The sequence below is a fragment of the Leptodactylus fuscus genome, chromosome 6, assembly GCF_031893055.1.
Source record: "Leptodactylus fuscus isolate aLepFus1 chromosome 6, aLepFus1.hap2, whole genome shotgun sequence".
NCBI lineage: Eukaryota > Metazoa > Chordata > Amphibia > Anura > Leptodactylidae > Leptodactylus > Leptodactylus fuscus.
The window spans coordinates 154,187,091-154,309,507 of NC_134270.1; the positions used below are offsets into that span (position 1 = coordinate 154,187,091).

The following is a 122,417-nucleotide window of genomic DNA, read 5'->3' on the forward strand; positions in this document are numbered from 1 at the left end:
TTGTGCGTCTCTGGATTTTGACAGGTGGTCACGTTAATGTGCATGATGGAGAGTGCACCTTGACCTAAATTAGGTGCAAATACCAGGAATTACAAGTCTTGATCAATCAGCCCCATAAAACCTAGTCCTGATGCTGGCGAGTCGATTGAGTTTTTTTGCTATGATCCAAATATGGCGGATTACAGACCCGTTCTTTTATGGCCTGTTGGTAAAAGCCTTCTAAATACATAATCAATACTTCCCACCGAGACGGATGATTCCCTCCATTCACTTTTACTCGTCCGAATAGAGTCATTTCTTTGCTTTTTTCAAAGACTTTGCTCCTAGAGGAAAAAAAAAAATCGCCAGAAAATACCAAATAATCGTCTTTCCATAAGCTCGTTTAATATCAGAATATTACTGAACTTCCCAGTCTCCCACCCCGCGTTTTAATGCGTTCATCTCCAAGAGACATTGCATTCCAAAATCATACAACTTTATCGCTATAATTCATAAAATAACTATGCCACAAACATACATTTGGATAATTATATAGTTTAGACACCCATCCACAATAATTAAAAACACAGAGTATGAATGTTAATATGGCCTTACGCAAAAAATAATACTCCCACATCTTGTCTTAAGCCAATGTTAAGAGTACACATCTCATGTACAATAGGAATATATCTGGAAGTTTTTTTTCTTTTAAATACATATACATACAGAAAAAAAAAAAGGATGCAGAAAACTCCCTTTAATGGGGAAACACGGCCGAACTGAGCCGTGAATAACCTGTCCTAAAAGTGCAAAGGCGCGTCCCTAGACTGCTTCCTGATCTCCTAATCCAGCGATATCGGCATGGGAGAGGGAGGAAAAAGAAAAAAAACCCAAAAGATGAAACGGACTACGACAACGTGGTAAGGGTCACCTTCCGCTACGACTGGATTCATTGGCTAAGTCATGTAAGAGCGAGCGGCGGGCTGGTGCAGATCTCAGTGCCTAGAAAATAATACATCGAAACTTTGTTCATTTCAGCTGGTGCTAATCTATGGGAAATACAAAAAAATGAAGTAGTGATTGCAGGCTCGCATATATATATATACTGTCTGAACATGCTGCATTTGCATGCGAGCACCAGATAGGAGCGATTGTCTACGTGGAATACAAGAGTCCGCCCGGTCGAGGATGTGGAGAACAGACGATCTCGGCGGGGACCTCTTGCGTAGAGCAGCAACAATCTGTCAGCGATTGGCAACGTAGAATACTGATGATCGGCACGGAGCGCACTTCACTGCCGGCTAAATGCGCTCTCTTCCCACTCTCCGCACTTTGGTCATGCAGGAAGAGTTCTTCTTTTTTTTATGGCAGTCTCGGTAAGGTGGCAGTGTAGCTGGGAAACTTGGCAGGAGCGGATACAAAGCTGCTGAGACTGTGACGCTCTGGTCCTTGGGTGGGAAGACGTATGGGGGACAGGGAGAACGGAGAAGAGGGACAACCTCCGATATAAAGATCTTAGCACTGTCAGTGCAAATACGGAGGCAGGCACGCAGGCAACCTTATTACTGGCCCTAAATATTATTTGCTTTACTGGTGCCTGCCTCCAGGGTGCTAGCTCAGTAGTGTTTTGGCAACCTGCACTAATGTTTCTGGAATTTAAGCATCTAAACACCATCTGGTGTCTGCCCATCACTTATTTATGGCAATTATTCTTTTCCATTTGTCTTCGAGACCATTTTTGGAGCAAATTTTTCGGTAACGCTTTCTTATGTTCCACATCCTATGTACCCATCAGGCCGAGCAAAACTGGGGGGAGGGAAGACCGGCTACATCTCGCTATGAAATCACACCGAAATCATCGTCCCGGGATTCTACGATCACTTTTTCTTGACCCGCTCTCTTTCGATAGCCAAATCATTTGACGCCTAGCCTACGAGTGAGGTGTATCGTGTGTGCTGGATGATCATGAGACAGGGAAGGCTTGGACTGTAAGAGGTCTGCAGGGTTGGCCCAAGGTCTAGAAGAGATTGTGGGATTGTTAGTGGGCTGCAGGCAGATCCCTCCAGTGAGCTGGAATCTCCTGGACCAGAGCTCAGACAAAGCTTCGTTCTCAACCCTTGTCAGTAGGGAGCATTGTGATATCTGCGGATGAAGGAATAAGCAGACAATTATTTACAGGCGTGCATCATTACCCCCAGTATGAAGGCAAATCTAATACATATGCTACGCAAGGAAATACAAAACAGCAGCTGCTTGATGAATCTATGGAGCCACTTCCCATCTTGGCTCCTGTCATATGGTTGGATATTAAACATTGGGATGTAAGGAAGATTAACCTTGTCACTTCTTTCTATTCTCCAGGACATCTTGAAGATTCATGGGAGGCATCATATAAATAAAGACTCGTAGCCAGCGGCAATATTCTTCTTCGGCCAGAATATAAATGATCATCATCCTTGCTCCATACTCGTAGAAGATTGTGAACAATTTCTATCTAGACGACTAGAGATTTTACGTACAAGTCTATTCCAGCCTGGAGATCACGTAATAATATCAACTCCCGACAGGAACATCATCTCCTTTGATTAATTTTGTCAAATCCCTTTTACTTTATTTTATGAGGGCTTTTTTTTTTTTTGCACATGTTGTATTTTTTCAATGGCACCCTTTTGTGTAACATATAGTTTATGGATTTACCGTAATTGTATTAACCTGTTGCGGGCAGGATGCAAAATAAATAATAATAATCATATATATATATATATATATATATATATATATATATATATATATATATACACATATACACATATACACACACACACACACATTTATTTTTTTTCTGTTGTACTACTTTTTGCACAAATCAACTTAAAGGGATCCTATCTTTCAAACCCTTTTTTTAAAAAAAAAAAAAAGACGTCGGAATAGCCTTAAAGGCTATTCTTCTCCTACCTTTTGTTTGTCTTCTCCGTGCCGCCATACGCTTGAAATTCCAGGTTTTTCTCAGTATGTAAATGAGTTCTCTCACAGCACTGGGGGCGGTCCTCAGCGCTCAAACAGCACTGGGGGAGTGTCCCCAATGATGCAAGAGAACTCTCCAGTGCCGCCTCCATCTTGGTATGGAACGAGGTCTTCACCGCATCTTCTTCCGGCGGTGTCTTCTAACTTCTAGGGCTTGGGCCTAGGGCAAAATCAACTGCGCATTCTCACGGCCACAAGAAAAATGGCCGCTTACACAGTATTGTAAGCGGTCATTTTCTCGTGGCCTGCCGGCATGCGCAGTCGGCTTTGCCCTAGGCCTAAGGCCTAGAAGTTAGAAGACACCGCCGGAAGACGACGCGGCAAAGACCTCGTTCCTGAAGAAGATGGAGGCGGCGCTGGAGAGTGCTCTTGCAGCATTGGGGACACTCCCCCAGTGCTGTTTGAGCGCTGAGGACCGCCCCCAGTGCTGTGAGAGAACTCATTTGCCTACCAACAAAAAACAGAATTTTTTTTTTACCGAACGGCGGGCCGGAGACTACTTATAAAGGTAGGAGACGAATATTCTTTAAGTCTATTCCAACGTGTTAGTTAGAAAAAAAAAAAAAGGGTTTGAAAGATAGGATCCCTTTAATATAAAAATGTTTTTTCAAAAATCATCCGTTTAAGTGTTGCCATATTCCGGAAGCCAAAAATGTTTTACTTTTCTCCTGACAAAGCTGTCGTTTCTATTCCGAGATTTATGATTTTTTGATTACTTTTTGTTCCTTGGTTTGAGAAGGTGATGTGAGCAGAAAAAAAAAATAAAAAATTGGACCTCTGCCACTGTTTTTCCCTATACATAAACCTGCCAACTTGCTATTGTTTTTGATTATTATTTTTTTTAGTTTTATTTTTGTTTTTTGGAACTCAGGAAAGAGATATTCCTGTTTTTTTTTTTGTTTTTTTTTTACATACTCAATATTTCAATTATTTTATTTATTTACTTTTTATTGGACATTTTATTTAGTTCAGAATTGGACATGAGTCTGACTGCTAGCACAATAGACTGCACAGTATTAGACTATTCAGCTTAAGGCAAAGAACCTAATAGACTCTGCCGCTGGCAGAGACCGGGGCTTGGCATAGACACTAACAAATCTCTGAGATGTCACAGTCTTGGTTGACCGAAGCATCCAAGGGGTTAAACAGAAGTGATCGGAGTTCGCAACGCTCAAGAGCACATCTCGCTGCAGATGGCGCCGGCTCAGCTCATCAATGTGTAATTGTACGGTGAGTACCACCTGCAACTGATGTAGTACGTAGAAGACTTGTCCCCACCCGATTCCGAAATTCTCATGTATCTACAGGATAGACCATAAGTATTTGCTCGCTGTAGGTCCGACCACTGGGATCAATCATGATCAGATCTCATGTCTGAAATGGAGCCATGGTTCCTCATGTACGCTGCTGACCCATGGCTGGGATTTGTGTCCGTATTACAATCTATGAAACGGGTCGTTAGTAACAATTTCACTACATTAGGAAATAACTATATTATCTTTCCTAACTCATTACTACTGAACGGAGCCTTTCATCTGGCTGAAACCCAATATATTGAAAACAAATCTAAATCTTCTGGAAACGCGGAGCCCCGTAGGGTAACTGCTGATCACATGGACTGGTTTTAGTGCAGAATTGTAGATCTGGACAATCCTATAAAATAGCCTTTAAGTGATTCCCAATATCCGTTCCGTAACCAGTTACTAGCACTGTGGGATTAACTCCTTAAGGTCAGGGTATTCTAATCAAAGACAGAAACATTGACAAGACGCTTTAAGCCGAGTTCACACGGGTTGTTTTTTTTTGTTTTTTTTTTTATCGGATTTTGACGCAGAATCCGGCTCTAAAAAACCCCTCCCATTGACTTCAATGGGAGCTGTTCACTTTTCTTTTTTCCGCTAGCGCAAAAAACACTAGCAGAAAAAAAAGGAGTGCTGCCCTACCTTGCCATGGATTACGGCGTGGAGTCCACGATGCGACACTCCCTCCAGACTAGGCCCATTCATTTGGGCCTAATCCGGAGCAGAATGCCGCAGCTAGCCGCGGGTGTGAGCTCGGCCTTGTACAACGTACTAATGCCTGGGCACTCCTACTATAGACTAACAAATGGGGTACACAGTATTATTCTAGGAGGCGTTCACACTGTACAGCAGTGTATTGGGGGGGGGGGGTTATCAGTAATTTATTTGAGGAAGTGGTGCATGGCTTAGAAACTAACTACCCTTAAAAAATTTTTTGCAATTTTTGTGATCTATGACATGTGCAAACAATTTGACCCTCAAAAGGGTCAAATTGAAGATCAGTGAACTGAAGATCAGTGTGTGTGTGTGTGTGTGTGTGTGTGTGTGTGTGTGTGTGTGTGTGTGTGTGTGTGTGTGTGTGTGTGTGTGTGTGTGTGTGTGTGTGTGTGTGTGTGAGACACCCAGCACCCCCACTGATCAGCTATTCCACTTCGAACACCATGTGATATTGTATTCATCAGTCACATAGACTGTTCACTTCTCAGTCCCGTTCAAGTGAATGGGAATGAGCGGCGATACCAAGCTCTTCTATTGTAATGATCTAGTCTCCCAGTCCCCATAGTACATGCAACTACTTGCATACACGAGAGAGGCGTCAGATTGACTCTGGGGCTGGGTGCTGGTTCTGAACATGCCTGGAAACCCAAGGTCCGGCAAATACAGAACGATGTAGGTTTTGTATAATGCATAAAAACCAAAAGCGCCTATCAAGTGAATGCTGCCCTATGATTCGGTTTGTCATACATACCAGGAGATTGTCCCAGTATATATTATATACCTAAAAGTGACTTAACCCCTAGCACTCCAGTAGATTTATATCCCAATTATGGCAGCGGCGAGTGATATTTGTCAGTGTATAAATCTCCAGCATCACGTCATGTAGCCGGAGCCTGAGCACAGCCTTAGATAAGAGATTTGTGCAGCTGAAGGTAACCATCCGATAAATTCAGATTTTTCCATATGAGTCACCCTCTGCATTAGAACAACTAAATATATGTTCTACGAGGAAAGTCGCCCACGGGACAGATGTGGTCAAGGCAGATCTTCTAATGGCCTAATAGATACATTATTATGTACAACATGAGCAAATTATTCGGTGGTCTATGATGCTTATAGATTTTGGGATGGGGGAGGGGGGGCAGTGCTACGGGAGAGTCACATGACCAGCACAAGGGTGAAGAACCATCTGTCGGATATGTTTTACTGCCTACTTAGACTGATGAATATCAACTACATTTAGTTAGTATGCACCCGAGGATGCAGTAACAAGAGTCTGCGGAGTGTGCACAGAGCCGAAACCCATCGCCCCCACTACATTCACTGAACAGTTGTTTCCATTAGATGGGGAAATCAAGCAAAGAGTCAATTTACGACAAGCACTTTGTGGCAGCCTGTACCAGCTCTGTGCACTGCAGATACACGATGGTATGAGGCTAGGTCTGCAAGCCGGTTAGCAAGGAATATGTTATTTGTGCATTACTTTAAAGGGATTCTACCATTAAAACCCTTTTTTTGTGGATAAGACATCGGAATAGCCTTTAGAAAGGCTATTCGTCTCTTACCTTTAGACATGGTCTCTCGTCCCCACCGCTGCCAGAGAAGTGTCTCCAAGCGCAGCCTCCTTCTTCATCGCCGCGTCATCTTCAATGTATTCTGTCGCAGGCTCGTAACTTCTAGCAGAGCAGAGCAGAGCAGACTGTGCAGGCGCACAGGTCACAGGAAAATGGCCGCTTGCACAGTATTGTTAGCGGCCATTTTCCCTTGGCCTGTGCAGTTTGCTCTGCTAGGTTACAAACCTGCACCGGAAGAAGACATTGAACATGACACGGCGGATGAAGAAGGAGGCGGCGCTTGGAGACACTTCTCTGGCAGCGGTGGGGACGCCCTCATCGCTGTTTGAGCGCTGGGGCCGCCCATATCACTGCGGGAGAACTCATATGCATACTGGTAAAAAACGGTATTTCTGAGGAACGGCGCGGCGGAGATCACGTCTAAAGGTAAGAGATGAATAGCCTTTCTAAAGGCTATTCCGACATCTTATCCACAACAACAAAAAAAAAAAAGTTTTAATGGTAGAATCCCTTTAATCCAACATATCTGGTTCGCAACAAGGGTTCACCCCCAGCTCCAGCTTTGCCTCTTGTTTGTCTAAGTTAATTTGTGGGCCTGAATTGTGTGGATTGACATCTGGCATGTAAATTAATTTTGCCAGTCTGGTCAGTTGTAGGTCTGAAATAGTTTAGTCGTCTGGTCTGGAGTGTAAATTAAAAAGATTTCCCATCTCAGGATTTCACCTGCTCTCCTGTCCCCTCTCCTCTCGGCTTTCCCGTTCTGTGCCCCTGGTGAAGAGCTATCAGTGCCGGTACCGTAACTCTTCACTGTCAGAAGGGCGTTTCTGACAGTCAGTCAGGAACGCCCTTCCTCACAGCAGCGTCTATAGAGCTGTATTGTGTGAGTGGTGAGGAACGCTCATAGTACAGCGCTAAAGACACTTCTGTGAGGAATGGCGTTCCTGACTGTCAGAAACACCCTTCTGACAGTGAAGAGTTACGGTACCGGGACCGATAGCTCTTCACCGGGGGCACAGAACATGAAAGCCGATAGTGCGCTGAATTCAGCACACTGTTAGCTTTCTAGCGGTATATAAAACCACATGTGCCCCAAATGATGAAAGGTCGTCTTTAAGGGAAAGTGGCGCAATTATTTATTAAAATCAGATAGTGAAATGTATTATTATATTCTGATCTATTTTTATTGATTACTATAATTTTTGTAAAAAAAAAAAATTGGTCAGGGTTCCACCTAAATATACATATATTTTTCACCCAGGGGTTTCCCTATACTATAAGGATGGGACGCCCAGTGATAGAGGACAGTGGTGTAGCAGGAGCGACATGTGCTACTAAGGACTCTATAGCTCACATACTACCCATAGACTAGTAGATGAATTTGAGCTTTGCAACATTGTCTTGTCTTACCTGGTTCTTCTTCCAAGAGGCCTGATGCAGCCAGCTTATTCCGGAGTGCACTATAACAATTTTCAAGTCCCTGCGAAGTAGGAACCAAAGGAAATATGTAAAAATAGTGCCGAATAGTCGCTAAATGTGTCCAGTATCTACATATAGTAAGACCTGCTCATGCTTGGCCAGGCACGAGGTGACGGCATATACTAGCAATGGCGGTATTTTCTTACCTTGAGCTGTTGCAAGTCAGTTTCTATCTTTTCGATATAATGCAACATCTGTTTGAACATGTCAGAGGGTGGCGTGGGCTCAAGGTGCCCGGGGACAAGGGGGTTCAGCCTGTCAGCTGTATACGAGGAACTTGCTTGTTGCTCTGAATATGTGCATTGAGTAGAGGATTCAGAGTAAACAAAGTCTTCATCTGTGGAACTTTCCTGCATGTTCTCATAGCCCTCCAGGATCAGATACCTCCCTGCAAGAACAAAATTGTATTAAAAAAACAAAGCTACCTATACTACGTAGCAAAAAACCCAAAAAGCATATAGCCGAGCCCGACCTGATATCCGATACTGAACGTCTTCTGATTCTTTAGTGTAATTCTTCGACTGGTCATCACTTTGAGGTTCATGGGCGTCAAAAAATTGTTCTCCACCATCTTCGGGAGCCTCCTCCACCACGTCCGAGCCGATGTTACCCTGATCTGGGTATTGCTTTTCAGTCTTTAGTTGTATAGGAGATTGTTTATTTGCAGAAGTCTTTCCGGTTCTTTTCCTCTGGTGGTGGTGTCCCAAAGCTCTCAGCTGTCTGTCACTGTCTGTCATCTGCTGGGCACTCCGACTGCAGAAACGATGGAAGTTCTCGGCTTCCTCTTTCTGAAGGAGCTTGACCTGCTGCATTAATAATTCACGAAGTAGTTCCACTGCAGGAAACAAAGGTTATAGGTCAGTGAGGAGGAACGCTTATGGTACGTAGGACGGTCAATGGCGCCTTTGTATCCACTACACAGGATTTTCCACTGAGATGGTCAGACAAATTTATTCAACTTTTCCAAAGTAGTCAGGGCAGAGGGCTAGCGGGGCGGTGTTATACTAGCCCAATGGAGACGACAAGATATTCCAAGGGCCTTTGGTTCGTATATGTCAGCTATGGAATAGCATAATGGAAGCCTAGGGGTGACAGATGTAACCATATACCCTTACTACATGTATCTGATTACCATTTAAGTCAGACCTGGGCAATGTACGGCCCGCGGGCCACATCCGGCCCTCTGACTGGTTCTGTCTGGCCTGCATAGCTTGTGGGATAAAAGTAGATGCTGAATTGGAAATTTGTTCAAGGACCTGTGATGACATCATCACAGGTCCTTAAGCTCACCAGGATAGGCTAAGACTCGTTAGTGGGCGGAGCCACACAGGACAGTGTGTTTGCTGTTCACAGAAACATCAAGCTGCCGGCAATGGAGGCTGCTGGAAGATAAAGAGGAGAGAAGAGACAGCATGTGTGAGCAAGAGGGGGGGAACTAGGGGCAGATGCAGGGGGGCAGTTACACTGAAGGCAGATGGAGGGGGGGACATTAAACTAGGGGGAAGATGGAGGGTGACATTAAACTGGGGTCAACTGGGGGAGGATATTAAACCATGGGGGTTAGCTGGAGGGGACATATCAGCTTCTAGTTGCCCCCAGTTTAATGTCCCCCTCCAACTACCCCCACTGTTTAATATCCCCCTCAAGTTGCCCCAGTTTAATGTCCCTCTAGTTTCTGCTAGTTTAAACTGGGGCAAGAGGAGAGGGACTTAATACTGTGGGAAATTTGGAGGGGAACATTATAATGTGGGAACATATAATGTACAGGTGACTGTAGGAGGATTATACTTTGTGGGGGCAAATGGAGAAATGTTTGAGAATGGGCGGAGTCAATGTAGAAGTGGGTGGAGCTAAATTTGCAACGGCACTTATAGCTCTCCAGAACAGTTTCAATCTCTCACGTGGCCCCATGGGAAAATTAATTGCCCACCCCTTATTTAAGTCATGGGGTAAATGCTATAGGGGGTTTCCAGGACCAAAATATCGATGTCCGCAGCCTCAGGACTGGTTAGAAATAATACCTAGATATGTAGGACAGACACACAGTATCTGACTGAAGTGGGGCATCGCTCCTGTGAGCACCTTTACGGGCCAAGGGACCTCACATTCATGCGTCACATGGAGCGGCAGCTTAATCCCATCCAAGTATAAGGGTCTGAGCTAAAACACCAAACAGAGCCACTATGCAATGTACAGACCAGAAGAAACTTCCTCAATTGTCACCACTACTTACGGTTTCTGAGCGCATCCTGTGCCCACGTGTGCTCCGCAGCCGTGTAATAGGACATATGGCTAGGACTGGCAGACGGCGGTGGCAGCAGATTGCTCTGCGCTGGTTGTCCAATACTCTCGCCACCACTGTGAGACAGAACTGAACCTTCAGTGCCTGAATCCTTGTCTGCAAGCAAAATACATATGATCATTGTTTTGTGTCTATTTTATTACTGAAAGCACAAAAGAAAATATAATCCACGATCCAACTAAATATCACTGCAAGAGAAAAGCTATGCTGCCTCGTGACGTGGTGCAGGGAGATGGTATGACATAGACAGGAATACACTGACCAAGGAGGGTTCATTTTGGGGCATCGTGGACCTTAACATCCCAACATAGGACACACGGAGGATTAGACCACCTTAACAAAAGGCTCACTTCTTCTCAAATTGGTGACGGCCTTAGAAATATTACGGTTACATGTGTCCCGTCCACCCCCTTATCCTGGCTCAGGACTCTCGTGAAATTAATTCAATATTCTGAAATTCTATATAAACTATAACAGGCTGAAATTCACAGAACGACCACTAGGTGGCCTCACAATGCTAGAGATAGAGATTTGCAAAATCGTGTTGTCTTGAAAAGCTGATCACACATACATTACAGACACACATACAGTATGTTCAGCCAAGAGGAAAGGGAAGGGAGGACGCGTCTATAATGAATTAGTGCTGGAATATCTAGTGTGGTATGACGGTTGTATTTCTAGCTCAGGTTCATTCACTTCCTTGCCTTATTGTAGAGGGAGTTAATGCTCCATTTTCTTGAATTATTTTCATGCTCTTGATTGAACTAGGATTACTCATAAGGGAGCGTGGCGATGCGGCTGCCATGGTCCATGACCAATGAGTTTAACTGCCCTCATTTACCGACGCAACAAAAGGGCCACTTTTTAACACCTGATGTAGTCGTAAATGGGTGAAGAGGAAGAAGTGCCAAAATAAGAGTTTCTAGCTAGAGCAAGTGTACTAATCTCTATAGTAGATAGTCATAGGGATCACTTTCCTGACGTTCACAACTCTCCCAAAGGCTGGTAAAAAGGTGGACGTGAATAGGAAAGTAATAATAGAAAATCTAGACATAGGTCATCCCTTTGTCAGATGGGAATATCCTATCCTTGTAGGAATTTGCATATGCAATGGGAAATATTTAGCATTCTGTACGCGATTATGTGGGCAGCCATCTTGCCTGAGCTTCTCTTCTCTGGTAACAGCATTTAGTAATAATTTTACAGCACAATCATGGCAATAGGCAGCAATAGTCTGGAGCTGACTCAGTGAGGTCTATGGGAGAGTTTTCTAGACATGCTCTGTGTAGAGGTGAGGAGGAGATAAGATGGGACATCATCTATTGTCTATAGTGCATGTAATGAGGAGTTAACAATGGGTGTTCTCTTCTATTGTGATCCTGTGTGTCTGTTTTGCTTGTGAAATATAAATGGGGCCACTGTTCGAATGAAAACCTCTACAGAATTAGCAAATGTAAGGGGCATATCACCGAATAAGGCCCCACGTTGCAAAAACGCAGCTTTTTTTGTTGCAGATTTTGCTGTGTTTTTTTGAGCCAAAGCCAGGAGTGGAATGTAGTGGTTGCTAACAGAAAACCGGGATTTCTGCCAAATGGCGGCACGGAGAAGACATCTAAAGGTAGGAGACGAATAGCCTTTCTTAAGGCTATTCCTACGTGGTAGGCAGAAAAAATTAGTTTTAATGATAGGATCCCTTGTTAATGGAACTCCCTTCCCCACAAAATTGGAATCACCACATCCACAACAACCCTTCAAATAAAACTAGCACATGAGAAATGCCATAAACCTGAAAATTCAGATGTCAGAATTGATGTTTTCTGTTCTCACTCTCAAAAACAAAAAGTAATAAAAACTAATCAAAAAGTCGTATATCCATAAGACACAAGGTATCGTAACGCTGCATTGAAATAAAATGTAAAAAGTTATGAAAGTGGGAATAAATGTACATAAGGTCCTGGAGATATGTGCAAGAATATTTATAATTGAAAATCTGCAATAAAAAAACAAAACAAAACAAAAAAAACAACATTTTTGGGAGTGTTTTTGTAATTTTAATGTGACTGTTAAGGTGTTAAAAGAAATTCTCATTCAAAGTATATATATATACACACATAATATATATATATATATATATATATATATATATATATATATATACCGTATTTTTCGGACTATAAGACGCACTTTTTTTCCCCCAAATTTGGGGGGAAAAGAAGGGAGCGTCTTATAGTCCGAATGTGGCGCCTGGCACCCGCTGTACTAGAGAGACGGATGCCGGCAAGGGATAGATGCCGGGGCCTAAAGACATCGCTGTGCTCCTCTATCCTGCATGAAGCCAGCAGCGGCGATGCTATTCCGCTCCTCCGTCCCCCCCGCCGCTGGCTTCATGCAGGACAGTGGAGCGCAGCGATGTCTCAGGCCCCGGCGTCTATCCCTCCCCGGCATCCGCCTCTCTAGTACAGAGGATGCCGGGTCAGTATCGGTGGCCCCTTCTCCCCCGGGGCCGGTCCCCACCGGCCCCGTACCTGTGAAGTTGCAGGCCGGCTCCTGCGCGGCGATATCGCAGGAGCCGACCTGTTCGGGTGACAGCCGGGAGCCTAATGAGGCTCCCAGGCCTGTCACTGCTGTATTAGTATTGCGGCTGGTCTCTATGACCAGCTGTAATACTAATAGACAGAATGTCCCATAGACGGCAATACAGTTGTATTGTCGTCTATGGGACTTGCAATCAAGTGACTGCAGGTTCAAGCCCCCGGGGGGGGAATAAAATAGTAGAAAAAAAAAAAAAAAAAGCTTTAAAAATATAAATAAAAGTTCTAAATCACCTCCTGTCCCTAGAAAAAAAAAAATTATATATATATATATATATATATATATATATATATATATATATATATATATATATATATATATATATCATAAACCACCGGGTTTTTTTCAATACAAGGTGATCTAAGAAATAGACATTCCCCAAAATGGTATAACTAAAAAGTACAGCTGGCCCCGCAAAAAAAACACTCTATACATCCCCGTACAGCTGCAGGGTCACCTGTCAATGTGGCCTTGCAGCTGTTGCAAAACTACAACTCCCATATATTAAATATTTTACCATTTTTTGCTTCAAATTTTTTTTCCCCTATTTTCCTCCTCTAAAACCTAGGTGCGTCTTATAGTCCATATATATATATATATATATATATATATATATATATATATATATATATATATATATATACACACACACAGACACACACATACTATAGAAGCGTGGGCCACTTGTCTTAGAGTCTTTTCTACAAGTCAGACATCACGGCTTTGGAGGACTGGTCTTGACCTTGTAATACGGCATATAATACCACCCCACAAATAAAATGAGATGCTGGACTGCAGAAAGTGATTGACTATCCCTTTAAGAATAACTTTTCCAGCGCTCCAATATAACATAGCTATCCTATTCTATCCAAGGACTAGTACAGCGAAACACCCTATACTCAGGTGCAAATGGAGACACGCTTTCTGGTTGAGTGAATGGACACATTCCACGTCTTATTAGATACGTCAGAATTCCGATCACATCCAATGCACACAACCATCTTTCTGCGATACAAATGACAAGCATTACCGCCAGTGATAGCTCCACAATGCATATAGGCCATGGTATGTGCGCAGTGAATCAGAACATCGCTTCTGCTCCATCTCATTTTATATGAAGAGCATTGACAAATCTAATGACTTGGAATTAGCAGATCGATTCACTTGCCATATGTTAACTCCTATCTGGAGCCAAGTACAGAAAAAGCCCTATAAAATGTGCAGAGCTGCATTCATCGCTCACTGCCATAATGTACAAAGGCACATCTGTCACCGGACGGAGCGAGGGGCAGATCTGGTGCTCTATATAGTATACAGATACTGAGTCATATCTGCTAATACGCGGCCGTAACGTAAAAACAAACACATGGCAAGAAGTCTAATCTGCAGCGTGGAAGACAACGCCAAAGCTAATGAAGAAGTGTATGAATGAACATCGGGCTGCGTGCTCCATGACAGCAAACAGACATGAATCCTGGCACGGATACTGCGTATTCTAGTATACTTACGCAGGCAGCCTGACAAACGCAGTACACATGTATGACCACTAGGCTATGGGAGGAATATGCAAAACTGTCTCCCAAGATGTAAATAGGGAGACAGTGCCTCTGTTATACTGCCCTCTATAGGAAGCAGCCTGAACATCATGCCTGACTTTCCCAGAAGCCTTTACTGCATAATGTGGGATTTTTACCAGGCCGTTTCGGTCTGGTTGGATCTCGTCAGCGCAGCGTAGAGAGAACTGACTTGGTAGAAGTGAGAGGCTGAGAGACCAGATTATGGGGATAATGTCATAGAGGGCAGCATAACAGAGGCACTGTCTCCCTATTTACATCTTGGGAGACAGATTTGCATATTCCTCCCATGATCCCTTACAGTGGAGCAACTATGGCTGTATAAGTCTCCACAGACCTAATAGGTGGTCTCTCCTTAAGGAGTAACATTATCCCCATAATCTGGTATCTCAGCCTCTCACTTCTACCAAGTCAGTTCTCTCTACGCACCGCTTACGAGGTCCAACCAGACCGAAATGGCCGTCCGTAGCTGAGAAACTGACTTGGTAAAAATCCCACATTATGCAGTAAAGGCTTCTGTCAAATTCAGGCGTGATGATGTTCAGGGTGCTTCCTATAGAGGGCATTATTACAGAGGCACTGTCTCCCTATTTACATCTTGGGAGACAGATTTGCATATTCCTCCCATGATCCTTTACAGTGGAGCATCTATGGCTGTATAAGTCTCCACACACCTAATAGGTGGTCTGTACACTAGGCCATGGTTAGACCCAAATTCCGGTCATTCATCAGAAATGGTTTGACCAAAAATATGCTTTGCCTCTGACGTACTATAGTGAGACTACTCGATGGGAGGGGGGATATTTGGCTTCGAGTCAGTGAAAAAATATAATTTTAGGCAACCAACACATTACATTGTGTATCACAGTGCAGATATAATTGCAAACCATAGTTAATGTGCAGCCGCAGCCTAAGGGCTCGTTCACAGGCGGCAAGAGGGGGCAGATTTTGGCGCTCAATTTACGTCAGAATCCGCCCCCTCACAATAGAGATCTATGTAGACCGCTAGCTTACTTTTTTCCGAGAGCTGCCTTTCTTCAGGCGGATTCCACAGCTGATTCAGCCCCGGCATCCGCCTCGCGGCAGCACCCTCCGGACTAGGCTCATTCATTTGGGCCTACTCCGGAGCGGTAAGCTGCGACTGTTAGAAGTCGTGACAGTCACGGCAGGCGCATTATAGCCCTATTCTGACTTGGCTTCCTGCGTCAAAATCAGGACCAAAATACACCATTTCACGCCCCGTGTGAACTAGCCCTAAGGGTATGTTCACACTGAGATTTTTGCAGGCAGATTTCGAAGCGGACCCATCTCCCAACTCTTCCATTTATTTCACTGGAAATCAGGAGCTGATATTTCAACTAGAGGAAAAAGGAAGCGCTTTGCAAACCCAATTGAAATGAATGGGAGGCAGAAAAAAAACCCAAAACATGCTTTTGTTTTTTAGTGCCGTCTATTCATTTGAATGGGCTTTGCAAGGCGGAATCTGCCTGGAGATAGGTCAGGATGCTTCTTTTCCTTTAGGTGAACAAAACTGCTGGAGAGAAGAAAAAAAAAAAATCAGCCTGACTCCCATTGGAAGAGATGTAAGAACTTACTGTAAGAGTAAAGTCATGTGAAGATTTGAAGGGTTTGTGTCTTGACACAAGTCTCTGTTAGATCTACATATAGATATTGGGTTAAGAACAGACCATGATTGCAGGCCTCTCACTTATACACCTGCCTATATGACCACAATGACACTACATATTACACGTCACTCACCTGAGCTGGGCCCAGTAAGAGTTTCTCCTCCTTTATCTTCATGCTCAACTTTCCTTTTCTCACCATCTTCATGTTCCTCTCTGTGTATGACAAATACATGTTATATGATCGGTGTCCACAATTAAAAGGGTTTCCCATGAACATAATTTGGAGACAATTAGAAGGTAAACACTTTCGCAAATATAAACGGGGCAGGCTGTGGTGCCCCCATACACTTTGGAGAGGGGTTTCGTCAATCAAATCAGTATTGCTGAAATTTGCCAGAACGGTTGAAGAAAAATAGGAACAATACTGGCAAATGTGGGACGGTTGTCAACCACGGCTGTTTGTCAGTCTTAAGATTTTCTGTATGTTTTTTCAGACAAGACCTGTGGGATTTATTAAGCAACATGCATCAAAACTCCGGTGTCAAAAATCTAACATGGCCTACGCTACATTTATCAAGTGTTTTAAACACTTTAAATACTAGTATGCAAAGGGGGTGTGGCTTAGAAGGAAAGGGGTGAGGCTTGTCTGAAGACCGGAAAGACCTAAGTAAAGGCAATGTGCTCCAAATTTGAGACAAAATTTCGGCACATTTTCTGTAGCAATACAAGGCAACTAATAAGTGGTGTGAAGTTAGACTACACAATCTAAACATTCGCCAAATGAATCAAACAGAATAAGATTTTGTGATAAACCTGGTGTAGAGTGAGACTGTTTAGTCTAAGTTTACAATCTCTAAAATTTAGACAGTATCAGTAAATGTGGGCCACTGCCTTTATTTACATCTGCCTGCATGTCCATATGTTACAAGCTGCTCACTGATACTGCATTGACAGCTGCCCAGCATGTGAAACATGATACCTCCAGAGACAGGAAGCAGTGGAGGTGTGATGTATATGTATGGCCATAGGGAGGAGGAAATTAAAGCGTTTTGTGTACTGGATATCACATCAGTAGGAGACATATATTCACAACAATGCTCCTGACTAAATTACATAGGATTTTCACCAACAGACACTATATGAAGTAACCACACTGCATGTAAACCATGTACAAAAAGTTATTTTACTGATGATAAAAGCCCTTTATAGGACTGCGATGTATACAGTTACCTGCATACCTATATATTTGCTGGATCTTGCTTCCCCTGCATCTTACTTACTCATTAGTAATCCCTGGTGTGACTAGTGGAATTGCTGGTCTGGGATCCTCCACTTTCGATGCAGCAGCCATTCTTGTAATTAGGTCATGCCAACTAAACAAGAAAGACACAACACTGTAACAGGACGACTGGTGCAAACTTTACTCTCTAGATCGAAATAGTTTTTGGTAAATGTTTTTCACTCTGCAGTCCAGATTTTGATATTTAGAAACTTATTTTTTTTGCAGAAAAAGACTGCAAGATAAGGTGGAATTTTACAAAGCCAGAATTTTGAAATTCCCGATAAATTCTACTATTATCGCTTTGTATTATTTTTAATTAGAATGTTTCACAGCAGCATTTTTAGGTTTCTTAGAATTCAATAACCCTGAATATTAACCCCACAGTGCCCATTAGGTTTAAAGAGTACCTTTCACCATCTCCGACAACTGCAGTTCTTTGTGTCAATAGGCGCTGCTCCATTGATTCCAGCACTGTTGGAATTTTTTCTCTAGCCCCCAACATTCCCAAGTAATCAGTGCTGTTAGTTTTGGTGCTGTATATGCCATTTCGGCTCTGTACTGTCAGAAGGGCGGAGTCAGGCAGGAGCAGGCAAGAGGTGTGATTCTGAGCTCTGACACTGGCTGTCTCTGATTGGAGCTCTGAATCACACCCCCTGCCTGACACCGGCCTTCTCACATTACACTATATGCCTATATTCCACACAAGGCATCAAAACTAACTGCACCTGAAGCTCAGGAATGGTGGGGGCTACAGAGAAAATCCCAATTGTGCTGGAATAAGTGAAGCAGCGACTATTAGATGCTAAGAACTAGAATTGGTGGAGGCGGTGAAAGGTCCTCTTTAAAGCTAAAGGTCCCAATGTATTGGGCTGCGGGAAAAAAAGCAGCGGCAACGCATTGCGGTTTTTCCCAAAGCGTTTTTCAGTGAATGTCTGCAGTGGTTTCCTCTGCTGACTTTCTGCTTCCATTATACCTATAGGGAAACCATCAGCATTTCCGTAAGTATAATTTAAAATTTGCAATTTCCAAAATCGCAGCATTTTTGAAAATTGCAGCAAGTGTGCTGTGCATATTTTTCCACACTGTGTAGGGACTGTAAAACGTTGCGGTGCTAAGTGAGGCCCCGCCTAAATGGCAGAAAATTTCTTTTCATATACATGACTCCTCACTGATGCCCCACCACTCCCGTTCTGACACTGTCTGGGTGACCCACTAGTCTCTACTTCCTGATCCTTCTTGACACACAGGAAGTTACTGTTCAGCCAATCACCAATGATTGGTCAGGAAGGGACCAAAAAGTAGAAACCAGCAGGGGATCGGTGAATATCGTTTTTTTTTTTTTTTTTTTTTAATAAACCATTCTAAGCTTAAAAAAAAAGCCAAAATAAGCTTAAGATTTAGCTTTAAAGATTTAGCTTTAAAAAAAAAATAAAAAAATCAAGGCCATACTAATTCTTTTCCCACATAAGTTTGTACTTTAAAGGGATTCTACCACTAAATAGCTATTTTTTCTGCTTTAGACGTCGGAATAGGCTTTAGAAAGGCTATTCGTCTCTTTCCTTTAGACGTGGTCTCTACCGCGCCATTCCTTAGAAATCCCGGTTTTTACCGGTATGCAAATGAGTTCTCTCGCAGCAATGGGGTGGGATACAGCACTCAAACTGCAATGGGGGCGACACCACTGCTGCCCGAGAACTCTCTCCAGTGAAGCCTCCTTCTTCAGCTGCATCCTCCCCTTCTCTCATCGTCTTCCTTCTGCGTCATCTCCTACACCTGCGCAGTCGGTTCTGCCAGTGAGACATTAGTAGAGCCGACTGCACATGCCGGCCGGTGGCGCAATTGCGCGCACACACAGTACGCTCATCAAAGTCTTCGCCGAACAGAGTGTACTGCGCATGCTCAGTAAGGTCCGAAGCCTAGATGGCTTTACTCGCACGTCAGAGGGCTGTACAGACCTTATTGAGCATGCGCAGTACGCTCTGTTCGGCGAAGACTTTGAGGAGTGTACTGCACATGCACGCAATTGCGGCCTCGAAAATATGGCCGCCTGCCAGCATGCGCAATCGGCTCTACTAGTGTCTCGCTGGCAGAGCCGACTGCACAGGTGACGCAGAAGGAAGACGACGAGAGAAGGGGAGGATGCAGCTGAAGAAGGTGGCTTCGCTGGAGAGAGTTCTCGGGCAGCAGTGGTGACGCCCCCATTGCATTTTCAGCACTGGGGGCCCGCCCCCATTGCTGCAAGAGAACTCATTAGCATACCGGTAAAAAAAGGGATTTCTAAGGAACAGCGCCGTGGAGACCACATCTAAAGGTAAGAGACGAATAGCCTTTCTTTTTGCAAAATTCTCGTCAGAAAAATCGGAAGAGTAACATGCCTATAGAAACTGTGGCATCTTCGGCCATATTTTGTCAGGTTTACTGATCGCCTCTTCAATGGGGTTAATCAGCACGTAGCCTCACAAAAATAGCTACAAAACAACGGGAGAAAGGCTGACACAGATTTAGGTAGAAAATATCTCAAATCATCTCCAAAAACACTGTGTGAACCTGGCCTTAAAGGGAGTGGATCTGCTTTTGAAGTTTAAAGTAGCGCTGTAACTGTAAAATATGAGAACAGGGTCATGCTGCAATACCAGGCATCACCACTGCATATGACTGGCGCTGTTTCTGGGTTAAAAAAATTATATAAAATATAATAATATAATTTGTACTATGTGAACTCATCCCAATTTTCAATCCATATTACATAAAATATGAGGATGTGAGCCCTTCTGTACCGCTTACTTGTCATCACTAAAAATAACTAAAGATTGCCAAATGTTGAAAACGTATATTGTGGCAGGTTCAAGGACTTTCTCTCCGAGGTAGCCTGTAATCGAATTATTGATCCAGAGAAACCGCAAGGTCACATTTTCAGGATGAATGGCAGCCGCACAAAATAACAGCTTGAGAAGCGACTCAGCTTTTAAACACATTTACAACGACAGAAAACCTCGCAGAACTTTCTTTTCATTCTTTGTATGGCTGTCACCTTGCATTACGTCTCCAGCACTGATAGCGTCTGAAGGGAAAGTAATCTGATGCCACTATAAATCTGACATGAATTAGAAAGAAATAGCTGCGCTCTTCAGCAACAGCGCCACCCCTGTCCTCAGAAAGAGTCTGGTACTGCAGCTGAACTATATTGCACTGTAATACTACACATTACCACATTTCATTGCATTTGTCAAACGCGTATTGAAACCAAGCGTGCATAAAAGGGATAACGAAGAATAAGCATTGCTCATTGTTATACAGCAGTAAAACATACACGTTCTTCTCCGACACCGTGTTCGCGATCAGCTCGTAAATTTGAGCTCCGTTGTCTGACATGGATATGACAAAGAGGGCCTTGTTGTCTGCAGAGGAAGAATAAAAAGAAGAAGTGATGAACTGGGAATGGTATAGAAGTTTTATTTACACACCGAAAAAAGAAAAATGTACGCTAAGGCCGTGGCATAAACGCAGTGGGGGGAAAAAAAGCGGCGTTTTACAGTCTCGTGAATCCCATCCACATATTGCGGGAAAATCCGCACAGCGGATACACAGTGATTTCCAAAACCGTTGCGATTTTGGTAATTGCAGCATGTCAGTTATACCTACGGAAACGCCGGCGGCTTCCCTATAGGTAGAATGGAAGCAGAAAGCCCTGGAGGAAAAACTGCAACGTCTTGCTGCTGTGGTTTTTCCCGCAGTGCCTTTTCGCTGTGGCCCACTACGTGGTGCCCTAGCCTAAGTGCTTTGCAAAACTTTAATATTCATGCCTGATCCCTTAAAGGTGTTGAACAGGATAAGAAAAACATGGCTGCTTTGTTCCAAAAACAGTGCCACACCTGTCCACAGGGTTGTGTCTGGGATTATAGCTCAGATCTATTGATATTACACATCAGATGCAATACCAAACTCAACCTCTAGACACATGTGGAGCGGTTTTTGAAAAAAGGTGGTCATGTTTTCCTGACCCTAGAAAATAGGTCATAAATATTTGGCACCCCCACTGATCAGCTGATTGTCTCAGACAGCTCAAACAGCTCTTTACTTAGTGTAGTGGCCAAAAAAGGTATTGCAGTTCCTATTCAAATAAATAAGCAGGAGCTATAGTGCCATTCATAGCCACTGTACAATGTATATACAGCAGTGCCTATTTTGGATTGGAAAAACCCCTTTAAATGAACTGGTGCCGGACCTCCACTGTACAGAAATTGAAACTCTTTTAAAGGGGTTGTATATCAAGGACAAATCAATGAAAAAAGGCCACATTTATCTGATGCCAAATAAAGCCATAGGATGCAGAGGGGCCCATATATGATGAAGACAGCACAGGTACAATCCATGGGGGTACAGAAATAATGCTCATATAAGGTGCCAGCGCCAATGAGTGACGCCCATGCTATGAGATTTGGCGGGTTGTCCAGCATTAGTACAAACACCCTACAAACAAATACAACACGGCCTGGCTGCATCCCGCAAAAAAGGTCAATGACCATGAAATATTAGTTAGCCATGGATGCCGCAAAGAGCCAGACACACTGCACTAGTTAGGAATCCCAAATAATGTATCATTTATTTATTTATTTTTAATATTTTCCACTTCTCCTGTGATATTGTCACATCCGGTTCTATCTTAACGAGTACAGCCTGAAACGAACTGGAGGATTGTTTTGTCTGGACACGGGACATGAAGGCCGCCTCAGGTTCTGGACCAAAATACAGGTAGCTGCGACTGGATGCTGGTGCAGTGTATCGGCATCCAGTCACGCACTCCGCTCCGGGTTAGGCCCAAATGAATGAGCCTAGTCGGGAGGAGGGAGTGTCTTCAGGCGGATGTCGCGAGGCGACTTGGCCTGAAGAATGAGCATGTCGCTTCTTTTTTCCCGGGAGCCGGAACAAACAGCTCCTGGAAAAAAGACCTGAGCGGCTCCCATTGATTTCAATGGGAGCCGTCTTTTTGGTCAGGATTTTGAGGCAGATACGGCCTCAAAATCCTGACCAAAAAAACCCTTGTGAACTTGCCCTAAGAGCATAGTCCATCTTTACTTGCGGGCCCCTATGCTCACACAACATATCACTGAAATAAGGGCCTTTTAAAGGGGTTATATCTTCAATATTACATGCCGGCATGTCATTATAATGTGCCATCATTGATGCTCCTTCCCCATTTCTGGGACCCTCGTTGATCATGAAATAAAGGGATCATCATCCGGAGTCTACTATAACAGATCATCAGTGCCGGATGACATGCTATGGATAGGTCATCAATATGAGAATCTGATTTGGGACCAGAAAACCCCTTTGAATTGAATGGACCTTGCTCTACATGTACTTGTGACCATGGTGGACACGTGCGTGCGCCCCTTTCCCTTCTTTAGGTAGGGAGTTGGTGGCCTGGTGTGGGACCTGCATATGTCAGATTTCTATAGGAAATTTTGCAAATTTTCCACCCAACTTCATAATTTAGTGACCTAACCTGAACTCCAGAGACTCTTATTCCCAGGCCACATCTCCTGACTACACATTCATATCATCTTAACATTCATTACATCTTCCATATTTGCCTAGATCTCAGTGTAAATGCATACAAACACATTTGCGGCTTATTATGCGGTGTCGGAACGCGCGGACTGACCTGTCGCTACTTGTCGGACCAGCACAGTGTTCAGCTTGATGACGGGACTGAAGATGTGTTTGCTGTCTGCAGTGGTGGCCAGGATCTTACTGTGGCATCTCAGGATCAATTTGTCATCCTGTCTCTGCAGCAATACCAGAATGTCCTCCAAGAGCAGCGTGTAGAGATCTGTGAACGAGATTGATGTGACTTTATGTCTTCATGTCATTACCGGATAGCCACAGGATGACCTTTAGCGCACCCCAGGAAACAAGATTAAACAACGTAACTGGTCATTTCTGGATGCCAAAATAACAAAATGCTGTCGATTCTGGGAAATCTCCGCGGCTCGAGACCCGGACACAGATAATAAATAACAGTAATAACATTTAAAGACTCAAGTCCATGGACGTGTTAACCTTAAAGATGGAGTCAAGCAAGGTGAAGCTGCAAAACCCTGACGGCTATGGACTATCCTAAGGTCCTGTCCATAACGCCATGAAAAAGAGACCTTCCTATCAAATTGTCCAAGTAGAACCCATCATAGGTCAATGGAGTCCACTTAGTGGTAGCCATTGTATGTTGAACCCCCAGCACTGCGCCGTAGCCGCAATGCAGATGCGATCAGTCTTAGTTTTAATCAGAGTAGTTACTTTGGTTTCCATTACTATACACATCCATCTATGGACTAATCCCATGTAAACACTCGTCATATTCAGGGTGTGATTGGAGCCAGTCCCATATAAGTAAAGGCAGGAATCCGCCTCAAATTCTGCCATTCGTTTTAATGTAAAGGTATAGCTGACTATTTCAGCCAGTGGAAAAGCAAGCGTCCATTCGTTCTTCAGGCACTAACCGCCTCACAATCCCACTGGAATTAATGGAAGGCAGAAAATACAAACTTTTCGTCAATATGGAATTTGACAAATTCTACTAGAACATCTGCTTGCAGAATTTGGAAAAATACAGCGGCGTTCTTCTCCAAATTGTGAAAAAAAAATCTGTCCCCAGTCCGTTCTCAGCATTAGATAGGCGACCATACTATTATATTGGCAGGTCCTCTGTTGCCTCATTCTTGGGGTAAGTTCATACACCGAATTTTACTTTAGGACCATGCAAATCCCGCTGCAGAAATCTTCCTACCCTCAGCAGAAAAATGTTGCCTCCCCATTCACTTTCTTTGGGAGATTCAGGGCTAGTTCACCGGCATCCCGTTGTGGCTTTCCGCTCCGGATTAGGCCCAAATGAATAGGCCTAGTGCGGAGGGTGGTGTCGTGAGGCGGACGCCGGGGCTGAATCAGAAAGGGCAGCTCGATTTTTTTTTTTTTTGGTTGTTCCCGCTCATGGAAAGAACGTTATTGGTCTACATAGACCTCTATCGTGAAGGGGCAGATTTTGAGGTGGATTCGGCGTCAAAATCCGTCCCCTATTGCCCCGTGTGAACGAGCCCTTACAAGTTGATTTCTTTCAGTTAATGGAAAAAGAAGTGTCTGCCTCTCATCCGAATGAACAGGAGGTGGATTTTTGGCATCAGTTTCTGCCCCCTACGTGAACTTGCCCCTGGCTTTGCAGACAGCCACTGGGGGTCCCGAAGTCTCATTCCTCTGGCTTTTCCTATTGGCGTTCCAACTTTTGATCACATGACTGACTCTGCTGTGCTCTATGTACAAGCAGCAGGAGTAGAGGGGAGTTGGTGACGTCACGGGGGGCCAAGGTGCCATCAGAAGAGGGTGAACATGGCAGCTTCTGGCACCCCACTGCACTCAGCAAACTAAGAATGGGGGCAACATGGGACTTTCAAATATATCAGTAGGTAAACATATACAGTGCACAGAATGCACTGGCAAATTCTTTCTATCCCTACATAACCCTAAGCTATTCCTACTGACTCCTCCACACACATCCATGCTCAACAGGGTCGAGCATGCATGTGTCGTTAACAGGATACGGATTACCAAACACCTTGGCCAGTTTATTACTTTTCCAGTAAGCAAAAGAAATCGAGCACTGACATCCAACATGGCCGACCCTTCTCGATGACATCATCAAAAGTAAACCATGAGGCCCCGCCCCCATACACACACGATAGTAGGTCGCTCCCATAGAAATTAGCAGGTTTGGGCGGTCTTTAGAGCAATTAATATATAATAAAGTCAGATTTATTAACAGGACTTACCAATGATCTTGTCTCTATTCACCTTCCAAGCCAAAGGCCCTTCATGAACCATCTTCCTTTTGGTTAAATCCAGATTCTGCACAACACAAAGGACAGGATTCACATTGTATAGCAGCAACAGGAAGAAAATGCTAACAGAATATTTTTATTTATTTTTTGTTTTTGCCGGTTTCTTGTAGATTTTGGCTTTCCTATATATATATATATATATATATATTAAAAAAATGGGAACTTTTTTCAGTACTTTATTTTTTTATGCTCATTTTACGCTTTCATTTTTATTTTTTGCAAAACCGACACGCCCTGTTGAACAATTGCGCTGTTCATGAAACCATGAAAGATGGCGGCCTCCCTTTATCACCAGGGACTGTGTGTGTAAAGCCAATACCTTGATAAATGACACATCTAGTGGAAAATAAATGGTGACCGGTTGAGTTCACCTGGTCAGGTTTATGTCATCAGTTCTCCTTATCACAAGGATACAGATATATACATGGTATACGGCTGGGTAGACCCGTACAGAGCATCGCCCCCGTAATAAGGCTAGTGAATAGAGTAGCAATGCAACCCATAGGATGCCAAAACCACTTCTAGTTGCAAAAAAACTACTATGGCGACTTTTGTTAAATTTTGTTGTGTTTATTTTTCTTTATTTCTCTTACTTATATATCGCCATCATATTCCGCAGCGCTTTGCACACAATGTCAATCGCTGTCCCATACAGGGCTCACAACCTAAACTCCCCATCAGTAGTCTTTGGAGTGTAGGAAGAAACACGCAATCTCCTTGCAGTTGTTGTCCTTGGCTGAATTTTTTAAATCGGTAACTGAGGCATCTGTAGAAGAGTAAACTGCAGCAATGCTGCAAAACGTGACCGCAGACACGGCAGGCATCAAAAGTCAGCAGGTGGTCACTACTTGGATAAAATGTGCGTGTTACATTTGTATTGTTTCTGAGGGTAGTGTGCAGCACTCAATAGCTCTCATTCTATCAGATGGAAACAATAGCAAGTGGGCTATTGATGGTTCCTATGCTGCTTATGTGGCTGGAGAAAGCAAATAAATACAATACTAACCACATATAAGCCCACGTGGAAGGTTGTACTTCTACAGTATAGCATACGCCATATATTAAAGATAGCACACTCACTGACAACTTTCCTGTTTAACACATTGCATCAATTGCACACATTAGGTAATTCATGGCCACCTTCTTCCATTACTTCATGGTCCTGATCACATAGGCCCTCCTTCTTCCATTGCACCATAGATCTGATCACACCAGGCCACCTTCTTCCATTGCTCCATGTTCTGATCACACCAGGCCACCTTCTTCCATTGCTCCATGTTCTGATCACACCAGGCCACCTTCTTCCATTGCTCCATGTTCTGATCACACCAGGCCACCTTCTTCCATTGCTCCATGTTCTGATCACACCAGGCCACCTTCTTCCATTACACAATAATCCTGGATCACACCAGACCACCTTCTTCCATTGCTCCATGTTCTGATCACACCAGGCCACCTTCTTCCATTGCACCATAGATCTGATCACACCAGGCCACCTTCTTCCATTGCACCATAGATCTGATCACACCAGGCCACCTTCTTCCATTGCACCATAGATCTGATCACACCAGGCCACCTTCTTCCATTGCACCATAGATCTGATCACACCAGGCCACCTTCTTCCATTGCACCATAGATCTGATCACACCAGGCCACCTTCTTCCATTGCTCCATGTTCTGATCACACCAGGCCACCTTCTTCCACTGCTCCATGGTCCTGATCACACCAGGCCACCTTCTTCCACTGCTCCATGGTCCTGATCACACCAGGCCACCTTCTTCCACTGCTCCATGGTCCTGATCACACCAGACCACCTTCTTCCATTGCTCCATGTTCTGATCACACCAGGCCACCTTCTTCCATTGCTCCATGTTCTGATCACACCAGGCCACCTTCTTCCATTGCTCCATGTTCTGATCACACCAGGCCACCTTCTTCCATTGCTCCATGTTCTGATCACACCAGGCCACCTTCTTCCATTGCTCCATGTTCTGATCACACCAGGCCACCTTCTTCCATTGCTCCATGTTCTGATCACATGAGGACACCTTCTTCCATTACTCAATGGTCCGGATCACACAACAGCTACACAGCCCAACACATAGCAACCTGACAGGGTTGGTGTGTCCCGACACCTCTCTATCATAGCCACTTTTCTCATCACACGTACGGCATAAGGTGCTGCGAAAATCTGCATTCATGGAGGATAATTCTTCTGAACAATAACCATCCCTTTCATCTGTCATTTCTAATCACTTTCCTGATTTACATGCTCAAACAACTCATTATCATTTAGAAATTGCAGAAATTGCACGACGTGTAGCTAGGCCGGCGCTCACTTAATTAACCCTTCGAGTAATACCGGCTGCAATAAGTGACTCGGTACAAACCTCTTTACCATAAATCTAGCCTTTCTGAAGCCTCTGAACTGCTCGGCTGGAAATGGCAGACATGGATGTGGAAATGTAGGATTTCATTATCGGTTGCAACCCTTGTAGTGTACTATACACCGTGGAAACATTACACGCGCATCATGAGGAATACGGTTCCCCGCAATGAATATTAAGACTGCTAACGAACATTAATGAAGCAGATGTTTGCAGATTCGTCTTAGGAAAATGTAATTAATCATCTCCACGTGCGACAGAATTAACAAACTACTCCAGTACTGAAGCATATTATTCACTGTGCATGTAGCATGCTCCATAGGTGTTCTCCCCAAGCAGTGCCTAGATGATGACAACTTGGGAGAGCACCATGTGGTGGCCCATGGAGCACTTTGCAGAGCCCCGGGCACTCTTTGTGGTACTGTGTAAGTCAGTGCATATACCGATGCAGTATGTATTGTCTGAGGTGATCGGACACAGTGCCGCTATGTGTCTATGATCTGCTATCGACAGTGTGAATGATACCCAAAGTGATAAAGGCCTAAGAGGGTCAAAAACCTGCTGTTGTAATGATTGGGGGAATAAAACTTTTTGGAGACATCAATATGGATGCTTTAATTTCTTTTGCTTCTTGCTACCCCAAGTTAGACCACAGCTTATTTCCTTTAAAAGGATCAGTCACCAAGTTTTATTGGTTTGTCACCAACGCAACTTATCCCCTATCCTACGGTTAACGTAAATTGGCGATATCCAACCATTGAGTCTCCACCAGTCACAAAAGTAGGAGTGCTTTGCATTTCAGTCTGAGACTATACATGCACACGATCATAGTGGTTTTTATCGACCATAAAAACTGATCCGTACTCCGCAAAGAACATGTCCACGCTACATCAGTATGTCATCCACAATCACAGATCCGTGAAAACACTTGTATGTTCCCATACACTCGGATGGGCGACTGTGTGCCGCAAACAGACAGGATCTGCTCCACATTTGGAAGATGGTTTTCTGTGGCCTGGACACTAATCTGTAAAAACTATAGGCCCATAGAAATCAATGGGTGGTACATTATCCACAAATACAATACACTAACTACGGTCGTGTTCATGGGCCTCAATGAAGTTGAATGGGATGCTCTGTCTCTCTATGGGAATTCCATAGGTAGTTGATGTACAGTGCTTGGCCAAGTCTAGTGGTCACCATAAACTGTAAGATTAGGCTCGGCTTCTTAGACTTGTGCCTTCCTCCAACTTTATCTACTGTTACTATATAGGTGAGGAGTCAATAATATGTAAATATAAAGAGGAAAATTACTAATTTGATCTCCGTTATTTCCTGAGGTAAAAGTAGTGCAATTTTATGTGCGTAGTTTGTGCCATGGTATAGATTTCAATCATGGCGCATCAGACCTCACATCTGGCACCAGAATTTACAAAAGGGGGAACCTCTCAATACCTCTGGCACATCTGTTGCACAATGATATCCATCCAGTGTGTCTACACACGCCCCACTGTAATCCGGAAATTGAGGTGGACTGAAGACCCTAAGGGCTCATTCACACGGTGCAAGAGGGGGTGGATTCTGACGCCGTATCCACCCCCTCACAATAGAGATCTATGTAGACCGCTAGCTTTCTTTTTTCCATGAGTGGTATGCTCCGGCTCACGGAATAAAGAAGCGAGCTGCCCTTTCTTCAGGCGGATTTCGTGACTCGTTGAGCCGCGGCGTCCACCTGGCAGCAGCAACCTCTGGAGTCGGCCCATTCATTTGAGCCTAATACGGAAGGGAAAGCCGCGAGAGTCGTGGCAGGCGGGTTTTGGCCCGAGAGTGACGCGGCTCCCTGCGTCACTCTCGGTGCCAAAATCCGCCATTACGCTCCTCGTGTGAACTTAGCCTAAGAGTCTTCTCAAGACAGGAGTCCTCTATATGTAAATAGGAAGCACCAGACCTCACCCTCACCAGTTATCCAACAGCAAACCCATGCAATCGCCACCCCTCATTGCACATACACTGCTGTCTGTACATAGGCTGTAGACCAGGGGTCAGCAACTTTCGGCACTCTAGCTGCTGTGAAACTACGACTTCCAACATGCTCTATTTATTCCCATGGGAGTTCCAAGAAAGGTGTAAGTATGCATGCTGGGAGTTGTAGTTTTACAAAAGCTGGAGTGGCAAAGGTTGCCTACCCCTGGGGTAGACACTACAGGTCAAGTCACTGCTAATGAAGATTTTTACAAAAGGGTACTTCTTATTTTTACAAAGCTCTGACATGTCACAGATCAGAAGTTTGTCACCAAGGTGGGGCTGGGTGTGGAGACCCTCACAAACTGCTAAAACAAAGGCACGGCATAGGGCGTGCAATAAATGGATTCATAGAAAACCGACAGACCCTCTATGAATCTGTACACTGCAGTCTCAAAGGAGGATCAGGCAGAACATGACTCCTCCAAGGGGCAACACAGTGGCTCAGTGGTTAGCACTGCAGCCTTGCAGTGCTGGGGTCCTGGGTTCGAATCCTGCCAGGAACAGCATCTGCAAGGAGTTTGTATGTTCTCCCCGTGTTTGCGTGGATTTCCTCCCATTCTACAACGACATACTGATAGGAAAAAAAATGTACATTGTGATCCCTATATGGGGCTCACCATCCACATAAAAAATAAATAAAAATAATAATTAAAAAAAAACAAAACATGACTCCTCCGAGCACTTCTGCCCCTTTGTTTAGGCGATCGGTGGGAGCTCTTGAAACTTGTCATAGTGAAATAATAGTTACCCTTTAAGTACATCTCCTTCTGACATAGCCTGCAGAGAAATGTATAGGGCGGGCTGACAAGACGAATACATGAATATTTATAGAGCGGGGTAGAAGAGAGCGGCGGAGTGGGCGCAGACTTGGGAAAATTGGCATAGGGTGCGCAAACACTTTTCAGGATAATTGCGGGGAATGCCGGAGAGTGGAAACATAAAACAATCTTTGGAAGCATTGCCTGTTACACTAGCAGACCATTACGGCGGTTTATGGGGGTTAGACATGCTGACAGATTCCCGTCTGAACTGAGCGGCATAATAAATCTTGCCAATAAAGTATTATATAAAGTCCAAAAACCGGCGTAATGTAGACGCGTGCACACACGTAGTGTAATTGTGGCTGCCTGCGGTGAATATTAAGAGGCCTCAATCACTGGAGCAGATGGCTGTGTACTTGTCTGCAAAAAAGGCAATTAATCTTCTCTGCATTGCTGGATTCTAGAGAATAGGAATCTTCCAGGACAGGGTTAATGGTGATATTACATTCCCAATCACTTCCCGGCGGTAGCACGTAGCGATGGGTCTTTACTAGAGATGAGCGAGTACTGTTCGGATCAGCCGGATCAGCACGCACACATTGAAATGAATGGACGTAGCCGGCACGCGGGGGGGTTAAGCGGCCGGCGTCAAAGCGGAAGTACCAGGTGCTTCCATTCATTTCAATGCATGCGTGCTGTTCGGATCGGCTGATCCGAACAGTACTCGCTCAACTCTAGTCTTTACTTTTAAAAATTTAAGGGGAACCTTTCCTATACAGTAGTCAAGTGGGCGGTCCTAATCTGACAGCTATCAATCACTAGTAGATATTAGGGCGTAGCATAGGTGTTAGCATATACACGACTTACCCTTAGCTCATCGATCATCGGATACTCCCCTGGTTTCAGGTAAGACAGGTCAAGTCGTCGCTGGTAGTCTTCAAGTCTCTGAAATCAGAAGTTTAGATTACTAAAAGGGCCAGAACACTAGTGTGAACTGATTGTTAGCAAACACAATTTTATTTATTTTTTTTCTTTACTGAAGTCACTTTATATTATCCCATGTTTAGACCTGTGTCGGAAGTTAAAGGACAACATGCACAATAGAGCACATTGGAAAACAGAAAAACTGGCAGATATGTGAACTTAGCTTTGGGCAATGTTCACATCTGCTTCAGAGGTCCTGTAAAATCACAGATGAAAAAGTCCTGTATACAGAACCTTTGTCAGGGGAAATTATGGCAAAAAACAAATGAGGTCCCTTGGCATCCCTTGTTATCCATCATTAGATAGATCCTTCCTGGTTAGTTCCGTACGCCGGAATAGAACAACACGCAATGCAGATGAGACCCCGGCCTTATACTGTCACATTCACAATCTGTCTGCAGCACCTACAGGTCTAGATTTCTCAGCTTTTCTGAAGGATCAACCCCGTCATTCCCTCCAAATGATATAAGGTCCTATTAGGGAGATTTAGAAGACAGCTGTTGGGGATGAAAGTTCGTACAAGCGCTTGTTCCCAATAACTGGTCTATCATTTCCAACCATAACCCGATGAAAAAGTGTTTGCTCTGATAGATAGATATAGATATGAGAAGGATGAATGGATGGATGGATAGATGGCTATTAGATAGATGGCTAGATAGATAGATAGATAGATAGATAGATAGATAGCTATGAGATGGATAGATAGATAGACACAGACAGATAGAGAGAAGATGAATAGATCAATAGATACCTATGAGATGGATGGATTGATAATTAGATAGCTATGAGATGGATGGATGGATGGATATGAGATGGATGGATAAATAGATAGCTATGAGATGGATAGATGGATGGATGGATGGATGGATGGATGGATGGATGGATGGATGGATGGATAGATGGATGGATAGATGGATGGATGGGTAGATGGATAGATAGATAGATAGATAGATAGATAGATAGATAGATAGATAGATAGATAGATAGATAGATAGATCACACACAGCCATATTTCTGCAGTGGATGGGCACTAATCCTCATGAGGAGTAGCCCTATTGTCATTAAACCCATACGCGCACCAGGACGTACATATATGTCATGCTGCACGTGACTATTACTAACAGATTGCTCCACGTGGCACCCCAATAAACCCCATTCCAGTACTGACAGCCTTCTTGCTGGCTGGTAACTGTTCGCCATTATACTAAATGTTGCAGCTAAAGCTCACCTGCTTGTTCTCTGCTTCTCTGACAGCCTGGTTGACATGATTTAGAATCCGCCGGCAATGGTCCGCAGCATTCTTTACCTTCAGTTTCTCTTCTGGTTGGTCTATTGAATATAATGGAAACTTAAATAAAGCCACTACAGCTGCGATTTATCATGCCACACATGAAGCCGAGCACTTCTGTCTACTCTAAAAAGCTTTACTTGACACAGTGACAACACTCCGCTGCTAGGTGAAATGATCCAAAGATGAGAAAATCGTTAAAATGTTTCCGGGATGGATTCAAGTGCGCCATGACGGTGACTACTACAGATATCTATCAGAGCCATTGTATTAAAACGTAATGTACCTAGAGCCAAAAAATACAACAATAATCAATGAAATACAACACTGGAGGGAAGACGGACAGAAAGCAGGAGCAAGCTGCAAATTCTACAAGATCTGTGCAGAGAGGTAAAGCCTGGACTGCTGTAAAATGCCCATTTATAGGAGTTTATTCCCTTTTCTTCTTCCACGTGTAGTCACATGACAAGGTCACATGACTATAATGGACTCAGGGCTACTAGGCACATTAAACTACTGAAGGGTGCTGTGGTCTTTTGAGTGCAAAGATGGGCATAGGCCATTATGCCACATCACATGTTGGTAATGTAGTGTTGCATACGTTTTAGGGAAAAAATAAACATGGGTAAGGGCTAGTTCGCAAGGGGAAAAGCGTTGCGTATTTTGGTCCTGATTCTGATACGGGAAGCCGCATCAGAATTGGACCAAAATGCGCCTGCCACGACTGCCGACAGTCGCAGCTTCCCCCTCCAGAGTGGGCCCAGGCCGGAGGGTGCTGCCGCAAGGCGGAAGCCGGGGCTGAATCAGCCGCTGAGCCCACCTGAAGAAAGGGCAGCTCGCTTCTTTTTTCCGTGAGCGGGAACATACCGCTCACAGAAAAAAGTTAACGGTCTACACAGACCTCTATTGTGAGGGGGCGGATTCTGAGGTGGATTCAGTGTCAGAATCCGCCCCCTCTTGCCCCGTGTGAAAGAGCCCTTAATGGAAAACCCAGGAGGCCAGGAGAAAGAGGACCTTTGACCGATTTGGGCACAGGCAGTTCTATATACTGCTGGAAAGCTGACAGTGCGCTGAATTCAGTTCAGCACATTGTCGGGTTTCCCTATCTGTACCCTGGGTAAAGAACTATCAGTCCTGGTACCGTAGCTCTGCACAGTCAGAAGGGTATTCCTGACAGTCAGTCAGGTACGTTTTTCTCCACAGCAGCGCCTATAGCACTGTACAGTGTGAGCGGGGAGGAACGCCCCCTCCCTTTGCTCACAGTGCTCGTCCATAGACGAGTGTTATCAGGAGGGGGGGGGGGGGGGGGGCGTTCCTCCCCGCTCACACTGTACAGCGTACTGTCAGCTTTCCAGCAACATATAGAACTGCCTGTGCCCAAATCGGTAAAAGGTCCTCTTTGAATCATACAATGATATGAAGGGTTAACCCCGGTCCACCATTCTGGCAGCTTGTCCCCCATTCTCTCCACCTCTTGCACTGACTGGGCCAAAATTGAAGAGGTTACTGCTGCGTCTACATAGTAGGTCACGTATTGAAATAGAACTATAAATTAATTTTTTTTTTTTTCTTAGAAACTTAGTTTGCGGATATGACTGCTTCGCTCACTGACCTTGGTGGTCACTTGTCTGATGTATGTGAAAACTGGCAGTGACTGCAGGAGAGGCGGGAGGATTTAACAGGGAAGTACAGATTATTTTTGTTTTTCATACCATTACCATCTCCTATACAAATTTCTTAAAATCCTGCATACAGTATCCTCCCTACCTTTCAAGATAATTCACCACCCTGTACAAATTCTGATCTCCTAGGCGCTCAGCCTACCTGAATACTTGGCGATATTGTCCAACAGGAGAGGATACTTGGTCAACCTCTGCATCTCGGTGGGAATAATGTCCTTCAGCTGCAGACGTCGGCACAGTGGATTACTCTCAGCATCCTGCAAGAATACATCCATCATTGTTAACAAGGCTGATTACATGCTCCAGCAACTTACATCTCAAACATCGAGTACTTCACTCCATTACAAATTACATGACGGAACAGCTCCGCGCTAGGCCCGCTATATTAAACACGGTGCGAGAGGCCGAATACACTTATTAGAACCCCACCAATCTGTCAGGAGCGTTCAGCTGCCCCATTGTTAATGTGCACTCATTAGGTCTACGTCTAATTGACATTACATAAAGAACATACATGAAGAGGAATTCGGGTAATGGCGTCTCTCACCGACAGGTGAAGCAATGAAGAAAGATTTCTATAGATCACCGTAGGTGACCTTCAATGCATCAAAAACCCTCCACATCTTCACGTATTCCAGCTATTCAACCCCAGCAAGTGGCTGTAACAAGAATTTCTATAAAAAGCATATTGTGAAGAGGATCTGTCATCTCTCCTGACTTCTATGTCTTAGCAGATAATTGTATTCTTCAGGAAATAAACAGTCTGCAACATCTTCGCCTGTGCAAGGTGTCATTACTCTGTTACTCCCCTTACAAATGTATGAATAAATTGACGACTGGGCCTTGTCAGGGGGTCGATAGTATCAGAATGTATAGAGAACACACCCTATTGACAAAGCTAATGGTAACATCATGGATTCATAAATGTCCAGGAGTATAATAGTAATCCATTTGAATAACAGGAGCGCTGGGGACATACAGTCTATGAGTCCGGTGTATTCATGAGGAAAGCACTCTCATCTCTTCAAGGCAGTGACTTACATAGGTTTGCAAACATATACAATACCCTGGGGGGGGAGGGGGAAGCACTCCCCTCATGAATACATCAGACTCTTATAGGGGCTATCCACTTTTTAATATTAATGGCCTATCCATATGTTATCTATTACGTATGCGAGGGTCCGACACCCAGGAGCCCATAGATCATCTGCTCATCTGGAGCATGGTCCCATAGACTTCAAAGGCGCAGCACGACACTACCTAAAGACGCTGCTAGAGTTCGTACTGCGCACAAGCAGAGTGGCTGTGGACATGGAACATTACTGAGCCCTGCGCTGTTCTGGAGCAGAATAAATGAAGTGTCAGATCACCACAGATATAATATTGATGACTATTCTAAGGATAGGCCATCAATACTACTAAGTGGATAATTCCTTTAAGTAAGAGCTGTCACATTATAATAGCATGGACTGCAGATATGCCATTAACACATCCATTATTTGCATATTTTGGTGATAATATAGCTATATGTATTTATCAAGTAGTTGAAGTATAAGTAATGTTGGCTTCACATATAAACTATCAGATGCCGCCGAAAAATAAAGAGCCATTATACAGTCTATAAGACGAATATAAGATGTCATATACAAATAAAGAGCTATTATACAGTCTATAAGACGACTATAAGATGTCATATACAAATAAAGAGCTTTGTGTTTGGATGTTTGTGAGTTTGGATGTTTGTTCCTCAATCACGCTAAAACACCTGGACGGATTTGCGTGCAATTTTCCACAAACATAGTTTTCCCTTAGGATTGAGTCACAGGCTACTTTTGGTGCCACTAAACAACATGGCTTCCTAGCAGGAGACTCACAAAAGCAGGACTCCTAGCCCCAGCTATAGACTCACACACACTACATGGCATTTCCTGCCTCAACCTGCCTGCACACTCCTTACTGTCACCTCAGGAGTAGCCCTCACTCTACTCACTCACATCACATTGTCTGTATCACTACATACACAATATAACACATCACATTGTCTGTATCACTACATACACAATATGGTAAAAGGAAAATGTTTGTTTTGGTACCGTGTTAGCCAGTGGTTATAAAATATATAAAAAAAAAAAAACACTTTGCAAGTCTTCAGTAGGTGATACCTTTTTTAATGGCTAACTCATAATGATGACAGAATATGACGTTTCGAAGCTTTCCTCTGAGCTTCTTCTTCAGATACATACACAATATAACACATCACATTTGCTATCCCACCAAACTTTTTAAAACACTTTTACAGTTTCACACGTCTGTGTCCGCCCAATTCTCAAATCACCGCAGACGAAGTCGCGGGTAAAAGCTAGTATATAAATAAAGAGCCATTATACAGTCTATAAGACGAATATAAGATGTCATATACAAATAAAGAGCCATTATACAGTCTATAAGACAACTATAAGATACCATATATATATAAAGAGCTATTATACAGTCTATAAGATGATATCCATAAATAAAGCGCCATTATACAGTCTATAAGACGGCTATAAGACACTACCTAAAAATAAAGAGCTTTTATATAGGATATAACACAGGTTTAAGATGCAGTCTAAAATATAAAGAGCCATTATACAGTCTATAAGATGACTATAAGACGTTGCCCAAAATTAAAGAGCCATTGTACAGTGTATGAAGCAGCGGCCTAGCTACTTGAGGCAGGGCCTAGTATGTAGAATGCGGCCTACTGGTCTAAAAGCAATTCTAAACGTGGGAGCTTTAACACCATGTCCCACCCGCCTGTGATGCCAGGGGTGCTCCGACACTAATCTAACACCAATAGATCTTATAGATAAATAGAAATGGCGTCCGCCGGCGCTCCGACTACACATAACACAACCAGTTAAAACCATTCGACGTAGGAAGGGGCAGAAGAAACTCTGTACAAACTATCCCATTATGTTGATGGTTGCTGGAGGACATCGTGACAGTGTGACAGTGATGGTTTTTATATCGGTTGCTACCGAGTCATTGCCTTTTATTTGTACCGTTGCTGGAGGATAGAACCGCGATGGCGGCTTTTATATCCGTCAGTAAATACAAACGCTCAATCCACAGCACCGAGAAGAGATTTTGCAGATTTGGTGTGAATTTATATGTTTTGTACTTATTTTATAGGATGATGCCGATTTGTGTATAGGGCAGATTTACGAAACGGTCTGAAAGGAAGACGGTCTTTGTCGCCCATAGCCACCATTTACAGCAGGACTTTGAAAGTTGTGCTGTAATTGGTTGCCATGGGCACTAAACACCGTTTCTTATTTTAGACATTTTCATACATTTCCCCCATTTTTGGGTATTGTTAGGGGGTGTTCACACAAAGGAACATGAATCCGATTTTGAGGTAGATTCAGTACCAAATTCTAGTCAGAATTTGTCGCCCTTTTGTTGTCTTCTCCGCGTCGCTGTTCCGTCGGAATCCCGTTTTTTGTCGGTATGCAAAGGAGTTCTCTCGCAGCACTGGGGGCGGTCCCCAGCTATCAACTCTCTCCAGCACCACCACCATCTTTGTCAGCAACGTCTTCTTCACCCATCTTCTTCCGGCGCAGGTTTCAGACTTCTAGGCCTCAGGCAGAGCAGACTGCGCATGCCCACAGGCCACTTACACAGTATTGTATTGCAGCTTTGGGGACGCCCCCAGTGCTGTTTGAGCTCTGGGGCCCGCCCCCAATGCTGCAAGAGAACTCCTTTGTATACCAACAAAAATCGGGATTCCCACGGAACGGCAACGCGGAGAAGACAACAAAAGGTAGGAGAAGAATAGCCTTTCTTAAAGGGGTTGTCCCATCACAAGGATCCTATCTATACTGCTTGTTAATGTGGATGTAAGACTTTTCCTAAATACACTACTTCAGCAAAACTGCTTTGTTTGTCCACTATCTTACTTTATTCAATTCATTGTTGACACATTCCTTCACTTATCTGCTCAAAAGTCAAGTGATGTATCTGCTGCTCTCAGGGGGGAGGGGGGAGGGGCTAAGTGCAGGGAGCGAGCCTGTGTTTCTAGCTATTCCTGTGTCTACACCACGTGACCTAGCTTCCTGCTATCAGACAGGGGAGAGGAGCTGCTTTCATTTCTGAGCTCGTCTTCTGTTCTCCCAGCTATCAGGCTAGCTAATTCATATGTGTTCATTATGGCAGAGACAGGCAGTCTCTGTGTGTAACACAGAATGGAGTTGCTCTTGCCTGTACTTCATAGTCCAGTATTGTGCATATAGTGTTGTTTGAGGACCTTTGATGACATCACAGGCCATTCAGCCACCCCATAGGATTACGCTATGCGGTAGGTGGAGCTACACACTAATTTGGGGGCGGAGCTAAACAGCAGGTTGCATGTGAAACCCCGCCCACCAAATGACGCAAGAAACTAGGAAGAAAGAAGATTTTACAGCAGTGAAGACTGGTGAGTATGCGACGTGGGAATACCCCTTTTAAGGCTATTCCAACGTGTTACTCAGAAAAAAAAAAGCGTTTGTATGATGGGATCCCTTTAAACCAGTGACCAAATCCATGGCGGAAACTTGGAGCTCCGTTTTGGCTTTCCGTTGCAAATTTAACAGGGTTGGAATTTAGAGAAGAATTTGAGGCGGAAGACCACTGCAAATTTATCTCCATATCACACTTTGTGAACTTAGACATTGGTAGCTTGGTGGCTTAGTGGTTAGTACAGCGCTGGAGTCCTGGGTTCGAATCCAACCAAAGACAACATATCTGCGAGAAGTTTGTAAGTTTCCTTGTGTTTACGTGGATTTCTTCTGGGTGCTATGCTTTCCTCCCACACTCCAAACACATACTGATAGGGAATGTAGATTGTGAGCCCTATATGACTAACCATGTCTGTGGAATATGATGGCGCCATCATAAGAAAACAAATAATAGAAGTATAATATTTTAAATCATTTTGTTGCCATCTTCACCTGTGATTTTTTATCTTTTCAAGGTGTGTACCGGAAAAGACAAACTTTTAATTTATCCTCCACCCATTTCCACATGCGATTACCAATTTTATGCGGATAACAGCGCTATTTATTAAGTGTAATGGCACCTTTATCAATACTACATGCACCTACATAATATACGTCTCGTATACATAAGTATCCCATTGCGCTCGTATGGTCTGGCCATATAAACACGACTTCTCATGAAGAATTAAAATGGATTTTTACGACACTAAGGTCACACAGATAATTCTCCTCAAGGATGTCACCGCCGGAGGCAGCGCAATCTCATTGTGATCATAAAGCGGCTGATGTGTATAGATTATACGGCGATGTTTATGAATGACTGCACAAGCGGGAGTTATACAGCGCGCATCACCTCACCGGCAGCACATAAAAGAATAAGCAGAACTGTACAGGATGGGAAGTATAAAGGAGTGATGACAGCCGAGAGCGCTCGGGAAACAAGTACCGTATGTAAATTCAAAAGGCAAAAAAAAAGAAAAAAAAAAACGACTTAAGGTTTGAGTTCATAAAAGAAATAATAAAGAAAAAGTCACATTCAATGGAAGCCCCGAGTGCTCTTGATAAGATCACCGGCGACAAAAGCCTAACAGTGTCCCTCCAACTATAAAAAAAAACCTTGCAGAAATGAATAGTACTGGCGAATGTAGGAAACCTTCTCATATATCTTAATAACCCTTTAAGGATGTAGGGTAGTTTGTACGCTAAGGCTCGGCGACTTTTTTCATATTTTCCTTCCCCACCTATCAAAATTCATAAACTTTTTTATTTTCTTGTCGACATAGCTAGGTGAGGGCTTGTTCTTTGCGGGACAAGTTGTACTCTGCACCTTTTCGGGATACTTTTTTTTTTATTAGCTTTTATTAATTTTTTGTGTGAAAACCACCGCACAATTCTATCATCATTTTTGATCCGTTTTTCCGGCGTTGACATGACTGCTTTATCCAGTTATTAAAGCGTACACATCTTTTCTGCAAATATTATGTCTCACAGATGTCCATCTAAGACTATGACTGGTCATACACATTATATGGCTACCAGCTGAATGCTTGTACGGACAATAGCTACTCCGCTCAGCCAGCTAGCGCACATGAATGCTCAGCTTGATGGGACGGGAATGTGGTCTCAAAATGGAGAGGGTAATAAATAAATCACTTTAGGGTAAGTTCACACGGAGTAACGTGCCGCGTGACGTGGCACGTATACGGCGTGTGAGACTTTGCGCGCCGTAAAAGCTCTCATTGATTTCAATGGGAGCCTGGTTCGTAAACGCCGCAAAGTCACGGCCGCAAAATAACGCGGCGTATACGATCCAGGCTCCCATTGAAATCAATGGGAGCTTTTACGGCACGCAAAGTCTCACACGCCATATACGTGCCACATCACATGGCACATTACGCCGTGTGAACTTACCCAAGACGCATCTTACTTTACTTTAGAACAACAGGATCAGGCAATCTTACGGGAGAGGCAATCTCCACCGCGCTCTCAGTAGTAGTAGTAATGATCACAATGCCCTTACCACAAGGTGAAGACGACTTATGGGCTGGGTACATGAACGGGCATGCAATATACAAAATGAGTCCAGTGAAATGTAACCTACCTGGACAAACGTTAAGAACTTGATGTCCTTCTTCTGCCGGGACTTTATCATCTCCAAGGCGAAGGGTTGATTGCTACAGAAAGTGGCTACTGCTTGTTTCAGCTTCTCCTCCTCAGGTCCACAAAACTACAGAGAAAGACATTCTGAATTAGAATGATTCCCCATAGAACAAAGCAGACTCGAAGATTTTGCGCTGACTAAAGCCGGGTTCGCACAGGGTTTTTTGGACTGGATTTTGAGGCGGAGGCTCCGGAATAGGCCCAAATGAATTGGCCTAGTCAGGAGGGAGTGTTCGCGCCGCAGATTCTGCGGTGGATTCCGTTGTGGAATCCGTGGCAAGAAAGGGCAGGTCACTTCTATTTTCTGTGAGCGGCAAAAAAACACTAGCGGGAAAAAAAAGAAGAAAACAGGTCCCAATGAAGTCAATGGGAGGCAGTTTATCGAGCCGGATTCTGACGCAGATTCCGTGTCAAAATTCGGCCCAAAAAACCCCGTGTGAACCCGGCTTAACAGGGCAGTTGTCAGGAGAACTTACCCAGCTTAACACATCATCACCAATTTGTTTAATGACAGAGTTTTCATAACGTTTTTTGACGGCTTTCATCTGCTCCTTCAGTCCGACTGAAAGTAATGGAAACTAATTAGACAAGGCCATAAAAAAAAAATAAAAAAAACAAAACAACACAGAATACATTTTGCACCTGTTAACTACTACTATATTTGGTGATATCTACTAAAGGGCTTTGGCATCACAGTAAATCTATCATCAAGAATTTACATCCTGTCTACACAATCTAAACCTTGCAATCCTAGCCGGCGCATGCGCAGACCAGCGACTGTACAAAGCATGCACAAGCTGACGCCATTTACACCTGCAAGAGATCGCACACCTAGCAGAGACAGGAGCAGTGCTGGGTGCAAGTAGTGCTTGTGTCGGAAACCTTCTGGGTTTTGGAGATGCCCTCATTACACTTCCAGCCTCATTTGCATATTGCCAATTAAAAAATGTTGGCCACAATGAGCCTGTGTTTGGCGTATGCTTGGAATATAAGCTAAAAGCCCAACATAGCAATATGATTATTGTAAAGCGGCATTCACACTGCCACCGCTGCCCGCTGTAAACCCCAGGGAAACCGGACAGCTAAATGCTTATGAGCGGTCGGCTTTAAAACCCATTCACTTGAATGGGTTTTAAAGGGGTATTCCCACGTCGCATACTCACCCGTCTTCGATGCTGTAAATTCTTCTTTCTTCCGGCTTTGTTGCGTCATTGGTGGACGGGGTTACATATGCAAAGCCAGCAGCGAGAAGTCGTCGCTTCTATGCCGCTGGCCCTGCGTGTGCGCTCCCGATGCAGCTAGGCATCGGACGTACAGCCTTCACAATGTAATAAAGACCTGGCATCCGCTGTAATAGAGAGGCGGATGCCGGGGAGTGTTAGACGCCGACACAGGTGCCTGCAACATCGCTACGCTCCTGCCCTGCATGAAGCCAGCAGCGGCAGCAGTGATGCTGCTATTCCGCTCCTCTGCCCCCCTCTCCCCTCCGGAATAGCAGCAATAGTAGCGATGTTGCAGGCACCTGTGCCGGCGTCTACACTCCCCGGCATCCGCCTCTCTATTACAGCGGATGCCGGGTCTGTATTGGTGGCCTCTTCCCCCCCCAAAGTATAAACTACCCCCCCCCCCCCCAGGCTCGCTCCCGTGCACTTAGCTCCTCCTCCCTCCCCCCTCAGAGCAGCAGATACATCACTTGACTTTTGAGCAGATAAGTCAAGGGATGTGTCAACAATGAATTGAATAAAGTAAGATAGTGGACAAACAAAGCAGTTTTGCTGAAGCAGTGTATTTAGGAAAAGTCTTACATTCACATTATCAAGCAGTATAGATAGGATCCTTGTGATGGGACAATCCCTTTAAAGGTGACCGCCTGTATACGTTTTCAACCTCTCCGCCTGGAAACCATTTTTTTCCGCGGACACAAAGTCCCAGGAACACCATGTGAACTCCGCTTAAGAGGTAAATTTGTGCTGACAGGCTAACAATCATATAAAAAGGGGTTATCCAGACTTCAATATGGCAGCCCTGCAGTACCAGTACCTACACTTATGGCTCAATGATAGGCAATCAATCCTAGAAACCGAATAACCCCTTTAAAATTGCAAAAACCCTCCCAAAAATGTCGCTTTTTTGTTTGTTTTTTTTGCCGAATCCTAGCGCATATAAATATTCCTGACACGTATCTCCGATGCCTTATGTACATTTTAACCCTTTAGCGATCTAAAACATTGTGGCCGTAAACCAGTAACATCTTATCCCTCTCTGCGTCCCCGCCTTCAGATTTTTTTCCCATTTTACTTCATTGTAGTTTTACGAGACCTTGTATTTAGTGGGCACCTAGTAAGACTTTATGATCAGTTTTTATTACGTTATGTTTTTGAGAGGTGAGATGAAGAGAAAACATCAAATCTGGCGTCTGAATTTTAAGGTCTATGGCGTTTCTCATGTAGAGTAAGTAAGGTACTAATTTTATTTTATGGATGCGGTGACACCAATTTTGTATTTCGTTTTTCATCAAGACGGGAGAAAAAGTTTGTTTTTGCAAAACGACTTATACGGGGCTCAATGGCAAGTATGCTTTCTGATAATGGGAAGGGGGGGGGGGGGGGTAATATAATAAATAAATGTCCATGATAACCCCTCCATTGTGGACATCTGTAGAGACAGGGACAGGAGAATAAAACATCCTGCTCCCCCCTTGCATGGCCAGCTGCACATGTTCACTTGCACACTGGTTGAAGTGAAGCCGCGAGAACATCCAACACCACTTTAACCAGCGATATCTCAAAATCTAGGCGGACAAAAGTAGAAGCTCCGCAATTGTACTCCATGAATAATGATATGGCAAACACAAAGTCAATACTTTCAGTATGATAAGACCATATGAGCAATGTATGTCATAGTCACCAAGACAAGGAAGTTGGGATCACCAAATCCAACCTAAGGATCGAGGCTCAGAGGTCACAGCCAAAATGTAGGTGAATTTAAAAAGACACCTACATTACAGTAAAAGCCCAACACTTGTCTTGTATGAACACACAATAAAGACTATGCTTTTATCTGTATCTTCAACCCTGGGGTCATGTTGTTCTTGGGTTGCATGGAGCCAAAGGGAGTGCAGCTAGTTGACGGTTGGTTCTGAGGAATACTCTTATCTTAGTAGTGATGTATAGATTATGTTGTACACTGGTTACCACAACGTTTCATGACATGACGGTTATTACTCACCATGAAGCTCTAGGATCTCCTCCAGATTGGAAAACACACTTCGCGTTTCGGCAGGTGTCAGGAGGCTCTCTCGGATCACTCTTTGGTGGAACACTTGGTTGAGGACGTTAAGCGTACGGACGTGTGCTCGCTCCGTATAGAATAGCTCTGAAAAATTATAAAGAATACGATCAATGTTCACCAACGCAAATGATGAGAAGAATATTTGTCAGGGCGCCTTACGGACAGGGGGTTAATGTCACCGCCACCAAGTCTCTCTTTAGGGCTAGGTCACACTGGGTTCCGCGTGAACATATTCCGTTGCAGTGCACCGGCATCCCTTCGCAGCTTTCCGCACCAGATTAAGCTCAAATGAATGGGCCTAGTTGGGAGGGAGGTGTCGCGAGGCTGAATGAGCCACGGAATCCGCTTGAAACAAGGGCTCTTCTTTTTTTCCGCGAGCGGGAACATACCGCTAGTGCAAAAAAGAACACTAGCGGTCTACATAGACCTCTATTATAAGGGGTGGATTTTGAGGTGGATTCGGCGTCAAAATCCGCCCCCTCTTGCCCAGTGTGAACGAGCGCTTTGTTTGCTACAGCGATGATGTTCTATACATAAACATGGCCACCGCAGCCAATCTCCAGCCTCAGCAGCCCAATGCCGTACACACTTGCATCACGGCCAGTGATAGACAGCAGAAGCGGTCACATGAATTAACCCCTGTGTTCTGTACAGGACTTAGTCTGAAATAGTATATAGTCTTGCCTAAGGGCGCCTATATTTCTTGTTTGCTTTTAGAGTTGATTTCTAGGGTTAGCGTTCCTTTAACTTCCCAGACAACCCCTTTAAATCTAGGTTACGGTCTCCGCTGCCTTGTTTTTCCTGCGTACTGTCCACGTGTATTGATCTTCTGGCCATAAAATATTCACCCGTTGATCCGTTCCGATCAGTAGTTGTGTAAATGAAGGATTTATAGGCATGGGGTTGCACAATTTCCCAGTTCAGCAGAACTTGAGGACAACATCGGCACGCGGCGTTCCCCGGAGAGAAGAGCCATTTCTGGCCCAGTCTGTCAGACGTGTATGCAGCTGCAGTGGGAAATGATTTCTCCGGCGTCTAAATCTTGATACTGCATATAATCCGCTCTAGGGAAGCATTATGCAGGAGTCTGATTCTAGCTTATTTCATTTTCTGTTCCATATCCCGGCCATAACCATATAACTGTTTAATGCAGCATAAAAACTGCATTTACACATAAAATAGGAGAGATGACTTCTGGTCAAGGCACTTATTGTGTATACACAGAGGTGTGCTGTACATTAAAGAGTAGCCTCACCGCTCAGGAGCGATCCATCAGGATTACAGCTGACCGTACACCTTAGATGGATGACGGCTGAACACTTGCTTGTCTGACGCTCCAGATCCATCCCCGGGTAAGTATGGTGTTGTTTGGTTTACCCACACACATCACATATCCATTATCTATAGTATGGTTGATAAGTGTCTGACCCCTAGGGTTCCAGCTGATCACCACTAGGGAGTGGAATGGCTACCAGTCCATTTAATTCTATGGCAGTGACAGAAAGAGTACAGGGCATTGTCAGTCCCACAGAAGCGAATGGAGCATTCATATAGGAGACCTTCATTTTTGGTGGGACACTTGGAGGTCAGACATTTAGCCCCTTTATCCTGTGAACACTGCAGCATTTCTCCATTTGTGTTCCTCTCCTTCATCCTTTCCAGGCCTGACAACATACAAGACATCCAAACACGGCGCCAAAAGGGTTTCTCCTTCTCTGCAATGTACATAGACCATCATAGAAGAAATTTTCTGTATGAATATGGATACCGTATAAAACTTGGAGGGGTCGTTAGATCAGAGAGAATCCCTTTTAGATTCGAGATGTGGGTCTCGCTCCTGGCCCCCCTGCATAAACACGGACGGACGGACGGCTTCAGTACCATTATGGATGTCCTTGTGCTCCATTACATCCTCTGGGGTGCTTCTGATTCCTTCTTAAAACACCAACGTAAAGGACTTCTATGATCTATCACCAATAATAAACTTGCAGCTCAGTCCCATTCAAGCGAGCGCAGCTCTTGTTCAATGGACACAGTGCTCACCTGAATGCCGCAGTCTACTAATAGGATCCGATCAGTGGGGTCCTTACCCCTTGCACCCACAAAGCATTGTGTGGAGTGGTGGAGGTCATACATGTCTAGTCCAACCACCATGGTGGAATGATTCCTTTTATTGTGTATGGCAGGGGTTAAAAACCATGGCACTTGAAGCAGCAGTACTAAACACATTAGGTGGACGTGATGAGGGATAGTGAACAGCGGGGGGCGCCATAACAAGTCTGTAAGAGCAATATCTAAATACAGGAACATTTGTTGAGGATTGCATTTAGAATGTTGTCCTGTAAGGTAATACTCAATCCCAGCACAACCCCTTTAAGGCACCCTAATAACACCCTAGGGTTACTCTTACCATGTATGACCTCTTGCTGTTTGATCTCGTGTGGTTTTAGTCCCTGTAAAACATCTCGGCTGACCAGTTGCTGCCAGTTTGGAGGATCCATCTCCAGGTCTAGATCAGGTTCATCTTCGCTCTGAGTGTCTCCAATGGCCAAGCTCTCCAATCTAAAATGGAGGGTGAGAAGGATGTGTATTAATGTGCGGTCCTCAATGTCTGTACATGAGAAGTACTATGGAGAAATAGCATTCTTCACAGATCAGATATTCACAGTTCAGCGCCTCAAATACACCAGCGCCATAAAATACAACAAAACAGAAGAATGACCAGCAGGTGCGGAGTAAATACCCCTGAACCTGGTGATGACCCCTGTACGAAGTGGGTGTGCAGATGAAGCAACTCCTTTAACTTAAAGGGGTTCAAATTTTGATGACCTATCTTTGGAATAGACCATCAGTAATGGGGTTCAATACAAGGGACCGCCACCGATCAGCTGTTTGAAGAGGCTGCGACCACTTTCCCGTGCCAAAGACTTCAGGGTACAGCAGCTCAGTCCTATTTCAGTGAATGGGACTGATTTGCAATACCAAGCACAACCCCTATGAAATGTATAGCACTGTGCTTGCTATTAAATGAAGATACTGCAGAGCTGGGGTCAGCTGATTATCGGGGGTCCTGAGTGTCAACAATCACATATTGATGTCCTAATCCTTTAAAAGGGGTTGTCCAGTTTTGAGTATTGATGGCCAATGCTTAGGATCCGATACATGGGATTAGATTACTTGTGTTGAGACAGCACGGCCCCTGGTATTGTTTACATACTTTCCTCATTGAAGTCTATGGAACACAACTGCAGTACCTACGCTCACTGCTATGGTTTGCACGGAAAGGCCGAAACACAGCTCCCGGAATATGAACAATAGTCTGTACTGTCTCAGTACAGCTGATCTGCGGGGGTCCGAAGTCTAGGCCGTCAATACTAGAAACTAGATAACTCCTAATATATCCATTGTTAGTGGTATCAATGCTAATGCATGAAGGAATGATGAATGAAGAAACCTCATGTGCATTCTTTCACGTCCCTTTTATGGTAGCCATGAAAAAGCTCAGCATGCCTGCTTGGCTTACTGCCATAGAAGTGTATGGAGAGAGCCAACACACACGCGGTGTGACACCTCTCCAATCAGCCCGTCACCAGGAGGGGACCTCTGTACTAAAGAAAAATACAGGCCCCAGAGGTGAGAATCACATCTATAAGACATTTATAGCATATGCTGTACAATTAAGATGGGAATACCTCTTTAAGGAGAAGGGGGGGGGGGGACTTACTTTCGTGAAACTTTTGGTGTGCCATGTTCACTGAATCTAGGGAGTAAAAACAAAAGAAAGACAATAAGTCATTGCCTTTACAAACATTTGCAGTCAGTGTTCCTCCACCATGATGGGACTGCCGCCAGCACCTAGCAGATCAGCTCACCCCCACACATAGGTTATGGTTACCTGAATCAATCTAATGGAGTTTCCCCTTGTGAATCGGCGTCTCTGTTGTCCATAAATCCCAACTTGTATCAATATGCAAGAGAGTTCTTCGGGGCAATGAAGGAGGTGCCACTTACATGCCCTCAATGCTCCAAAGAGATCATTTGCATACTCACAAAAATGGTGATAACTTGGCAACGGAGGTAATTTACAAGGGGATAACCCAATATGATTCAGGTGACCCTAACCTATCTATCTGCAGGGCTGGATTGATATGCTGGTTGCTGGTGACAGACTCCCTTTTTAAAGGGGTTGTGCAGGTTTACTATGCACCCAACCTCCACACATTAGGTGCAGAGAGAAGCGCCCGTACCCTGGATGGGACAGTCACTGGGACATCCCTCTTGCTACGTGTCAGATGGTTGCATTGACTACTGTCTTGTACTTGGATCTTCTCCATATCCAATGTCAGATTAAAAGAAAAGACCCTGCAAAACCCCACTATAGCATTTGGAAAATAGTGGGGGGGGTTTTGGACAAGAACTTGACTTGTGTTCATAGAGACTAAGTCAACCCTACAGCAGTGTTTTCCCATTGTAAAATTGCCATTGCAAAATCCACCCTGAAATTGGGTGGGTTTTGCTGCAGCTCAATGGTTTAAATCCTGCGGTAAAACAACAGGAATAATTGATAATACAATTACCGTAATTTTCAGACTATAAGAAGGGTGCATCTTATAGTCTGAATGTGGCCGCCCGGCATCCGCCTATTACAGCGGATGCCGGGGAGGGTTAGACGCTGGCACAAGTGCCGGGGCCTGCGACATCGCTATGCTGTTGCGCTGAGACATCGCTACGCTCCTGCCCTGCAGGAAGCCAGCAGTGGCTGGCTTCCTGCAGGGCAGGAGCGTAGCGATGTCGCAGGCGCCGGCACCTGTGCCGGTGTCTAACTCTCCCCAGCATCCGCCTTTCTATTACAGCGGATGCCGGGTCTGTATTGGCGGCCCCTTCCCCCCAATAGTTTGTACCGATCGCTGTCTTTCACTTCTTCATGCAAAAGGTCCAGAGGAGAAGACGGGAAGTCAAATAGGGAACCGGAAGTCCGAGAACTGCCATCACAAGAGTCGGTGGAGTGAGACCCATCAAATTTCACACCTACCAGAAAGAAAAAGAAGAAACCCATAAATGTGTCTGTAGAGCAAATGTAACATTCTGATAAATCAGGGTTTATGATACTTCCACCATAACTACATGGTGAACTCACCTCCCTCCAGTTCCCGAATACCATCTGGGGAGCTGTAAGTACTATTAGCTGAAGGAGAGAAGGAGCTGAAAGAAGAATCATGGCCGTCCACAGAACCACCGCTAATACGCAGTCTGCTCTCCGCCGGCTCCGGGCTGCTGGACGATGACGTGGATAAGTGCTTCGGGTGTTTCTGCATTTGCAACGCCCTCGAAACTAGAACAGAGGGAAAATTGGAACAAAGCAAGCTATTACAGTGTATGATAACCATTGAGGATACAGAATGAACCCACACAAACGTTGCAAATGCGTGCCAGGACTTGTTTACAGTGTGTTCCTCTGCACAGCTGCATTCACTGTTTTGCAGACTTAGGTTCTGAAATCTCAGAATGTTAAATGCCTGCAAAGCTGGTGATCTGCCCCCAGGCAAGTGTCATCTTTACTTCAGACACTGTACAGATTTTGATGTAGCCCACCACCAGAGCCTAATGCTTCGTTCACACTTGCGCTTGGTGTCCGGTGTGTGTATTCCGCCGGATTTCCGTCTTCAGCCCAGGGGAAATTGGACAGTGGACGAAAACCTGGCGGTCAATATTAAAACGTTTGCAAAGGTGAACGCCGGAGTCCGCCTGCAGCCTGTCCGCAAGGAAAAACCGTTTTTTTTTTTGGCCAGACACAACGTCGGACATGCAGGACTTTGTGTTCGGATAATTAAAAAAAAAAAAAAAAAAAAAAAAGCGGTTTCCCCGCAGAGAGGCAGCGGGTGGACTCCGGCGGAAACCTTTACAAACCCATTCAAGTGAATGGGTTTTAAAACTGACCGCCAGGTTTCCGTCTCCTGTCCAGTTTCTCAGGGCTGAAGACGGAAACCCGGCAGAACGCAGACACAAGACACCGAGCGCACCCTAACTCCAGCTCTGACCCCTTCATAAATGGCCGACAGCCACGGTCGGTCAGAAGCCGAAAGATCCTCTAATTCATTAATAGTCCAGTGACTGAATCCTATTATATGTAAATATGTATCAAACTATACATCTAATTATTATACAATATCAATAATGGTTCAATATAATCAAAAACAATTCCTCACCATATTTTCAAGCTACAGTAACTTTTTCCCTACTCTAATTCTACCCCAACTCTACAGATTCCGGTCTACAACAAAATAAAAGTTCATGTTATGCCATAAGTGTCTTATAGTTGGGGATCACCTACTGGAATAAATGGGAGCCAGCTTTACCCCTCTTCCCCTTCTAGTAAAACTGTTGTCCTGCTCTCCCTAATAGTCAGAGCAGCCTCTACCCCTTACTTTCCTAGTAGTCACAGCAGGCACCCTTTCCTTACAATACATTTCCAGTACTCATAGCGGGCTGCTCTTACTTCCATCTGGCCTCATCACTAGCCCATGGCCACCTGACGGCTGGAGCTTGATGTGGTCCACAACAATAACTAAATCCAGGGATCGTGTGTTGAGTGCAATGTAGGAGATGTAGGAACAAGGGAACAAGTCGCAGGGCTGTGAAGTCGGGGTACGGGTCGTGCAATTTGGGCTAGTTTTCAGTGGCATCTTACAAGGAAAAAAGTCGAGAAATTGGGGCTTCAAAATAATATGATTACTTCTAGTTATTCAATTATTACGGTAATATAGTACGTCTAGATGTATATACTTTTTTCAGCTGCCATTAGAGTCGGGCTGTGAAAAAAAAATAGAGTAGTGGGCTGATTTTCTCACTGTCATTGTATCCCAGGGGTAGGGAACCTTTGGCTCTCCAGCTGCTGTGAAACTACAACTCCCAGCATGCTCCATTCACTTCCATGGGAGTTCCCAGAACAGCAGAGCCAGTATGCATGCTGGGAGTTGTAGTTTTGCAACAGCTGGAGAGCCGTACGTTCCCTACCCCTGTTGTATCCCATGGTGTGAGTTTTTTACAGCCCTGAATAACCTTTGACCCTCCCTGGCTATGGTGTGATATTTATAGGGAAAACCAAAAGGTAGGTAAAACACACTTACTTGCATTACTATCTTGCCGGCTTGGCCGCCGCGGGGGGCCTAAGATGCTGGAGAGCCCTCGACGTTTCCACTTTTCTTCTCCTTCTTTATCCTTCTTCATGCTTTGCTGCAAAAAGAAAATGATTCTTTTAGTATATTTATGCTCAGAGAGATAAAGGTTATGATGCATATGTATACAAAATGTGTCCATAGCTGACTTCAGTGATGATGACAAGCTGGTCCTGGCCAGGAAGGAAAAAGAGGGGAAAAAAACAGATGGCTCAGCTATATAGGAAGCTTAGATTAAGGGTTTTTCCCTTTTCAGTGTCCTGCACAGAGGGTTTTTCTCTCCGCCACTTTCAGTATGACAATGGCAGTCACCCGGCGGACCCCATTATAAATCAATGGGGTTTGCCCGTATCCACGTTTAACCGTTGTTTTAGCAGTACAGCTCTCAATCATTCAGGTGCCCCGGCAGAGTCTGAACGACAGAGAGCCCGGTGCAGACGTGAACCTAATCTCACCTGAACATCCAGAGGTCCTGGTGTCGGACCCCTGCCGATCATTAATCAATAACCTATCCCAAGGGCAGGTCATCAGTTAATAAATCATAAGACAGTTCATAATTAGAGATGAGCGAACACTGTTCGGATCAGTTGATCCAAACAGCACGCACCCATAGAAATGAATGGAAGCACCTGGCACGTACACTTTGCCGGCGGCCGGTCGCTGTGCCAGGTGCTTCCATTCATTTCTATGGGTGCGTGCTGTTCGGATCGACTGATCCGAACAGTGTTCGCTCATCTCTATTCACAATATGCCGCAACGTTCAAGGGTATAACATTGTAAAAGAAGAACAAAGTGCTACAGACAGACAGAGGCCTATGTACGTTATGATCGCTTCTATCAAAACTGGCTCTTCAGTTGCACTACACATCACCACCCTTAGGGGGCATCTAACTAGAGAGTTTGAGGAGCACTCAAAACCAAAAAAAAAAAATGTAAAAAAATTACAGAATACCTGCCAAGAACCCCTCTGCAGGTGAGGCAGATTTGGAAACACCACCTTAATTTTACCTTAATTTTTGGTAGGAATCCAATTCGTCCGCGTCTCTGTTCCAGGAGTCTGGGTTCCTTAACTTTCACTCCAAGGTGCTTCATGTAGGTCAGGATTACATACTGTATAGTGCCGCTGTGCATACAGAAATACAGAAGGACAGAAGTTTAGAAACAGGACGTGTTTTTATTATTTTTCGCCTTAAGTTTCTTATTTTCCCTAACTATGAAATGTCTCCTTCTCCACAAGGCAGATGTCACAAAATCCTCTGAGATAACAAGGCAGTGTTTCTCCCTTTCAGTAGAAAAAGTACCAATTACACCCCGCAGCAGCCCCGTACAAGCCATCATTTCCCTTTTCATCTACAAGATTGAGGCCGAGCGAACCTGAAAATAGATAAACAGATGCGCTGACCTCTTCATCTAAGGAAAGGGAAGAGAAAATCCCGGCAGAGTCTTCTCCTAATGAACGGTATTCTTACAATATCAGACATTGATCAGAAGTAGAAATACAACAACAGTATATGAAATAGCGCTAGAACGTTATCTGGTCAGAAGGACGATTTTTACCGTCCTGCCAGTTAAAGGGAATGTGTCACGAGAAAATGGCCTAATGTCTAATCCAAGTGTGTAAAATTCTACAGATTACTTTAAGAATTTTAGATGGTTTTTGAAATGTTCTTAGTCATTAAAGGGATTCTATCATCAAAATGCAATTTTTCCTGAGTACCACGTCGGAATAGCCTTAAGGGCTAGTTCACACAGGGACAAGGGAGCGGATTTTGACCGCGGATTTCACCTCAAAATCCGCCTCCATACAATGGAGCCCTATGTGAGACGCTAGCGTTCGATTTTCCACTAGCGTTTTTTTGCTGCTAGTGGGAAGAAAGAAAAAAAAAAGCAACATGACCTTTTTTCAGGCGTTTTCCACCTGAAGAAATGAATAGGAGTCAATGGGAGGCGGAACGCCTCGTGGTTTTTGGTTGTGTTTTTTTGCCGTGGCTTTGGCAAAAACGACAACGTGGTTTTTTACGGTCCATTCACTGTCCGGGAGGGGAAAACTGCCTGGAGTGTTCTGAAGCGATTTTCACCTAAAACCACTCCAGAAAACGCTACAAAAAACACCTCAAGGTGCAAAAACCACCTTTTTTCAGACCCAAATCAGTGACGCGGTTTTCACGTGTGAACTATCCCTAAGAAAGGCTATTTTTCTCCTACCTTTAGATGTCTTCTCCGGGCCACCGTTCGTTATAAATCCCGGATTTCTTCGGTATGCAAATGAGTTCTCTCGCAGAACTGGGGATGGGCCCCAGCGCTCAAACAACACCAGGGGCGTCCCCAATGCTGCGAAAGAAATCTCCAGCGCCGCCTCCATCTTCTTCTGGAACGGCCTCTCTTTGCATCTTCTTCTAGGCCTCAGGCAGCCCACTGCGCATGCCTGCCGGCCACAAGAAAGTGGCTGCTTACAATACTTTGCCCTAGGCCTAGAAGTTTGAAGCCAGCGCCGGAAGAAGATGCGAAGAGTGGCCGTAACAGAAGAAGATGGAGGCGGCGCTGGGGAGTTCTCTCACAGCATTGGGGACGCCCCCAGTGCTGCCAGAGAACTCATTTGCATACCGATGAAAACTGGGATTTATACTGAACAGTGGCGCAGAGAAGACATCTAAAGGTAGGAGAAGAATAGCCTTTCTTATTCCGACATGGTACCCAGAAAAAATTGCATTTTAATGATAGAACCCCTTTACCTATAATTACAGAAATCTTTGCTCGGCAGTTGTCACTGGGCTTTACAATAGGCTGTCCATTCCTGTTCTGTAGAGATCACCTCTCTGCAGTCATCTGGACAGGCAGGTTTACAATGACAAATAACACCTATCTGTAGATATCACAGGATCCACCATTCATGGGAGATGGTGGCCACATCTTATGGATTCTCTTTCACCTCAAAAAGTCATCTCGGGGCCTGCGATACTGGGAAAAGCCTCTCGCTGATTTAGTTGCCGATGTCGTGAAGGAAAATTCATTCTTCCATTCCCCTGTTACTTAAATCTGCCATTAGATGGTTGTCTGGCCTTGCCAAAATTGTCGTCATAGTCAATATTTCTCTAATATGTATGGCCACTTTTATTCACCTCTACCTCATGAGAGGACATACATGTCCGGCCAAGCTGAACATGCATGTATACAGGCTTAAAGTCAAGAAGGAATACTTGTCGGCCAAAAAGCAAAGCTCCCTATGGTTTATATGGTCACCTTAAGGTAAATGGCATATTGCTCATTCTTAACATCAAAGGGAGTCTGCCAAGTGCAAACCGGTAACTGATATGCAAATCAGCCTGCAAGTGCATCAGAGGCGGAGCCCGATTTGCTCGAAGTGCCTATAGCCAGTTATAAATGCTATGGTCCATTCCAGGAATTGATGCCAAATGTCTCCCGTTTAGCCATGATGGACATTTTTAGCCTTGGTCTGCATCACAGCAGCCAGTAGGCAAATCAGGCCCCGCCCACAATGCACTTGAGGTGCGTTTTGGATATCCATAGAATGAGGATTATGTCTACATTGCCTCATCGCCTTGTGGCTACCAGGCTAAGTGCTCGAGCACCTTCAACATCTCAATTATACTCTGGGAATAACCTTCAAGATTGTGACAACGTATACGATAAGTGTCACTACATAGAAGACGCGCTGATGAAGAGATCTCCTTCCAATGTGGACACTATATCTTCAGATGACCTCACTGTCTGAGAGCCTCTATTAATCCCAATCTGATTGTGCGTTCAATATATCGGATAATCTGAAAGGTTTGAGGATGTGATAAATGTTTGAACCTATAACAGAGAGTAGTGTTGGCTGCTTGACGTCTTCCAATCAATTCATGATAATAAGGCTTTTCTATCCTCAGTTCCTTGGACCCCTCATGGGATTCGGTCTTTTACGACAAACCCAGCAGATCCTATCCAAACATACACAATTTTACAATAATACATCTTATTTATATAGCGCCAACATATTCCACAGCACTTTACAAACTGTACAGATTCATTCCTGGGTAGGGTGACTACGATAATAAAATATCCCATTTTCCTCTTTCGCGAGGTTGAGAGAAGGTAAAAGGTATAATTTTGCTTTTTCAAGTAAGGATAACTAATTATGCATAAATGTTCCCAAAATTCTCATGGAAGCATGTGTAGCCTTCAAAGAGGACCTTTCATGTCCTCCTGCACATCTGATTTTATATATCGCGCACTGACGGCTTTCCCGTTCTGTGCCCTGGGGCTGCAGATATTGGTGCCCTTAGTTTTGGCACTGATGTCTCCCCACTGTCAGAAGGGCGTTCCTGACAGTCTAGTTGGGCTGTGAAAAACGTCTTCCCTGACAGTACTCATTCATAGCTCTGTACTGTCAGAGGGGTCGTTCCTTACCGACCAGCCATGGCGCTGAGAGCTGAAGAACGCCCCTCCCCTGACAGTGCTCCTCAATAGCCCTGTACTGTCAGAGGGGGCGCTCCATACCGACCAGCCATGGCACTGAGCGCTGAAGAACACCCCTCCCCTGACAGTACTCATCCATAGCTCTGTACCGTCAGAGGGGGCCTTCCTTACCGACAAGCCATGGTGCTGAAAAACGCCCCTCTCCCGACAGTGCTCCTCCATAGCCCTGTACTGTCAGAGGGGGCGTTCTGAGCACTGTTGGCTTTCCAGCGGTATATAAAACCGCATGTGCCTGAGGACATGAAAGGTCCTCTTTAAGTAGAGATAAGTGAATCTTGATCTTGCCGCGTGGGAGCTGTACCCACAACATACATTTTAGGACCACCCACTGAATATTTCCAAAGCTAGCTCCTCCTGCAGATACGATCGCACATACAAAGTGTCAGGTTCCCTTTAAGAAAGTTGCTGTTTTATATTTATATCATAAGATTAATTTGCACAAAATTCAGAATCCCCTTTTAGTCTTGCCCGGGGGGCCTGAGGGAGGAAAATCCCTTCCTCCAAATAAGCACGATTTTGAGAATTACAGGAATGGCTGTGCAGCACCGAAGAGCTCTGGGCTGTAGAGGATTTACTTCAATCAGGCAGAACTACACGAGTCCCAAAGTGCCCCGGCCGGCAATCTTAATTCTTCTCCCATCAGGACGGCACAGAACAGGCCCGAAATCTGCATTTCCTTCCTTATTAGAGCACAATTGGGGATAATTTGTAGCAGAATATCCACATTGCGCTATTTATGTCTAGTAATACCAGTGCCTCGAGTGGTAATACTACAGAAAATATTCTGGAAAACTCTTAATAAAATTGTAATTATGCCACCTGCCTCGTAATAAAACGACTGCAGACGCACAATAGCATCAAAATAGCTCCAGTAAGAATAACAAAATAATAAAATATCACAAATTAGGATTTAGATGGGACCTGTCATCAGGTCTGAAAAGCCCAATGATATCATCTAACACTCTGGGCATTTTGTTATCCAAACATGTTCAGCTATTCCAAAGATATAAGCCCTATCGAAGTCAATGGAAATTAGGATCTAGAAGCTAAGTGAAACTACAGAGAGACCACTATATGGCCGCTCACTTGGCCAGCATGCCCTTATTTACATATGCTTTAAAAGGGCTTATATCTTTGGAATAGCTGAACAGAGTTGGAAACAATCAAAACACCAAAGTGCTCAAAATGCAATGAGTTTCTGCTGCAGTCTTTTCCGCAGCAACTTTTTTTCTGCGGCACGCTATGTGGGGCCTCAGCCTAAAGCGGTTGTCTCAACGTTTAAAGGGATCCTATCATTTAAACACATTTTTTTCTGGTTGACACGTAGGAATAGCCTTAAGAAGGGCTATTCGTCTCCTACCTTTAGATGTCTTCTCCGGCCCGCTGTTCGCTTGAAATCCCGATTTTCGCCAGTATGCAAATGAGTCATCTCGCAGCACTTGGGGCATCCCCAATGCTGCGAGAGAACTCTCCAGCGCCGCCTCCATCTTCTTCAGAAATGGTGTCTTGACGCGTCTTCTTCCGGGGGTTGGCTTCAAACTTCTAGGCCTCAGGCAAAGCAGACTGCGCATGCCTGCCAGCCACAAGAAAATGGCTGCTTACAATACTTTGCCCTAGGCCTAGAAGTTTGAAGCCACCGCCAGAAGACGACGCGTCAAGACGCCGTTCCTGAAGAAGATGGAAACGGCGCTGGAGAGTGCTCTCGTAGCATTGGGGACACCACCAGTGCTGTTTGAGCGCTGGGGCCCGCCACCAGTGCTGCGAGTGAACTCATTTGCATATAAGCTAAAACTGGGATTTCTACCGAACGGTGTCCCGGAGAAGACATGTAAAGGTAGGAGAAGAGTAGCCTTTCTTAAGGCTATTCCTACGTGTTAACCAGAAAAAAATGTGTTTAAATGATAGGAACCTTTTAAAGTTATCCCATATGCACAGCCTATGGCAGGGTTCCAACCCCTTACGAACAGACAGCTATTATGGCCATATACATAGACCTGTAGGTATTACCTTTGGCTTTGCACGTATGATCAGCCTCATATACAATAGGAATAACCAAGCATCAAGATCGAGGAGATCATCACTGCCGACACTGAAAATAATGGGAGGCAGATTCGGACCGGAAGACCACCTCAAATTCCATCTTGAATTTCACAGTGTGAACATACCCCTAGGCATATTGCTAACAGGGGAAATGTATTATTGGTGGGTCAGCATGATTTCATGTCAGGGTGCGAGAGGGACCAGGGGTCCAAGAAAAATAGGAGGAAGACGCTCTAAACATGGCTACCGATCATGAAATTCAAGTAGCAGAATAATAGTACCAATTGCTATAATCCTGGAAACAAGCAATAATGTCATACAACTACCAGGTTTTTTTATTGTGCTGCAAAAAATAAAAAAATCCCCAGAGACATATTTAACCTCCTTTTAGTGTCGCTCAGCACTGAATTTATTAGGTGGGATAGTCTACGTATAAAGGAGAAGCGATAAAACGTGCAGCTTTCTTACCTTGACCCTGTTATTAGCGGCGAGTAGCTAGCTATTATACCGGATACAGTTGCCACAGAAACAAAAACTTTATTTTCTAGTGTTTTTTTATGAATTACTGTGAAAATGCAGCCTGTTGCAAGATATAGCGCAGATAGTTGTATAGGTTTCTGAGTAAATAATTATTATAATTGTATTTTACCATCCCTGTTTATTCTGGGTTTAGGAGTCAAGGGGACGGTCTCATTCTGTAGGCAAGAACCGCCCACTGGACTCCTAAGGGATTTCAGTCAATAAATGACCAAGTTAATCAGATCTTTTCCCACAAATCTATATATCAATCTGCTCAGCTCCTCCTGCTCTATTCAACGTGACAGGTTCCCTTCAAATAGGTCATCAGTATCCAATCGATTTATGGAGCCATATGGGCAGATCTGGTGGCCGCTGCAGCAGATCTAAATCTAACATTAATATCCATTAACATTAGATTGGTGGGGGTCCGAAACCCAGGACTTCCACAGATCAGCTATTTGAATAGGTTGTAGTGTTTGGCTGAATGTAGCAGCCTCTTTACTGCTCATCAATCACAGCGCCACATACTGGTAGGGGCTGTGCTTGACACAGCAGTTCAGCCTCATTCACTTGAATGGGCCAGAACTACTAACAGGGGTGAATGAATTTGATGTCACCAGCCTGTGAAGAAGAGGCGCACAACCGTGAGCCTCTGTTACTTCAAGCAGCTGATCTGTGGGGGTGCTGACTCCCATCGTTCTCATACCGATGACCTATCCTAATGGTCACCCCCGTTATGTTTCACAGTAAACAATAGGTAATCCCATAATTCTTAGGTAAGTGGTTTTTGTAACCTTAAAACATCATCATTTGCTAAATTACCAATAACCACTATTTAGAAACTTACTATTTGTCATCTTCAGGGGGCTGCGGTGAGACCCTAGGGAAAGAAGAAAAGGCTTAGAAAAATCAACGTTCACCTTTAAGATATATAGAGAATATAACTAAGGTATATACCGCCAATATACCGCTAATATAAGACAAGGATCGAATATCAGCCTCTCACTAGGACCCCTCTCTTAAAGGGGTTGTACAATTTCTACATAAATTGGAGAAAACCAATTCTGCTGTGTAATAGGATAAGCAGCCCATAAATCCCTATAGGACCAAAGAGACCCTTTAAATGTCTGCAAACAGGAAACAACACAAGCAAAGATAGACCAGAGACTTCAAGGGATTCCCCAGGACTTTTTATCCTTAAGATCACTGGATGGCATTGTGTTTGGCAAGTACTGAAGAGGTTGCAATGCTCACCCAAACACTGCAGCCCCTTCACACAGCTGATCAGCTGGGGGCCCAGGTGTCGGACCCCTGACGATCTTTAATTGATGAACTATCTCGAGGATGATCTATATCACTCAAACATGCCATGACCTGATAATGGGCGAGAACCTGACTGCCGGGAACCCAACACATGAGCACAGCTCCACTTACAACCAGAATGGTGATTTCCCACTATGGTACATAGATGTCCATTAGTCAAACCCCACAAATTTTTGGCAAGTAATACGATATTCTACAGTGTGAAAAAATCTTTCCTTAACTAGGAAATATAAGAATTGGCCATTGAGATTGTTTGCTGATCTTGCAGATTTCTGGCCGACTCCACGGGGACAACTACGAGGAGATTTGTCAAAACCAGCACAAACAACAATGAGTTGTTTGTCCACTGTAACCAGTGAGATTCCAAAATCTAACTTTTTGAGGCTAAAATTTCAAAACTACTCACAGAACCTCCTCGATTTTCTGTAGGATCGGCTCCGCACAGATTCTCTCCTTTTCCAGGGTGCTGCGTTCCCGTGAGCGTTCCGCATCCAGTTTGGCCAATTCGCTTTCTGCCAAGGTTAAACCCATGTTGCGTTTTTGCCTGGAGGATGGAAGTCATAGATAGATAGATCATAGATGGAAGTCAAAGAAATTTTTTTTCACGATGAGTTTATTTAGACGTTTGCGCTCCTTTATTAATATCAATAAGGTTACCTAAAGTCCTCTAGAAGTTTGTGGACTTCAGGATTCATCTTGTCTACCATAGTGTGGACATATTGGCGTAATAACTCCTCCGGTATCAATTCTGGACGTCTTTTCTCTGTCGTCAATTGATAAAACCATAGGTTAGAAGGCAATGCGTCGCTTATAGGTAATTCCTATTAAGTAAAGCGGGTGCCACGCTACCTCGGGAAGATGATTCTCCAGAAATAGACTAATAATTTCCTATAACCATCTTCCCAAAAGGTCAGGGGTAATGTATGCAGATTATTGCAGCAATCTAGTCAATACCCCAGAGGGCTGTCAACAGATTGCAGAAAAACAGCAACATTAAGGCCTCATTCACACTGAAGCATTCGACATCACTCTCTGTAAACCAAAGCCAGGAATGAAATCTCTCCAGACATGTCTGTTTCAGTAAGCAGTTCTCTTTTCTATACATTATCTTCTAGAGCATCTGAAAACTTCCAGTCTACAAACTTAAAAATGTTTTTCCCATATGGCAAACGCCATGGGGAGAGAGACAAATCGCAGTTTTGGGGTTTTTTTTTTTGCAATTTTGCCTCCCATTAAAATTTTAATAAAAACATTAGACATTCCCCAAAATGGGATAACAAAAAAGTACATCTAATTCCACAAAAAAGAAGCCTTTATGTATCTCCATACATGGAAACATAAAAAGAAACAAAAACAAAACAACACTAAATAAAATTTGGTATCCAAGGAATCGTGTCAAAAAGTGTCAAAAACGAAAATTCGAAAAATGCCTGCACAGGGAAGAGGTTAAAGGGATCCTATCATTGGATACCCTTATTTTCTCCCTAACACGTAGGAATAGCCCTAAAGGCTTTTCTTCTCCAACTTTTAGAAGACATCTTCACGCCGCCGTTTGGTAGAAATAAGTTCTCTTGCAGCACTGGGGGCATCCACAATGCTGTGAGAAAAATCTCTAGCACCGCCTCCATCTTCTTCTGTGTCTTCTTCCGTCCTGGGTTTCAATTTTTTAGGCCTCAGGCAGAGCTGACTGCACATGCCCAGGCCACAAGAAAATGGCCGCTTACGCAGTAAGCTGGTGTAAGCGGCCATTTTCTTGTGGCCCAGGTATACGCAGTTGGCTCTGCCCGAGGCCTAGAATACTGAAACCCAGGAAGGAAGAAGACACAGGGAGAGGCCGTTCCAGAAAAAGATAGAGGGGTTGCTGGAGAGTTCTCGCAGCATTGGGGACGCCCCCAGTGCTGCGAGAGAATTAATTTGCATACCGAAGAAAACCTGGATTTCTATCGAACGGTGGCGCGAAGAAGACCTCTAAAGGTAGGAGAACATAAATAATTGATTGCAGTGGCTGTGGACAAACTACTCTTTGCATGAGGAGAAGAATAGCCCTTCTTCAGGCTATTCCAACATGTTAGGGAGAAAATAAGGGTATCCAATGATAAGATTCCTTTAAGAATGGTGAAGGCTTGAAGAACTTAAGCATCACCACCTTACCTAATTCAAGGGCGAGGTCTTCTGGAACAGAAACTCGAAGATGCTGTAAGAAGAACATTAAGAACGTCAATATTCACCTAGTACAGTACAACTGTGGGGTTTCGAGGAGTTACATATAACATAATATAAACCAACAGGAATAAAGGTCCTCCAAGCTAGGTCAAGTTCAAAAAGCATATGGTGGATTAAAAGCGGGATAGAGATGGCTAACTTAATATATATATACACACCGTATATATAAAATCTCTAAGTAATAGTTATAATAAAGTTGTATTTTTGTTCTCACCCCGGCCCGCTCTAGGAAGAACTGATAGAACTCAAGAAATACTCTCCGGGTCTCCTTTGGGTTGGTTTGCTGATAAAGGTCTCCGTACAGGTAGCAGAGCTGTGAAAATATAAGAGCGGCCTTCTTGTTAGCTTTCCCAAGGCAACACAGATTTAAAGGAAGTTGTCCAAGAAATATATCCTTGGTTAAACCTTCAGATATTATCCTCAGAAGATAATCATCCTCATAAATCTCTTTCCCTGCACTAGTCGTGGGGACGTTTATTAAGATTGGAGTACGATACGCTGGTCTTAATACACTTGCTCCATACCGTAGGCTGTGATATTAAATAAAGGGCGGCTTTGGACATTTTGGTCAATTGTCCGCCATTGTCTTTTTTTTTTTTTTTTGGAAGGGCAGTATTTGGAGTCATCTGCTTTCAGTTCTATACACCAAGCAAGTATCAGCTGATCAGTGGGGTGTCAGATACCAATCTGATATGGATAGGCTACCCGAAGGATAAGCCACCAAGATATAGTCTTCTTCTTGATTATGAAGAGAACATTTCACCACCTTCACCAAATCTCTGCATCCTTCATTCAGATGCTGCCTCTCCATGGAGAAACCAGTTCTTTCGGCTGGACACAAAGTGCTGCATGTCCGACTTTGTATCCGGCCAAAAAGATGGTTTCCCCGCGGAGAGGCCGAAGGTGGACAACGTTGGGTACCTTTAAAAACCCATTCAAATGAGTGGGTATTAAAGCCGTTCCCTCTCCAATTTCTCATGGCTGAGGATGGAAACCCAGCAGAATGACATAGGGCAGACATCAGGTTCAAGTGTGAACGCCCCCAGAATAATCTATTCAAAGGACCTTTCACCACCTCCACTAAATTGCAACATTCCATTCATGGTGCTCCAATGAATCCGTTGCAATTGGAATTTTTTTTCTCTAGCCCCCACCTCATTCCTGAGCAATCATTGCTATCAATTTCAATTATGCTTTCTACTGTCAAGTGGGTGGTCCTGATTTGAATCAGAGACCTCCCACCTAACAATAGCAGAACTGTGCTGAAACGGAAAGCTCAGGAATGGCGGGGACTAGAGGAAAAAGTTCCAACTGCACCAGAATCAGTGGAGGGGCAACCTACGGAAAGATGCAAGGAGTTGGCGTTATTGTAGTTCAGCCTCATTGACTTCAATGGGACCTGCAAGCAAGTCACCTGATGTCTGAGACCTGTGCAGTGGAAGCAGCACTTACCCAGATGCAAACAGCTTATCTATGGAGGTCCTGGGTATTGATGAGCAATACTTAACCCCATTAATTTAAGTGAATGGGAGCTGTAGTATCAGGCATTAATACTAATAAGAGTACAGAGCAGCACTGGAGAGAGCAGAGTAATAATGGAGTCTCCTGGCTCTAAAGAGCTGATCAGCCGGGTGCAGGGTGTTTTATATAAAGCTGTCATGAACCTCCTAGAAGATTATATAGCAGATACATGGTGTCCGTACTAGTAACCCCATATACATAAGTCACTGACATCTTGTGTAAGGCAGGTATATATGTGCCGCAGAGATCCTGTAAGGTCTCCCACTCAAAATATTGATACCTTCTATGTAAAAGCAAAGCCGCAGTGTGTAAAGTATCCTATCATTAATAAATGACAGACGAGTAGTTGGGCAAATGTCTTTATGCTTTAATGCGCCGTCCTTGCATTAGCTATTCATACAGTAATAAGACCGCCTGAATGTTCAGGTGTTAATGAGCCGGGTTATGCCGGTGTTCACACAAGCCATACTGAGAATACAAATAATGCTAAACAGAGCAGCGGCTGATAATGAAGATGTATTACACAGATTGGAGGTTTTACATCTGCTGTCTATAAGGCCAAGGTTAATAGGAGGTGGAACATCACTTGAAAGATTTATGCTTTTCATGTCTTCTGTTACCTACCAAAGGTGCGGGGTCAAACTGAGAAACTACATGGAATATGAAAACTGCGAGGTGAGCCGGATGAGACTTCAGGAGGTCCATACTTTGGAAGCAGCTACCCTGGTCAGCCACCTGCTGGAAGGAGAGGAACCGAAGTCAGCAACAGGTCAGTCAACTCCTAAAGCTGCCATTACAAGAGTATTAGGGCTAGTTCACACAAAGGGGGCGGACTATGGTGCGTAATCCACGTCATAGTCCGCCCCTCATAATGGTGGTCTATGGAGACCGCCAGGGTATTGTTCTCCGTGAGCGGCAACATGAAGAAGCGTGCTGCCCTTTCTTCAGACAGAGTCAGCCCATTCATTTGAGCCTGCTCCGGAGGGGGAAGCCATGACTGTCGGAAGCCGCGACAGTCGAGTTTTGACCCGAGAGTGACGGGGCTCCCCGTGTCACTCTGTGCCAAAATCCACCCACACACTCCCCGTGTGAACCAACCCTTAGGGTCCATTCACATGAAGGAAAATGGTGAGGAATTTGGTGTGGAATTTTCCACGCTGAAAAAAAAAAAAAAAAGCTAACGGAAAATTCTGCAATGGAAAAAGAAAAAAAAAAAAAAGCTAGCGGCACCCATTGAAGTCAATGTCCGACTTCTCAAGCGGACAGAAAAACCCGACATGTAGGTTTTTTCTGTCCGCTTGAAAAGTCGGACATCTTTACAAGCAGACAGTGAAGGAAGGGCACGGAGTGCAAAAGAACGCACCCGATGCCTATGTAAATGAATGACAAGTGTCACAGACACAGCTAGTGTCCGCTCCTAATGTCCGTGACAGATTTTGAACGGACACTAGGAGCGAACACTACATGTCGGACACCGACGGTAGTGTGAACGCCCCCTTACAGGTGGCCACAAACACTTGCGTAATAGCACCCTTAGGCCAGAAACGCCGCAATTTGCCCAAAAAAATTGTGGCGTTATATAGTACAGGCAAAGTGAATGGGATTCATGCGAATTCCATGCCCCATTTGTGGTTAAAACCGCAGTGTGGACACACTGTGATCTCCAAAACCGGCGGGGTTTTCAAAATCACAGCATGTCAATTATATCTACGGAAACAGCGGCAGCTTTCTCGTACATAGAATTGTAACAGAGAGTCCAGAGGAAAACTGTGAACTTTCTGTTCAAAGCGCTGCAAAAAGAACTGCGATGTGTTCCCGCCACGGTTTTTCCCGCAGCGCTTTAGAACGTCCTGTGGGGCCTTAGCCTTAAAGAGGTTTTCTAGGACCACAAGGTAGGTCATTAGGGGGGACACATGGACCCCACAGCCATTAGTTGATCCAGCTGAACCCTGATGGTGTTAGAAGCAGCTCTGCTCCTATGCAAGTAATAGGTGTAGTGCTGCAGCCCCATCTACTGTATAGTGGTGGTGCCAGGGAACTGCAGTTTTTCGCCAATTACTTGAGCAGTAGCAGAGCAGGATGCAGCCGAATCAGCTGATCACTATGAGACCCCCCATTCATTCATCGGATACTAATGTCTTGTCCTGTCAATAGATCTTCAGTATAAAACCAACCTGGTGGGTGTGAACGCCGCCATAACTGTCCATGTCCTTTATTACCTGCTCTGGTTCAGCATCGAAGTCTTCATCCTCAGCACCAATAATACTATGTGCAATGCGAGCAGAGGGACTGCCCATACTGGACTGAGAATCCTCAAAAAAAAAGAAGACGACGAGACCACAAATAAGTAAACAGGTAATCCCACAGACCTCGGCAGAACTAATAGACAGAACCCACTTGTAAATAAGGGTATGATAGCGTCCTAAACAAGTAACCAAAAACGGGACCCTAACAGATCAGATCTTTGAAGAGACTGAAGGATTTGGATTAAGATTGCGGACCTTTCACTTAATACAAACCATAATGCCATACATTGTATAGTGGCCGTGTCTGGTATTGCAGCTCCGCCCCATTTACTTGATAGGGAATGAGCCATGTAATGCCATGTAATGAAAGCACGGGACATGCTTAACAAATGGGCAATCCACCAATTGGTTAGTGTGCCCAGTACCAGAATGGTAACATTATTCATAAATTTCCATGATGATTAACAGAGGAACGGCACAAAACAAGTTTTACAATTGGGGAATAAAGGATATTGTATGAACATGTCATTTCTAAAGACCCTTTAATCCAAAATCTGGTAGATTGCTGTGACTCTTTCCATCATAGTTAGGTCACATTTTGGCAAAATCCACAACAAAGTGTAATGCACAGGGCAGAACCTCAATCACATGGAGCAGAAAAAAAGCAAGGATGTGATCGCTTGCAACAGCATGCACCAGATTTTGTCCAAATCCGCATTGAAGCAATCTATTATCCAGGTAAATGATACGGATTATGTATCCTTAGGATAGGTCATTTATAACAGATCGAAAGGGGTCTAACACCAGGTACCCCAGCAGATTAGATAGATAGATAGATAGATAGATAGATAGATAGATAGATAGATAGATAGATAGATAGATAGATAGATACGGGGAAAGAGATGGTACTGCAGCCAAGTCCTTTAACAGGTCCTTTAAAATAGGATAGTGAATAGCTTACAAATGCGTGGGGTCTGATCAGAACAGCGGTGTAGTTCTGTCCTCCGTACAGAATGGAGCAGTGATGGGGTAGCATGTGCACTGCTATATTCACTTCAATGGGAGCACCAGAGATAACAGTGCTGTTCTTCAGCGCTCCAAATGAAATGAATAGAGTGACATGAGCTCTGCCCGATCACCGCTTCATTCTATTCCCTTGATCAGTAGGAGTCTGAGCAGTCAGAACCCACTGATTTGCAAATTAATCCCTATCATGAGAAAACCCCTTTAAATGTAGGGGTAGCTGCAGACGATCTGCATGACTGGAGGATGTGAGTTCACCGCCTCTAAGAGAAGGCTACACCTCTCACTATAGTGCATTCAGCTGATCAGTAGAGGTGCTGGGAATCGGATAGGGATTCAAAATAAAAATCTTCTAAACGCCCTTTGAGGCAAGTTTATACATAGCAGTGACCACAAGCATGGAGGCACAACACAATGCGGAGGTATTACCAGAAACAATGTGTGGTCATGAACCCCCACAGGGGAGGTTTTGGCCACATGCGGTCGTCCCCCAGCCACCACTATAATTGTGTAGAATTGTGAAAGAGTTAATGAATACTGAGGATAACTTGCAGGAAAAGTAAGAGCCGTATATACGTACTGTATCCAGATACTCGCTCTTTTCAGGGCTTTCCTCCAGAAAACTCTTCTCTCTTTGTCCACAAGGGCTCTGCAAAGATAAACGTGGGCCTAAGCAATAGTGGACAGAGCAGGCAATAATCCAGCACACAACAATATACGTTACCAATAAGAAAACCAAAGTACTCCATTTGTCTTAATCCTAAATAGGCCAAATGTAGTGCAGACGTAAACCCCCAATGCCCCTTGGCACAGTAATAACCCACCCCACCGCCTCTGGCTCCAGAGATCCCAGGTCTTCTATGCAATGGCTTACATGCTAGAAGACATACGGCATCCTCTAATTTAGAAAACGAAAGGACAATTTTGCGGAAATGAATACGACATAATCTAGATATACACTTTATTACTGGACTTTGGTCCTTTCCGTAGATAAGGCAGCCAGTCCTCCGGGGGCAGTGCAGCAGTTGTGAATGGCACGTGCTCTTCCTCTACAGAATAAATAGCTGTCATATATATGTGCACGTGCGTTAAACAAGGAACCTAGGGGGACACTACCAGCTCTAAGCCATCCTTCATTTACAAAGTTACACTTCAATAGGGATTTTCAGGCACCCAAATCGAATTTTCATACTGCTAACCTAGCCACACAATAGGTCATCGGTATGTGATCTATGGGGGCTCTAGTAGGCTATGGGTGCCAAAAGCTACTAGTATACGAGCGGCACTGCAAGCGCTCCCCGTCCACCAACAGCTTCCGACACCTGAAGGCTGCTAGAACAGCTGGTCCGTGCGGGGTCCAGGTGTTGGACCTGACACATCACTTAGTGTTGTCCTATCCCATGGATAGGTCATCAGTACGAAAAGTCAATTGGGTGCCGGATAACCCCTTTAAAATCATCCAAATAATTAACCAAAGTGACCTATAAACCGAAAGCAAAAGTAATATTCCAAGCAATAAAAACTAGATCCTGGATTCATTGATAAAAAGATGAGCTCACGTCGGTGCACAATGCCCATTACTCACATCTGTAACATTACTGCTTGGACGTGATCCATCTCCGATGATGTAATCGAAACGTTCTTGATCAGAGGCGTACGTATCAAGCTCATTTATCTGCCAACAGAAATAGTACATTATCCCGGCTGCAGATAGGAAGAGAGAAGCTTTCTTATACGGACACATCTGTGTTGTGGACTGCGACTCTTTGTAATCCTGCACATTATTTCATGGGGTTTTCTGTCATCAATATCTGATCAGTAGGGGTCCAACAACAGGTCCCCTACAGATCAGCTGTTTGAAGACATCACAGTGTTCAAATGAGTGCTGTATAATGTCTGTACTTGGTGTTGCGGCTCAGCCCCATTCTCATCTATGGGACTATGCTGCAAACAGGAAATGTGATGAATAAACATCACTCCACGGGCCTGTGAAAGGCAAACACTGGTGCTAGAAGCTGATCTGTGGGGGTCTTGGGTGTTGGACCCACATCGATCAGATATTGAGGACCTACCCTAACAATACATATACAGTATATGTATTCGTCTCATCCGCTCACGAACAACCTTTTGCAAGAACATACCTCTATGCAAAAGAGGAACAACCTATCCTAGGTCATCAATAAATAAGTATACATCATCATCAATGTCAGAGGACATGATCGCTCTTTTTACGGCAATAAGATGACAGTCAGGACAGCTTCTACTTAAAGGGATTCTACCATTAAAATCAAAATTTTTGTAGATCACACATAGCAATAGCCTTAAGAAAGGCTATTCTTCTCCTACCTTTATATGTTTTCTCCGTGCTGCCATTCGGTAGAAATCCGGGTTTTCTTTGGTACGCAAATGAGTTCTCTCGCAGCACTGGGGGTGGGCCCCAGTGCTCAAACAGCACTGAGGACGGTCCACAATGCTGCGAGAGAACTCTCCAGCGACGCCTCCATCTTCTTCAGGGACGGCTTTCTCTGTGCATCTTCTTCCGGAGTTGAGTTCAAACTTCTAGGCTGCGGGCAGAGGAGTCGGCGCTGGAGAGTTCTCTCGCAGCGCTGGGGACCGCCCCCAGTGCTGTTTGAGCGCTGGGGACCGCCCCCAGTGCTGCGAGAGAACTCATTTGCATAGAAAACCCAGATTTCTACTGAACGGCAGCGCGGAGACGACATCTAAAGGTAGAAGAAGAATAGACTTTAAGGCTATTCCTACATGTTAGTCAGAAAAAAATGGTATCCAATAATAGGCTCCCTTTAAAAGGGAATTTCTTTATCATAATTCACTATAATGGTGTGAGGTAGTCAAGCTCCAGAGGGAGGGGCTGATCCTAAAATTTAGAGCTTTGCATGATCTAAGCGTTCAATGCTGGGTGATACTACTAAGGCCTGACGCGTTTCACATAATATGGGGTCCACAGCGTTTACTTTCTTTCGAGGTCAGTACCGACCTGTGTGGGAGATTTGGTTTTACACAGTTGTTCTTGAAGCTGTTGTATGTGTTTCTTGGTGTCTTGGATATCCTTAAAGAGCCGTGTTGAAGGTGAACTGTTGTATTCCTCCTGGGATGACTATAAAAAAAAAAAAAAAAAAATCAGCCCAATTGAATGGAAGACAAGAAGCATTCAGCATCTTCTACACCTCGGCCAGGACCAACCTGTAATTGTTCCTTTTCTTTCTGCAGCATTTTCTTGAGGATGTCTAATTTCTGGTTGTGCACAATATTGTTCTCCTCCTGATACAAGAAGTACAGAGGTGGCATAAATGTAGTGGTATGATATGATTTACAATATCCAGTCACACTCCTAAACCGGGAATAGCATTGGAAGCGGACATGGGATTATTAGGTTTTGATATCTTCATCAGATTATGTCAAAAAATAAATTTAAAAAAAAAAAAAAAAAAAAAAAAAAAAAAAATGAGAATATACAAAATGTTGAGAAACTTTTCCCCTTGAATAAAAAACTAGCAGTGACAATATGTCCTTGTGTTCTATTCTATCATACCATCATCTGTATTCTACCATTGGCTTGTCAAATTTTGGTTTCTTCCCGTTTTTCCAAAAGTGACACGTACTAAAGGGTCTGTATAATGGAGAGGGGGGAGATCAAATGAATGCCCAGTAAAACACTGGCTGACATATTAGATGCTTGTCCACCAAACCCATCTATTGTGTATGGAGGCCTTTCGATTATCCCTGATGGCCAATGTTGGGAGAAGAACAGGATTGGGCAGTTGAATTTCAACATGTTTGATCCTTTTGTTCTCAGGACGAGAATCCACCTCCAAAAAGAGTTTGGCAGCGATTCTCCCGGCTCAGAAACACATGCATGCTTGGCTGAACAGAGAATGGATTTGTATGGAGGATATCTGGGAAATCTGGTCGGAAATCTTAAAAATTGTAAATTCATAACTTTCGTCCAGCTTACCCAGACAAAAAAAATTTTACCAAAATTTGCTAACATTAATTTTTTTTCAACAAAACACTCTATACTGTAACATAAAAGCTCCAGAATACTAACCCCCATTAATATGGGGCTGGTTATTCGTTCTAAGGGACCGTATCCATGATTCAGCGGGGACATGTGCAAAGGTGAGAAGGGATCGCTCTCAGATAAAGGGATGTGTGGAGATCCAGGAGGTCGGCCTTGAACTGTAAGAGCCACGTAGGAGCCGGCTGTATATATAAAAAGAACAACAAGACGTTAAGACCGAAAACAGGCGCAAAATAATCAGACGGTATATTCTCTGATCCAGGCATTTATGGCAAGCTAAATGTAACGCTAACAAGGGCTGCAATGTAAATTCCTAGTCCTAGGACTGGGATTTTGCATCTAATGACTATGCTAACATGCAATTTGCTGTACCAGCCATAAATACTCTCACATGGGATTGGTAATTTTGGTTTAATGTATTTTATACATTTTCGGTAGTACTCACACTTTATAAGCTTTACAACTTCAAGGTGATTGGAGTGTGTGACCAGGGTCCCATTAACCTGAAAGAGAAAATGGAAAGCTAAAAGACACCATTAAAGAGAATCCGTCGCCTCCCCCGACAGGTCTCGGTTCAGTAAATATTTTATTTCCCATAAAATTACAATTTTGGAACATTTTTTGTTGGTACCTTGTGTTGTGCTATTCCTCTATTATTACTATTATTATTAAATTTATGAACTAATTGACAACTGGGTGTTACCAGATGGGTGTGTCCCTACACAATCGCAGCTACATCGGACCCTTGCCAAATCTTCCACCTGCCGCCATATGAACACAATAGAAGATTGCCCAGTCCTACCAAAATCAGTGACCACTTTTTGGGAGCCTGAAGAAGGTATAACCCCAGATATAACCCATCCTTCTACAATCTATGACCTGTCTGACCAGTCAGAAGCTGCTCAAGTTTTCTAGAGTAATAAATAGAGATGAGTGAACACTAAAATGTCCGAGGTTCGAAATCCGATTCGAACAGTCGCACACTGTTCGACTGTTCGAACGGATTTCGAACCCCATTATAGTCTATGGGGGGAAATGCTCGTTTCAGGGGTACACAAAATTTGATAAAATCATACTTACCAAATCCACGAGTGACGGTCGGGCTGGATTCTGCTTGAAGTCTTCTCCCGGCGCAGGGTCCCCGCGTCTTCTTCCGGGTGGAATTCACTCTGCCTAGGCATCCGGCCTAGGCAGAGCCGACTGCGCATGCGCGTGCGGCTCTGCACAGGCCCGACGCCTGAGCAGAGCCGAATGCGCATGCGCGTGTATGCGCAGTCGGCTCTGCCTAGGCCGGATGCCTAGGCAGAGTGAATTCCACCCAGAAGAAGATGTGGGGACGCAGCATGGAGAAGACTTCAGAAAGGTAAGAGAAGAACCAGCGCTGATTGGCAGAATGTATAGCATTCTGCCAATAAACGCTGGTTCTGCATCGAACCTTAAACTTCGAACAGCTAGTAGTGTTCGATCGAGTACAAGTATTTCGAATACCATAGTATTCGATCGAATACCTACTCGATCAAACACTACTCGCTCATCTCTAGTAATAAATGCCCAAGACCTGCCATCAATCAGGTTTCTGGGAACATTTGTAAAAGGACAACTCAGTATAAAAATGTATCTTTGCCCCTATTGTTGGGGGTGGTCCAATATTTGGATTTTACCTTAATGATACGATCTCCTGTCTGCACCCCGGCTCGCATGGCAGCTCCATCTATAAAGGAGAACAATGATGGAATAATAGGATGAGCATTTCAGTGGCAAAAAAGCAGGTATTTTTTTATAACACTTCTTGCAAGAAAAATATCTTACAATCTGACCTGTGACCAACTTTTTGTGACTTTTGTGCCTGATACTTGAGAATGTTGCTGGTCACTCCTGCTTGTGCAAGAATAGTGTAGATTGTAGACTGCGCTATTCACAGACTCCTCTCTGAGTTTATGGAATCCACTAGGATCTGTTTGTCATGGCTTAGGTAATGGTGGAAGCCATGATGAGCAGAACTCAATAAACAAGTGGCAATTGGCAAACTGATCCCTGGCTGGATATTATTGATATAGGACAGGGCAATTTCGTACACTAAACCACCTACAGGTCCTTATGGATGGGGGGTTTAGTGTCCCAAATCGCCCTATAATAAAACCATCCGTGCCAGAGATACTATTAACCTTAATATGGAACTTGTGATCTTGGTGCCATTTTTTAAAGCCTGTCAGGTCGATTTGAGACACTAAACGACACCTACTTGTACTTATATACCGGGAGTATACTGTCTTAAAAAAAGAACCTTGATACTTACCCAGAAACGCGCCAGTGGAGTTTCATCGGACTCCTCTCTGGAGATCCTGGAACCTGCGCAGTTCCTCACTGAAGCCGAAGGAGTACATCTTGGCTTCAGTTAGCATGCGCCGTACCTCCGGCACATGCGCAGTAAAGCAGGGATGTACGTCCTTGGCTTAACTGAGGAACTGTGCAGGTTCCAGGAGCACCAGAGAGGAGTCCGATGAGACTCTTATAACTCATTTCTTGGTAAGTATCAAGGTTCTTTTTGGGACAGTAAACGCTCGCTGTACAAGTACAAGTAGGTGTGGTTTAGTGTCCCAAATTGACCTGACAGGTTCCCTTTAAAGAATGGCACCAAGATCACAGGTTCCATATTAAGGTTAATAGTACGTCTGAGAGTCGGTATACACATATATCGACTACAACACTATATGGGTTATCCAACTTTTTAAGACTGATGGTCTATTCTTAAGACAAGCCGCCAAGTTTAGATCGGAGGAAGTCTGGCTTGTCACATTCCCGCCATCAGGTGTGGTACTCATGGGAGCGATACAGTCTGTTGTTTACGGGGTGCAAGGTCTGTACTGAGATCACAGTAGATTTTATAGGGGCTGTTCTGGGTTTTGCGTCGTAGTTCTAGTAAATGGGACAAAGCAATACACACAGAAGTCTGAGTACTGTCACTAGAATAACAAAGAAATAAAACAACGAAAGGAAAAAGTCAATGAAGAGGTTACAGTACTCACATGAGCACCATGCTGATCAGCACGGGTACCACCACAGATTTAAAATGGCGGCCCTTATTTATAGTAGACCCTTTAAATCTTGCAATAATGTAAACAATGAATAGGTAGCAGCTCTTGGCAAATGCTGCAGCTCCTGATCAGCTGGGTTGCCTCGAGTCAGACTAGAGACGGAGTGTATATCGCAAAAGCGATACCCTGTTAAAGAGGACCTTTCGCCTCCTCTATTATAGTTCTTAGCATGTGTTAATAGGTTCTACTCCACCGATTCCAGCACAGTTGGAATTTTCTCTCTAGCCCCCACCATTCCCGAGCAACAAGTGCAGGTAGTTTTGGTGCCTGATGTGCTAGTTAAACTCTGTAATATCAGTGGGGCGATGTCAAGCAGGGAACGTGATTCAAAGCCCGAACCGGAGGCAGCCAGTGTCCGAGTTCAAATTCACACCCCTTGTCTGCTCCTGCCTGACACCGCCCACCTGACAGTACAGAGACTAAATAGTATCAGGCACCAAAACTAACAGCACTGACTGCTCAGGAATGGTGGAGGCCAGAGAAATAATTCCAACTGTGCAGGAATCAGTGGAGCAGCAGCTATTAACAGAGACTAAGAACTGGAGCTGGTGAAGGGTCCTCTGAAAGATTCAAGCATCTGGTTCAGTAATACCATATAACATAGGACCCCCATTAATGACAAATGTCAAAGGAGAAAAAGGGTCAGTAGATGTCAAAGGGCCAAAAAAAAATGAAAATGTCATCTGACTAAGTGACATGTGGTGCCTTTCAGAATGGATACACCTAATCTAGTTTAGTAGATATACTTCTTAGGAATATTACGAACAAGACATAAACAGATGACCCCGCAGTCCCAAGTATAGTGCTCAGGGACCAAATTGTAATTGAGCTTATATTAGGATTTATGGTCACGCCTGGTGACACCTGCAGGACCCGTACAGTAGGCTTATAGCATTATACATCATTTCGTCTTCCATTAAGTACATATTAGGATGTCTATCCGGAGAGCACTAATGCGGGTGCACACAATCGCCTTCATTATTCATATTAGGCAGAAGTCGACCTCCCAAAATGCAACCAAGACAAATCTCAAGAAAAAAAAGTTTTACTGTTTTCGACTGCAGGCATGTATAATAAAGCCATGCTATAGCGAATAAACGCCTAATAAACCTTACAAAGGAAAGGAAAGCGCTGCCGGGCCCAGAGACGCGTCTCGCACTACCCCCGCTAATCTGATAACATCTGTTCTTCCATAGAAAATAATAATATCCCCAGGCAGACGTGAAAGAAACAATATCATAATAAGAAATATGAGTGACGAAAGTCAATGAGATAACTTGAAGACAGATCGTGTGGGCTTACCTTCCTTCACCGACTGAACAAAGACGGGGTTATCACCGCTGACCGTCAGCCCAAAGCCATTGTCATCTCTCTGGATGATCACACAGCGTTGAACTAAACCTGCACGGAGAAGAGTCAGAGTGTTACACGGGGGCAACAGAGAAACAAGAGGCTTAGAAAAGCAGGTTGGGTTGGGTTCACATTGGACGTTTCTGTTCCATCGTAACTTCAGACAACCGGAACCGAAGCTTTTGCAGATCAGTGACACGACTAACACCAACAGTGCCCAAAGGACCACACCGACTTCTAAGGAGGTCCTTCAGGTTCCATTATGGTGTCTATAATTTTATAGCATGCCGTGGTATTTTTTCTGGAAAATGTGATGGAGCAGATGTGAACCGAACCCAACATGAGAAGGTCCACCACAATGAAACTCTTAGGGTAAATTCACATAGAGTTTTTTGATCAGGGTTTTGAGGCCGTATCCCCTGACCAAAAAGATGGCTCCCGGAAAAAAAGAAGCAAGATATTCATTCTTCCGGTGGAGTCGTCTCGCAATTCGGTCTTAAGAAACTCCCTCCTCCGGACAAGGCCATTCATTGGGCCTAATCCGGAGCAGAGTGCGCACTTGGATGCCGATGCAGTGTACCGGCTTTCCGTCGCGGCTACCCGGTTTTGGATCGGAACCTAAGACGGCCTCCGCCTCAGGTTCCGAACCAAAAAAGCCCATGTCAACTTAACCTTAAAGACTAGTATTGGTGAATCGGTCACCATACTCCACAGCTTCCTAGTAAAATTTTAGTCAGGAAGGTGGAGTCACCTCAGATGACACCCTCACCTCTACCAATAAGGAGCCTTGGGGGAGTTGGGAGGAATTTAGGAAAATTAAGCTGAAAAAGGAACTTGAGGCAGACTTTTGCCACAACGTCCTCTCCACTTTCAGACCCAGCTTTCACTTGCCGTTGACTCAGATGACTGGGGCTATACAGTGGCAAGTCTTGCGTTGTGGGCTGAATTGGCCACAGAATCCCTGGCGAGATTGAGCAGGACAATGTGCAGCAGTTTCAGGATGGAATTTAGAACGGATTAGGAGCAGGAATCCGCCTCAAAAATCAATGCCAAATTCTTCCGTTGTGACCTGTACACCCCCAAGGCTCACTCCACAATCCTGCGATCATTGTGAAGAGGTAGAATCTGGATGGTGTCTATGATACAAACCTGAAATGTAATGGAAACCAAAATGCAAGAAAATCTGAAGCATTATCACACAGTATTTAAGGCGTAACCTCTTTTTTACCATTATGTAGGGAGGTGTTTAATGAACATTTTTGTAATATACTTAACCTATCTAACTTCTTTTTAATAGAAAACAGGCTGTAAAATTCTCCCTACCAACCCTGTAACTGAAATCAGTATACATTTGTACTTTGAATATGTAGAACTGTAACATTTGCAAAAGGGGTGATCTCTTCAAATGGCTGTATCTCTGATTTGAAAAATGTAGGATTCTTGTTAGTATAACACCGGAGATACAGCCATGGGAAGTGACCACGACCCCTTTTGCAACAGCATCAAGTACAGGTGTAAGGTACAGATTCTACCTGGTAATGCTAAGAGCATTACTAGTGGAAACCTTACAGCCTGTTTTCTAATAAAGGAAAGTTATATAGGTTAATTAAGTATATTATAAAAATATTCACCAACTACCCCCGACACAATAGTAAAAAATAACTAAATAAAATGGGATTTACACTTTAAATACTGCAGTATTTTACGCGCACGGTCTATTCACACAATGTGGAGAAATCGATTTATTATTCCTGCAAATTTGCAAAGCGAAAAAACAAAAAAAAAAAAAAGAGATTTCACTGAATAGACTTTTATGGTATTATGGAAAGTTTTGCCGCCCAGTCATAACACAAGTTCAGGCAGGCTGCAGAAATAAAGGTGTTCTAGAAGTGCAAGTATTTTGTTTTTTTACTGCAAAGCGAATATGCGGCAGTTTGATTAGATGGAAAGCAAAATTTTATAGAGATTTTTTTTGGGGGGGAAGCAAAGCATACACAGGTATCAGACAGAAAGGACCCTTCTATTTCTCCCCCAAGGAAAAAAACACAAAGCCCTAATAAATAAACGTTCCTTAGACATCAGTTAGTAAAATTGTAACCAATGCAGCGTATGAATAGGTCTTAAAGACAGTCCAACCCTGCCCCAATAGATGGCAGGCATGGTGTAACGTTTTCCATCCTTCCTCAGTTCTGCGCCTTGACACAATCTTGTCTTTTATACAATTCTATAGACCTCGTGGCTCCGACCTGTCTATATAAAATTGCAGAGTTGACAGCCCTTGTCGGAGCTTAAGCATGTCACCGTGACGTGTACGGGCGCTCTCACGGTCATGTCCAGTCAACTCAACTTAATACGCGAGGACTCCGGTCAAGCTGCGGAAACATCTCAGAGATGATCAAATACAAAGTCATCTTCACACGGTGAGGTCATCGGTGTGACAGCAACGTGTCAAATCAAAAGAGTGTCATCTAGTTCAGACTACTGCAGAATGTGGAACAAGGGAAGGGGAAGGTCTGAAATTTTCTTACTATAATTTTTTTTTATTTATTTTTTTCGGATTCAGACTAGTGTTGGTGTCTCTGTAGTAGACTCTGCCACTGAATCCACCGAAAATCAGCAAAGACAAAAGTCCTGCAAGGAGGACTCTTCTCTCCGATGGCGGAAAACAGGCAAGACTCTATTATAGTCTACAGTGTCTTCAGGTTTCAGCGTGTAACCACTTTTTAAGTGGACAGCGCCTCCGTCTTTTGGGTCCCCAAGGGATAACTGGTACAAATAAAGCTTGGCTTTATGTGCAACAATGTCTGGAAAAATATAAAAGGGTCTGATATTTTCTGAAAGCCTCTATGGACTGTGACCCCATGGGGCATACTCGGATGCAACAATAACTTGGTGCAATGTACACAAGAAACATGGCGGATGAGATTTCACCAAATGACAAAAAACAGAGTAGCTTGAGTCTCCCGGGCCCCAATGCAAAATATGAAACAGGGTCCCCACTTAACATAGGTCATCTGGTCTCCCTAAGGCTCCAGTCCCAATTGTAACCTCTGCACCGCCAATAGCTACCCTCATGGTCATACACATGCAGAGGTTAAAATATGCAGCGTGATGTGACCTGCACTATGGATGTTCAACCAGTACTATCAGAAAGGCAAAGGACCTTTATGGGGATTCCTAAAAGTGTGCCACCCCTCCCCCCCCCCAAAAAAAAAACAAAAAAAACACAGTTTTGGGTGGCTCTGGTGGTGGCTGCTTTCACGGAACATGCTGCCAAAATTTCCACCAGAAATTCATCAACATGTCCACTCTAAACGTCCGTAGCCTAAAGCTGACCGAACACATGATTAAAGTGGACCAAAATGGCGGATTCTTCCCATTTCAACTGATTTTAGCCATAAAATTTGATTGCGATAGTCGATGCCTTCTGTCTGTGGAAAGCATTACCTATCATGTAGGGGTTGTCATCTGAAAGTAGATGGGTATGGTGGGATCTTACTAGATTTTAATGTTGGTGGTAGGATCCTTTGTACAAGAGATCCAACATACTACTGACACAACCTGTGACTTTCCATCGATCAAAAACTCTAACTCCCGGCAGAACTTGATGGCCCCGGTGATGCAGATATCATATCCGAGTGATCGTGAGATGGGATATTTACGCTTCTATAATTCTACTAAAACTGAAATGAGAATCAGCTGGAATCCTATAAAAATAGCCGAAAACTCCAAGAACAAAAATAAAAGTCTAATAATAAAATGCTGATCTAACCACAGGCGACTTCTCTTCCACTTAAGAATTAGGAATGGAAACCCCCCATTGAATATTCATATACCTGAAGTGGGAAGGGAGGGGGGTATTAGACAGTGCTTAATAGTATCACTGCCATGTGTTACAATGCAGAATTTATAATACTAAGGGTATGTTCACACTATTGAAAAGGCCATTGGTCTCATCCACCATAAGGAGGCTCCATCTTTGCCCATCACTATATCGCTGTCCAAGTCCATTGCTCTCCTCTATGGAGGATAAGATCAATGGACGTTCTCAATGGTAGTGCGAATGTCCCCTTAGGGCTAGTTCACACAGGGCCGTGTATGTTGGTCCTGATTTTGATGCCGGAAGTCGCGTCAGTATAGGACCAAAATGTGCCTGCCATGATTGTCGCAGCTTCCCGCTCCTGAGTACGCCCAAATGAATGGGCCTGGTCCGGAGGGTACTGTCGCGAGGTGGACGCCGGGGCTGACTCTGAAGAAAGGGCAGCTCGCTTCTTTTTTCCATGCGCCGGAACATACCGCTCACGGAAAAAAGGAAGCTAGCGGTCTACATAGACCTCTATTGTGAAGTGGCGGATTCTGAGGTGGATTCGGCATCAGAATCTGCCCCCTCTTGCCCCATGTGAACGAACCCTAACACTCGCCCTTCCCTGTTCTCTTTTGTCTCCTCTCAGAGACTTGAGGGAGCGTCGGGCACAATGTCAGTGATATGACTACTTTGCTCCTACTTTTCCAAGCTCCCTGCTTCACCATAATTTACTTCGGTGCGTCCAGAGGACACAGATGAGTTGGAGCTGTGACTTAGTGGATTGGCCTGGACCCACTCTAAATGCTGGCGGAGTCTGAGGTGGATTCGGCATCAGAATCAGCCCACCTCTTGCCCCATGTGAACGAGCCTTTTCAGGGGCATTATTTCAGATTTAGGAACCTGATAAAATGATGACGAAGTGTTAAACTTCTGAAACCCCAGACGATAAGCTGTTTTTTGCTGGGGGAGTTGTAGACAGGTTTACTGTATAGGCTTGACTCTATTACGTCTATAGGTAGAATATGACTCCGTGAGACATTCCTTTAATGGAAGTCAAGCACACTTGATGTGAAGATTGCTCAATGCAAGCAATAAAACCTTAAATACAACCCTACCCTCGCCTCAATCTAAAGTTTTATTCTAGTCTATGGAGACCTTTCCCAAGTCTCAAAGCCAGGACCTTCTGTAGGAGATGGGTGTCCTAAATACAGATATTTGGTAAGATTTTCTCTGTATAAAAGCTTCAAAGGTGTAATGCAATGGTATATAGAGATATATTGCTACATGCCAGTAGACCGAATGCTTTGAAAATAATAATAAATGATGATTATATATAATATATATATATATATATATATATATATATATATATATATATATATATATATATATTTTTTTTTTAAATTATTATTTTTATTATTTAAAGGGATTCTATCATTAAAATCAAATTTTTTCTCGATCACACGTAGGAATAGCTTTAATAAAGGCTATTCTTCTCCCACCTTTAGATGTCTTCTCCGCACCGACTTTTTGCTTTTGTCTGTATGCAAATGAGTTCTCTTGCAGCACTGGGGGCGGTCCTCGGCGCTCAAATAGCACTGGGGGCGTCCCTAATGCTGCGAGAGAACTCTCCAGCGCCGCCTCCATCTTCTTCAGGAACATCCTCTCCCTGGATCTTCTTCCAGAGATGGGTTCAAACTTCTATGCTTCTGGCAGAGCCGACTGCACATGCCTGGGCCACAGTAAGCTGTGTAAGCAGCCATTTTCTTGTGGCCTGTGGGCATGCGCAGTCAGCTCTGCCTGAGGCCTAGAAGTTTGAACCCAGCACCGGAAGAAGATGCGCAGAGAAGCCGTTCCTGAAGAAGATGGAGGTGGTGCTGGAGATTTCTCTCGCAGCATTGAGGACGCCCCCAGTGCTGCGAGAGAACTCATTTGCATACAGAAGAAAACTGGGATTTCTACGGAACGGTGGCGCGGAGAAGACATCTAAAGGTAGGAGACGAGTAGCCTTTCTTAAGGCTATTCCGACGTGTTAGGGACAAAAAATGCCATCTGAATGATAGGATCCCTTTAAACAAAGTACGGGTTTGCACAGATATCTCTATATACCAATGCGCCTAAAGAAAAAAACACTATTGAAGATTTTGATGTGAGAAAATCCTCTCATTGAGAATAGTTGAGTCCGTGGCTCAACTATTAGGGGTATGTTCACGCGGCGGAATCGGCACCAAATTATTGGTGTAACAATATAGTGAATCTATGATCTATGACTGTATTCGCATTTGTATTGGAGAGTGTTGGTTGCAGATTCTGTCACAAATCGCACAGATCAAGCACCATCTTGTCTGGTCAAATGCACCATCGCTATCGGACATTTCAGAGATCCAGCACTTCCATTATTCCCATTCTTCTGCTCCGATGAAGTGGCAGAAGTAACCAAAGCCAATGTGCGCAGAGCGTAAAAATTTACATTGAGCATGTTTTTTGGAATATATACACCGCAACTAAACAGCTAAAACACTACGAGCAGGAACAAAGATCACAGAAAACACAAAGACTCCGAGTGATCAAAAGATGATAAAGCTTCTAGAAAGCGCTGATTCCTTCAGAGCCCAATGAAAGTTGCCAAGCGGTACCAGAAAGCAGATTACAGGAGCGGATTACAAGAAGGACATGCTTTGAAGTTTTAGGCTGCAGAACAAAGGCCCCCAGAGCCAACCCTATAGGTGAGGAACGCCATGCAAAACGCAGAGAGAAGTAGAGAAAACAGCAACGCACGTGCAGGTGACAAAAAGGCCGCGCTCGCAACTCGGGCTTACCATAGGTCTCCTGTCTACTCTCATCCCAAGTAGACTTTGTCTTCCTGGACGAACTCTCTGCACAACAGTAGAAGAGAAGGAGAGATGAAGATGCGAGAACACTGGTGACGTCATAGACAAATAATTCAAGTGTAACATCACGAAATATTAAGAAATGGGAGACTATAGGGGGAGAGGAGGCGACTAGGAGCATGTTGGTGAATGAATTAGGCCGCACATCGGGGCAAGTTCACACAGGCAGAAAAAAATCTTTTGAAGCGGATTGTGAAGCAATTTTTGGAAAAAAATTTTTTTTATTTCGATCAGATTTTCAGATGAAATAGCCAGAGGACAGAGCAGGACGCTTCTTTTTTTTCTGCTAGCTGAAAAACTTCTATTAAACAGATTTCAGGATTTTTTTCTGCCTCAAAATCAGCTCCAAAAAGCTCTGTGTGAAGGTATGCTAACATGGAAGGTTACATGGAAGATAAAAGGATTCCCCTTGTACACGTCCAATAGCCCAAATCACTGTCAGGGCGGGTTCACACCAGTGCCCGGTCTCCGTTTTGCAGGTTTCTGTTTCCTGTCCTGAGAAACTGAGCAGGAGACGGAAACCGGCAGGCAGTTTTCAAACCCATTCATTTGAACGGGTTTGCAAAGTGTCCGCCCGTGAGCGACTTCTGCTCCCCGTGGCGAAACCGTTTTTTTTTTTTTTAACCAGACACAAATTCGGACATGTAGGACTTTGTGTCCGGTAAAAAAAAAAAAAAAAAAAAAGACGGTTTTGCCGCGGAGAGCAGAAGACGCTCAAGGGCAGACACTTAATGCCGGTTTGCGTCTTCTGCCGACAGAAAATGGAAACCTGCATAACGGAGATCAGGCGCCGGTGTGAATCCCGCCCTCAGCTAGGAATCCACAGGACACGTGGCGGGGAATCAGCAGGTTTGTTGTTGTTTTTTTTGACAGATCCACCGTGTAACCCTTTGTGTCCGTTTTTTTTATTTTTTGATAAATCCAATGGTTTTTTAAGACAGATTTGCAAAGGGCGGATACCAGGCGCAGATATGAACATAGCGTCACTGTGGTTGTTGAAATGGGTTAAATGAAACTTTAGTTATATCCAGTTAGAGATCAGACACATATGGGATGTGATGGATCAGTCACATGATGGACACCAAAGGCAGAAGACAGAGACCATTAAGGGGATCCTATCATTGGATACCCTTTTTTTCCTTACTAACACGTAGGAATAGCCTTAAAGGGGTATTCCCATAACTCTTGTTCTGCAGCCTGAAGGCTCTGTGCTCTCTTCACTTCCTGGATTTCTTGGCACATTGGTGGGCGGGGTTTCTTTTGCTCTACTATCTGCTATGCATTACCACAGTATGAAGCTGATGTGGAAACTGATGTAGCAGAGCTGGATTTGAGTCAGCTTGCATTACATACAGAGGTAACGACTCCTTATCTCAGCCCTTATCAGCCAAATTCAATTAAACCGGCTGATAAGTGGAAAAGCTGAAGATAGACAACACAGTAATCCTGGAGCTCTCACCTCCCCCTCCCCTATCTGAGGAGCTCAGTTGCTTGTCAGCCCTTCCGCCCCCTGAGAGAAGGCAGGTCACTTGGGAAATGAGCAGATAAGCCCAGTGGCCATAGAAACGAAGGGGTAAACAATGAAGTGAATAAATTAAGATAGCGGCCAAACAAAGCAGTTTTGATAAAGCAATGTATTTAGGAAAAGTCTTAAATCCACATAAACTAGCAGTATAGATAGGATGCTTTTCATGGGAGAACCCCTTTAAGAAAGGCTATTCTTCTCCTACCTTTAGATGTCTTCTCCGCGCCGCCGTTCGGTAGAAATCCCGATTTTCTTCTGTATTCTGTATGAGTTCTCTTGCAGCACTGGGGGCGGGGCCCCAGCCCTCAACCAAAACTGGGGGCGTCCCCAATGCTGCGAGAGAACTCTCCAGCGACGCCTCCATCTTCGCCTGGAACGGCATCTCCCTGCGTCTTCTTCTGTCCTGGTTTTCAATCTTCTAGGCCTTGAGACTCAGGCAGAGCCGACTGCGCATGCCAGCGGCCACAAGAAAATGGCCGCTTACTCAGTAAGCTGTGTAAGCGGCCATTTTCTTGTGGCCACGTACAAAGCTTATTGAGTAAGCGGCCATTTTTCTTGTGGCTGTGGGCATGCGCAGTCGGCTGTGCCTAAGGCCTAGAAGATTGAAACCCAGGACGAAGACGACGCAGAGAGATGCCGTTCCATGCGAAGATTGAGGCGTCGCTGGAGAGTTCTCTCACAGCATTGGGGACGCCCCCAGTGCTGCGAGAGAACTCATTTGCATACAGAAGAAAACCAGGATTTCCATCGAATGGCGACGAGGGAGAAGACAAGAATGTGTTACTGAGAAAAAAAGGGAATCCAATGATAGGATCCCTTTAACCTATAAAGCTGAAAATAAACAATAACTGCTTCAGCCCTAGTTTTTCTGTCAGATGTGAATCCAATGCAGATGTGAGACGCGCCCTAACACTTTTAATAGAGTCCTCGCCTATAACCTGGACGCGGCAGTACAATACCCATGGAAGACATTTTCCCTTATAAAGCTACAAAATGTCAAAGCATATTTTCTAGATAGACTAACACAGGATTTCACGCTTTTCTGACCATCAAAAATCAATAAAAATCCGAGGACAAAGAACTAATGGAAGCGTGGACAGAGTCTTATATTTACAGGTAATATTTGTAAGCTGGGGACGAAATGTTTTTAAAGGGCTAATGTACCCTATAGGACAGCACACTGAGTCCTTATTAGGGACCCTACAGTGCTATGGTATGTTACCTATATGGGGCCCTGTTTTCTACCCCAAGAAGTATTTATTCTATGGGAGAATATTGTAATATTAGATCATAAGAAGAAATATGCCACAATTTTATATAAAGGGAGCCTGTCGCCAAAACCCAACATATTTACAGAGAGATAGGTTAGGGTCACCTGAATCATATAATGTTTCCCCATGTGAATTGCTGCTTCTGTTGCCGAGATATCGCTGTTTTAGTGAATTTGCAAATAGGCTCTTTGGAGCAAAGACAACACCCTCACTGCTCCAAAGAGATCATTTACATATTGAGAAAAACAGAGATTCCTTAGCAACAGAGGCAACGAGTCACATGAGGAAAACACTGACCCTAACCTATCTATCTGCAGGGCTGGGGTGATATGCTGGTTCTGGTGACACTAACCTATCTATCTGCAGGGCTGGGTTATATGCCGAGTTCTGGTGATGCTAACCTATCTATCTGCAGGCTGGTATTGATATGCTGGGATCTGGTGACGCTAACCTATCTATCTGCCGGGCTGGGTTATATGCCGGGATCTGGTGACACTAACCTATCTGCAGGACTGGGGTGATATGCTGGGTCTGATGACACTAACCTATCTATCTGCTGGGCTGGGTTATATGCCGATTTCTGGTGACGCTAACCTATCTATCTGCAGGGCTGGGGTGATATACTGGTTCTGGCAACAGTAACCTATCTATCTGCAGGGCTGCGTTATATGCTGAGTTCTGGTGACACTAACCTATCTATCTGCAGGGCTGGGGTGATATGCTGGTTCTGGTGACCCTAACCTATCTATTTGTAGGACTGGATCCATATGCTGGGTTCTGGTGATAGTCTTCTTTCATACACGGAAACCTGTATAAACCTGCAGGAAAATTACTGCTGTTTCGGCAAATCACTTCCAAGACGAGAATTATTGCTCCGGAATCCGGCCTCTAGGACCCCCACCACCACCACCACCACCTATTTTTAATGGTATATCATGTGCCATTATATATAGTTGTTACAAGTCATTCTAATCCTGTAATAATAATAATAATAATAATAATAATAATAATAATAAGGTGACTGTTGAGAAGTAATCTCTACAGAACAGTAAGTATGAGACTATTAGGCATGGGCCCGATTCACATCTGTGTTCAGGTTTCTGTCCTCTTGGGGACACCCCAAACGGAAACCTATATGTGTAAAAAAGCGGTTACCTAAGGAAACCTGCGGACCCTATAGACTATAATGGGGTCCATGTGGTTTCCGTACGAAAAATGTGGAAAGAAAAGTTCTGCTTGATGGACTTTTCTGCCCGCATATTTCATAAGGATAGGAGAATGGAATGGCCCAAACACAGATGTGAACTAGGCCTTAGTGGATGGATTATTTTTAAGTATAGATAAGAGAACAGAGGGATTCTATCATTAAAAGTCATTTTTTTTGTCCCTAACACGTAGGAATAGCCTTAAGAAAGTCTATTCTTCTCCTACCTTTAGATGTCTTCTCCGCGCCGCCGTTCAGAATAATAATCCGGTTTTCGTCAGTATGCAAATGAGTTCTCTCACAGCACTGGTGGCGTCCCCAATGCTGCGAGAGAACTCTCTAGCGTTGCCTCCGTCTTCTTCAGGAACGGCCCTCTTTTGCATCTTCTTCTGGCGGAGGCTTCAAACTTCTAGGCCTTGGGGCCTAGTACAAAGCCGACTCTGCATGCCAGCTGGCCACAAGAAAATGGCCGCTTGCACAGTATTGTAAGCGGCCATTTTCTTGTGGCCGGCAGGCATGCGCAGTCGACTTTGCCCTAAAAGTTTGAAGCCACCGCCGGAAGAAAATCCGTGAAGAGCCCGTTCCTGAAGAAGATGGAGGCGGCGCTGGAGAGTTCTCTCGCAGCATTGGGGATGCCTCCAGTGCTGTTTAAGTGCGTAGGACCGCCCCCAGCGCTGCGACAGAACTCATTTGCATACCGACAAAAAACAGATTATATACAGAACGGCGGCACGGAGAAGACATCTAAAGGTAGGAGAAGAATAGCCTTAAAAAAGGCGCAAAAAATTGACTTTTAATGATAGGATCCCCTTAAATTAGGATGGGACACAAGATAGTACAATCAAATGTAAGGTTTTGACTTGTATCACATATAATTCAGGGTGGGTCATTCTGGGTGCAAGGTATACAGCTTCAACCTGCTGTCCAAAGCCATGAGTAAAGCAAAAGATCCAGCGTACTAAAGAATGGGTGAAACACTTATACCAGCTTTATTGAAGATATGTATAGACATGGGGGGGGGGTGATTATTTGCCTTTACCTACACATTACTTATATAAAGATTTTAAACTAAAATATAGCTATAATATGATATGAAGTGCACAGAAAACCTGACAAAATACCCCAAGGCACGCTCACAAAAAACCTCAACAAAAAGCAAAAAAAAATAGAATCAATGAGCGGGCCCTTGCAATGACTTACAATTATGCATTGGCTGTTCTTGGTATAGCATTTCAGCTCATTCACTGTAATGGGACTGAGCTGCGTCCGGCTATGTGACCGATAAACGATGAGCCGTGAGGGAGGTCCCATACCTAGCTAGTGGACTAGAGCCCCACATAACCTTAAGTTTTAACTGGAGAAACTCTTTAAAGGGATTGTCCACATGAAGCATGTGGACATATGGACATCACAGTCCCCACTCCAGATCTCCCATCTATAAGCCAGAATGGAGAGTCATTATGGAGTAGATGCCGCTCTAAGTCACCCAAACCATCCTTGTACAGAGCTGGACAAACAACTAAGACTTTCATTGGCCGAAAGACGGTGAGGAACCGTTTGCAAGGCCAAAATAGATTGGCCTGGTCAGACCTTCGCAGCTGGCATGGTTGGACGCTTGTCGCTAATCCTCAGCTAGTTTGCACAGACTCACTGCTTTTTTTTTTTCCACCCCCATGATCGGACAGTTGTTAAAGGGGTTTTCCAGGAAAAATAACTAATGAACTATTTTTAGGATGGGTCATCAATGAAAGATGGGTAGGGTTCCAACATCTGGACCCCCGGGATGATCAACAGTCTCAAGCGCTGCTTCAGGATTTACCCTGCACTCTGCCATACATTTTCACCCTTAAATGGTACTGAGTTGTGACCAGGCCGTGTGACCAAAGAATATAACGTTGTATGGACTGTGACTTGGAGCCGGCACTCAGGGAGCGCTGCTTCAGATAGCTGATCGGTGGGGGTCCCTAAGGATGATAGCTTTAAATTGACCTCCATTGTTCTGCAAGGATGCCATGTAAAACCAGAGAGTTAATACTACTATAGAGAGCTAAACGTTTATGACAACCACCCCCCAAAAAAATTAAGATGAGGAAGTCTTCTCAAAGAAGGGTGGGGGGAGGGGAGGCATAGATGGAGGATATAGGAGTGCTGAAAATACATTGCAGAAAAATCTACCCTAGATCGGGGTTATCCCTTAGAGTTAAACACCTCACTGCACAAGTTCAGGAAATATCAGGAGTCAGAGGTCACTTGAATATTTATGGGCATCAAAAAAAAGATGGAAAATCAATTCATCACCATGTATTCTACTTCTCAGCTTTCCCTAACTTGTTTCAGATCAAAACAATAGGCAAAATGCAGATTACAAGTCATCTGCCAACTCTGCTCAGGCACCGCGGCCAAGGCTGGAAGCTTTCGTACAGACTACAAAAGTCAACTTCCTGCTATCTGTCCAATATTTCCAGAGTGGACGTCAGAACTGTCCTAGGATGAGTTATCGAGATCTAATAGGAATCTTACTATATTCTAACAGCGTCTACCAGGAGCTTCTTGATAAGTCTCAGAGCTGGTGGGAGGACACTAACAGCGATCAAGTCTCCTGTACACTGCACACAGAAAGGAGAGGAGAATCTGCTCACTCACCTTCAGGAGCAGCAGCATGGAGGACATTATACAGCAGTACTGAGAAGTTACTGTGAATTGAGCAGTGGTGGAGTGTATGTCTGTGCCTCCAGCAGCTCCTCCTTTCCTCTCCATAGACTACTATGGGGAGCAGATGTAATCAGATTCCTCAGTACGTTGCTACTCCATATTCTTTGAACATTGAACTGAGAATGCAATTATGTTCCCATCTGCGTAAAGGTCTGAATCCATTATGGACACCCGACAGACCCCATTATAGTCAGGCTCCATACGTCACCACGATTTTCATAAGCCCACATGTCTGTTGTTCAGGTCCTCCAATGGACCAGAACAATGGACAACCAACACCAATATGAACTTAGTGTAAATGATCAGTGTAGGACACAGGGAGGTGAGAAGGCCCGATTCACATCTGCGTTTGGGTCATTCTGTTCCCCTCTCTAAAGGAAAAATATGGAGAAAAAAAGCAGCAATTTTCTATCCGCATTTTTCCTGCGGAAAGTGAGCAGAAACCACAAGGACCCCATTATAGTCTATTAGGTCTGTGGCTTTCCTAAGGTAACCGCTTTTTTATGAGGATAAGGTTTCTGTTCAGGGGGTCCCCAAGCAGACTGCTGCGAACGGAAACCCATGTGCAGATGTTAGCCGGGCCTGATAAGTGGAGAGCACTTATTATATTTTCAAAAAATTTCATTAAAAATAAAAATTGAAACAATAAGGCCAAGTTCACATGGGGGCGGATTTTGGCACCCACCTGCCACGACTATCGCGGTTGCGGCTTCTTACCCCCGGAGTCGGCTCAAATGAATGGGCTGACTACGGAGGTTGCTGCCGCCAGGCGGACGCTGCGGCTCACAAAGCTGCGGAACAGCAGCATAGACCACCATTGTGAGGGGGCAAATTATTACGTGGATTACGCGCCATAAATGGATGAATTCCGCCCCAAAATCAGCTTCAAACTCTGCCTGAAACCAGCCTCCATTCACATCATCATAGGAGGTAGAAAAAAAGTAAGTATCACGCTCGATCTTCAAGCAGATTCCGCCTGATAACTCAGATTAAAGTGAAATTCTGCCTGGCTGGTACGGAAATTGCTAATTCTGCCGTGAAATTTGGTCAAGCAGGAAAATTCCTGAAGCTAATTTTTTTTTTTAAGAAAACTTCCTCCATGTGAATATACCCTCTAAAGTGAGGTACCTTGTGGCCTATAAATGTTACACCCTCTGGGCCTGCCTGCATCCTGCTGTGAACCATTGCTTCTTCTAACATCAGCCATCTTGCCTGTGAATTATTTTTGTACTGGAACTCCAATACACTAAAGCACTTTTTCAACCATATTGGTAACCATGCATACTGCAACCAGTCAATTAACACTTTAAGAGGTATTTCAGCAGCGAAAAGTTATTGCATATTTAGCGGTTTGGGGATAACAGATAGATGGGAGAGGATCCAACTAATGGGTGCCATATCCCCCATATGAATGCAGCGGCAGGTTGTACGTGCACCCTCCTGTTCCATTTACCATATCTCTAAAGGGACTGCCAAAGCAAATCGGAATACATCGCCTGGATAGACTTGAATGGCGTGACAGTGCCCATTCACAATCTGCCACATATACAACTTTCATTCGAGGCGTTGGACCGTTACCGATTTAGAAGTTATTGCCTATCCGGAGGCCAAAGTGCAATTACCGGAATACACCTTTATGGCTCATCGGGGGGAGATTTATGTTATGATATATATTAGATATAGACATTTCTTGTTACACCACCTCTTGTTTGGCTGACTTTACACCAATCTGCACAACAGAAGATTTAGGGAAGTTTTAGATCGAGGGAGTTTATACTAAGCAATGCATCCTTTCTATAAGCCATGGCTTCTAACACCTTTTACTCCATGAAAATTCATGCTGCCATGGCCGAAATATTCATTTATTTCACAGTATGCAAATTAGCAATCTGGAGCATGGAGGACGGTTCTTTGACAGGGTCATGGAGCCATTTGCACTGATGTATTAAAGCAGTGCGGGGCAAAACAGTTTGGAGCAACAGAGCCGCCCTCAGTGCTCCAAACTGCTCATTTGCATATTGTGAAATAAATTAATCTCAGCAATGGAAGTAAAACTTTTTATGGTGAAAATGGTGTTCCATACTGGCGAGCTGACCTATCCAACTGTGTTTCTGGTTTACTATGCTACACCCTGGTGACAGACTCTCTTTACCCGATCCGTTTACCCATAAAGGACACTGTAAGCCATAAAGTCCTACCTGTAGGATCAAACTCATGAGATGAGAAGTCATGGGATGAGCTGACGCTCCGCTCAACCTTCTGCTTCCTGTCAGTCGATATCTCGCTGGTCAGAATGCTCCCATGCCTGAAAAATAGCAAATGTGAGTTAGCGGAAGAGAAAATATAGCGTAGAAAGCAGATACAGTAACCACTGGTTGTATCCAAGCCCAGGGAACGAATATAGAGATACATCCTGCAGAAGGCACTATAGATCAACAGTGATACAAGAATGTATACAGTACTTTCAATATCATCCATATTCACACACACACACTACTAGTCCCGGTTTCATTGCAGATTTCCCTAGTAAAACATAAATTGTAATTTTCGTTTGACCCCATTCTGAAAGACAGTGGACAGATCAAAGACCACCGGTAGAGGAAGTAGGAAACAGTCCGGAAGGTTTTTGTTGGGAAAAAACAAACAGAGTGGCACGACGCGTTTCGGCCTTCGAAAAAGGCCCTTTATCAATTAACTTGGGTGTCGGTTTTGCCTGGCAAAGAAGCTTCAACCATGAAAGCGACACTTTATACAGGAAATCTAACACATAACATGTCCATAAGTCCGTAACACAATCCATTTTGGTGTCAATTGTTAAAAAAAAAATTAAATAAATTTGAAAAACAAAACAATAACTCCAATGTAAAATATCTCAATCCCCGTGATCAATGGTAGTCCCCAGCAGTGAGACCACTACAGTAGTGATCAGAAATTTACCTCTATCCACAGGGGCAACTTATTTTTGTGTATTTATAAATTGTGTAATATACTTTATTAGGAAATGTGGTCTCCTTTATGTGAAATCCAGCATTTTTCACTTTTTCCCTTGAGAGCTGTTCCTTTCTTCTCATTGGCCACAGTGGAAAATATAGAGGTAGGGCTGCAACCTACCTAGTATCGTATGAAACAGGAGATTGTTCTCTCTCATATGACACCAAAAGCAAAGTTCTACATTTTATAACAATGAGAATCAGGAGCGGCTCTCAATACAAAAACAAGGGAAAGAGAGAAAAATGCAGGATTTCAAACAAAGGAAACATTTATTGATAATATTACAAAATGAATTATTGACAGAAATACTAGAGGAAAATCAAAGATGGGATAATTAGGTTTTTATTTTTTTTTAACTTAATTTTTTCCCTGTGCACATCCCCTTTAAAACACTGGATAATGAACTTACCTGGTTGGTTTTCTTCCATGAAACCTGAAAAAAAGAGACACTAGATATGATTCTAAGAAATTGCGAAATAACCTTTAGTAAGGTTTTTTTTATCAGAGTGAGCCATCGTACACTCTGTACTGTATATTACCTGACTATAGGGACACGCTATAATACGCTTTATACAAGAGAGGGCCTGGACTAAATATAGAGACACGCTATATAATAAGATTTATACAAGAGAGGACCTGGACATAATATAGAGACATGCTATATAATATGCTCTATACAAGAGAGAGGGCCTAGACATAATATAGAGACACGCTATATAACACGATTTATACAAGAGAGAGGGCATGGACATAATACAGAGACACGCTATATAATACGCTTTATACAAGAGAGACGGCCTGGACATAATACAGAGACACGCTATATAATACGCTTTATACAAGAGAGAGGGCCTGGACATAATACAGAGACATGCTATATAATACGCTTTATACAAGAGAGAGGGCCTAGACATAATATAGAGACACGCTATATAATACACTTTATACAAGAGAGAGGGCATGGACATAATACAGAGACACGCTATATAATACGCTTTATACAAGAGAGAGGGCCTGGACATAATACAGAGACACGATATAGAATACGCTTTATACAAGAGAGGGCCTAGACATAATATAGAGACACGCTATATAATACGCTTCATACAAGAGAGAGGTCCTGGACATAATATAGAGACACGCTATATAATACGCTCTATACAAGAGAGAGGGCATGGACATAATACAGAGACACGCTATATAATACGCTTTATACAAGAGAGAGGGCCTGGACATAATACAGAGACACGCTATATAATACGCTTTATACAAGAGAGAGGGCCTGGACATAATACAGAGACACGATATAGAATACGCTTTATACAAGAGAGGGCCTAGACATAATATAGAGACACGCTATATAATACGCTTTATACAAGAGAGAGGTCCTGGACATAATATAGAGACACGCTATATAATACGCTTTATACAAGAGAGGGGGCCTGGACATAATATAGAGACACGCTATATAATACGCTTTATACAAGAGAGGGGGCCTGGACATAATATAGAGACACGCTATATAATACGATCTATACAAGAGAGAGGGCCTGGACATAATACAGAGACACGATATAGAATACGCTTTATACAAGAGAGGGCCTAGACATAATATAGAGACACGCTATATAATACGCTTTATACAAGAGAGAGGGCCTAGACATAATATAGAGACACGCTATATAATACGCTTTATACAAGAGAGAGGGCCTGGACGTAATACAGAGACACGCTATATAATATGCTCTATACAAGAGAGGGGGCCTGGACATAATACAGAGACGCACTATATAATACGCTTTATACAAGAGAGGGCCTGGACATAATATAGAGACACACTTTATAACACAATTTATACAAGAGAGGGGGCCTAGACATAATATAAAGACACGCTATATAACACGATTTATACAAGAGAGAAACGTTATATACAGTAATACGCTCTATACAAGAGAGAGGGTCTGGACATAAATACAGAGACACGATATAGAATACGCTTTATACAAGAGAGAGGGCCTGGACGTAATACAGAGACACGCTATATACAGTAATACGCTTTATACAAGAGAGGGGGCCTAGACCTAATATAGAGACACGCTATATAATACGCTTTATACAAGAGAGAGGTCCTGGACATAATATAGACATGCTATAACATCATTCATATAAGAGAAAGCCTGGACACAAGAGCTTACTATTAGATTTATTATCAGAATAGCCCATCGTGCATACATTACTGTATACTACAAGACTATAGCGGCACACTATAATACTGTTCACACAGGAGAGACTGGCAGAGTCATAACTATAAATTCCTGGGCTCCAGGGCAAAATCTGTGATGCGGCCCACAGCTCTACGTGGTAAATCTTATATGGGGCCTCTTTAGGGTCCAGGATCCAATTGTGCCTGCTACCCCTGCACACCCTACAGTTGTACCCCTAGGGCCTGGGCATAAGAGCTCACAGTTGGTTTTATTTTCGGTGGTCCCCATCCATAGAGGATATAAAAGAGATTGTGAAGAGAATACGGTGCAGAAACGATGAGCAGTATAGGGCAGTATCACACATTGCGACACAAATACAAATGGGAAGTATTTTCTTGGCTATGATTTATTGAAGCCCTAACGGAAATATTCAGAATAACCACAAAACCACAGCAGATTTCACCCTTTGTACTGCGCTTAGTGTCAGCTCTGCCTCGAATACAAATAGTGAATAAGAGGAGTGGGACTGGCTGCTCGGGATACGCTGACAAGGCCCTGTATGGGTGCAGATATTCTTGGGTTTCGTTCACATCGGCGTCGGAGTCTCTGATGCAGAGCCAGACTTTTTCATCCAGCGATGTCTGCAAAAATTTAATGGACACCTATCGGACCAAATTATAGTAAGACTATGTTCACATTAGCGCAGGTTATTGTTGCAATGAGTGCCTGAAATCAGCAGACAAAAAAGTTCTGCAGGTGTAGTTTGTGTTTCACCCATCAGTTTCATTTTTAAAGCACCAGACAACCAATGGACCCATTACTGTCAATGGGCTCCATATGTATCTGGTATCTTAACGTTCCATCTGTCTGTTGTTCTGATCCTTCAACGGACCAGAATGACTGACAAGCGCGAGTCTAGTGTCAATGGGTCCCTCGAAATCTGCTGTTTTTTGTTGGACCCTTTTTCCGTTCTTCTGGACCTGCGTTGGACCACAACAACAGACGGTGTTAGCTGCACCTCTAAAGAGCATACAACTGAACGTACATGTACGACCCTATTAGGACCATGTATATCAGATGTTGTTCCCATCTACAGTTTGTAGACGTTCCCTCCTCTGTCCGTGTCTCTGACACTGATTCTGTATCTGTTGACTGAGAAAAATAGTCCATCAGAGAGCTACTTTTCTGATAATATGACGGACACCATGACAGAATCAGGTGGCTCCATCATAAGTCAATGAGGTCCATCAGGCCCCTGTGGTGTCCATCATCTCACGCGTCATTCACAGTATGAATTTCGCCTTCTATGTTGGAACAGAATTCACAACATCTCCAGTATGGCTAAAGTTCCAGCTCTCGTTGGCCTCGGTAAGTCATTCCTCGATGGGCTGTGGAGTCTGTAGGCCACACCACTAACACAGCCCAATTCCTGATGGCTCCTTCATAAATGGTAAGAAAATATTTAAAAAAACTTGAGAGTCTTCAGTAGTTGATACCTTTTTTTAATGGCTAACCAATAATGATGACAGATTACAAACTTTCGAGGCTCTAGGCCTATTCCTCGGGTATAGTAGACCTGAAGAAGAGGCCTAGAGCCTCGAAAGCTTGTAATCTGTCATCATTATTGGTTAGCCATTAAAAAAAGGTATCAACTACTGAAGACTCTCAAGTTTTTTTTCTTTCTATTTTATATCCATTGGCTAACACGGTCCAGAGTCGGTAACTTTTTTTTCCAGCTCCACCGTAATCTGTCCCCAACTCCGACCCCAAAGCCCTACTTCCTCTGTTCTTCATCCATGTTATCCAGGAGATATTTTAGCATGGACCGCACTGCCGATCATTTCTCCCCATTCAATTCACACCGTCATATACAGGCACGGTTAACCACAGCCTACAGCCGAGGATGCCGAGAGGTCTTCTCCAAGAACTTCAAGACAAACACTGTCATTTACACTGGCACCCCCTCCCCTCGGGAGATGAATGAGACTAAGTTAGGTCTCCAGAATACTACGCTGTCCTCATCCCCTTCTCCGGGCTCGTTGCCAGATGAAGGGCAGTTTCTCCGGAGCCTGTGAAAGGGGATGACGTCTGCATTTCCTGCCTCTACACAAGGACACTAATGCCCAAGTTGTGTACAGGACTGGCCTCCTTCCATTACATAATCACTGTGTGACCGACTCTCCGAACCATGGCCTGCTCCGATAACAAGTCACCACCTGGTGCTTTTAACTATTAGGTCGCTTAATACACCAATTTAGTTATAGGGTACTATACAGAGTTGTCGTTACATCGTGATGCATATATCCGAGGATAAGAACCATCTCCCAAACACTGCAAATATACAGCCAGTTAACATGAAGTATATACTTTCTTGTTCGTGCAAATCCCAAAGCCATCAATAGGGGACCGGCAGATGGAACATTCAAACCCCTTTCTTTTAAAGGGCATATGCCCAAAAGAAAATGTATCCTCCGTCAGAAAGAGGAAAAATATCTGATCGGTCAGGATCTGACTGCAGACATCCCCAACGATCCTGAGAACAGGCCTCGTTGTACCCCCATTGTTTATTTAGTCTGAATGTAGGCGTGCGCCCTTGCTGGATGGGACAGGACCACACTCCCATTTGCTTCGATAGGAACGCAGAAGGCTTTCCTTTGATGTTCTTCAGGACTGCCGTTGAATTGAATTGGAACATTTCTCAGAGCCGTTTTGCATCCAAAGGGTACACCATAGGGCAGTGATGGAGACCCTTTTAGAGACCGAGTGCCCAAACTACAACCCCAAACCCACTAATTTATCACAAAGTGCCAGTATGACAATATAACCTTAATACTGTGCGGATCCACAATTATGGACAGTTATGGACAGTCTGTAATAACATCACATGTCTGCTATAAAATAGATACTATGTGATGAAAATAGTGAAGGGTCACACACAGTACAATCTGCTCCACAGTGACCGATAAACAGTACAATTTGCTCCACAGTGGGCCCCACACAGTGTAATCTGCTGCAAACTGGCCTCACACAGTATAATCTATTCTATAGATGGGTGCCCACAGAAAGGGCTCTGAGTGTCACCTCTGGCACGTGTGCCATAGGTTCGCCATCACAACCATAGGGCAATATATGAGTGTGCTGTAAAAAATGGCCAGAAATAGGACATTTCCTATTTTTTTTGGAAGGAATGCTTTCACAGTCCATAAAAAGACAGATATATGAATAGTATCTTGGTACTTGCAGACAGTTTTTGAAGGAACTCGGCAGGGCGATTGTTCCCGCCATCTTGGAGAACTAAGCCTCTGTGGATGTAGGCTTGGTCCAATCCTTCCGTCTATTCATGTCATCCAAGACAGACTGGAGGATGGTGAGCTCAGAACTATATCTGTGGGGGCCGTATCATTACTTCCAGGACTCCCCCTCCAAAGGGCAAAGGTCATACAAAACATTGATGGGATTTACGTTTCTTATTCCTTCATTCACCTCATTTTGAAAAGAGACAAAAACAATCTATTCCTGAAAGCATTGGTACTTTGCGTCACAGTTGCGCCGTACCCTCCATCAGACCTATGCCATATCTAAACGGGAATACCCCTTTAAGCCTCACATAAACATTCATCTTTAATCTAAACGGTATACCATTGCGTAAAGAGTTGGCAGATAAGAAACAAGTTCTGCCCAAGTGTGGCCGTCTTAATAAACATAACTACAGCCGAGCAATGTCAACAGCATAGCTTTTTTCCTTCGTGTTGGAGTGAATAGGGTGTGTACCTGCCTTGGAAAACGTCCAAAAATAGTTATCTGGAACTGCAACTGTGATAATACAAGGTACTCATCTCTAGGGCTGCCCGCACTGGTGTGTATGGAGCCTTCTCACTATAGAATGTGGGATTTTCCAATACTCTGCAAAGATGAACACTTTAAGCACGGTGGATTAGCGAGGCCATGGGGTGCAGGGTGGCACAATCCCAGGTAGGCCGAGTGCTAAGCTCTAAATATATCAAACAAAAACACAATCAGAAATGGAAGCCAACCAAGCCCATTAGTGCGGAGAAGATCTGCTGACATCACTAGCATAACATGACATTCCTCACCTCTCCTCCCTTCCCAAAGCACAGCCATAATGCCACCACACCATGGCCTACTAAATCTAACCAATGCAGCATTTTACACCACTTTAGGAACATACACACACACATATATATATATATATATATATATATATATATATATATATATATATACACATACACGCACACACACACACACACACAGTAAAAGAAGACACCTCCACCAATTCTAGTATTCTTTAATTGATTCTGTGAGCAGCTGCAATTTTCTTTTCTACTCCCACCATTCCCGAGCAATTGGTGCAGGTAGTTTCAGTCCCTGATATGCTACTTATTCTGTGTACTGTCCAGAAAAGGACAAGTGACTCTGGGCTCTGTTTGGACAGTATCATGCCCCCTCGTCTGCTCCGGAATAGGACCGTCCACTTAACAGTAGACAGATAAATTGGTATAGGAAGCACCAATACTGACTGCACTTACTGCTCAGGAATGTTGAGGTTAGAGGAGAAAAATTAGAAACTATTAAAGGATGCCCAGAACTGGACTTGGTAAAGGTTCCCTTTAAGATTCACCTGTCTTGAGGTTTCATGGGTGGCACATGCCCAGTAACTTGCTATGTCGGCTATGGGCAAAGGTCTCAGAAGAATCACCCCCTACTTCATTCATTTCAGTTGAAGTGTCGAAAGTACAGCTCTTGGCCATCTTTGGAGCTCCCATTGACATTAATAAAGTGGGTGCCTACGGACTCATTCACATGAGGCATGGGACAGCGTATTTAGGTCCTGATTCTGAAGCGGGAAGCCGTGTCAGAATAAGACCAAAATGCGCCTGCTGCGATTGTCACAGCTTCCTGCTCCGGAGTAGGCCCAAATGATTGGGCCTACTCCGGAGGGTGCTGTTGCGAGGCGGATGCTGGGGCTGACTCAGGCACAGAATCCGCCTGTCCGTGAGCCGGAACACACCGCTCACGGAAAAAAGGAAGCTAGCGGTCTACATAGACCTCCATTGTGAGGGGGCAGATTCTGAGGTGGATTCGGCATCAAAATCCGCCCCCCTCTTGCCCCGTGTGAACGAGCCCTAACTGTACAAATTTTGGGCAAATCCCTGTGCGACATATCACCCCCTTTGAGCAACTGTGGCGGATAAAAGAACACGTCATAGAAAACCCCAGGTCCACACACTGACCCCAGAACACAGCGTTTGAGTTTTTCCTGGAGTGCTCCTTTAGGCAGACTGCTGAATTCTGGACAATCCCTTTAAGCTGCCCGAGGAGCTCAGTCACAAACAAGATTTGGTATAGTTATGACATTTGAGGTTAGCCCATTAGTTGTGGCATTGGTTACTGTGATCTCGCATTGGCAGAACACAGATCAGACAGGTTTTGTCCGCACAACACAAACAGAGGATAACATCAGCATGTTGTGTAATATTGTGCGTCATCGACGGAAACTAAAACACAGCGTGGAGGCTCAGCACTAAGATCAGTCTAGATCTCAGAATACCCCGGTAATGTTCAAAGCGTAGGAAGTCCTCATAGCGCGCATTAAAGAGGTAATTGGGGACATCCTTAAAGGGGTACTCAAGCTCACGGTTTGTTTTATAGTGATGACCTATGTATGGTATACGGCATCAGTATATGATCGGTGCGGGGTCCAGGTGTCTGATCAGTGGACCTGGTGGCCTCCCCGTGCACTCTGTTCCTATTCAAGTATTAGGGCTGAAAAATGCATTTTTCAAGCGGATTTGGGGATGAAATACCCAAACGGAATCCAGACGTAGATGTGAACCTAGCCTTACTGACCCCCATCCCGGGACCACAGTCAGGCGTGAACCTAGTCTCAGTACACACGAGGGACAAATTATTCAAAAAGGAACTACAATCCCAGAAAATGGACAAAAAAAAAACAAAACAAAAAAAAAAAACAACATCCACCCTCCTAGCTGTCTCTCCTTTAGGGCTTTGTTCACACGGAGAAACTTTTCTAAAATTTTCCCATTCATTTCAATGTGAGGCCGATTCTGCCACTCAAACGAATGAAAGGCGGAAAAATACTACCTGGCCATTGCGGAATCTGATGCCGAATTTGCAGATTCTGCAGTAGATTTGATAAAACAGAAAAATTCTAATTCTGAATTCCTGAAGAATGGATTTTTCAGTTTCTACAAATTCCACCATATGAACCTAGTCCAAAAGAGGTTTTCTGGGCCCGAATCACGTTTTTATACCGTGGCCTATGCACGGAATGGATCCACCAGTATGTATTGTGTGGATGGGCAAGGGTCAGTCTTACTATTATTTTAGCAGCCCACCTCTCTATTGTTCTGATCCTCTAACGGACTAGAACAACTGTCGATGCTCGTGTGACCATAGCGTCTACAAGAACTTGTAGACAAACAGCGCCTCTCTTGTCCACAGGCGTTGTCTGGTATTACAGCTACAATACCAGAAAAAAAAATAAATAAAAAAAATCCTAAAACGTGAATGTGCTTTTGGTGAAGTCCATTCTGCAGCCGAGGAAACCTGACTATTTTACATTGCTTTTAGCATGTACTATTAGCAATTACATTGTACTTCCCCGCACTAGTGCTCGGAGCTATAGACGTATCCAAAATACCGTAGTAAGAAGGAGCCAGATCACTGAGGACTGCATGTGAAATTCTCTGCCACATCGCCGTCACATCAGACATGTCATCACATGACTAGGAAGTACAAAAGCTTTCCAGAGGGAGCCCCTTCTCCCCGGAGAGAGTCATTTATCTGCAGCACACTGCTCGCTCCCAGGCAGGCCGGCGCTTCCATCTACAGAGACCTCGCTGAAAATAAACTATAAGGTCACGTTCATACAGCGCACGTTTTCTGCATGCTTGAAAGACTCGGCACAAGGAAGAGATTGCAAAAAGGTGAAACCGGTGACAAAAAAAAATCCTTGGCATAATTCACAACATAACAGTCACGACGTGGATTTACTGCCCTCACACTCTCAGCAGAGACCCAGCTATGTGTACAAAGCCTCGTGCACATCTATTATACCCTACGTGGCTTCCTCTTAAAGGGATTACGTAGAATTTCATCAAAAACTTACTAAAAAAACCATTATATTGCCTCGTATTTCCCTTGACGCTCCAGAGTCAACTCTCTGGTTGTCCCATTCATTCAAATAGGAGCTGGGCAGCAATAGTGCACTACATAGTGTACAGAGCCATCTGCTATAGTATTCTGTAAACAGCTGATCAGTGCAGGGCCCAGGTGTCAGATCCTCACTCATCTCCATTAGTGACCTATTCCAAGAATACACCATTAAATGGGTTTAGTGGCTAAATAATTGATGACCTTAGAATCCAAGATTGTCAAGGTTCTGTCACCCAGGCCCCTGGCTGATCAGCTGAAGTGACCCCTGCCACCTCTTCAGTGCTTACCACGCCGTACATTTTTGCAGCAGCTGTGCATGGCATTGAATGGGACTGAGCTACAATCAGACCATGTGAATGTGGAAATGTGAAGCAGCTTCAAACAGGTGAACCATGGGGGCGTCCCGAGTCTCAAATTCCCACTGATCTTCAGTGGATGACCTGTCCTAATAGGCCATCAATTTAGAAAGTCCTGGAAAACCCCTTTAAAAATTGTCAGCCCTGGACATCCCCTTTATTCATTCATTTTACAAATACAACAATAAAACAATACAAAAGTTGCAAGTCGGGACATTGTTGGACAATGAAGATAGTGGGGAGAGGCTCCTGCTGAAGCCAGTTATCTTACAATCAAATACATTGAGGAAAACGAGAAGGGGGCTGATCTCTGGAGAAGAAAATAGGACCAAGGAACATGACCTACACTTAGTGTTCCTATAAGGAGGTGGGCACAGAAGTAATAGAACGATAACGTAAGATGAACTCCAATATGAAGAACTATAGTTTTTTTTAACCCCTGTTTACCCAAACTAATACAGTACCCTATAGAGGTAAATGGGGTTTTAGTGCGCCTATCCCCTATATATCAGACAGACCATACAGGCTCCGTGTACTTCCCAACCCCTGACACACTAGCATGAAACCCGTTCCAGTTTAGACTGGTACATAAGGGCAGGCGTCCCCGTCTGTCATCGCTAATGTACAGCTATACCTTTATGAAGCCGTGCATAAAACCAACTAAAACAATAATTACACAACTATAACAATAATTACACTGCTGTATACAACCCCGTGCCGAATAGTCAGCGCCGCACTGAAGGGGCTAAATAACACGACTGTGCGACTAGAATGGCCTAGAGTCAATTGTGCTCTCTGGAACATAATTATACTCTATGGGAGATCCACACGTGTGGCGGAACGGTGGGCTACGGACAGCCGGGGAAGAATTAACCATTTTATAACCAATGCCTTGGTTGCTCAAAAACAAAAAAAAAATAACTTCAGGAATTAAAAAAAAAAAAAAAAAAATTCTAAACAGCGATACAAAAATAATATAAAATGAATAAAAATAAAATTCCTCCTACATTGTACTCTCATTGCCATAGGGATCTATGTTGTCCACAAGATAGAAAAAAAATGTGCAATGTGCATGGGGTCCGAAGGCGGATCACAAAAACGGGGGTGGCACGTGTCCCAAATAAATGCAATGACAGGCTACTCAATTCTACGGGAGTGCCAGAGATAGAGCGCTGTCCTCGGCTTTTCTTCTGTAGTCCCAGAGATAAATGGAGTAGTAACACAGACGTATGACCGGTCACTAGATTTATATAGAGCCAGGGTTTTAACCATAGGGCACTTACAAGGTGTTCCATGGGAGCAGGGACCTGCTTGAGACAGCAGGACAGTCCAGCATTTAGAGTGGGTCCAGGCCAATCCACTAAGTCACAGCTCCAACTCATCTGTGTCCTCTGGATGCACCGAAGTAGATTATGGTGAAGCAGGGAGCTGTCAGCTCCCTGCTTCATCATTTGGCCCACATCTCTACTCCCAATGTCTTTGGAAAAGTAGGAGCAAAGTAGTCATCACTGACATTGTGCCCGACGCTCCCTCAAGTCTCTGAGAGGAGACAAAAGAGAACAGGGAAAGGCGAGTATTAGGGCTCGTTCACACGGGGCAAGAGGGGGCGGATTCTGATGCTGAATCCACCTCAGAATCCGCCCCCTCACAATGGAGGTCTATGTAGACCGCTAGCTTCCTTTTTTCCTTGAGAGGTATGTTCCGGCTTACGGAAAAAAGAAGCGAGCTGCCCTTTCATCAGCCGGATTCCACAGCTGATTCGGCACGGGCGTCCGCCTCGCGACAGCACCCTCCGGACTAGGCCCATTCATTTGGGCCTACTCTGGAGCGGGAAGCCGCGACTGTTGGAAGCCACAACAGTCGCATTTTGGTCCTATTCTGACCCGGCTTCCCATATCAAAATCAGGACCAAAATACGTGGCCACGTTCCCCATGTGAACTAGCCCTAAGGGTTTTTTTCTTTCCTTTGTTTGAACTTCTACACTGTGAATATCAGGTGGGGAAAATGAAACCGTGTGTGCACCAGGAGAGGACAACTGGAGGGAAACATTAGTAGGACAAGTGAATGTGTAATAGGCCATTATATTATATAGGGCCACTTGCCTGTGCGATGGGCATTATATTAGACGGGGCCTATAAGGAGGCATTCTACCGTGGGGGTCACTGAGAAGCTATTATAACTTGCATGGGTCAAGTATGCTTAAGTGGCAGCAATGGGGGTGGGGTCGTAAAGCTGCAAGATTTTGGGCTCAAGTGGATCTACCCTTTGTCAGCTTTCTATATAATATACCCACGCCCAGCACAAATCATAGGCCTGATGTGAACAGAGCCCAAGAACCATGTCACGATTTGAGGATTTTTCACTGAAATAGAAACAGCTTTTTACCAGTAATAGAAGAGGATTAGAGAGACCATGCATGGAAAATCCAATGTCTGGGGCTGTGTGCATTACTAAAGAAAACCAAAGGAACAGTACCTGAGTGTCCCCAGCCCCATGGAAAAAGTGATGGATAATAGCTTGGCTGTAGTGTGCCGTGGTGTCTGAACATCTCATAGACACAGAAGAGCCTTGTGTACGGCAGCACAGAGAGTGCCGAAAGTAATCCCTACACACTACGGTCATACAGGGGGAGGGGAGGGAACGGGGGATCACACACAAATTAGTGACATTTCTCTATATAGGAGACACCAACATTTCCTAGAATTTGACATCATCCCCTATTCACTACCACATTGGTCTGACCGCTGGGATCCACGCCAGTTATGAGCACGAGGGTTTCCTGTACCCTCATATGGGATTACCCTACATGTGATATAGCGAACGCAACTTTTTGTGCGATTTAGGTGATCAACTATTTTAAAGGGATTTTCCATATCCCCAGTATTCTTATACAGACGACCTATCCACAGGACAGGCCATCAATACCTGACGAATACATGCCCTGCCACCCAGACCCCGCACGGATCAGCTGATCTGGCAGTGCTTCGGCCCTGTATTCCTGTATGGAATAAATAGGTGCAGAGCTGCGGTGTCCTGGCCTCACCGCTATACAGTGGACAGGGCTGCAGCTGGGCTGGGTCTTGACTAGGAGCATAAATGCTTTTTTCCCCATCCTGTGCAGCAGTTTCCAGCAATGGGGCACAAGTGGATCAGCGGATCGTGCAGGGTTCAGGTGTCGGATCCCACCTATCAGATGTGGAAAGGTCATCAGTATATACACACACACAAATATATACACAGTCCAGTCATATTAATGTGACCACCGCCTACTTTTGACGCCAACGTTAAATAACCAATTGCAGAAGGAACGTGTCATCAGCTATCTGGGTGCACTCATCATTGTGGAAGGCACGATGGATCACCACCAGTATGCATCTATCCTTGCGGACCATGTTCACCCCTACATGCGAATTGTTTTTCCTCAGGATGATGGCATCTACCAGCAGGACAATGCGACGTGTCATAAAGCTCACAGTGTACGTGTGTGGTTCGAGAAGCACCAGGATGAGTTTACCGTACTCCCTTGGCCAGCAAATTCCCCGGACTTGAACCCAATCGAGAATCTGTGGGACCACCTTGATCGAGTTGTTCGCGCCATGGATGCTCAACCGCGTAAGCTAGCGCAGCTGGACACGGCACGGGTGTCGACATGGCTCAACATCCCAGTGACCATCACCACAACATCCCCTCTCTTCCTGCACGTCTCACAGCGGTCCGCTCTGCCAAAGGTGGCTATTCTGGATTTTGACAGGTGGTCTCATTAATGTGACTGGACTGTGTATTTGCCTGTAACAATGCTTTGGTCCCGCTGCATGTTATCCCTCACAAATACCAATGCGACAGACTGACCAAAATACTGCTGTGTGTAAGTGACCTAAATTGAAGGGATTAATAAGTGCGTTGGAGCAAATCGACAGCAGGTATCTTGAGGCGGTATAGCCCACGATAAAGTGTTTATTCAAGAATCTGAACCTGTATCAAGTGCTGTGTATTCACCCAATGCTTATTAAAGGGCTTTTCCTGGCTTTATCAATCGATGGTCTATTCTTAGTGGGGTCGTAAATCCGGTATCCCTGCAGTGCAGCTGTCTGAAGAGGTAGCAGCGCTCCCTGAGTACCGCTCCTGTATCAAAGGCCATGTTTTGTCAAGTTCATTGGTCATATGGCCTCTTCGCAGCTCAATCCCATTCAAGTGAATGGAAAGAGCTGAAATATCAAGATCAGTCACTGCGCTTGGTAAGCAGTGAGAGGCTGCAGAGCTCAACTATATGCTGCATTCTCTTCAAATAGCCTATTGGTAGGGGGCCTAGGTAAGAGACCCCGGCCAATCCTCAACTGATGCCACATCTCTAAGCTAGGTCATCCATTGGCAATCCTGGTAATGCCCTTTAAATTTATTGCACACGTCTTGGAGCAGATATAGTGAAACCTCTCCTAAAGACCACTTCTTTAAAGAAGACACCTCCTTACCCAGACTATATTTTACGTGACAAATTTTCAATTTTCCATACTAGCCGCCTTCTTTGAGAAGACCAATTCCCCTACAACACCACTTTTTATTGCAATTTTGAGCGGTCATCTCAGAGCTTTCACTAAGAGAGACCCCTTAAAGAGAACCAGTCAGGTCAATTTAGGACACTAAACCACCCATTGGTGCTTACTAACCTGGGTCCATAAGAATCTATAATTGATTTAGTGTCTCAAATCACCCTCTCAGGTTCCTTTTAAAGGGATTCTACCAATAAAATCATTTTTTTTTCTCACTCAAGAGCCTCAAGAAAGGCTATTCTTCTTCTACCTTTAGATGTCTTCTCCGGGCCACCGTTCGGTAGAAATGCCAGTTATCGTCGGTATGCAAATGAGTTCTCTCGCAGCACTGAGGGCATCCCCAATGCTGCAAGAGATCTCTCCAGCGCCGCCTCCATCTTCTTCAGGAACGGTCTCTTCACGCGTCTTCTTCCGGCGCTTGGTTCAAACTTCTAGGCCTCGAGCCCCAGGCAGAGTAGACTGCGCATGCTCACGGCCACAAGAAAAATGGCCGCTTACACAGTAAGTAAGTGGCCATTTTATTGTGGTATGTGGACATGCGCAGTCGGCTCTGCCCAAGGCCTAGAAGTTTGAGCGCCGGAAGAAGACGCGTGAAGAGCCCGTTCCTGAAGAAGATGGAGGCGGTGCTGTAGATTTCTCTTGCAGCATTGGGGACGCCCCCAGTGCTGCGAGAGAACTCATTTGCATATCGATGAAAACCAGGATTTCTACCGAACGGCGGCGCAGAGAAGACATCTAAAGGTAGACATCTTAAGGCTATTCCTATGTGTTAGAGACCAAAAAAAATTGATTTTAATGGTAGAATCCCTTTAACATTATGTATATCTACATATTTCTTTTCATTGCTACAAATTTGTGCTCTCCTCCTTGGTTAATACAATCCTTAAAATGTAAGAAGAAAAAAAAAAAAGACACCAACAGAGTGGACAGATCCCACCGTCTATAATGGGATCTGTTTGGTATCTATTATGGTGCTGGATATGTTGTGTCCGCCTTCCATAGAACTCAATGTTAAAATACAGATGATATGTTGCTGTCCATCATGTACGTGGATGGAGCAAAAGTACTAAAAGTCTGAATTTGTGTCCATCTAAAAGAGCGGAAATGCGCCAAACGCTCACCAGCGGATGGTTTTAAAAACCCATGACCTGATCAAATCCATTTTTATGATCTTTCAACGGATAACAAAAACTAGTTCCATGCGGAGACACCAATGCGGATGTAAACCCGGCCTTATAAAGCGAGTTGGTTCTATACTAGCTGTATCAGCAAAGCATTAGTAATACCTAAATATACATTACGTAAAATAATCTAGTACGGCCACTGTCTCCTATACACACACAAAAACCTAAACCTCCAGCACTGATCTCCCAGACCGCGGCATGTAGGGAGGGTTTTGTTTACGGGCTTACACTTCCTGCACGCTCGTCCTTCAAGTATGTTTGTTTGGAGGCAATTCCTCTGGTTACATATCATGAGACCTGTATTACCAGAACATGTGCATATGAGCATTTCCTTATAGACCAGATACAAGACGGATATGAGACGCAACGAGCGAAAAGAATCCAACCGTCCCATCACATATCGCTTTACGGCTCCATTCACATCTGTGGCGTTACAGTACCTGCAAAGCGGATGAGATTCAGGTTAATCCCATGCACACCTTGTAGAAAAAAAATCTGCAGCAGAAATGCAGCGATTTCAAAAATGGATGCATTTCTGTAAATTGCGGCATGTCAATTATATCTACGAAAACTCTGGCGTTTTCCGTATAGGTATAATAGAAGCAGAAAGTCTGCAGAGGAAAACTGCAGACTTCTGTGAAAGCCGCAATGCTTTTTCCGCACCGCTTTTTGGCTGCGGCTCGCTACGTGGGGCCTTAGCTTTAGTCTCTATTCAGATCACGTTTTCCATAGGAGGATGCAAAGCAGAAAGAAGCGGATGTCTATGTAAATGGATGGCCATCTATCAGTAGCCGATTTTGTATCCGATTTTTGCATCTGTTAAATGGACCTTAGGTCACCACTTAGAGCGGGTTCACACCTGCGCCCGGTCTCCGCTTTACGGGTTTCCATCTTCTGCCCCGACAAACTGGACAGGGGACGAAACCCGGCGGTCAGTTTTCAAACTCATTCACTTAAATGGGTTTGCAAGGTGACCGCCCGTGAGTGTTTTGTGCCCATCTGCGGCAAAACCCTTTTTTTTTTTTTAGTTGGACATGCAGGACTTTGTGTCCGGTTAAAAAAAAAACGCCGCAGAGAGGCACAAAATGCACACGGGTAGTCACTTTGCAAACCCATTTAAGTGAATGGATTTGAAAACTGACCGCCGGGTTTCCGTCCCCTGTCCAGTTTCTCAGGGCAGAAGATGGAAACTCGCCGGATTGGCTAAAGCGGAGACCGGGCACAAGTGTGAACCCACCCTTTGCATGCATAAACTGTTTTGTGGACTATAAAGAACAAAAAAACACACCCTGTATCCCAGTGTTGTATCCGATCCAATCTTTATTTTTTTAGGATCTCCTAGCAATAGATCTGTGAAAAATGAAAACAGAAAACAATTTTTTTTTTTTTTTTTTTTTTTTTTTTTTAAACGACCCTGCCAAATTTTTGTGCACTTGGCTGCAACTATTGCCATTTGCTGACCTCAGTGATTTATTGAAAGTCATCGGCGCAGCATGGAAACAAAGAGGAGCAGAATGGCAGAGCTGGCGCAGCAAGGGATCAAAAAGGAGAGCATAGTTTTTCACATTTTATGCCACTTCCTACATTCACTATTTTTACTGAATTGGATCCCTTTAAGGGTTAGTTCACACAGGACAAGAGGGGATGGATTTTGGCGCGGAATTCGCCTCCTCACAATAGAGGTCTATGTAGACCGCTAGCATTCTCTTCTCCACTAGCGGTTTGTTCCCATTAGTGGAAAAAAGAAGCGAGCTGTTCTTTCTTCAGGCGGATTTCGTGGCTGATTCAGCACCCTCCGGACTAGGCCCATTCATTTGGGCCTAATCCGGAGCGGAAAGCCGCGGAATCCCCGTGTGAACTAGCCCTAACTCTAATGCGAATTTTACAAGAGGATATTCAAGAAAAATTTGAGGCTGATCAGCAATGAACACGAATATTCACAGATTTGATGAGGATTTAGCCACAGAATCTGTGAATGTTCTTCAAATTCTAAAAACATGTGAACATAGCCTGAGGTCTTCTAGTTACTAGGGTTTTTTTTCTCTCTTAGGATTCCTTCACATACATTTTTTCGTCTGGTATTTGACTTTAAAAAAAAGTGAAAAAGCTAGCATTTTTAAAAAATATTACACATGTTATTGTCTAGCTGGTATGTTTTTTTCCTTATTTTGTAGTTTAGTACCTTTGTTTTATTGCATTTTTCACATTAAAAATCTTACGATTCAAAGGTTAGGACAATCATATACCCCCATTTGAATCGCTTTGATGTGAAATTCACCATTAAAAAGGTAACAATCAATTATTTTTTTTTTAAATAAAGGTCTAAATTTATGAAACTTATGAGATTTATGGGAAGGGAAAAGCCATCTAAGTTCCAAAAAAAGTCAACCCTAAAGCAAGTCGAATTTTGGGAAAAAAATAAAAATATATCTATACGGTATATAAAAAAAAAAAAAAAAGATATATAAAAAAAATAAAGACCGCAATAAGAAAAATGCACAACCACTACTGCACTAATGCTGCGGTGGTCCTTGTTTACGTGGCAGCGGCGACATTGTAGTTATTGCCATCAATGCGGCAGGCTTATGACAGTCATGTGCATGGACAGATTCCCTACACGGAAGTTTTCTTTTGTAACTTATAAGAAATTTGTCAGAACGAGAAGTCCCCCAACCAGATCACTTTCCCAAAAAGCATTGAGCAAGGTGCAGAAAACTGGCGTAGATAGGTTGATAAATTCCCCCATTGTATGTATGAAAAGATAGAAAACCTCAGGAGTAGAGATGAGCAAACACTATTCGGAACAGCCGTTTTGAATAGCACGCTCCCATAGAAATGAATGGAAGTGGCCTTTGCTGGCGGCCGGCTGCTTAACCCCGCCACATGCTGGCCGCTTCCATTCATTTCTATGCGAGCATGCTATTCGAAACGGCTGTTCCGAATAGTGTTCGCTCCTCTCTACTCAGGAGTGATAAATGCACCTTAGGCCCAGTTCCCATCTGTATTCAGGCCATTCTGTTCCCCTCTCCACAAGAAATACGTGGAGAAGGGAGCACTTTTCTCTCCGCATTTTTCATGCAGAAACCACATGGACCCATTATAGTCTATGAGGTCCGCAGGTTTACAAAGGTAGCTGCTTTTTTTATGCAGATAAGGTTTCCCTTCGGAGGTCCCCAAGTGGACTCACCTAACAGAAACCCAGGTGCAGATGTGACCCGAGACTTAGATATAATGTCCATGAGGAGTAAACTCAAATTACTGTATACCTTTGAGACTAATATTTAGGCAATTGGGCTTTTTTTTTTTTTTTTTTTTACTGACTTTAGTTTGCCCTGGACTCCTTTTTTTGGGGGGGGCTTCCCAACGTAAAATTTTTATTACCTTTATCAAGCCAAAACAAATCAACACTAGAAGACCAAGACGCCAAATACTGCTCAGCTGACTGGCCGCCTTGTCACTATGGATGACAACCAGCGACATGAGCAGGGACTTTGTGCAGAGGAAGACAAACTACGTAGTATCCGAATCAAGGTGATCCGGAATTATGCCAAGGAAAAGCGGGTACAATCCTATAAGTAAACCTATATATAATTCAGAAAAGAAATTTACAAATACAAGTCCGGTCACTGATTCAATAAAAACTAGAAGGCGAGGAGTATCGAGGCCCAAAGAATACAAGTCTACATATTATACGACAGAGAAGAAAGTCATTTCATAGACGCATGTCGTCCGCATTTCGCACGGAAGGCACAACTACCCATTCATTTCAATGTACTCATTCAGACATCCGTTTTTTTCAATTGAAAAAAAGATCAACCCCAGACAGCGCACCATCCGCCAATGAGCAGGGTGGGGTGTTGTCCCTGTATATCACAAGTCCACATAATGCGGATGTGCATGAACATGTGCACGGTGCCGGATGAGGATTTAACGCCACAAATGGCACATAGAGGACATCCCCTTTACCTCCACAGCCCCATACGCTGCTATCAGTGAGCCCAGGCTGTAAAACGGACAGGTATTGGGCCTGCCCTGAATTTTACCCCAGACGCGTCAAAACACACGGGCACATGTGTGCAGCCAGGGAAATGAATGGGTTAGTGAAAAACATGGCTAGCACGGTAGTGAAACACATGGTCATCTGCACAGAGCCTTAGAGGGTGACAACAACAAAGGAAAGGATGTGTCGTATTCTGCAGGAATATAAATGCAGGTAATTAGACCCTGTTCACATCATGTTTTTGCTTGTCATTTCAGGTTACTGGGGTTTGTTTTTTTTACCCAAGATGTTCCCATTTATTTCTATTCTATTTGGATTCCGTTCTTAAAGGGATTGTATTAAAAAGAAAATAAAGTGAAAGTGCAGGAAACTAAACTAAAAAAAATTTGAAAGACCCCCGTTCCAGAGCCACCATTCCTGTCTCCGCTGGACCAGAAGTAATAAGATCCTGACAACTGGCCGCTCTAGCGAGTCACTGGCCGCAGCTCTCGTGTGTTCTTCATGAACCCACCGTGGGCAGTGACTGTGGCTACTGATACAGGTCCAGTGAGGGACAGACGTGGCGGAGCAGAGCAGGGGGATATTCCAAGGGGAAAAACAGTTATTTTTTGTTGCCATTTTGCCCAATTTTTCTTTATATGATAACCTTTCTAAAGATAAACTTTCTGCCGTGCACTTTGCTGGAGTCAACTGCAAAATCCACAAACCCATCACATGCTACATGCAGATTTTGCTGTGGATTTACTATGGATTTCACCCCACTCATTGCAATGGGTGAAAATCCCCAAAAACAACTAGTATAGAAAATCATACGCCAGGGCACCCCATGTCAACTTTTGTGCAGTTTTAATTCCTTCTCAGGTCCGGATGACACCTGCATTTGGGTCATTCCGTTCCTCTATCCACATGAAACACGCAGAGAGAAAAGTTCTACAAGCAGCAGTTTTCTATTTGCATTTTTTGTGCAGAAGCCACACGGACCCCATTATAGTCTGTGGGGTCCGCAGATTTCCAATTTTTATGCGTGATAGGTCTCCGTTTCACGTTTTATGCGTGATATTTGCTCACAACTCATCTACTTTTCTGCAACTCTAATATGTTGTGGATTTTCAGTCCTACAAATCTATCTGCCATGAGTGAACATACCCTAAGCAGGAACCTGCATGATAAATATGCCCTATTGTTTCTTAAGACTGGCATATCGTACACCAGTAAACATTGGGCTCAGTGGTTAGCGCTGCAGTCTTGCAGCGCTGGAGTCCTGGGTTCGAATCCCGCCAGGAACAACATCTGTAAGGAGTTTGTATGTTCTCCCCGTGTTTGCATGGATTTTCTCCCATTCTACAAAGACATACTGATGGGGGGGGGGGGGGGGAATTACATTTTGAGACCTATATGGGGCTCACAATCTACATTTAAAAAAAAAAAAAAAAAAAACTATCGGGTTGCCGCTGCCCTGAGGAGCAAAGCGCAGATCAGGGCTTGTGGCACATGACTGGTGAATCACAATAGCATACCCCTAGTGTCTACAGGATACAAAAAAACATGGTGTGAACTTGTGCCTATTTGTATGAGCTGACACTGCCATCCCCAACGATGCACCGTACAGAGGCGCATGGAAAGTGACATTGTCACGCTACACCATCACATAAGCTGGAGATCACAATATTTGGGCACAAAGTTACAAATAATAACTATCGAATAAATTCAGAAACAATCCGCTACAATGTAACAATGTCAGTATCATCAGATGTTTCCACCGTAACAGTGTCCTGTGCTAAATGTCATCCGTGCCAATGAGGCGCCACCTGTCACAACTTGTCAAAATCACAATATAACTTTACGAAGTGTCCAATAAACTTCTGCAATAAGTCATAGACCTCTTACACAGCTGATATAGGGCAGAGGCACTCCAGCTGTGGGGGAACTACAACTCCCAGCATGCCCTAGCTGTCAAGGCACGCTGAGAGTTGTAGTACCACAAGTGCTGGCTGCTTTGCATGCACATTCCTCCATCTATGGGCAGCCATACTAGATCTGCACATCCTGACTCTGCTTCTTTGCAAGATTTGCAGATTTCCAAGTCCACTCCTTGCAAAGTGGAGAAAGTAAGTGCCCCCCCCCCCCCTGCACGTTAGCCAGCAGCCCGAGCATGCACTCACCTGTCCGAGGCCGCAGACTGTGTTCCACTCATTGGGTTCCTTTGGGATAGTCCTTACCTTAGCTAAGTTGCATGTTAGTTCAACTCTAGCTAGATTTGCAAGCTTAGGGTTACCCTTCCTGTCCCGCAGGGGGATGGAAACTTCCAGCAGTAGCTCATAAGGGCACCGTGGCTTTGGAGACCGGAGAGCTAGATAGTAAAAGTCACCAAAACAAGAGTTTTCGTCTGCCGGTACTCAAGGGTACTAAGTACCAGCACCTCTCCGGGACTCATCGTGCTCAGGGCGCATGCGCCGGGAAATCTCGCGCGGTCAGTCAAGTCGTCAAAGACGCGAGAGTTGCCGGCGCATGCGCCCTCGGCTGAGGTGAGTTACTAGTTCGGCAGATTTCTGCGGTGGACGACGCATGCGCTCTCACGTCGCCACCAATTACGGGACTTGGCAGGGAAAGCCAAAGGGAGGCTACGTCACCTTTAAAAACAGACCTCCTGCGCATGCGCGGCGGATGGCCGCAGCCTTCCATTTTATAATTTTTGTCTTTAACGTGGATGCGTTTCTGACACTAACATTATATTCAGACTGCGTCTTCTTTGCAGTTGAATGGATTTTTTTCTGACTGTGGTTTTTCTTCAAGGAAATTAACAAAAAGAAAAAAAAATGGCTGACTACAGGGTGACTACTAGCCTGACAGGAGGCGGCACCTGGAGAAGAATTGTACCTGGGCCCCTGCTGTCAAAAGCAATGCAGCGATGCAGTTCATGCTATATACGTGTCCGTTACGTGTTAGACACGGCACACGTTAGCACATACTACTAAGCCCGCGTTCACATTTGCATCACAAACTGTCCATGAAATCGAAAAAAAATGTGCGTGCAGGACTTTTTCATCCACCGCTTTAGGTTCTATCATAATGGCGTCCATTATAGTCAGTGGGTTCCGCTGGACAGTGTATCTATCCGATATCTTAGCGGCGGTCCATGTGTCCATTGTTCTAGTCTTTCAACGTAGTTGTGCGGGTCACGTGGAGCTGTAAAAGCTACAGATGGGACCGATAATGTGAATGGATCTGTATACTGTCTGTTATTACGGATTGTGTGCACGGGCCCGAACATATCACTCATGCATGTGTATTAAAGACGTATGAAATACATGCTGGACAAATACAAGTCACACGTTGAATGCATACCGAAATGTGTCACTCATGCATTACATGCACGCTGCACATGCGTGCACATTAGACAATTGTACGTCACATATCTCACATTCCGAACATGCTGAACACATGTCACATACACACGCACTTTACAAATTTCCAAAACATTATTTAAATGTTAGATATATGCCAAAAACACTAATCTCACATGTAAGGCCTTGTTCACATCTGTGTTGGTATTCCGTCCGGGAGAGTCCGCACGAGGACCCCCCCCCCAACAGAATACCAAACGCAACAGCAAGCAGTGTGTGAGAGTGAAAGCACACAGACCCCATAGACTATAATGGGGTCCGTGTTCTTGACGCCAGATCTCCACAGGGATCATGCGGACAGGAAAGTGGTTCACAATCTACTTTCCTGCCCGTGTGATTTGTGTGGGCAGCGTGCACCCAGTACACAGACCCCATTATATACTCCTAACGGTATAGTTATCTAAGGGTGCATGCACACTACGTAACGCCGGGCGTGTATGAGAGCCGTACACGCCGGCATTACAGCAGGGCTGCCGAACACTTCCCATTCACTTCAATGGGAGCGCTCGTAAACGCCGCTGTTACGAGCGCTCCCATTGAAGTGAATGGGAAGTGTTCGGCAGTCTGCTGTAATGCCGGCGTGTACGGCTCTCATACACGCCCGGCGTTACGTAGTGTGCATGCACCCTAAGATGTTAGGTATTCCTGCTTCCCAGTGACATACTATCCTGTACTGTAATGGGTACAGGACAGTACAAGGACCAAGTTTAACGGGTGACATCTAGGGTTATGAGTATTGGAAAAATTACAAAATCACGTTTAGGTGGGAATAGACTACATATGCTTGAGCTCCAAGAGGCATATTGGATTTTGCATCTCGATACTATGCTTTCTCGTGGGATGAATTTAAGACGTGAAGATATGTTACTTCATATGTTACAAGAAAACAACAAATCAAGAAACATGGACAATTATAAATATAATATACAAATAATTAAATATTGTATTACCGGTAATTCATTAAAGACTGCAAAAAAAATAATAATAATAATTAAAAGTCCAGGAAATACCATTTCTTCCCTGGAGGCCACGAAAAAACATACTCACCTGTCCCGGTATCTCCCACCGCTGTCTGTCCTGCAGCGTCCCGTGACTTCTTCCAGTCAGCGGCCTAACGAAAAGAACCAGGACGACGTATGAGAGTGACGTCCTGGGTCCTTTCCTGAAGTTGTTGATTGGCGGTGACGTACGGCGAGGGCTAGGTCTTCCACCAGAAGAAGCCCAATCATGTTGTACGACTGGAGAGCAGTGGGAGACACCAGAAAACCTGGGACAATTGAGTATGTTTTTTTATTTTTCACCTTCTTCGGCCTCCAGGAAAAAAAACAGTATTTCCTAGGTAATCCTGTTAATTATTTTATTTTCTTTTTTTTTTTTGCAGTCTTTAATTTTATTCATAAATTGATAAAATCTACAATTATTTAGATATTATACTTAGGATGGTCCATGTTTTTTTATTTTTTTGTTATCTTGTATCATTTGGGTATATTTTTTATTTATTCGCCCTCCCGTCTGTATTGATTGCCCTCAGGACATTGATTATTCTTTTATCCACTCCATGTTTTGTGATGCATCTTTGATTAGATATTCCCAAGTTTTGAGGGGGTGACTATATAATGTCATGGTCTTAATGCTTTTATTATGCCATGAGTAAGGGTAACCTCACCTGAAACGCGTGGTCTATTTTTATTGTTTGTTTTCCATGTAAAGTTTGATCCAGTGCTTTCATAAAGGTTCTTGTTTCCACTGATCAATGTGCTGGATCATATCTTCTTTGGTTATGGATGCTGGTCTGATCATGGGTCTCATGTATGGTGGCTGGTGGACCTGGGCATCAGACCTTCATTAATGTATTGATGACCGCTTTAGAAGAATTTGGTCAAAAGCCACATCCATAAGCAGCTAAATTCATTCAAGCAATCTGGTCACAATGAGACCATCAGAGGAAGAGCTGAATTACCATCTGTAGAAGGACTTGGGCCTTCAAATTGGATGACATCTTCTCAGCTTTGAGGCCTACTAAACCGAGTACTGCCACTTATCAACAGTATACATCCCAGAGCTCAATCTCAGGATTATTATTGAGGAGCTTTACAACTTTTAAGAGGATGGCTAAAAGTTAAGTTTTTCAATGAGAAAAAAAGGTGAGCTCATTTAGTTAATCCAGTCAAGAGGACCTGGAAACTGCCCAGAGCGAAACTGAAGACACCACCATTAGAAGATCAAAGTAGTTGATACCCTCTTAGCTCTGATATCTACTCAGTAGGACACATCTCATAGCTGTATCTTGGTGGGTTATTGATGAGAAACATTATAGCTCTTCAGACTCTTCAGAGGAAGAAGATGGTCAAACGATAAATCCTTTCAATGCAGAGGAAAGTGTTAAGTTTCTACAGGCAATCTGGTCAGAGGACCAGGAGACTGCCCAGAAGGAAAATAGAGAAAAGACATAGGACTTAAAGGGATTCTACCATTAAAAGCTTTTTTTTTTTGGTGGATAAGACGTCGGAATAGCCTTTAGAAAGGCTATTCGTCTCTTACCTTTAGACGTTGTCTCCGCTGCGCCGTTCCTTAGAAATACCGTTTTTTACCAGTATGCAAATGAGTTCTCTCGCAGTGATGGGGGTGGGCCCCAGCGCTCAAACAGCAATGGGGCCATCCCCACCGCTGCCAGAGAAGTGTCTCCAGCGCCGCCTCCTTCTTTGTCCACCGCGTCATCTTCAATGTCTTCTTCCGGGGCAGGCTCATAACTTCTAGCAGAGCAGACTGCGCAGGCCACGGGAAAATGGCCGCTAACAATACTGTGCAAGCAGCCATTTCCCGTGACCTGTGCACCTGCGCAGTCTGCTCTGCCCAAGGTCTGAGGCCTAGAAGTTATGAGCCTGCGCCGGAAGAAGACATTGAAGATGACGCTGCGGACAAAGAAGGAGGCAGCGCTTGGAGACACTTCTCTGGCAGTGGTGGGGATGGCCCCATCGCTGTTTGAGCGCTGGGGCCCACACCCATCACTGCGAGAGAACTCATTTGCATACTGGTAAAAAACGGTATTTCTAAGGAACAGCGCAGAGGAGACCACGTCTAAAGGTAAGAGACGAATAGCCTTTCTAAAGGCTATTCCGACATCTTATCCACAAAAAAAAAAAAAAAAAAAGTTTTAATGGTAGAATCCCTTTAAGAGTCTTCATAGTGGAAGACACGATCAGCACTGAGAACTACTAAATAAAGTTCCTAGCGTTCGGGTCTCACATGGAGTTTGCATTGGAGTATTTTGCACTAAATTTATCCAATGTTCAATGTTTGATATATTAGATGCCTGGCACGTCTGTGCTGAAATGTTTCAATGTTCCAAGAGGATGGTGATACTGGACTCAAGAAACACAAAATGTTCGTTGTTGTACCGTGTTAGCCAGTGGGTTGGAAATATAAAAAAACACGAAAACTTGGTGATCTTCAGTAGTTGATACCTTTTTAATGGCTAACTCATAATGATGACAAATGGCTAACGTTTCGAAGCGCAAGGCTCCTTTGTCAAAGCAAATTTAAAAACTTGCTTTGACAAAGGAGCCTTGCGCTTCGAAACGTTAGCCATTTGTCATCATTATGAGTTAGCCATTAAAAAGGTATCAACTACTGAAGATCACCAAGTTTTCGTGTTTTTTTATATCAAGAAACACAGACAGACTGAGATAAGTGTGGCTGCCCTTGGCCTCCTCCTTTGGTAATGGTCTCTAGATACATCCCAAGAATGGGTGATGTCTTTCAATCTTCCAAGGAACTGAAGATATGCTTAATCTTCTGCTTTCATATACTATTGATATGATAAAGACATAATAAAGTTTCACACAAACAACCAGGATCAGAGCCTCATACTGAAACCCTTCAGATGGTAGCAGGTGGATGCCACTAATGAAGGAGGCAAGTCCCATCACGTAACATGACTAAGTAAGATCAAACAACAGCCCGGACATTTTGCAATCCTTGAAGGTTTCCCATGGACATAGTCATATTTAAATTTGTAAACAATGTAATATTTTTTCAAATATAAATAACTAGCTTTTACCTGCGACTTCGTCCGCAGAACCCCGACCCCCTGCGGGACCCACCTGGAGCGGTGCGTAGGCTTGTTCCTTTGCCTTGTGTCGGCAGCGGGCCCTTCCTACACCTGTGGGTCCATGGACCCTCGGGGCCCACCCTGCAGCCCGCCGGAACTGTTTACCTCCTCTCCCTCCTGGCGCCCGCCACCCCCCTTTCTCCCTACCCGCTTCCCCATGTGGTCACTCCTTCCTCCTACCCCATGCCCCTTTGCCCCCCAGGAACGTGCCCCCTTCCCCCCATAACCCCATGCCCCCTTCTCACGTGTTAACTACTCCGTGCCCCCTTTTTCCCCCTACCCCATGCCCCCTTCCCCCGTCTTACCTACCCCCCACCCCACCCTGCGGCCCGCTGGAACTCTTTACCCGGTCTCCCTCCTGGCGCCCGCCACCCGCTTCCCCATGTGGTCACTCCTTCCTCCTACTCCATGCCCCCTTCCCTCATCTTACCTACCCCGTGCCCCATTTTCCCTCCACCAGACCCTGCCGACCGTGTGTCCCCTTTCCCCCTACCAACCTGTGGCCCCGTCCTCACCACACCCTGGGCTTCCCGTGCACTGATGTTCCGACTTGTAGTGTCCAGAGACAGCAGATGCTGCGGGACAGCTGGCTGAACCGGCGTTCCAGAACGCGGCGCAGGCGACCCCCTGTCCGGCCACGGCAGAGTACTGCGGTCCCGTGGTGAGGCCACACAGGTGGGGCAGTGTATGGACTTGTCGCTGGCCAAGAGTAGAGGCCCTTGTGCAGGACGCTCCAGACCTCTCACAGACGACATGTTGGTGTGGACGGCGGCCGGACGACAACTCCGCCCACATAGAGAAGCGGCACCCAATGAGGTGAGCTGCTGAAAGGGCTGGGATGACGTCATCCAAAGTACTACAGCGTGCCAGGTCCTGCAGCAAATTGAACCGTGAGAAGCATCGGGCACGGGAGTGAATTGCGGTGGTGTACGGGAATTCCATGTAGCCTATCGTTCAATCCGGGACCCAAGGTATGTATGTGCGCAATTTCAGACAAATCCGTGTGCCCCTGTAGGTGTGAGAGGAACAAACATCCAAACACACAAACATCCAAACACACAAACATCCAAACACACATACTTTCACCTTTATAATATTAGTAGGATTTTATATGAAGCTTTTGACTGAGGTCCCCACATGGTATAACACCCCTTTACAGGCCCACACAGTATAAAACCTTCTTTACTGATCCCCACACACAGTATATTACCCCTTTATTGGTCCCCATACATTATACTGTCCCCATTACAGGTCTCCATACAGTATACTTTCTCCATACAGTAAGTACCACCATTACAGGCCCTCATGCACTAAGTGCCCATGTTACAGGCCACCATATAGTAAGTGCCCCCATACACTAAAGGGATTCTATCATTAGAATCCCGTTTTAAGCTAAACCCACGTAAAAATAGCCTTAAGAAAGGCTATTCTTCCCCTTCCTTTAGATATCTTCTCCGCACCGCCGTTCCTTACTTATCCTGGTTTTCGTCCATATGCTAATTAGTTTTCTCACAGTTTTCTCTGGTGTTCCCAGTGCTACGAGAAAACTATCCAGTGTCGCCTTCTTCTTGTTCACTGCCTCCACTTCTTCTTCCCTGTCTCATTATGTATTCTTCAAGAAGCACTGACTGCGCATGTCCATCACCATTTTCCTGTGGCCAAACGGTAGAGGAAGAATAGCCTTTCTTAAGACTATTCCTACATGGGTTTCGCTAAAAAAGGGATTCTAATGATAGAATCAATAGTGTAAAAAAAGTACATCTGGCCCCACATAAAAGACGCCTTAGACGTCTGAGAAACTGGTGTCAGAGAAACATTATGTAACTTCTGAGAGGTTTTTTTTTTCAAAAGTTTTGGATTTCTTAAGGTGTTAAAGTATAACAAAGCCATATAAATTTGATAACACTATAATCGTGCTGACCCTCAGAATATGGCTAATGTCATTTTGGCTACACAGTGAATGCCACAAACTCCTTAAGAAAGTGTTTTTCTCAAATTCCTCCCCTTTCTGAATTCTGTGTCCAGCTTCTCTGTACATCGTATGGATTACTAAATGGTACCAATATGAAGCACAAAAATGAAAGATATTCTTTCACGTCCTCATAGATATGCAGTATTATATACCGCTAGTAAGCCGATAGTGCTCTGGAGTCAGCTCACTGTTGACTTTCTACGTATGTATCCCGGGGCTGAAGATATTGATGCCATTAATTTTGGCACCAATATCTCCCCACCATCAGAAGGGTGGGCCTAACATTTTAGTGTCATTGCTGGAGAGTAAGGAACGTACCCCCTGAATGTACTATTCCATAGACTTGTACAAAGGGGTGTTCCTCGCAGTCTGAGCTGTAAGGCCCACACTTTTGACAGTGGGGAGACATCAGTGCCAAAATTAACGGCACCTATATCTCCAGCACCAGGGCACATACTGGGAAAGCTGACAGTGCACTATTGCAGGCTATGCTAGGTAGCGTGCAATAGAAGCGCCGGTATTTTGCAATGCATTAGCATTGTAATACATTGCATTAGTGATCAGACCCCCTGGGGTTCAAGACCCCTAGGGGGTCTAACAAATGTAAAAAAAAAAAAAAAAAAGTTAAAAAAAATTAAAATATTAAAAGTTCAAATCACCCCCCTTTCCCTAGAACACATATAAAAGTAGTGAAATACTGTGAAACACATACATGTTAGGTATCCCTGTGTCCGAAATCGCCCGCTCTACAAATCTATAAAAATATTTTTCCTGTACGGTAAACACCGTAGCAGGAAAAAGAGTCAAAAGTGCCAAATTACTGTTTTTTTCACTGTTTTGCTTCTGATAAAAAAAAATTTAATAAAAAGTGATCAAAACAAAAGCAATTCCCCAAAATGGTAGAACTAAAAAAAAAAATTAAAAAAAACGCCCTATGCATCTACATTCACAGATGTATAAAAAAAAGTTATGGCTGTCAGAATATGGCGACTTTTAGAAAAAAAAAATTTTTAACACAGTTTTGGATTTTTTTTAAGGGGTTAAAATTAGAGATGAGCGAGTAGTGTTCGATCGAGTAGGTGTTCGATCGAATACTACGGTATCCGAAATACTCGTACTTGATCGAACACTACTCGCTGTTCAAAGTTTAAGGTTTGATGCAGAACCAGCGTTGATTGGCAGAATGCTATACACTGGTTCTTCTCTTACCTTTAGAAGTCTTCTCCGTGCAGTGTCCCCGCGGCGTCTTCCGGCTGGAATTCACTCTGCCTAAGCATCCGGCCTAGGCAGAGCCGACTGCGCATGCGCGGGCATGCCCTCGCATGCGCAGTCGGCTCTGCTCAGACGTCGGGCTGGGCAGAGCCGACCGCGCATGGGCAGTCGGCTCTGCCTAGGCCCCGATGCCTAGGCAGAGTGAATTCCAGCCAGAAGATGCCGCGGGGGCGCTGCGCCAGGAGAAGACTTCAAGGAGAATCCAACCCGACCGTCACTCGTGGATTTGGTAAGTATAATTTTATCAAGTTTTGCGTACCCCTGAAATGAGCATTTTCCCCCATAGACTATAATGGG

At 44.2% G+C, this 122,417-nt stretch overlaps 1 protein-coding gene across 3 annotated transcripts; it reads right to left on the minus strand.

Moving 5' to 3' along the window:
• Positions 1-368: 368 nt before the first annotated feature.
• ARHGEF12 (Rho guanine nucleotide exchange factor 12) lies at positions 369-113,801 on the minus strand. Of its 3 annotated transcripts, none has more exons than XM_075277599.1 (41): positions 113,524-113,801; positions 92,279-92,302; positions 91,077-91,183; positions 82,095-82,151; positions 75,423-75,521; positions 72,687-72,736; positions 71,471-71,528; positions 71,053-71,207; positions 70,188-70,265; positions 69,982-70,101; positions 68,572-68,661; positions 67,567-67,635; positions 65,937-66,029; positions 64,342-64,452; positions 62,411-62,509; positions 62,125-62,167; positions 60,631-60,736; positions 60,380-60,517; positions 59,498-59,530; positions 52,621-52,735; positions 51,565-51,670; positions 49,575-49,769; positions 49,339-49,465; positions 48,162-48,197; positions 46,848-46,999; positions 44,375-44,521; positions 41,623-41,708; positions 41,088-41,213; positions 34,609-34,723; positions 32,725-32,825; positions 31,380-31,457; positions 25,270-25,345; positions 23,115-23,282; positions 20,760-20,847; positions 17,448-17,540; positions 16,301-16,380; positions 10,305-10,469; positions 8,544-8,906; positions 8,218-8,459; positions 8,003-8,072; positions 369-2,121 (listed from the first exon to the last, which is right to left on the minus strand). In XM_075277599.1, the coding sequence occupies exons 1-41, from the start codon at positions 113,553-113,555 to the stop codon at positions 2,090-2,092; spliced, it is 4,323 nt and encodes a 1,440-aa protein (XP_075133700.1). In that variant the 5' UTR covers positions 113,556-113,801; the 3' UTR covers positions 369-2,089. The 3 variants fall into 3 exon arrangements, with proteins under 3 accessions (XP_075133700.1, XP_075133699.1, XP_075133701.1); XM_075277598.1 differs by having other exon boundaries at positions 64,342-64,455; XM_075277600.1 differs by lacking the exon at positions 92,279-92,302 and having other exon boundaries at positions 64,342-64,455.
• Positions 113,802-122,417: the final 8,616 nt, after the last annotated feature.

What these genes read in the sequence shown, in the direction of transcription:
- ARHGEF12 (XM_075277598.1), bottom strand. Translation starts at nt 113,555, where the DNA reads ATGAGTGGAACACAGTCTGCGGCCTCGGACAG. An exon ending in GAATAGAGACAAGATCATTG is followed by an intron (nt 23,283 to 25,269) that starts GTAAGTCCTGTT and finishes TCTCGTTCACAG; the next exon opens with ATCTCTACACGCTGCTCTTG. An exon ending in CGTTCAGTATCGGATATCAG is followed by an intron (nt 8,460 to 8,543) that starts GTCGGGCTCGGC and finishes TTGTTCTTGCAG; the next exon opens with GGAGGTATCTGATCCTGGAG.